Source organism: Hyla sarda, chromosome 7, assembly GCF_029499605.1.
Source record: "Hyla sarda isolate aHylSar1 chromosome 7, aHylSar1.hap1, whole genome shotgun sequence".
Taxonomy (NCBI): Eukaryota; Metazoa; Chordata; class Amphibia; order Anura; family Hylidae; genus Hyla; species Hyla sarda.
The window spans coordinates 52,186,302-52,293,446 of NC_079195.1; the positions used below are offsets into that span (position 1 = coordinate 52,186,302).

General features: G+C 45.1%; 1 protein-coding gene across 1 annotated transcript; it reads left to right on the forward strand.

The window, feature by feature from the left end:
* The first annotated feature begins 24,575 nt into the window (after positions 1 to 24,575).
* Positions 24,576 to 76,358, forward strand: PPP2R2D (protein phosphatase 2 regulatory subunit Bdelta). Its single transcript, XM_056529364.1, has 10 exons — positions 24,576 to 25,168; positions 25,260 to 25,334; positions 43,868 to 43,965; positions 61,167 to 61,332; positions 61,665 to 61,777; positions 63,356 to 63,533; positions 64,349 to 64,513; positions 65,963 to 66,132; positions 66,225 to 66,316; positions 74,329 to 76,358. Exons 1-10 carry the CDS (start codon positions 25,162 to 25,164, stop codon positions 74,606 to 74,608), a joined length of 1,344 nt encoding a protein of 447 aa, XP_056385339.1. The 5' UTR covers positions 24,576 to 25,161; the 3' UTR covers positions 74,609 to 76,358.
* The last annotated feature ends 30,787 nt before the right edge of the window (positions 76,359 to 107,145 follow it).

Here is a 107,145-nt window from a genome sequence, read left to right on the forward strand (position 1 = left end):
ATTAGAAGTCTTGGACCGCATTATTGCTTTTACATGCCTTTATTGTTATGAAACTTTTTTCAATACAAATAGATTTGCCATAAAACTATTGATTAAAAATAAACATTCTCTAAACACAGATTTCTGCGGAAAATTAAGCCCCATTGAGTTCAATGGCATTCTGCATTAAAATCTTGTGGAATGCAGAATTTTCACTGCAGAATGTGCTTAGATCCTCTCCAATCTCTAGATAGAACTGGCGACTCCCTGATTTGGTGCACAATCCATCTAATTGCAGGAGACAGCTTCATTATAAGTCTATGGAGCCCAAATCCTGCAGTCAGCTGCCGCACACTTAACTTGAATATATCTAGAGATTAGCACTTAGACCCTGACCAATTTAAAATTATAAATTATTTTCTGAATTACGGTAATGCATTAACATCCCCAGCAAACAACTAAATATAAATGTACAATTACACGGCTGCCATTCAAATGAGGCCTGAAAATGTAACACAAGGGTGGTATGGGAGTGTCTCACAAAGTGTTGCTTTTTGTTTTGGCTCATAGAGGGGGAGTTCTGAGTGGGGAACCCCTTCATGATGTCCACATGCTCTAACCATGTGACCTGCTCAGCCCTCCTCCGGCAGTTTACACAGGAAATAAGCGCAGGGGCTCATGGTCTGTGTAGTCTTCTGTACCTAGATTTGAATAGGCTGTTTATGGGGAGGGGGGGCCTGGGGGTCCAATTTTGAAACAAATTAGCTGGGATGCCTTGTGGAGCTATGGTGGGCATTTGTATCAGGGATGTGGAATTCCTATCGCCCGACGCCCGGGACATGCAGTTTCGGGCAGGAGAATTTTTCTGGCCCTTAGCCCGGCTTCGGGCAAGCAGGGCCGGACCTGACAAGCGCTGCGGCGCTCTGCAGTCTGTATGGAGCGGGCTCCAGGCTCCTGCCCGCTCCATACTCTGCAGCCCCCGGCTGTGGAAACTTGTGTCCTCATAAGCAGAGCAGGGGAGATGAGAAGCTGTCTCTCCCCTGCTGTGCCTTCTGAGGCGGTGTGGCTTCTTGCTCCCCGTACAGACCTGCATCCTCTGCCTTTGCTCCCCCCAGCTCTAGCTTCAGAGAGCTGAGGGGAAGAACGGTCGCACATCTGCAGAGGGGGCAAGTTTCACACCACCACTAATAGCTAGCATGCGGCGCTCAGAGTGGTGTATGGAGTGGGCTCTGGACTCGTGCCCACTCCAAACTCTGCAGCCCCCGGCTGTTCTCAGTAGCCAGGGGCCGCTGATAATAGCCAGCATGCGGCGATCGCCGCGGCTGGCTATTAATCCTTTAGATCGCCGCTGTCAAAGCTGACAGCGGCGTCTAAAGGGACATGTGTATGCTCCCTGGTGGGCTAGTCGGGTTGGGGAGGGGGCGATCCACTATGGAGGTAGCCGGAGGGCTTACCTCTGCTTCCTGCTGTCCCGTGGCTCTGTCATTGATAGAGCCTGGCTGGACCAGGCTCTATCAATGGATCACAGAGCACACAGATCAATGAGTTCAATAGAACTCTATTCATCTGTATGAGGAATCTAATGATTCCTCCTAGAAGTCTAATAAAGTGTAAAAAAAAAGGACCGCGCGGACACTGCAGTCTTCAATAGACTGCAATGTGTTCCGCATGGATTTCCACCTAAAGAGCAACGCCTTTCTTCAGGCAGAAATTTCCAAGCGGATTTTCCATTCACAAATTCAGCTTCACAAATTCCGCTTCACAAATTCCGAAGTGTGAATTTGTGAACGGAAAACCATTCACTACACTATATATTTTAGCAAGCGGAATTTCCACCTGCAATTTCAAAGCAAAATTGCAGGCGGAAGTTCCGTAGTCTGAACCTAGCCTAACCCTTCCATGTTAAAAGTTCAAATCACCCCCTTTTCCTATATAAAAACATGCAAACATAATAAAAATAAACATATTTGGTATCGCTTCGTGCGTAATTGTACGACCTATTAAAATATAACATTATGTATCCAGTACGGTAAATGTAAAAAAAAAATACCAAACCCCAGAATTGCAATTTTTATAATATCCCAAAATGGTACCAATACAAATAACAGATTATGGCACAAAAAATGAGCCCTCATATAGCCTGGTATGTGGAAAAAAAATAAAGCTACAGGGGTAAAAAAAAAAAATGGCAATTAAAAAAATGTAAAAAAGTACAGAACTTTTTTAAAATTTGTAAAGCATGACGTAAACAATACAAATCTGGTATCGCTGTAATCAGGCCGGCCTAAAGTATGAAACTAACATGTTATCTCAACCACAAGGTAAATGGCGTAGAAAAGAAAACCACTAAATCGGCAAAATTATCTTTTACTATTTCAATTTCACTTCACCTAATATATATTTTTTGGTTCAGAGAATATGTTATTGAAAAATTAAAAGGTATCATTATAGTAGGTAGTTATGGCTATTATAGGGCAAGGAGGAAAAAATTAGAGCGTAAAAGCAAAAATTGGCCTGGGCAAGTGGATCGTCATGAGGGGCAAGTAGATTTTGCTCCATTTTAGTCCCGTGGACAAGTAGTTTTTTATAAAATTTCCACATCCCTGTGTATATAACTTATTCATGTTTTTATTTTTACCACTTTTTGGGCCATATATCTCCTTTAAAATTGAGGTCAAAAAGTTCAGTCTGTTTTTATCAGACCAGATAATCTAGTATCTCACTGTCTGAGAGTTTTTGCAAGCTACAGGCGGCTTTCATGTGTATTTTACTGAGCGGAGGCTTCTTTCTGGCCACTCTGTCATACATCCCAGCTTGGTGGAGGCTTCAGTGATCCCAGCTTGGTGGAGGTTCACCTTCAGAAGTCAAATTATTGTTTTTTTTGTCACCTCTCTTAACAAGGCCCTTTTCCCCTGATTACTTAGATTGGTGGTGAAGTTAGCTCTTGGAAGAGTCCTTGTTGTTCCAAACTTCTTTCATTTAAGAATTATGGAGGTCACCGTACTCTTGAGAATTTTCAGTGCAGCATACATTTTTTGTCCCCTTCTCCATATCTCTGCCTCCACACAATCCAGTCTCTGGGCTCTACAGGCAGTTATTTCTCTCTCATGGCTTGGTTTTTGCTCTGATATGCATTTTCTGTGAGACCTTATATTAGACAGGGCTGTGTCTTTCCAAATCCTATCCAACCATCTGAATTTACCACCGATGACTTCAATCAAGGTGAAGAAACATCTCAGGTGATCAAGAGAAATGGGAGGAGCCAGAGCTAAATATCAAGTGTCACAGCAAAGGGTCTGATTACTTATGTCCATGCAAAAGGATATTTACTACATTTTAATGAATTAGTAAACATTTCTAAAAAGTTGTTTCCTCTTTCTCATTATAAGCTATTAAGTGCAGAATGACGGGGGACTATTTAAATAATTATTATTTTTTTTTTTTAGTTTGAGCACAAGGGCTCCACATAACAAAATTTGAAAAGAAAAGGGTCTGTAGACTTTCTGAATACACTGTATTTCTGTCTTGATTGCTAAATATTTATTATGACCGTTAGAGCAAAATTTTCCTGCTACAATGAAGTACAGTGACCCCTCGACCTACGATGGCCCCGACATACGATAATTTCAACATGCGATGGCCTCTCAGAGGCCATCGCATGTTGAAGGCAGCATCAACATACGATGCTTTTGTATGTAGGGGCCATCGTATAAACTGCTATCCGGCAGCACAGACTGCTTCAGCTGCCACCGGATAGCCGTTTACGGTGCCCCATGAGCTCCGGTGATGGTCACTCACCTGTCCTCGGGGCTCCGGCGCGTCCTCTTCGGGATCCTCTGCACCGTCGGCGCTCTCCATCGATGTCATTATGTCGCTGCGCACGCCGTACCGTCATCCAATAGGAGCGACGTGATGGTGGCGACGGAGAGCGCAATTGCCGTGGAAGCAGAGGCCTTGCCGGAGCGTCGGGGACACCTCGGTGACAGCGATGGACGGCGACATCCCGGGCAGCGGTGACGAGCGGTGACGGTTCGGAGCGGCGGGGACAGGTGAGTACAACTTTCTCTAACAGTGGTCTACAACCTGCGGACCTCCAGATGTTGCATAACTACAACTGCCAGCATGCCCAGACAGCCAACGGCTGTCTGGCATGCTGGGTGTTGTAGTTTTGCAACATCTGGAGGTCCGCAGGTTGTAGACCACTGTCCTATACTTTACATTGCACGGATCCCTCAACATACGATGGTTTCAACAAACGATGGTCCGTATGTTACATAGTTACATAGTTACATAGTTACATAGTTAGTACGGTCGAAAAAAGACATATGTCCATCAAGTTCAACCAGGGAATTAAGGGGTAGGGGTGTGGCGCGATATTGGGGAAGGGATGAGATTTTATATTTCTTCATAAGCATTAATCTTATTTTGTTCCAGGAATGTATCTAATCCTGTTTTAAAGCTGTTAATTGTTCCTGCTGTGACCAGTTCCTGAGGTAGACCGTTCCATAAATTCACAGTCCTCACGGTAAAGAAGGCGTGTCGCCCCTTGAGACTAAACTTTTTTTTCTCCAGACGGAGGGAGTGCCCCCTCGTCCTTTGGGGGGGTTTAACCTGGAACAGTTTTTCTCCATATTTTTTGTATGGGCCATTAATATACTTATATACGTTTATCATATCCCCCCTTAAACGTCTCTTCTCAAGACTAAACAATTGTAACTCCTTTAATCGCTCCTCATAGCTAAGATGTTCCATGCCCCATATTAGTTTAGTCGCGCGTCTCTGCACCCTTTCCAACTCCGCAGTGTCCCTTTTATGGACAGGTGACCAAAACTGAACAGCATATTCCAGGTGAGGCCGTACCAATGCTTTATAAAGGGGGAGTATTATGTCCCTGTCCCTTGAGTCCATGCCTCTTTTGATACATGACAATATCCTGCCGGCTTTGGAAGCAGCAGCCTGACATTGCATGCTATTCTGTAGTCTGTGATCTACAAGTACACCCAGATCCTTCTCTACCAGTGACTCTGCCAGTTTAATCCCCCCTAAGACATACGATGCATGCAGGTTATTAGTACCCAGATGCATAACTTTACATTTATCCACATTGAACCTCATTTGCCAAGTGGATGCCCAGACACTTAGTCTATCCAAGTCATCTTGTAACTTATGCACATCCTCTATAGACTGTACTGTGCTACAAAGCTTGGTGTCATCTGCAAAGATAGAAACAGAGCTGTTAATACCATCCTCTATATCATTGATAAATAAATTAAACAACAGCGGTCCCAGTACTGAACCTTGGGGTACACCACTAATAACCGGGGACCAATCAGAGTACGAATCATTGACCACCACTCTCTGGGTACGATCCATGAGCCAGTGTTCAATCCAGTTACAAACTAAAATTTCCAAACCCAAAGACCTTAACTTACCTGTCAGACGTCTATGAGGGACAGTATCAAATGCTTTAGCAAAATCCAGAAACACTATATCCACAGCCATTCCTCTGTCAAGGCTTCTACTCACCTCTTCATAAAAGCAAATTAGATTGGTTTGACAACTTCTATCCTTAGTAAACCCATGCTGGCTATCACTTATAATACAATTATCCCCTATGTATTCCTGTATGTAATCCCTTATAAGTCCTTCAAACAATTTACCCACAATGCACGTTAAACTTACCGGTCTATAGTTTCCTGGGGAAGACCTAGAGCCCTTTTTGAAGATTGGCACCACATTCGCCTTGCGCCAGTCCCTTGGCACAATACCAGACACCAGAGAATCTCTAAATATCATGAACAGGGGTACAGATATTACTGAACTTACCTCTCTAAGAACTCTTGGGTGTAGTCCATCCGGTCCTGGGGATTTGCTTATATTTATATCACTTAACTTACCTTGTACCATCTCTACATTAAGCCAGTTCAGTACATTACATGATGTGTTACCAGCACTGACCTGGCCAATGTCAGCTCCTTCTTCCATAGTGTATACAGAACTAAAGAACCCATTCAGTAGCTCCGCCTTCTCTTGATCGCCTGTGACAACCTCCCCATTATCATTATTAATTATTATGTTGAGGGACCACTGTAGATCACAAAGAGATTTAGGGGTTTCTTTGACAATAGAAAAACAGAGCTTATTTCTTTCCAAAACAGCACCACACCTATTCTCAGGTTGTGTGTGGTATTACAACTTTGCTCCATTCACTTCAATGGAATTGAGCTGTAAAACCACACCCAACCTGTAGACATTTTTTTTTTTTTTTTTTTTTAAGAAAACAGCTTTTCTAGTGCTGGATAACCCCTTTAACCCCTGTGTTCTCTGTAGGATTACTCCACATCTGGTTGTTTCAGGAACATGCAGAAAATCCTGCAGACTGACAAACTGTGAGGACAAGATAATCTCCTGTTTAGTGTTAGTAGTTTTTGGGTTTAGTGTTCCTTTAAAGCTAGCAAAAACAACAACTTGGCAGTACAACTGGTTTTAATTATACTTAAGGAGGTTGTCCCATGACAACACCTCTTTACTTTTATTCTGAAGTTCCTTAAGTGGAGAGCAGGGAGAACATAGAGTTGAATAGGGGCATCAAAAATAGCTGAACCCGCATTCATTTATTTCTAGTGTCCCCATTGAACTGTATGTAGGGGGAAAATGCATGCTTGTGTTTCTTTACATTCATGGAGTTGAAACTTAGTGCCCCTTGGTCCCGGCAACAGAGGGGGCTCCAGAAGTTGAACTCATATTACTTTAAAGCCCATCTATCAAATCACAGAAAAAGTATGCTTCTATGTTACTTACTAGGTCATGCAGATGCTTAACATAGCATAGCTTCTGTTCTGTTGCTCACTCACTCACCCGCCCTCACTCACCATGCATTCACTTTCTCCCTGAGTCTGCTGTACTGGGTCTTTTTATCAAATCACTGCAGTCTGCTCTGTAACCCCTTCCTCTCTGTTTTATGCTGCAGTCTGATAGACAGGACAGGAGTGAGCACAGACGAAAGCTAGTCTCACCCTCACTTACTGGACTTTGTCTCACCCTGTGCTTCAGCTGGGACAAAGATGATGCTGGACAGGATTGTGTATTATATATATATGTATTATTATAGATGATATGGGGACCCCTAGTGTTTTTTTTTATTTGCTATGATTTCTATATAAGGGTCTTTTTACATGTACAGTATTCTGCACAGATTTGATGCGCAGGATTTCAAGCTGTGCTCAGTAATTCATTTTACATAGAAATCTGCAGCAGAAAATCCTGTGCATGAAATCTGCGCAGAATCCTGTACGTGTGAATAGACCCGAAAAGGAAATCTGTCTAAATGATACTTACAGCATCCCGAACCTTCACTCTGTTCCGCCATAATTTATCTTTTTCGGTATATGTAAATTTGTTGCTTGGGGCATGGGCAGAGCTCCGTACCCTGCTTCGGGCACTATGACGTCATCTTCGCTGGGAGACAATCTCAGCCCAATGCCGCTTCCGGGTGTACCCAGGAGTCATGCAGAGTACAGGCCGAGCGAGCAGGGAGGGGGATTATGAATATGGAGAAGCCAGGTGCAGCCCACCCATCGAAGATGATGTCACAGTGCCCGAAGCAGGGTTTGTAGCTCCACACATGCCCCAATCAGCTAATTTGCACATACAGAAAAAGATGAATTATGGTGGAACGGAGTGACAGTTCGGGATGCCTTAAGTATCATTTTGATCAGTATCACCCTCATTACAAGCCTGTATAACAAGTTAGTGTGGATGATAATGATGACAGATTTCCTTTAATTCATTCTTATATGTACTATATCTATTTTTGTGCTTTCTAGCAACCTAGAGAAAGAAGTCACCTTGCATACGCTGCAACCTTATTACATTTCTCTTTTGGGCAGCTGCCAAATAGAGCTTTTCAGCAAGCCATCTTTGACTACTGTGCTGCATAAGACTGGTATGTGGAATTCCTAACGCCCGACGCCCGGGAAATGCAGTTCCGGGTGCCGGGCAGGTGTATTTTTCCAGCCCTTTGCCCGGCTTCGGGCAAGCAGGGCCGGACCTGACAAGCGGAGGTGCACTCAGCAGTCTGTATGGAGGGGGCTCTCGACTCGTGCCCGCTCCGTACTCTGCAGACCCCGGCTGATTTCAGTAGCTGGGGGCTGCCGCAAATAGCCAGCATGCAGCGATCGCCGTGGCTGGCTATTAACCCTTTAGATTGCCGCTGACAGCGGCGTCTAAAGGGACATGTGAATGCTCCCTGGTGGGCTAGTGAGGTCATGTTAAAAGTTCAAATCACTCCATTTTCCTATATAAAAACATATAAACATAATAATAATAAACATATTAAGTATTGTTGCGTGTGTAATTGTACGAACTATTAAAAAAAAACATTATGTATCCCATACAGTAAATAAACCACAGAATTGCAATTTTTATAATATCCCAGAAAAAAAAAAAGTTAAAAAGCGATTAAAAAGTCAGATCAATACCAAAATGGTACTGACACAAAAAAACTGATTATGGGGCAAAAAATTAACCCTCATACAGCCTGGTATGCAAAATAATTTTTTTTTAAAAAAGCTAAATGGGTCAAAAAATGGCAATTAAAAAAAATTCGAAAAAGGTCTGATTTTTTTTTTTTAATTTTAAAAAATGACGAAACTATACAAATCTGGTATTGCTGTAATCAGGCCGGCCTAAAGTATCAAAACAACATGTTAGCTCAACCACAAGGTGAATGGTGTAGAAAAGAAAACCACCAAATTTGCAAAATCATTTTTTACTATTTCAATTTCACTTCCCGATTATTTATATATATTTTTTATTTCGGAGAATATGCTATCGAAAAATGTAAAGGTATCATTATAGTAGGTAGCTTTGGCTATTATAGGGCGAGGAGGAAAAAAAGAGAGTGCAAAAGCAAAAATTGGCCCCGACAAGTGGATCGTCATGAGGGACAAGTAGATTTTGCTCCGTTTTAGTCCCATGGACAAGTAGTTTTTTTAATTACATTTCCACACCCCTGAGTATACGTTTTTTTTCTTTAAAGGACCTAGTGTTTTATTATAAAGCCGATCACCAGTGTATATGCCTCAGAATGCACCGATTGTCTCTTTTAAGAACATAAAAAGGACCAACAAAATCGCTCTGTTAGAAAGTTGAACCTCATCTATTAGTTACAGTGGAGAATGGCTTGATCTTAAAATGGCAACGGTGGCCTTAAAATGTACAGGGGGACATACCGAGCATATGACCCAGAGGTGCCCTTACTATTAGACAGGTTAGGCAGCCACACTTACCCCCAGGCTCAGCCAGCGAGGTGTACTTGAGTGCAAGGCCTTAGACGACTGCCTATTTTTTTTCTTATGGGAAATATGTAATGCTTCGTGGTTCCAGCAGTAATACTACAGGGGAATTGAAGAGGTTATCTAGGATTAGGAAAAACATAGCTGCTTTCTTCCAGGAAGAGTTCCCCAATCTTTTCCTCATTTTGTGTTTGGTATTGCAGCTCAGCTCTATTGACGTGAATGGAACCAAGCTTTAATAATCAACCTGAGTAAAGGTTTGGCACTGTTTGTAGAAAAAAAGCATCCATGTTTTTCTAATCCTGGATAACCACTGTAAACACTTAAGGGTGGCAGTCAGCATGGCAGTAAATTGAAGACTGATAAAAAGGGAGATAGGACCCTGCTTGCAAGGGCTTACAATCTACTAGGAGAGGGAAAACAGTAGATGAGGCGGACAGCTGGTCATCTGGGAAGTAGCCATTTCCCAGTGCAGTGGCAGCATGGTTAATGTAAATCATAGGCTTTTATAACTCCTTAACGAAGCAGGACTTAAATGTACGTCGCGGTGCAGTGGTACTTAATGCACCAGGAAGTACATTTACGTCCTGTACATGACCGCAAGCCCCGGAGTGGTGCTCGCATCATAGACGGCAGGTCCCGGTCAGCAGCCAGGGACCTGCCGGTAAGGTAATGGCGGACATGAGCGATCATGCTTATGTCCGCCATTAACCTCTCAGATGCCATGATAAATACAGATCATGGCATCTGCTGCAGTGCGGTCAGAAAAATGGATGATTGGATCGCCTGCTTCGCTGCCGCAGGGATCTGATCATCCATTATGGTGGCCGGAGGTCCCCTCACCTGCCTCCGTCAGTTTCCAGGGGTCTTCTGCTCTGGTCTGAGATTGCCTCCTCCCATAGACTTGCATTGAGGGGGCAGGGCGTGACGTCACGAGGGGAAGGGGCCGTGACGTCATGATACCCCGGACCCTGTATCGCCCGTCATCAGCCACAGAGCGATCTTCACTCCGCTGCAGGAGAGATCGTGGGGGTCCTGCCTCTGGGGACCCCCGTGTTAAGACATCTTATCCCCTATCCTTTGTACAGGGGAAAAGTTATCTAGGGGCGGAGTACCCCTTTAAGGCCAAAATGGGCTGAGTCCTTAAGGGGTTAAAGATGGGTTTCCATGTTGCCTTTGAAGGTCTTGATGGTTGGTAAGAGCCGGATGAGTTGAGGTAGCGAGTTCCAGTTGTGACGAACCATCTCGGGGATTAGCTCTCGGATCGTCCTGGTCAGTTGCCACGGGATACGTTCCTCACAATAACACAGCAGACCACAGTTCTGCATACAAGTCTGGCTCCTCACCAGCTTTTTTTCCACAGGTTGCAGGTAAAACAAAACATAACTCAGGAACAAAACAAAGTCCTAGACCGTCTGGTCACTGACTATACATGTAAGCATGCCCTGACTACATACTGGTGAGCTTCCATCAGCCAGCAAAACACGTGCCACCTCCAACCTGATTTAGCCACAGTACCCACTGTCACTTGGGCCCTCACAGCTCCCGCTGTGTGCCTCCAACAAGGCCCGATGTCTCTCCCTACAGTGGCATGCTGTTTTCAAGGGAAAGCCCAGACTATTCTGTTTCCTTCCTTATATCTAGACTTCCCACATTTCTGCTGGCCTCATTAATTAGGCACCTGATGAGCATCTCTGCTAGCTCAGCTAGGAGAAAGGACTGGGAATAACACCCTTTCAATGCCCTCAAACCTGCCTTAAAGGGCTACTCCCGCGCTTAGACTCCTTATCCCCTATCCAAAGGATGGGGGATAAGATGCTTGATCGCGGGGGTCCCGCCGTGATCTTGCATGCAGCACCCCAGTTAAAATCAGTACACGGAGCATGTTCGCTCCGGGTCTGATTACCGGCGACCACGGGGCCGGCGGCGTGTGACGTCACGCCTCCGCCCCGTGTGACGTCACGCTCCGTCCCTCAATGCAAGCACCTTAAGGACCAGGCCAATTTCCACTGTAGGACCAGAGCGTTTTTTGCACATCTGACCACTTTCACTTTAAGCATTAATAACTCTGGGATGCTTTTACCTTTCATTCTGATTCCGAGATTGTTTTTTCGTGACATATTCTACTTTTCTAATTTGTGTCGATACTTGCATCTTTTCATAGTGAAAAATTCCAAAATTTGATGAAAAAATAAAAAAAATTGCATTTTTCTATCTTTCAAGCTCTCTGCTTAAAATTATATTTTGATTCACATAAACAATATGTCTATTTTATGTTTGCATCATAAAGTTGACATGTTTTTACTTTTGGAAGACATCAGAGGGCTTCAAAGTATAGCAGCAATTTTCCACAACATTTTCAAAAGCTAAATTTTTCAGGGACCAGTTCAAATTTGAAGCGCATTTGAAGGGCCTTCCTATTAGAAATACCCCACAAATGACCCCATTATAAAAACTGCACCCCCCAAAGTATTCTAAATGACATTCAGTAAGTGTGTTAACCCTTTAAGTGTTTCACAGGAATAGCAGCAAAGTGAAGGAGAAAATTTAAAATCTTAAATTCTTACACTCGCATGTTCTTGTAAACCCAGTTTTTGAATTTTTACAAGGGGTAAAAGGAGAGAAATCTTCCTAAAATTTGTAACCCAATTTCTCTCGAGTAAGGAAATACCTCATATGTGTATGTCAAGTTTTCAGCGGGCGCAGTAGAGGGCTCAGAAGGGAAGGAGCGACAGTGGGATTTTGGAGAGTATTTCTAAAATGGTTTTTGGGGGGCATGTTCCATTTAGGAAGCCCCTATGGTGCCAGGACAGCAAAAAAAAAAAACACATGGCATACTATTTTGGAAACTACACCCCTCAAGGAATGTAACAAGGGGTCCGCTGAGCCTTAACACCCCACAGGTGTTTGACGACTTTTGGTAAAGTTGGATGTGTAAATGAAATTTTTTTTTTCACTAAAATGCTGGTTTTCCCCCAAATTTTACATTTTTACAAGGGGTAATAGGAGAAAATGCCCCCCCCCCCCCCCCAAAAAAAAAAAAAATTGTAACCCCATCTCTTCTGAGTATGAAAATACACCATGTGTGGGCGTCAAGTGCACTGCGGGCGCACTACAAAGCTCAGAAGAGGAGTCACATTTGGCTTTTGGAAAGCACATTTTGCTGAAATGGATTTTGGGGGGCATGTCCCATTTAGGAAGCCCCTATGGTGCCAGAACAGCAAAAAAAAAAAAAAAAAACACATGGCCTACTATTTTGGAAACTACACCCCTCAAGGAACGTAACAAAGGGTCTGCTGAGCCTTAACAACCCACAGGTGTTTGACGACTTTTCGTTAAAGTTGGATGTGTAAATGATTTTTATTTTGTTTCACTAAAATGCTGGTTTTCCCCCAAATTTTACATTTTTACAAGGGTAATAGGAGAAAATGCCCCCCAAAATTTGTAACCCCATCTCTTCTGAGTATGAAAATACTCCATGTGTGGGCGTCAAGTGCACTGCGGGCACACTACAATGCTCAGAAGAGAAGGAGTCACATTTGGCTTTTGGAAAGCACAATTTGCTGAAATGGATTTTGGGGGGCATGTCCCATTTACGAAGCCCCTATGGTGCCAGAACAGCATAAAAAACCCCACATGGCCAACTATTTTGGAAACTACACCCCTCAAGGAACGTAACAAGGGGTCCGCTGAGCCTTAAAACCCTACAAGTGTTTGACAACTTTGGATATGTAAATGATTTATTTTTTTCTTTTTTTACTAAAATGATGGTTTTCCCCAAATTTTACATTTTTAAAAGGGGTAATAGTAGGAAATGCCCCCCAAATGTGTAACCCCATCTCTTATGGGGAATACCCCATGTGTGGACGTCAAGTGCACTTTGGGCGCACTACAATGCTCAGAAGAGGAGTCACATACAAATTTTGCTGAAATGGGGGGGCAGGTCGCATTTAGGAAGCCCCTATGGTGCCAGGACAGCAAAAAAAAAAAAAAAAAACACAAGGCACACTATTTCGGAAACTAACATAACAAGGGGTACAGTGAGACTTAACAGCCCACAGGTGTTTGATAAATATTCATGAAGTGGGATGTGAAAATGAAAAATTAGATTTTTTTTACACTAAAATGCTGGGGTTACCCCAAATTTTTCATTTTCACAAGTGGTAAAAGGAGAAAATGTCACCGTAACTTTGTAAATACATTTCTTTGGAGTAAGGACATACCTCAAGTCTGGGCATAAACAGCTTGCACACTGGTCTCAGAGTAGCCGGTCACATTCAGGGGCCTTGAGTTTCTGCGTTGTGGCCTATGGAGCCAGAACAGTGGGACCCCCCTCAAGGGGCATTACATGGGGTAAATAACTGGGGTACACTAAATAACTAAAATGGGGTACAGTGGGACATAAAATTATAAAACAGGTTATGTTCCCAGAATGATGACCCAGAGCATAGCCAAAACTAAAACATATGCCCACCCCAAACCCTGTGTTCTGAATCATCATTCTGGGAATGTGATGTGTGTGGCCGTCCCTAACCTGTTGCCTCAAATGCGCACCCCGCTCTGGTGGAGAGAGCGCTGCGCATTTGAGGCAACAAAAAAGTCCCCAATGATAGTGACTCATGACCCAGAGAAAAAAAAATACCCCCAGAGGTCTTATCAGTTTTTTTTTTTAGATCAGTTTTTGGGGCAATTTAGTGGTTTTATGGTGTTAAAATTTGGAATGTACTCTGGACTTGGTACATTGGGGTCAAATTATGGAAAATTAAAATGAAAAGGGAAAATTTAGTACTCCATGGAAGTACTCCATAGTCCTTCCGAATCCCCCTCCTGTTACACACTCTGCATTTTTTTGGGGATCGTCCCTTCTTTCCAGTGTGGGACCTCACCTGGAAAGTGTTGGCCTGGGATCATCCTGGCACCTATAACTCCAGTTTCTTGGGAAGTCCGGCCTGCTCTTTCCCGGTTGCCAAAGATCAGGACCTTTAGGACTTCTTCTTGGAACTGGAGGAATGTCCCTGTGTTGCCAGCGTACTGGGACAGTACAAAAGCGTTGTACATGGCAACCTGTACCAAGTAGACCACAACATTTTTGTACCATACCCGTGTTTTCCGCATGGCCATGTATGGCTTGAGGACTTGATCAGAAAAATCTACTCCCCCCCATATACTGATTGTAGTCCAGAATACAATCGGGCTTGAGGACCGGTGTTGTGGAACCTCGCACAGGGACAGGTGAGCTGCCGTTACCATGAATAGTGGTCAGCATAAGGACATCCCTCTTATCCTTATACCTGACAAGCAACAGGTTTTCATGGGTAAGGGCACGGGAATCACCCTTGGGCATAGGTGTCTGCAGAAAATTTAGACGGAGGCTTCTCTGGTTTTTCCGCAAGGTCCCACAAGCAGACATGGATCTGGTGGCAAGGGATGTGAACAGAGGAATGCTGGTATAAAAGTTGTCCACGTACACGTGGTAACCCTTATCCAGCAATGGGTGCACAAACTCCCAAACGATTTTCCCGCTAATACCCAGAGTGGGGGAACAATCTGGGGTTCAATATGGGAATCTCATCCCTCATACACTCTAAACTTGAGAGTGTACCTGGAGGTACTTTCACAAAGTTTAGAGAGCTTCACGCCATACCGCGTCCGCTTCGAGGGAATATACTGGCGGAAGATGAGTCTCCCCTAAAAACTGATTAGAGACTCATCGACCGAGAGCTCCCTGAAGGGTACGTAGGCCTCCAAAAATTTGGTCCAAAGTGATCGATGACCGGCCTCACTTTGTAAAGCCGGTCATAGGTGGGATCACCTCTGGTTGGACATGCCTCATTATCTGCATAATACTGTATCATACTGTAAAGCGAGGTCTGGTAGAAGATGTCCCCGCTCCAGTACTGTCTGACACTTGGTTTTTTGACCAGGCCCATATGCAGCAAGAAGCCCCAAAATTTCCTCATTTCTGCTGCATCAATGGCGCACCATTCATTGGGCCTGGCCAAAACAGAATCTGGGTGGTGGGCGATGAACTGCCTGGCATACAGATTTGTCTGCTCCACCATGTGATTGACAAAACGGTCACTAAAAAAATAACTGAAATAGTCAATTTCAGTGAATCCAGAATAGTCAATCCGGATTCCAGAGTCGCCAACAAACTCCGGAACCCGTGGCTGATAAGCCTCTGGGGGTCTCCAGACAGGTTCACCAGAAGGGGGCTCCGGTAAACTTGTCTGGGGGGGGGTCGGACTCCTAGTACGAGCGGCATCACCACTCGCACTAGTGCCGGCCACTGGGCCACTATCATGGGGGGGTGCGTGGCCTCGCCTGGTGGCGTCTCCGCCGCCGTACAGGTGACTCATCATGAGTACTAGATGATGTGGAGGACGATGAAGAACACAGGAATGTAGGATATTCATCGTCCTCACTGACAGATTCAGAGTCGGAGGCAAGAAAAGCATATGCCTCCACTGCAGAAAATGCCTGGCGAGCCATCGCCTTTTTTCTACGTGGTGGGGGGGGGTGTCGGGGGGGGGGGGGGTTGGTGGCGGGGGTGGTGGGTGTGTATGTGTGGGTGATAATGTAGTGTGTGTGATTGGTGTAGCAGTAACTGTATGGGGAAAAAAAAAGTGCTGCGGCCAAAAAAAATTAAAAATGGGGGGCCAAATGCAGCGCCCTGAACCCCTAATAGGGCCTGGGTCACACTAAAAAAAATTGTGGCGGACCCTTTAGGTAATATTAGGGGGTCAGGGGGAAAAAAATTTTAACTTTATTTTTTACTTTACTGGTTAACCCTACCTGTCCCTGAGGCTGTACTCTCTCCCTGCTCTAAGGGGGGGGGGGGTCTTCTTCTGTGAGGGGCTCCGATCTCTGCCCGCTGAATGAACTCAGGGGACAAGCAGAGCCGCGAGGAGGGGCCGTTAACCGGCCAATAGCATCGATCCTGGGGGGGGGGGTGAAGAAATCGCCCCCTCCCCATAGATACAGTGGGTGATAGGGGGTGTATACTACACCCCCGATCACCTTGTATCTCCGGGTCAGCGGGTCACACGTGACCCGCATCACCGGAATAGCCGAAAATTGCAAGTGTGAATTCACTTGCGATTTTCGGCGATCGTCTACATGGGGGGGTCTGATGACCCCCCTGGGCATTGGTGCGGGGTGCCTGCTGATCGATATCAGCAGTCACCCTGGTCCGGTCCACGCCCGGCGCGTGGCAGGGACTGAAATTACAATGGGCGTACAGGTACGCCCTTGGTCCTTAAGTACCAGGGAGCAAAGGCGTACCTGTACGCCCTTGGTCCTTAAGGGGTTAATGCCACACAGTTTATGGGGTAAGTTTAGAAGTCTTGAAGACTTTTGCGTGGGGTGTAGGTGAGGGAGAGCACAGGCGGAGGTCTTTAGAGGATCAGAGATTATGTGAAGGGAGGTTTTGGAAGATCAGATATGTATGGAGGGAACAGGTTGTGGACGGCCTTTTATGTCATTATTAATTAAGAGTTTAAACGGACTATGTTGGGTAACAGATAGCCAGTGAAGGGATTTGCAGAGGCAAAGTGAGGAGAGTTAAGGATTGGAGGGGAGCAAGAGTGTTTAATGGAAGGCCACAGAGAAGGATGTTGCAGTAATATGACCAGTAGCTTAGTTGAGTGAAAGTTGAGGAATAAGCATATTTGAGAAATGTTTTTAAGGTGAAGGTGGCAGGAGGTGTTAGGGTCTGGATGTGTGGTTTGACAATGCAATGTAATGTAATGTTCCTTACTATAGAAATAAGTCCTTTTGAACCACAGTTGGTTCGACCCTGTCTAGACTGGGGTGCAGAGTTTTATCACCCCCCCAAAGAGTTATGGACTTTCCTGGTCAGATTCTCACATTGCAGTCTCCAGAATAGTCACGGATTGGCGGCAGGAGCAGCAATACAACTGTAGCATTATGAGGAATGTGGCCAAAGGTAATCCCCAGGAAAACAGACAGAAGCAACAGCACAAAGGATAAGACAAAGACATAGTTAGAGGATTGGACAAAACCAGCAGAACAGCAGGTACCAGGCAACAAACCCAAAGGGCTAGAAAAGTGAAGTCCGAAACCTTATCCAAGGCCACGGTCTAGGGGCTTCTATCAGGGATGGTGAAGATAGAAAAAAAAAGACTTACAGCAATATAAGAGGAGCTAGGGCCAAGGTTGGCCACTGTTGCTTAAAATGGCCCCGGTTGTGAACCTCTTGGCGACATCCATCATACACGTAAAGCAGAAGATAATTCAGGAAGTATCCATTAGGCCAAGGAGCCTGCTCCTTATACAGCGAATGGAGGCTGCTATCAGCACCTGATACTCACCATAACGGACTGACATTGAAGCTCATTCTGATGGCAGTAATTTAAAGGGGTATTCCAGGGAAAAACTTTTTTTTATATATCAACTAGCTCCAGAAAGTTAAACAGATTTCAAATTTACTTCTATTAATTATTTGTTATCCTTTCAGTACTTATGAGCTGCTGAAGTTGAGTTGTTCTTTTCTAAGTGCTCTCTGATGACACCTGTCTCTGGAACTGTCCAGAGTAGAAGCAAATACCCATAGCGAACCTCTTCTACTCTGTGCAGTTCCCGAGACAGACAGAGATGTCAGCAGAGAGCACTGTTGCCAGACAGAAAAGAACAACTCAACTTCATCAACTGATAATTATTGGAAGGATTAAGATTTTTTAATATAAAGTAATTTACAAATCTGTTTAACTTTCTGGAGCCAGTTGACATAAAAAAATTAAAAAAAAAATTTTCCCCTGGAATATCCCTTTAACCCCTAAATGCATCTAGGCAGCCATGAATTTACGACCTGCTAAATAAAACTGTAGATGCTTAGAAACGGATTAAATAGTCACAATTTAGACTACATTTAGTCCATTAAACTGAATGGATCTGCCATGGGTATGCAGAGGTACACATTAGCATACCATTCTGCCAAATACATTCCACATGCTGTGAATTTTTTTTGTAGGTTTAAACATACCCCTACACAAAGAAAAGGGAGAGCTGATTTAGGTCCCATTGATGTTGTGTTTTAGAGTAGGATTTTTTTTGCAATTTTTTTACTGAACCAAAACGCATCTAAATATTATGAAATTAATACTAGCTTTACAATATGTTGAAACTACGATCAGTTCTTTGCTTCATCATCTGGGAGAAGCTGAAACATTTGGCAATAAAGCAATTAAACTTGGCATGCTCAGCTATCTTATTAAAAACAACCTGTTCTATTTATGGCCAAGACATTTTATTAAAAGAACCGATGTGGTAAATCTACAAATGCAGGCGGCCCAAGTTTTTCTTTGTCGGTTTACACTACAGTTTCATTAATAAAAAGGACATGGACAAGCTGGATTTATCAGACGGGATCTTGCAGGGCACAATAATACAGACTGCATGTAATATGTATTCCTAATGATTATCAAACATTTCACACGCTGCAGAAAATATACAACTTTTCTATTCACTTGATGGGACCTGCACATATCCATGCCCTTGCTATACACAAAAAAAAAAATTAAAGATTTAGATGATAAAAAAAAAAAAAACTGTAACAAATCAGCCACAAGTGAACATATCTGAAATCCAAATAAAAGAAAATAAAATCCCATTTCGTAATACATCCATAGAACTATGATGCTGGAATATGTCCACATTAGAAGTGTAGATGGTAGCTAAACATGAGGAAAAAAAAACTTATATTAAAATGTGTTTATATAGCCCAGTGGTCTCCAAACGGTGGCCCTCCAGATGTTGCAAAACTACAACTCCAAGCATGCTCATACAGCCAAGGGCTGTCAAGGGATGCTGGGAGTTGCCATTGCAGTTTTTGATGCTGTTTTTTTTTTTTATGATCACACATATTTTTACATGATACACCCTTCCGTACCCAAGATATGAGGGTTTATTGTTTGTCTGACAATTCAGGTAATAAGCCAGAAGGGTGAGAACTTAAAGGGGTACTCCGGTACTTAAAAATGTATCCCATATCCCCTATCCACAGGGGTTAAGTGTATCATCGAGGCAGGGAGAAAATGGGTCCGACCATGATCTCCAGAGCTCAAGTCCTGCAAGAACACATGGGAATGGAGTTCCTGCACTTTTTCCACAGCAGAAACACCGAGGGATACTTATCACAACCGGTGTAGATGAAGAGTGGTGCAGCTGCTCATAGCAACCAATTAGATTGCTTCTCATTTTTCAGAAGCCTTTATAAAAATTTGACACAGGTTTTGATAAATCTCCCCCATTGTTTCCATTAGCAGGAGTTAAAGGGGTACCACGTCACATAACATCTTATCCCCTATCCAAAGGATAGGGGATCAGATGTCTGATTGCGGGGTTCCCGCCGCTGAGGACCCCCGTGATCTCCTGCCCGGCAACGGCGGCATCCAGAACACGGAGTTCGCTCCGTGCACAGATGACCGGGGTGCCGCGCCTGAGTTCGCAGGTCTGATAAAGATGCATGGAGGGGGTGCGTTGGCCACCACTTTGTGCCGTGGTCGACACAGCTCTGTACACGTTTTCTTTATTATAATTATTATTATTATTTCTTTATTAAATATTCAAAAAAAAAAAAGAAACATATGACAAAAGGTCTTTTATTTTCATCGGTAACAACATATAAAAAGTTTTGGAATCTGACAGTGCCCATTTAAAGCCAAAAATGGATCCCCCTCCCAAAAAGTAGATGACGCCCTAGGACACAATACGTCCATCTAATGCTGCATTCACATCATGTTTTTGCAATACACTTCCCGTATCAGTTTTTTTTTAATGAAAAACTGATTCCACCAAACCTGACTAAACTGTATCAAAAGGTGTGTACAAATTTCAACCCGTATACAGTTAAAAACTGTACACGGTTTGAAAAATGATGTCCGGTTGCATCCGTTTAAGAAAAAAAACGTATACGTTTTGAATAAAGTTTCACTTGTTTGATTGAAATTCCAAGAAAAAAAACTGTGCAAAGTCAAAAAACGTATGGAGAAAACCGGAAGGAACCGTATGCACATACAGTTCTGTACCATTCCCATTGACTCCCATGTTAAAAAAAACGTATATGGTTTAATACAGTTTTTAACCCCGACCAGAAACCGTAGTAGACAACGGTTTTGGGTACGGGAAAAAAAAACTGACAAAACCGTACAGGGTGCAAAACGGACACAACCTGATGCATCTTTTGGCATATGGTTTGCAATGGAAAGTCAATGCATACGGTTTTCAATACGGTTCTGTACGGTTTTCACATTGGAAATGTATACTGGAACTGTATTGCAAAAACGTGGTGTGAATGCAGCCTTAGCGCTACCTACTCATGTTCATTGTTTGTGTGTTCAGTAGTAAAGTAGTCACATACAGTCCGAACACATGGATCATTTTTTTTTTTAAAGAATTTTCAGGATTTTTTCAATACAATTATAACTGTTTCTCAGTCCAGGAATAATAATTACTATATATGTGGTGTAATGCATGTGACAGGTGATCAGACAGCTAAATGACTACAATAAACCGCATACCTGCCAATAGTGAATAATTCCTTACAGGCAATGATTATTTAAACCTTTCCACGTCATAGGTGATTCTCCTGGGGGGGGGGGAGCTTGGTAGCCTGCCATTCCTGTCATCATGTGATCATCCAAAAGTATTTGGCATGTTTACAGCAGTGCTGTGTACACAAATATGGGAAAACACAAAAGGTACTGAACAGAAGTCTAGCTTTGTTTTTACCAAACAGTGTGCCTCCAGCTGTTGCAAAACTACAACTCCCAGCATGCCTGGACAGCCGTTGGCTGTCCAGGCATGCTGGGAGTTGTAGTTTTGCAACAGCTGGAGACACACTGTTTGGAAAACACTGATCTTTCCAGACAATATTACATGTTGTCCAGACCCACTGCGATAGTGAGTAATAGCAGGTTGAAGTGTACGGCAGCATGATTAGGCTATGTTCACACGTCGGAATGTCCACACGGAGAATCTCTGTGCGGACATTCCGGAGACTGCGGGCGCTGGCATAATATGCCAGCACCAGGACCACACAGGAATGTGTCTCATAGACGACTATGCATTCCGTGCGGAGTCCACAGAAAGGATGAACAGCTTCACTCTCTGTGGACACGGAATTCGGAATTTGCTTGCCGGAAACATCTGGCACGGAAATTGCGCCATGTGCACAGCGCAGCAGAATCCTGTTGAATTCAATTTCAGAAATTCCGTGGTGTGAACATAGCCTCACACTCCCTGGCCGGCCAACCGATCCGACCAATGCAGTGTAAAGAGTCGGATTTGATTGACAGGTGAGGAGAGAAGAGAAAACACTGCAAATATTGCGGAATCTCACGCCAGCCCAGGCCAAACTTAGAAACCTGTCTACATCTACACTACTTATTTTATTTTTTTTTTAGAGAATGTGCACCTCTTGGACAAATGTGGGGGACATAGATAATGTACGCACAGGAAAATGGGGATTAACACAGACAAATAATAACACGCCCCCCCCCCTATTCATTTCTAAATTACAACAGATGCAGAATTACATTGTGTGAATGGAGGATAAACTGAGTAGCTTCTTCCAGTGCAAAGATAGCCGAGAATGCTATTGGTCGAGGCATATTTGCCGTAAGTCCGCACTACAACTTGTGCACAGCTGATTCAGTTGGCGCAATGAACGCCCGGCCATGCACCATCACCAATGACGGCTATACATATCCGAGCAGGTTCCGCTCAAAAAATTTACATGTCCCTCGTTCTTTTGGCGGAGTGTGGAATTTGCATGAAAATGTCTCAATGTGCCATGTGCAGGAGAATCCAGTTAAAGGGTATGTTCACACTACATAATTCCCGCGGAATTCCGTGAGCGGAATTCCGCTAACGGGATTACGCGCTGAAAACATAAACATCAGTGTGAATGGGTTTCCGTGAGACCCATTCACACTGTGGAATATCAGCAGCGGACAATTCTGCCGCTGAAATTGTTCTGCGCAAAGAAAATGTTCATTCTTTGCACGAAAGTCCGCGAACACTGCATAGCCGTCAATGGTGACGACGCAGTAATGTGCGGTCCTACCGCCGAAGTATTTCGGTGGCGGCCGCCAGAATGGTATCTCCGCTCGCGGAATTCTGCAAGCGGAGATTCCGTTCACAATCCGTAGTGTGAACATACCCAAAAACTGGAATTTCTGAGCGGAATTTCTAGGCCATATCAACATATAGTGCTCATATAATTCACTGCACATAAACTATTACCATATAGTGCTCATATAATACACTGCTTATAAACTATTACCATATAGTGCTCATATACAGTCATGGCCGTAAATGTTGGCACCCCTGAAATTTTTCTAGAAAATTAAGTTTCTCACAGAAAAGGATTGTAGTAACACATGTTTTGCTATACACATGTTTATTCACTTTGTGTATATTGGAACTAAACCAAAAAAGGGAGGAAAAAAAAGCAAATTGGACATAATGTCACACCAAACTCCCAAAATGGGCTGGACAAAATTATTGGCACCCTTTCCAAATTGTGGACAAATAAGATTGTTTCAAGCATGTGATGCTCCTTTAAACTCACCTGGGGCAAGTAACAGGTGTGGAAAATATAAAAATCCCACCTGAAAGCAGAGAAAAAGGAGAGAAGTTCACTTAGTCTTTGCATTGTGTGTCTGTGTGTGCAACACTAAGCATGGACAACAGAAAGAGGAGAAGAGAACTGTCTGAGGACTTGAAAACCAAAGTTGTGGAAAAACATCAATAATCTCAAGGTTACAAGTCCATCTCCAGAGATCTAGATTTGCCTTTGTCCACAGAGCGCAACATTATCAGGAAGTTTGCAACCCAAGGCACTGTAGCTAATCTCCCTGGGTGTAGACGGAAGAGAAAAATTGATGAAAGGTGTCAACGCAGGATAGTCCGGATGGTGGATAAGCAGCCCCAAACAAGTTCCAAAGATATACAAGCTGTCCTGCAGGCTCAGGAAGCATCAGTGTCAGTGCAAACAATCCGTCAACACATAAATGAAATGAAACGCTACGGCAGGAGACCCAGGAGGACCCCACTGCTGACACAGAGACATAAAAAAGAAAGACTACATTTTGCCAAAATGAACTTTAGTAAGCCAAAATCCTTCTGGGAAATGAGATGAGATGAGACCAAGATAGAGCTTTTTGGTAAAACACATCATTCCACTGTTTACCGAAAACAGAATGAGGCCTACAAAGAAAAGAACACAGTACCTACAGTGAAATATGGTGGAGGGTCAATTATATTTTGGGGTTGTTTTGCTGCCTCTGGCACTGGGTGCCTTGAATGTGTACAAGACATCATGAAATCTGAGGATTACCAATGGATTTTGGGTCGCACTGTACAGCCCAGTGTCCGAAAGCTGGGTTTGCATCCGAGATCTTGGGTCCCAGTTGCCCATAGCAACCAATCAGATCACTTCTTTCATTTTTCACAGGCCTTGTTAAGAATGAAAGAAGCAATCTGATTGGTTGCTATGGGCAACTTTGCCTCTCCACAGGTTTTAATGAACCTCCCCCAATGACCCCAAACATACATCAAAAAGCCCCCAGACACGGATGGCAACAAAGTGCTGGAGAGTTCTGAAGTGGCAGCAATGAGTCCGGATCTAAATCCCATTGAACATCTGTGAAGAGATCTCAAAATTGCTGTTGGGAAAAGGCGCCTTCCAATAAGAGAGACCTGGAGCAGTTTGCAAAGGAAGAGTGGTCCAACATTCCGGCTGAGAGGTGTAAGAGGCTTATTGATGGTTATAGGAAGCGTGCAACCAAATATTAAGTTAAGGGTGCCAATAATTTTGTCCAGCCCATTTTTGGAGTTTGGTGACATTATGTCCAATTAGCTTTTTTTCCTCCCTTTTTTGGTTTAGTTCCAATACACACAAAGGGAATAAACATATGTATTGCAAAACGTGTCACTGCAATCCTTTTCTGTGAGAAATACTTCATTTTCTTGAAACATTTCAGGGGTGCCAACATTTACGGCCATGACTGTAACATTCTCATATACTACCATACACTGATTATATCATACCAACATACAATCCTCACATTAGACTCCCATACACTACAGCTAAAAACATAAAATAACCTTATATCAGTTAATTAGGCTCAGTGGCGCCCCCTTCAGCAGTGATAGCTAATATACCATACACATCACCCCAGACCCTGCTGACTGTTTCCTAGCAACCCCAAACCCCTTAAGGTAACTCCCACGGCAGCCAATCAGGTCGCTGCTTTCAGTTTTCCACAGGGACTCTGGACCTTACAGCTGGCATGTGATTGGTTGCTAGGGACAACTTCTGTAGTTCAGGGACCCTTCCCTCTCCCCATGTTTTATGTTCGGTTAACCCTCTCCAATATATGTATTAATGTGGGGCTTCATTCTATCCAGCGGCCGTGCTGAGACTTGTGGTGCGTCCTATCTACTCCGCATACCCTCCGCACAGCGCCCGATCCGCTCTGCTCTTAACCCTCCCGCTGCCGCGCAGGTCAGGCGCTTCCGCCAGGGAAGCAGGAGGCTTCTCCTCTGTGTGTGACTAAACGCCGCGCCCGGCGGCGGGAGGGTTAAATGACGTCACCGAATCATGTCGACGAGCAATGTGCGCCATTTTGAAACCTCATCCCGGAGAAGCCGAGAGCGGCTCGTGAGCAGCGCGTCCCCCTCCGTGTCCTGCCCGCCTCCTCCTGCCCCCCACACACCGGTACCGGCACCACCACTGCACACCGCCCGGGCCCCGTACACACCCGGGAGGGGGAGAGTGTGAAGGGCGAACCCTCCCCGTCCTCCTTCTCCTCCTCCTCCTTGTCAGCGACGCCCGGATTGGGAGGCCTAGAGGGAAACCATGGCAGGTAAATAGGGGAGGGGGGAGCCGCGGCCTGCTCCGGGGGGGCACTGCGGCCTACAGACCTCTCCTCACCGGCTCTGTCTCTTGTGTTGCAGGAGTGGCCGGAGGGAACGACTTCCAGTGGTGTTTCTCCCAAGTCAAAGGTGCCATAGACGAAGATGTGGCAGAAGGTGGGTACAGGGGCATCCGTGGTATGGGGACATGCCAAGCCTGACACAAGGCTGGTATAGGGGGCATGCTAGGCCTGACATTAGGGTGTTATAAGGGGCATGCTGGGCCTGTCATGGGGGTTGTATGGAGGGGCATACCTGGCCTTGCACCGGTGTGGTATAGGGGGCATGCTAAGCCTGACATTAGGGTGTAATAGGGGGCATGCTGGGCCTGTCATGGGGGTATATAGAGGGGCATGACTGGCCTGGCACCAGTGTAGTATAGGGGGCATGCTGAGCCTGGCACAGGGGTTGTATGGAGGGGCATACCTGGCCTTGCACCAGTGTGGTATAGGGGGCATGCTGAGCCTGGCACGGGGGTTGTATGGAGGGGCATGACTGGCCTGGCACCAGTGTAGTATAGGGGGCATGCTAAGCCTGACATTAGGGTGTTATAGGGGGCATGCTGGGCCTGGCACGGGGGTTGTATGGAGGGGCATGACTGGCCTGGCACCAGTGTAGTATAGGGGGCATGCTAAGCCTGACATTAGGGTGGTATGTAGGGCATTCGAGGTCTGAAACTTAGGTAGTATTAGGGTCATGCCAGGCCTGTCATTAGGGCGTTTATAAGGGGCATGCTGGGCGTGGCACAGGGGTTGTATGAAGGGACATACCTGGCCTGGCACTAGTGTGGTATAGGGGGCACGCCTGGCACAAGACTGGTACAGAGGGCATGTTAGGCCTGACATTTATAAGGGGCATGCTGGGCCTGGCACAGGGGTTGTATGGATAGGCATGTCTGGAACCAGTGTGGTATAGGGGGCATGCTGAGCCTGTCACTAGTGTGGTATGTAGGGCATTCCAGGTCTGAAACTTAAGTAGTATAGGGGTCATGCCAGGTCTGGGTGGTACGGAGGGCATGCCAAGCCGGTCATTGTTGGTATAGGGGGTGTGCCTGGCTGTTCATTGGGGTGATACAGGAGACATGTCAGGTCTGCCATTGGGATGGTATAAGGGGCAAGTTGGGCCTGGCACTGAGTTGGTATTGGGGGGGGGGGCGCAAAGCTGTGCAAACCACTGCACTGGCATCTGTGATATAGAGCACACCATCTGTGGTATATCTAATAAAATAGCTATTTTGTGGGTGCCACAAGGGCAGCTTCTAAAGTGGCATTCACCCAACTTCTGGGCTCTCTAAATCAGTGTTTCCCAACCAGGGTACCTCCAGCTGTTGCAAAACTACAACTCCCAGCTTGCCCAGACAGCCTTCGGCTGTTTGGGCATGCTGGGAGTTGTAGTCTTGCAACAGCTGGAGGCACCCGGGGTTGGGAAACACTGATCTAGTTGTTGCAAAGCTATGATGGGAGTTATAGTTCTGCAGCAGCTGAAGAGCCCACAGCTTGGGAGATGCTGTTCTGTAGTAAAGTGATTTTCCTATGATCGAAAGGACATAAGGGCATACGTAGCGAAACAATGAGGGGGAGCCCACGATCACTGGAAATGAAATTGAGCTCCTTACATTATCTGCTATGAGATCGATGGTTTACCAAGCGCAAACTCCATAGCTGTGAATGGAGCAGCGATCAAGTGACTGCTGCCAAAATTCAGCAACCTACCTTCTTGTAACTTGTGGGTTTCGGGCAGTCATACCCCTAACACCAGATCCTTTTCAGATAAAACCCTCTGTGAAGAATTTATCCCATGATTAAGTGTTAGGGTAGGGGATAACTAGCTGATCATTGGGGGTCCAATGGTCCCCATCGGTCATATGGTCAGTTGCCCCTCCTGATGCGGAGTGTGATCCGCGTCAATCCCATAAGCAGTGAATTGAGTATGCATCTTGGCACTTGGGAACATCTGATATTGTGATTGGTCGCGATCTGAGCACTACGATCATATGTTGATCACTTGTCCCGTGGTTAGGTTTAAAAAAAAAAAAAGTCTGCCCAGGCATGCTGGGAGTTGTAGTTTTGCTACAGCTGGAGGCACCCTGGTTGGGAAACACTGGCGTAGGCCCTAAAAGTTCTATCATATATCTAGAGGTTAGAAGTGAAGAAGCTGATCAGTGGGGGCCCCTGAGTGTGTGGTGCAGCAGGGCACTTGCTTAATTCACTTCTATGGAACTGATGTAGATTTCTGGCTATGATTGATGTTAGTCACATAGAGGTGAAAGTAACAACGGTCTCACAAGCATGTGATCATGTTTAATCTATCCTGTGGATAGGGGATACATTTAATTTTATTTTTTTCTTCATTGATAAAACCCCTTAAGGGTAGGGAGACATGTCCTGCATTTCAATGCATATTTTCTCCTGCATACTTTCTACCTTTTTTGAAGTCAGTGGGTAGCAAAACCAGCTTCAGAAAATATGCAGAAAGTTCACACGTGCATATTTTCTGCTGCAAATTTGCTTCAGCATATTTTGCTGCCTTTTGACTTCAATGGGTAGCAAAATCTGTTGTGGCAAATCTGCAGCAGAAGATATCCACATGTTCACAGAGGAGGTTTTTTGTGCGGATTTTACACAGCTTTTCTGCTGCTTATTTTCTGTTGCTTATTTTCTGCACCATTGACTTGCCAGCAGAAAATAAGCAGCAGAAAATAAAGCTGTAGAAAATTTGCAGCAAAATCTGCTCGTTTGAACGAGCCATTAGCGTAGGGTCACGTGTGCTTTTTCTTTTTGCAGCTGATTTTGCTACCCATTGACTTTATCGGGTAGCAAAATATGCAGCAAAATAAGGCATGTGTGACCCTATCCTCAGGGTGTATTCACATATACAGCATCCTGCACGTATTTGAGGCGCAGGATTTTATACTGCAGAGTCCAATATTAACTAAATGAACACAACTTCATATCTCTGCAACAAATATGCGCAGGATACTGTAGGTGTGAATAGACCCTAAAAGGGTTTACCCTTATGTACAGGATAGGTGATAACTAGAGATGAGCGAACTTACAGTAAATTTGATTCGTCACAAACTTCTCGGCTCGGCAGTTGATGACTTTTCCTGCGTAAATTAGTTCAGCTTTCAGGTGCTCCCGTGGGCTGGAAAAGGTGGATACATTCCTAGGAAAGAGTCTCCTATGACTGTATCCACCTTTTTCAGCTCACAGGAGCACCTGAAAGCTCAACTAATTTATGCAGGATAAGTCATCAACTGCCGAGCCGAGAAGTTCGTGACTAATCGAATTTACTGTAAGTTCGCTCATCTCTAGTGATAACTAGAGAGGAGGTACCTCTTTGGATTTCTGAATGCTGCAAGATTCAGCACTTAGCTTTTTTTTTTTCCTGGATGTTTTGAAGTCCCTGTACAGCAGTGTTTCCCAACCAGGGTGCCTCCAGCTGTGGCAAAACTACAATTCCCAGCATGCTCGGACAGCCTTCGGCTGTCCGAGCATGCTGGGAGTTGTAGTTTTGCCACAGCTGGAGGCACCCTGGTTGGGAAACACTGCTGTAGAGAATGAGTGGAGAGCAGCCAGGTGTATGCGCTGCTGTTCCGTTCACTTGGCACATAAGTAACCTCCATTCTCCTTATCTGTGCAGGTTGTTCCCCAATGATCAGTTAGTTATCCACAGGCGAGGAGAAACCCCCTTCACATAAAGAAAGCTGTAATGGGAAAACAGCAGTATGTGAAATGTAAAGTGTGGATTCAACTTGTATGTAGTATGGGAATCTACTCTCCTCCTGAAGAAAGTCAACTATCTCTTATAGCCAACCTGAGCCGCTTCCAAAAGAAAGTCCGCAATCTATAGACAGGTTAATCTAAGGCATCTCTTTGGCCCAGTGGTCCTTAAAGGGGTACTCCGGTGGAAAACTTTTTATTTTTTTTAAATGAACTGGTGCCAGAAAGTTAAACAGATTTGTAAATTACTTCTATTAAAAAATCCTAATCCTTTTGGTACTTTTTAGCAGCTGTATGCTATAGGAAAAAATTCTTTACTTTTTGAATTTCTTTTTTGTCTTGTCTACAGTGCTCTCTGCTGACACCTCTGTCCATGTCAGGAACTGTCCAGAGCAGCATAGGTTTGCTATGGGGATTTTCTCCTGCTCTGGACAGTTCCTGATACGGACATCAGGTGTCAGCAGAGAGCACTGTGGACAACACAAAAAAGAAATTCAAGAATGAAAGATTTTCCTCTGTAGCAAACAGCTGCTAAAAAGTACTGAAAGGATTAAGATTTTTTAATAGAAGTCATTTACAAATCTGTTTAACTTTCTGGCACCAGTTCATTTAAAAAAAATAAGTTTTCAACCGGAGTACCCCTTTAACTTGTGGCTATCCAGCTGCTGCAAAAACTACTAGAGAACTACCAGTTTTCTTCAGGCAGGAGAGTGAATTTCTTTGGTCCTACCCCCCCCCCCCCCAAATAAAGCTTTGCATTAAAATAATTATTCGTATAAATAACAAGCAGTAGTAAAGAGTTTCCGTTTGTGACCATTTCCCCCCCCCCCCTTTTCTGGATGTTTGTCCCAAAATTACAACAACCACCGAATAGGTGATACGTTTCTGATGATGGTGGGGGTCTGACTCCGGGGCACCCAACAAATGAGGGTCTCGTTTCCCCTGTGTGGATTGGTGAAGTATGCATGCTGCCTTTCCACTCACTGTGGACCTGAGATACTAGAGTAGAGCCCTGTTATCTTTGACAGTCGGGTACATTGGACCAGTGGATGGACCTCAGCTGATCAGATAATCGTCACCTATTCTGTGGATTTTTGTAATCTTGGGATAACCCATTTTTAATAGGACATTAGAGAAGCCCCCTCTTTAGGTACATCCTGGTATTACGTGCATTCATTTAAATTAGTTAAATGTGATGCAGCATTTCCCCTGCACAGAACGCTGCATCGCATCATCTTGTGATGGGGTTTTTTTTTTTTTTACTACAATGCACTGTGTAGTACTGGAGATATGAACCTTCCTAATGTGTCTTAGTTACGTTTGTAAGATACCAGTACCAGGGAAAGTTGTCTCAGGGCTCTGCTTTGAGCTGTTCCTCTGTTATGCCTCTTGGAAATGTAAGGATAATTTGTTAAAGAAAATGAGAGCAGCAATTGATGTGTTCTCTTAGATCAGTGTTTCCCAATGAGTGTGTCCCCAACTGTTATAGAACTACAACTCCGCTTGGACAGCCTTTGGCTGTCCTGGCATGATGGGAGTTGTAGTTCTAAAACAGCTGTAGGCACACAGGTTGGGAAACACTGCTGTATACTTTGGCATTGGTCAGTCAGTGCAGCCCGGTTGAGACTGTGAAGGGACATCAGAGAATGGGAACTCCCAGTTGTCAATCAAGTAGGGAGAATGATTCACAATTATTTCATAGGAATGAAAAAAAACTCTACTAAAGCAGAAGTTTGGAGTCGTGAAGTTAAGCTTTATGTAATAAGAGAGGAAAAAATGGGGCTCCTCAGGAATGTCATTGTCTCAGTAGGGAGCAATTTTTCTGGGAAATGGTATTCTCTCCCAAGCAGACCACTACTGACCACACTCACAGGGAAGCAGCTGCCTAGGACCGAGCAGTGACAGGAAGCTGAGTAAGGACGGCCACTTATGTGCGGGGAGAGTTCTCCAAGCCAGGACGGAACAGCTTGGTCAGGACATGTTCTGTCTCCTGGGAGAAGGGGATTTTGTAGTGAATCTTTTCTAGTGGTGTACTTGGGATATAATGCAAATTGTTTGGGGTTTGTGAACCCCAGCAATCAGACTTTTATAGACTATCCTAGCACTTGGCCAATGCATATATATCTAAGAACTGACTAATACTGACTTGGCCATCAAGAGATGGGACAGTACGCTGCCTGGAAAGTATTGTGCACAAGCCCTGTTCTTATTCTAGGGACCGTGTGTGATACTCTGCAGGCACCATGGTAACTCTAAGATAACAATGTACACTAGCGCTTTAATGAGGATGTGCAGGGGATGTTCCTACTGCTGCCTGACTATATGTACGGGCCCCTGATTCCCGTACCGTTTGCTCTCCAGTATTATAAACATTTATAGTTGGCGCTATAGGACTTTTAATGTAATCTTATTATACAGCATGTCTTACTACAATGTTTCTGTACCTGTACAATCCGATCTGTTCCCGAACGTAGCTTTCCAATTGATGTACAGTAAGTTCTTGCTAAAGAGGTGCTCTGAGAAGTCCCGGGCTGTCCCAGCCGGTAGCGTCTCAGCCATATGCCTCCCACTCGTGGTGCTGCCTATGAGGTTTCCTTCGTCTGGAAAGTATTGTGCACAAGCCCTGTTCTAATTCTAGGGACAGTGTATCATATTCGCCAGGCACCATGACAAATCTATCACCTTTTTGTGTTTTTCTTTCTTTATAAAATTTCGCAATCTATAAACAGTACTTCAATACAGCAAAAGAGAACCTGTCAATCTGTCTCAGGACATGCCTACATTAAAGGAGTAATCTGGGATAGGCTTAAAAAAAATAGATGCACATACCTTCCTCCGCTCCCCCGGGGCCTCCGGTAACCGTCTCCGGTCTCCGCCGCAATCCACTTCCTGGTTGCTGGTGGTCGGACGAATCAGCCAATCACCAGCCGCAGCGCACCAGCAGCCAGGAAGTGTGTCGCAGAGGAGACCGGAGCCAGTTACCGGAGGACCTGGGGGAGCGGAGGAAGGTATGTACATCTTTATTTTTTTACTGCCGGCACTATGGGGGACAATTTTTATGGTCTGGAGTTCTCCTTTAAATCCTGCCTCAGTTGTCCTGGTTCCCTGTGGTCAGTACTCCATGCTACAGCTCAGCGAATTGCTGGTTGCAATGATGTCCCACCTCTGCCAGTGATTGGCTAGGTGGCAGTCTGATGTGTTGAGCCCCATCTGTCTTCTTCCTGGTTCCGGGGACTCAATACATCAGATTGCCGCTCAGCCAATCAGTGGCCGAGGCTTGGACGTTCATGCAGCCAACTATTTTTTAAGCTGCAGCATGACATCTTGACCACAGGAAACCCGAAAGAGGAATGCACTGGGGACCCCATTGGGAAAACAGGCACCGAAGGGGCAGGAAAGTAGATGTCTTTAAGAGAAAGAAAAATTAAATACCTGACACAATGGGAATTTTGCTTACAAATTCATTTTTTTTTTTTTTACAAAAAAGACTTTTTCCGTAGTACTTTAATTCTGCCCTTTCCTGCATTATGTCTAACATTTACTGGTGGGGAGTTCAGAATTCATCTCTAGCAGCTTTGGGTGCATTCATATAGCACCAGTGAGGATAGCACACTACTTCATTGCCCGTGAGTCGTAAAGCAAGGTGATCGGCTTCATTGGTTCAAGTGTCTGAAGTTGCTGGAGAGGAGCACTCTGGTTAACTTTAAACCCAATCCAACCAGAGAGTAAAGATGAATGCAGCATTTATTATTGCATTATAAAGGGGATTCTCAAGCCTTTAAAAAGTATGGCTTAACTGAAGCATAGGCCATCTATATTAGACTGGCAGGAGTCTGACTCCCACCATCTCCGCCGTTCAGTTCTTTGGAGAGGCTGTAGGTCAGGGCAGTGTCACAGCTTCAAGGTTGGGCTGCAAATGTATTCTTCCTTGCACATGCTGTACTATTTGTAGCGGCGGTGAAAGGCACTGCAGTGTTATCCTGCTCACTTGAATGAGACACGCTGCAGCAGTTGCTATTAATAGTACAGCGTGTGCAAGAAAGAATGGATTCTCAGCCTGATGTATGTAAACATCTAAGAGGCTGTAGTCATGAGTGACATGGTCCTTACAAATACAGGAGCACTGGGTGTCAGATCTCTGCTATAGTGGAACACATCTTCATTTAAAAAAAAAAAATTTGGGGGGATTCAACAGATCAAAATGTACAGTGATAGATTCAATATAATTGAAGAATCCAATGTTTATCCATTCCATGATTTCAGTATCTTAACAGTTCAAGACAACATGTATAAGAAACATTAGTCCAGTATTGTCCTCCCCACATTTTGCTTTTTCCTGTGCATCTATTATAGTAACCTGGAGTATGAGAAATCACCATAAACCTTGTATGAGGCCTTCACAGATATCTTCTGGAATCACCCCAATATTGGACCATTTATCCTTACATTACAACTTGAGGTTAATTTGTTGACCCCTGGATATTTGTCTATAAGCCCTAGATTGTTTGCAATTCAGGAAAAGAGGAGAAAAAAAAAACATTTTACAAAACAGAGCAACTCTTGTGGCTTTTATTTCCAGCATTTCTCCACCAGATATTTATAACATTGCCTCTCTGGGATATCACATTCCCTTCACAAGGCACCAACATCTTTCAAAATAGTGCTCAAATATATTCTGCTCTCTTCCCATCCCACAAATTCCTGTATTTCTTGTATTTCCATAGTGGGGTGAAACTGCATTAACCTGTTAACTTTGCCAGCTATATTTCACTTCAGGACATTGGTCCTTTACTTGCGCTTTTCCCCAAGTTCTTGGTGTTGATTACCTCTTTACCAACAGTATTTAGGTTGTGTGAGGTTAGATTTGTGATACCTAAAAAATATATTGGTTTAACATGGAGAAATCTGGCTGATCCTATGTTAATGGTGAGATAGAGGGTACATTTAAAGGTGTACTCTGCCTCTAGACATGTTATCCCCTATCCAAAAGGATAGAGGACATCATGTCTGATCGGGTGAATCCACCATAAGTCACCCTATGTCATGACTGGTCTTTGCTTTGAGCATTAATGTAGCATTCAGTCGTCCCATGTGGACAACCCCTTCTGTAAAAGATTTTCCTGCTAATACCAGGTATGTTTAGCTTTTGAGGAGTCACTAGTGTTTCTGGTCTGATCACATGTTGGGAGAGGAAATATCTTGCGCATCTAGCATGGTTGTAAATGCTTCTGATTTAACCTTTTGATGTCCAGATAGATGGTTTTGTCTGTGGCTAGCTTTATGCGCTATTCCTTCAGACTCTCTTGCCTTTGCTGGTTTCTCGAGAAGCACCTCAGTTTTTTTTGCACCTCAAGTCATTCTTACTCTGGGTAACCTATATCTTATTGCTCTGCTACAGTAAGTGAATGGTGTAGGGGTGCCCATTTTGGGGCCCGCTGCTAGTAGTCCCAGTGGAAACTCTGCAAAGACAGGCTTGGGCATACCCATGTATTAGTGAACCAATCATTTTAGTGGGCACCTTTTATAATAATCAGTACTACAGGAGTCACAGGCAGATTATAGAATAGGACTTTTCTTACACTGGCATAGACAACTGCGTGTTCAAATCCCCTAGGGGGACAACAAAATGAATAAATAAATGTATATGTTTTATTTAACCCCTTCGAACCAAACCCATCTTGGTTTTTAGGACCTAACCAATTTTTGTTTTTGCACTCCTCTAGTTTTTTCCTCCTCCCCTTCGTAAAATCAGAACACTTTCAATTTTGCACCTACAGACCCATATAAGGGCTTGTTTTTTTTTATTTATTTTTTTTTTTTTTTCCACCACTAATTCTTTGTAATGACATCAATCCTTTCATTACAAAATCTACAGCAAAACCAAAAATAAAATATTTGTGAGGTGAAATTGAAAACAAAAACAAACACCATTTTGTAACATTTGGGGGCTTCTGTTTCTGTGCAGTGCACTTTTCGATAAAATCTTCATCTTTATTCTGGAGCTTCATACGGTTATAAGGATACCCAATTTAATGTAGGTTTTGTTTTGTTATGCTACTAAAAAAAACTAATTGTCCTTCTGACCCCTATAACTTTTAATTTTTTCAGCATCTGGGGTTGAGGACTTGTTTTTTACACCGTGGTCTGTAGTTTTTATCAGTACCTTTTTTATGGGACTTTTTGATTGCTTTTTTCTATGTGTACGCCTCGAACATGCAGTTTCATTAACCTTATATTTTAATAGTTCGGACATTTACGCACGTGGTGCACATGTGATTGTTTGTTTTTGATTACATTATTCTATTTAACTCCTTAAGGGCCAGGCCCATTTTCACCTTAAGGACCAGAGCATTTTTGGCACATCTGACCACTGTCACTTTAAGCATAACTCTGGGATGCTTTTACTTATGAATTTGATTCCGAGATTTTTTTTTTTTTTTCGTGAGGTATTCTACTTTAACATAGTGGTAAATTTTCATCGATACTTGCATCATTTCTTGATGAAAAAATTCAAAAATGTCATGAAAAATTTGAAAATCTTGCATTTTTCTAACTTTGAAGTTCTCTGCTTGTAAGGAAAATAGACATTCCAAATGAATTTTATATTGATTCATATATACAATATGTCTGCTTTATGTTTGCATGTTTGGAAGACATCAGAAGGCTTCAAAGTTAAGCAGCGATTTTCAAATTTTCACAATTTTCAAAATAGGAACTTTTCAGGAACCAGTTCAGTTTTGAAGTGGAATTGAAGGGCCTTCATATTAGGAATACTCCATAAATGACCCCATTATAGGAACTGCACCCCTCAAAGAATTCAAAATGACATTCAGAAAGTTTAACCCTTTAGGTATTTCACAGGAATAGCAGCAAAGTGAAGGAGAGAATTCCAAATCTTAATTTTTTTTTTTTTTTACACATGTTCTTGTAGACCCAGTTTTTGAATTTTTACAAGGGGTAATAGGAGAAAAATACCTTGTGTATGTAAAGTGTTAGGCGGGCTCAGAAGGGAAGAAGCGACAATAGGATTTTGGAGAGTGAATTTTGCTGACGTGGTTTTTGGGGGGCATGTTGCATGTAGGAAGCCCCTTATGGTGCCATAGCAGCAAAAAAAAAAAAACACATGGCATACTATTTTCGAAACTACACCACTCAAGGCACGTAGCAAGGTGTCCAGTGAGCCTTAAATGGGCACTGCCACTAAACTTTTTTTTTTTTTGGATCTGTTGTAGTACTTCAACATATCTCTAATATATATCCATTATTTATTTTTTGTTTAAAATATTTTATTTTACACTTGAAAAACTGCCACTAGGGGGTCTCCCTCCTGGTGGCTGGCTGCAGCCCGTCGTGACGTCGCGACTGAATTAGGACCGATGCTGGCTGGGCAATCGGTCCTAATTCAGTCCAGTCAGCCTTCGCTCGCTCCCTGCCTGTCAATCAGGCAGGCAGTAGCAAGCGCTGCGAACGCCGCGGCTGCGCTCACTGGTCTCGCGCGCAGCCCGCCCCCGGCAGGGATATCTTGCACGGCAGGTCGTCGATGCTCCTATACTACTCCTCCCTGGGTAGCACATGATCTGCTAAACAGGGAGGAGACCCTGACGCAGCCTGCCATGCTATTGGCCGCTCATGTATGTGTTCTCCCGACAGCACAGCATAGATGAGGTGAGGGCGGAAGTCGGCGTCCAGCAGGCGTCGGTGATGTTAAGGAAGTTTGCTAAGGAAGTCTGTTTCTGGCAGAGCTACAGCCGGCAGCCGAATACATTTATAGGTAGGAAACAATTTTTAAAAGGCAGGGAGGGGATTAGGGATAGATTAGCACTAGGTAGGGACAACTTTTTTATTTATTTATTTTTTTTTTTAAAGATTGTGGGAGCTACTCTTTAACATCCCAAGGGTGTTTGACTTTTCGTTAAAGTCGGTTGTGTTAATTCAATATTTTTTTAAGTGCAGTTTTTTTCCCAAAAAATTTCAATTTTTTACGAAGGGTAGAGGGAGAAAATGCCCCCCAAAATTTGTAATCCCATCTCTTCTGTGGATGGAAATACCCCATGTTAGGATGTAAAATGCTCTGTGGGCAAACTACAATGCTCAGAAGAGGAGGAGTCACATTTGGCTTTTGGAAAGCTAATTTTGCTGAAATGGTTTTTTGGGTCGCATTTAGGAAGCCCCTATGGTGCTAGAACAGCAAAAACCCACAGGTGTTTGAGGACTTTTTTTGTTAGTCGGCTGTGTAAATGAAAGAAAAATTTGTAGTGCAATTGCTCCAGAGTACGGAAATACCCCATATGTGGCCCTAAACTGTTTCCTTGAAATATGACAGGGCTCCGAAGTGGGAGAGCACCATGCACATTTGAGGACTAAATTAGGGATATTCTCCACCAGTGATTCCCAAACAGGTTGCCTCCAGCTGTTGCTAAACTCCCAGCATGCCTGGACAGTCAGTAGCTGTCCGGAAATGCTGGGAGTTGTGGTTTTGCAACAGCTGGAGGCTCCGTTTTGGAAACGCTGCCGTCCGATACGTTTTTCATTTTTATTGAGGGGACAGTGTAAGGGAGTGTATATGTGGTGTTTTACCCTTTATTATGTGTTGGTGTAGTATGTAAGGGTACATTCGCACTGCCAGGGATTTACAGTGGGTTTCCCGCTAGAAGTTTGCGCTGCGGCGTAAAATTTGCTGCAGCTCAAACTTGAAGCAGGAAACTCACTGTAAACCCGACCGTGTGAATGTACCCTGTACATTCATATGGTAGGGGCAAACCTCCAGCTGTTGCAAAACTACAATTCCCAGCATACACTCACAGACCGTGCATGCTGGGAGTTGTACTTTTGCAACAGATGGAGGCACATTGGTTGGAAAACCTTCAGTTAGGTTCTGTTACTTAACTCAGTATTTTCCAAACAGTGTGCATCCAGCTGTTGCAAAACTACAACTCCCAGCATGTACTGATCGCCAAAGGGTAGTTGGAGATGTAGTTATGCAACAGCTGGAGGTACGCAAATACAACTCCCAGCATGCCGAGACAGCAGTTCGCTGTTCGTGCATGCTGGGAGTAGTAGTTTTGCAAGATCTGAAGGGCTACAGTTTAGAGATCACTGCACAGTGATCTCCAAACTGGTGCCCTCCAGCTGTTGCAAAACTGCAAATCCCAGCATGCCCAGTGCCCACACAGCAAACACCTTTCTGGGCATGCTGGGAGTTGTAGTTTTGCAACATCTGGAGGGCTACAATTTAGAGACCACTGTATAGTGGTCTCCACACTGTAGCCCTCCAGATGTTGCTAAGCAACAATTCACCGGCTTCTGTAGGATCGCAGCATGTCATCGCCGCACTAGGGAGCCGCATCGCCGTCCTCGGCGACGTACTGGCTCCGATCACACCACGGTTCACCTGCTCTGCCCAGACAGTGGGTGGGCAGAGCGGGGAACCGAACTCTAACCCCCACCCCCAATCTGCTATTGGTGTGTCTCTTCTGACCGACCAATAGCAGGGATAGCACCCGTGCCACCTCACTCCTATCCCATCAGGGCGATCGGGGGGTGTCTTGGACAACCCCGATTCCCCCTTATTTCCGGGTCACCGGAGACCTGTATGACTTGGAATCGCCGCAGTTTGCCGGTCTGAATTGACAATTTGCGGTGATCGCCGACATGGGGGGAGTCTGAGGGGTTTGCACGTTATATATCTGTATAGTTTGGACATTTACACACGTGGCGATACCACATATGTTAATTTTTATTGACATATTTTTTTATATGGAATTTGGGAAAGGGGGGGGATTTAAACTTTTAATATGGATGGGGTTAATGTTTTTTTTTTTTTTTTTTTTTTTTTAATACACACTTTATTAGTCCTCTTAGGGGACTTTTAGGAAGAATAGTTAGATTCTAAACTAACTAAATTGATTGGTGTGCCCGGTGCTCGATTGATAGTCTGCAGGTGAGGTAAGCCCTTCGGCTACCTCCAGAAGTGGATCGCCCTCCCTGCGATCACGCTGTGGGGATGCGATCCACCCCAGTGGACCACCAGGGACTGTTCAAAGGTCCTTTTAGATGCCGCTGTCAGCTTTGACAGTGGCGATCTAAAGGATTAATAGCCGGCCACATGTTGGCTATTAACGGCCTGTCCTGAGCTTCAGAGCATTGATCAGACAGGGAGGGGGCAGGAAATGGGCCCTCACGCTGTTGACTCAGCTGATCAGGACCTGAAATTTTACCGCAGATGTCTTAATCGGCTCAGCTGAGCTAACTGGCATTTAGCTAACCTGAATTTAGATGCAGCGATCAACTTTGATTGCAGGGTCTAGAGTACATGTCGGGCATTGGCCTAATCGGCGACGTCCAGCATTAACTGTGGGCCGTGGCTGCTGATAGCATCCGGAACTCACCAGGTATGAAGCGTGCTAAGCTCGTGAGCATGCTTCAAACCCCCTGGTTAAAAAAATTGAAAAATTTGTTTCATTCTAATCGTTCCCTCTTTGTCCCATATATTTTTTTTTTTTATTAAAATGTAAACTACAAAAAAATAAAAAATGTTATTGCTGTGTGTGGAAGTTTCCAAGTTTTCAAGTTTAAAATATACAAACTTTGCTTTTCCTGCAGGGAAGGAATGACGTGAACAATTTTTTTTTTCTCTCGCCTCCCTAAAAGTGAACACACAGTTGTATGTAACCAAAAAAAAAAATCCCTCACCAGTGATATTGGTGCCAGAATATGCAATGCATAGGATAAAAAGTTCTATTTATTTATATATAATTTTTTATTTTTTTATTATAAATAAATCATTATTTTGGTGTAACTAGTTTTTCTGACTGGAAGAATAAAATTGAAAAAGTGAAATGAAAGAAAGGGCCCATTCACAGATCAATTGGGGAGTGAAGTGAAATCTCTGCATTGAGACTCCGACCGATTATAATTTTTTACATATCTGTGACATGACGTTTTTAATAAAGAACAGGGACACATTATAGGGTAAGCTATCATTTACTCTTTAGATAGAGAATAACTGATTTATTTTGTAATTTTTTTTTTTTAACCACTCCAAACTTCCATTCAGTCTTGGTAAATGCTGCAGTTGGGCTTTCCCTGCCCTGAAGTGGCTGATGAGGAGCAGCAGACTGTGCCCTCTGCTCATAGCCAGAGACATAGCTTAAATTTCAAGGCCCTGGTCACACATGTTAAATTTGACACGGTTTCCATGCCCAAATCTGACAGGCCGTATCCCATGAATGTGATTTGGGTTTTTCACTTCTGCGCATATGTATCTTTTATTTATTTTATTTTTTTTAATGCAGGGAATTAAGCGGAATGTTACTTATTTTGGACTAAAACGCAGAGAATCTGCTCCATATGTATTCATTCTTTGAATCTGCTGCTGCCGCAGTAGGAGTCCAGACGTCTACCTCAGGTTTTTGTTGTGGAAATTCATGTCAGGATTGATGCTGATGTGTGAACAGGGCCGAATACAATTTTGCAGGCATCTGGAATATGAAATATTCAGTGAGCTTGTGTATTTCCTTTCTGCACATTCCCTTAGTATGGCATTGAGATGTGTAGGCACATTGAGGTCCTGACATCTGCTATTGAGAACAGGGTGTGTAACCTTTCAGCCGGTGATGTCATTAAACGGAGGTGCTCATTTTCTGGGTGGTAATAAACTTGCATAACTCGTATTTGCAAAACCACAATGCGCTTTTGTCTCCTTTTTCATCTATTAATGATGAATTCACATGGGTCAGGATTTCTGCTGACTTTTACCTGCAGATTTGCACAGGCAAGATGGGTGGCGGTTACAGAACTAGACAATTGAGGGAGATTTTACAGAACTCATCCACTTGCGGAAAACTTATTTCATGCAGCTATGAATGTGCAATGAATCTTTAGATGTAGCAGAGGTGAAAAGATGCTGTAAATCCGCAGCAAAATATCATGTAACTTGGATTCCTGGCTGATTTGTGCGCAGATCCACTGTGAAAAATGTTGTTTTGCGTAAGTTTGTGTTTTATTGGCTTTGGAGGAACGTCAAGATTCGGCACAGATCAAAGTATCCCACATAATAGCTACTGTATAACTCTACAATATAATACAGATATAGCATAAGGGAGTTTGTCAGAAAGCACAATACATTGAGCAATAACCTGATACTTTCTTATTTGGACCTGTCAAGCAACATATACAGTGCATTTGGGGATCTAAGACAATCTGCAACATGAACAGTTTATGAAAAAAAATATACCAAAGCTGGCCTTACACATAAGAAAAAGGGCAGGACAGGACAGGCCAACCATCTAATGCAGTGTTTCCCGACCAGGGTGCCTTCAGCTCCCAGCAACTACAACTCCCAGCATATCCAGACTGACATGCTGGGAGTTTTGCAATATCTGGATGCACCCTAGTTGGGAAACACTGATCCAATTTAAATGGCGCCTCCTGACTCAAAGGAGAGGATCGGGTAGTAAAATTAACACACAGATTTCAATCGGATTCTGCTGCATTGTGTACACAGCAGAATTTCATGCAGATGTTTCTGTTGTGAGATACTGGCTGATTCTGGCGTTCACGGAAACAATATACTTGACTACTCACTCTGCAGCTTCCGCTCGAAAATGCATTGCTGTCTGAGATGGCGTATTTCCAATCAGTCCTAGCGCCCGCCGGAACATTGAAATGTGCGGACATTCTGCAATTTTTGGCCGTGTGAACATAGCCTAACACTTATCCCCCATCAGCAGCGTGTCCCACCATGCCATTCTGGTGTAAGGCTCTAACGGTTTTTGAGATCACAAGAACAGGGATCCGCCATAAAACATGGATCCGTCACTTCCACAGTCATGGGATCTGTTTTCAGCTAGAACAGTATCCTTTCATTCCATAGCCTTTAGTATATATAATTAAATTTGTCTCTGTATTTTTACTATTCGTCTCAGTCAGCATTTATGGGGTGTGTTATTTTCAGGCACAACTTGGGGCGTGTTTCTTTGTGTCTGTACATGTTTTATAAAGTTACTGTACCTACGTATTTTAATTGTTCTACTGATCGTATACTTTAGCATTGCAGGTAGAGGTGGTGTAGACCTTTAGCTGCACAGCGAGATTTATGGCCGGTCACAAGATTGTACCCCATATAACTGATGGCAACATGTTATATAGGGTAAAATAAGGTTTCTTACCATGTCCAGATATCCTGCCCTACTCCATAGTGTAGAAAAGTAATTTCAAAAGTCTCCTGCGCAGAATAGTAGAGAGGTCAAAGTAGCCATCTGGGCATTCAGCATCCTGTTGTAGTCATAGCTTTCCAGACTATGGTTGACAACTATTCTTCTAATACTTGTTTCATCGCACGGTATCTATAGGATAGATGCTAAAGGTGGGATTAGTAGTGGTGTGACCTTCACTTATGAAGAGAATAGCAGTTCCCTTTGACCTCAGCTCTATACTTTGCTATAGGAGCAACAGTAATGGCCAAACACAGGCTCCCTTATCCCCAAAGTAGTAAATGGAATTGAGGCCTCAGAAGTGCACCACCAATCCCCAAATGCTCTGATCTGCCCCCCAGTGAACACAAAAAAAATATTAATAGGCCAGACACACTATAAGGATGTGTAAAGGAGGCTCTGGCAGTTCCATCATATGAATAGCATGGTGCTTTAAGGGTGTGTTTACACTGAGCAAATCAAGAGGAATTCACGCCGATTAACGGGCAGAATTTATTTATTTTTTTTGCACGAAGTTAGCACGGAAATGGGGGAGAAAGTGAAGGGTTTTTCAGCCATTTCCGTGCGAATTCCACACTTTTTTTATTTATATATATATATATATATATATATATATATATATATATATATATATATATATATATATATATATATATATATATATATATATATCAATATCAACTGGCTCCAGAAAGTTAAACAGATTTGTAAATTACTTCTATTAAAAAAAATCTTAATCCTTTCAGTACTTCTGAGCTTCTGAAGTTAAGGTTGTTCTTTTCTAAGTGCTCTCTGATGACACGTGTCTCGGGAAACGCCCAGTTTAGAATCAAACCTCTTCTAAACTGGGCGTTTCCCGAGACAGGTGTCATCAGAGAGCACTTAGACAGAAAAGAACAACCTTAACTTCAGAAGCTCAGAAGTACTGAAAGGATTAAGATTTTTTTAATAGAACTAATTTACAAATCTGTTTAACTTTCTAGAGCCAGTTGATATAAAAAAAAAAAAAAAAAATTTTTGCCTTTTTGCCTGGAATACCTTTAGGTCAATGGGCAGAGGAGATGTGAATTAATTTGGAGCAGAGAATTCAAGAGGAATTACGCGAGTAAATTCCTCTTGAATTACTCAGTGTGAACGCACCCTAAAGCAGTGGTCTCGAATTTTGGCCCTCTAGATGTTGCAAAACTTCAACTCCCAGCTGTCCGGGCATGCTGGGAGTTGAAGTTTTGCAACATCTGGAGGGCCAAAATTGAGACCACTGATTTAAAATGACTGACCCCGTTATGAAACCCAGCACCCGCTAAATATAATGCAATCTTGAAAGTATTTGATTTACATGGTATCGGGGTTTACAGAAGGCGTTTTGGCAAGCAAAGCCTTTCTCGGCTGTTATGGAACCTGATAGAACCTATAAGTCACTGGAATCCGTTGAGCACAATTAATAGCAACCAATCAGATTGCTGCTGCTTTAATTTTATTAAAAAGACATCTGAAAAAAGCAGTCTGGTTGCTATGGGCAACTGCACCACTCTTCCACTACACAGGATTTGCTCTCCCCCAGTGGCTTTCATTTAGACATGTGATGCTTCCTGGATTAATCTGTCAAGAACAGAAGCCTTGACTCACATGTGAGCCGAACCTTAAATAGATGTTGCCGGTGAGCTCCATAATTCTGATATGTCATCCTAACTCATTTGTTGTCTTTTTCTTACAGCTGATATTATTTCTACTGTCGAATTCAACTTCTCTGGGGATCTGTTAGCAACAGGAGACAAAGGCGGAAGAGTTGTCATATTTCAAAGGGAACAGGAGGTCTGTATTTGCTTTCTAGAGATTTGTGATGTAATGTATGTTTTGACATTGAAGTATCAACCCTTGAAGGGTCACAGCTTTCCCACTGTATTTGCATGTTTAAAGGGGTTGTCATTCTATGAAACCTATTTTCAACGTTCGAATAAATTAACATATATTGGTGAATAAAGTGACTTTACTACCTTTTTTTGGTCTTTTATGCCTTCCATGCGATAGGTCTGCTCAGACTTCATTAGCTCAAATTGTACCAGACTTCCTGTATAAAGTCAAGATGGTGCAGCGGGATGGAGATAGTTCGCTATAGAGCTGGGCGGTATGACCAAAAATGTGTATCACAGTATTTTTGTACATTATGGCAGTTCCACGGTACTTAATGGTGTGACCCGTGGGTGCTGTTTCTCAGCCCAGCACTGCGCTGTGCCCCACATCGGGGAACTAATCATGTTGCCCGCAAGCACCGCTCTCCTCATCCTCCTGTGAGTTGCGGGCATGTGCCCGGGCTTCAAAATTAAAATAAACTTCCTACGTTCCCCGTTGCTCCGGTAACTGCCTCACGCTGGGGATGGGAACGTCCAAGCTGTCAGCCTATCACCGGCCGCAGCAATGTCCCGCCTCGGTCAGTGATAGGCTGAGCGCACTGTCATGTAAGGAGCCAGACGGCTTCTTACATGACAGTGCCCTCGGCCTATCACTGGCCCGAGGTGGGACACTGCTGTGGCCGCTGATAGGCTGACGGCTCTGTGACGTAGGAAGGTGAGTTAGTTTATTTTGTTTGTTTCTCTATCGGCTCTATTGGGGGACACAGATCTTGGGTATATGCTGCTGTCTCTAGGAGGCTTGACACTAAGGTAACCAAAAAGTAGGCTCCTCCCAGCAGGATATCCCTGCCTCCAGGCCACTGAGCTAATCAGTTTTAGCTTAGTGTCTTAAGGAGGTAGACACTGGTCTGGAGTTCTCCAGACCAGGTCTCATATTTTTTATTTTTAAGGTTTAGGGAATGTGTTAGTGCTTTATTCCTTTTTCTTTCTGATTTTAGGTGGGGACTCAGGAACTGCGGTTCACTGTTTCCCCATTGCGAGAAGTGGCAGGCATCTTGGATGTACTGTTAACCCCCTCTCGCCAACGGTCAGCGCTTGGGGGTTGTACCTCATGGGTCTGGGTCCCCCTATCTCCCTGTTCGCCTCGCTATGAGCTTGGCTTGCTGCAGGTGACAATGCTGACTGAAGACTACATTCTGAAGACTTCTTTAGGTAAGTTCTTCAGCACAGGTGAGTTTTTTTTTTTCTTTCTCCTTAGGTCTTGCAACAGCTGGAGACCCCTGTTTTGGACCACTATTCTTCCTGAAGCTGGGGCTGGCCATGTAATAGTTGTATTTTTCCCTTCAGGGGGACTGTTTTTTTTTTATTATATGGGGGAGCAGTGTGTTCACAGTAGAGGGGCACTTTATCTGGGCAGTCTGTGTGGAAATGTACGCGCCGGAGGCTTCTTAACTGCGGACTTGCGCACCTTTTACTTTCATTTTCATCTTACTTCGCCCGCTCCGTCCCCCTGGTGCATAGGAGTTCACTACAGGGGGCGTGTGTGCTCGGGGTTCGGAGCGGGCGCCATTATTAAGTTACTGTATTTCTTCGGCGGCCCGGCGGATGTTAGCTCCGCCCACCAAGCCGCAGGAGCGCAAACTGAGCCACCAATCGGCGCTCTCTCGTTCGCTCTCTCTCTCGTTCGCTCTCTCTCTCGTTCGCTCTCTCTCTCGTTCGCTCTCTCTCTCGTTCGTTCTCTCTCTCGTTCGTTCTCTCTCTCGTTCGTTCTCTCTCTCGTTCGTTCTCTCTCTCGTTCGTTCTCTCTCTCGTTCGTTCTCTCTCTCGTTCGTTCTCTCTCTCTCTCGTTCGTTCTCTCTCTCTCTCTCGTTCGTTCTCTCTCTCTCTCTCGTTCGTTCTCTCTCTCTCTCTCGTTCGTTCTCTCTCTCTCTCTCGTTCGTTCTCTCTCTCTCGTTCGTTCTCTCTCTCTCTCGTTCGTTCTCTCTCTCTCTCTCTCTCTCGTTCGTTCTCTCTCTCTCTCTCTCTCGTTCGTTCTCTCTCTCTCTCGTTCGTTCTCTCTCTCTCTCTCTCTCGTTCGTTCTCTCTCTCTCGTTCGTTCGCTCTCTCTCTCTCTCTCGTTCGTTCGCTCTCTCTCTCGTTTGTTTGCTCTCTCTCGTTCGTTTGCTCTCTCTCTCGTTCGTTTGCTCTCTCTCTCGTTCGTTCGCTCTCTCTCTCGTTCCTTCGCTCTCTCTCTCGTTCCTTCGCTCTCTCTCTCGTTCCTTCGCTCTCTCTCTCGTTCCTTCGCTCTCTCTCTCGTTCGTTTGCTCTCTCTCTCGTTCGTTTGCTCTCTCTCTCGTTCGTTTGCTCTCTCTCTCGTTCGTTTGCTCTCTCTCGTTCCTTCGCTCTCTCTCTCGTTCCTTCGCTCTCTCTCTCGTTCCTTCGCTCTCTCTCTCGTTCGTTCGCTCTCTCTCTCGTTCGTTCGTGCTCGCTCGTTCGTTCGTTCTCGCTCTCTCGCTCTCTCGTTCGTTCGTTCTCTCGCTCGTTCGTTCGTTCTCTCGCTCTCTCGTTCGTTCGTTCTCTCTCTCTTCGGACCCGTCTGTCTCTGTGCTGGTGGCTCCGCTCCCCCCTTCTTCAGGGGCATTCGTTCCTTCCCCTCCACTGGCAGGTGGTCACGACAGATGCCAGTCTGTCGGGCTGGGGGGGTGTTTTCAAGGATCAGACGTCCAAGGCCTCTGGTCTCCCCAAGAAGCCCTTCTTTCCATAAACATCCTGGAACTAAAGGCGATATATCTTTGTCTGAAGCATTGGGAGTCCCTGCTTCAGGGCCACCGTGTCCAGTCGGACAACGCCACGGCTGTGGCGTACATCAATCGGCAGGGCGGCACTCGCAGCTCAGCAGCTGACAAAGATCCTCCTCTGGGCGGAGCACGAAGTTCCGGCCATTTCGGCGATTCACATTCCGTGAGTGATCAACTGGGAAGCTGATTTCCTCAGTCTGTCCTCAGCCGACCCCGGAGAGTGGTCTCTTCTTCCGGAGGTGTTCGCACAGATCTACGACCTCTGGGGGACCCCGGGCGTGGATCTCTTCGTCTCGACACAACCAGAAAATTCTGACGTTTGTGTCAAAGTCCAGGGACCCCCTGGCTCTAGCCGTGGATGCCCTAGTAATTCCGTGGTCGGGCTTTGTCCTGCTCGATCTGTTCCCTCCCCCTCCTTCCCAGGGTTCTGAGGAAGCTCGAGGCGGAAGGAGTCCCCGCCATTCTGGTGGCTCCAGACCGGCCCCGAAGGGCATGGTAAGCCGACGTGGTCTGGCTCCTGGACGACGTTCCGTTCCGTCTTCCACTTCGTCCAGACCTACTGTCACAGGGTCCCCTTTGCCACCCCAATTTACAGTCGCTGCATTTAACGGCGTGGCGGTTGAGACCGCGGTTCTAAGGGCCTGCGGTTTTTCTTCCTAGGTAATTTGCACCATGCTCAGGGCTCGCAAGCCCTCCTCTGCGAAAATGTATCACCGTACCTGGCGGTCTTACCTTTTCTCTAGTTACTATTTCCGTTGCCAGTCTCCTCTCCTTTTTGCAGTTGGGGTTGGAACAAGGGCTGGCTCTCAGCTCCCTTAAAGGGGTGCTCCGCCCCTAGACATCTTATCCCCCATCCAAAGGATAAGGGATAAGATGTCAGATCGCCAGGGTCCCGCTGCTGGGGACCCCGGGGATCGCTCCTGCAGCACCCCGCAATCATTACTGCGCAGAGCGAGATCGCTCTGCACGTAATGACGGGCAATACAGGGGCCGGAGCATCGTTACGTCACGGCTCCGCCCCTCGTGACGTCACGGCCCGCCCCATCAATACAAGTCTGTGGGAGGGGGCGTGGCAGTCGTCACGCCCCCTACCATAGACTTGCATTAAGGGGATGGGCTGTGATGTCATGAGGGGCGGAGCCATGACGTCACGTGCTCCGGCCCCTGTATCGATCGTCATTGCGCACAGAGCGAACTCGCTCTGTGCAGTAATGATAGCGGAGTGCTGCAGCGGCGATCCACTGGGTCCCCAGCAGCGGGACCACGGCGATCTGACATCTTATGCCCTATCCTTTGCCAGATGCCAGGGGCGGAGTACCCCTTTAAGGGTCAAGTTTCGGCCCTTTCTATTCTTTCAGCGTCCTTTTGCTTCCAATTTGTATGTCCGAACCTTCCTTCAGGGCGTGACACACGCTGTCCCTCCTTACCGGTCCCCTTCTCCCCTTGGGATTTGTACTTAGTTCTAGGCGCTCTCCAAGACGCACCTTTTGAACCTCTCAGGGAGGTTCCCCTTCGCCTCCTATCCTGGAAAGTGGCTTTTCTTTATAGCCATTACTTTGTTAGAGTATCTGAACTGGCAGTTCTCTCCTGCCGTTCTCCTTTCCTGATAATTCATCAGGACAAGGTTGTTTTCCGGCCAGATCTGTCCTTCTTACCTAAGGTCGTTTCGGCTTTTCATCTCAACGAGGACATTGTCCTTTTGTCCCGCTTCTTCTCACCCCAGGGAGCGCTTACTCCACAAACTGGATGTGGTACGGGCTGTTCAGACTTCCATTCGTCAGTTCGATTCTTTTTTCGTCCTTACGGAAGGTCATCGAAAGGGACAACCTGCTTCCAAGGCCACCATTTCTCGGTGGATCCGATCTGCTATTTCGAAAGCTTACCGCTGCAAGGGGAAGATCCCACCCTTCAGGGTTTCGGCTCATTCCACCCGTTCTGTGGGGGCATCTTGGGCTCTTCGAAACAAGGCCTCTGCCTCGCAGATCTGTAAAGCGGCCACCTGGTCGTCTTTGCACACTTTTTTGAGATTTTACCAGGTTCATACCTTGGTATAGGCTGATGCTAGTCTGGGCCGTAAAGTGTTGCAGGCGGCGGTGGTACAGCCGACTGCCTGACCTTTTTTCTCAGCCCACCCAAGGGACGGCTTTGGTATGTTCCAAGGTCTGTGTCCCCCAATGGAGCCGATAGAGAAAAGGAGATTTCTTATTCTTACCGTAAAGTCTCTTTCTCGAAGGATCCATTGGGGGACACAGCTCCCGCGCTTTTCTGGGGTTCCTATTTGGTTATCTGTCCAAGGCAGTGTTCAGTTAATTTTTCTTCTGGTTCTCGGACAGTTCATGTGGTGTTTTTTTTTTTTTTTTTTTCTTTTGACCTGTCGGTCTCCTCCTATTGCTCTGGGACTAAAACTGAATAGCTCAGTGGCCTGGAGGCGGGAATATCCTGCTGGGAGGAGCCTACTTTTTGGTTACCATAGTGCCAAGCCTCCTAGAGACAGCAGCATATACCCAAGGTCTGTGTCCCCCAATGGATCCTTTGAGAAAGAGATTTTATGGGAAGTATAAAAAAAATCTCTCCTTTTTTTATTTTTTTTTGTAGCCCGGGCACAGGGAAATTTAGTATAGTACAGAGTTCCAGCGGCCCGCAACTCACAGGAGGACGAAGAGTGCGGCGCTTGCGGGTCACATATGAATAGTTCCCCGATGTGGGGACAGCTGCTGCGGCTGATCATTCATTCATTCGAGGGGGAAGGGGATTGGCCCAACCCAACCGGTATTGCGGGATGGGGAAAATTCATATCGTACAGGAAAAAAACTTGGGTATTCGGTATGAACCGGTATACCGCCCAGCACTAGTTGGCTAAATAGTTGGCTAGAATGTATTCCGGAACAGGAAGTCCATTATAGGATGTACACTAGACAGGAAGATGAGCTTATGAAGACAGCAGAGCAGACTGTTTGCATCAAATGGGGTAATGCAGCAAAAAACATACATTTTTATTTATTTTTAAATATGCTCAGGTTCACTGCATTAACCCCTTTCCTGCTACAGGATGTATGCATACGTCCTTGCAGCTGACATGTTCTTACAACTGGACGTATCCATACATCCTGCATTCTCTTTGCACTCTGGGGTGTGGCCCATGAAATCAGCAGCGTGACTCTGCTGTCAATCATAGCTGGGATCCTGCCGCAACTACAGAGAGAGCGCCGGTCTGGGGAGTATCAACCCTATAGATGACATGGTCTGTACTGACCAAAGAATCTATAGGATTGACAGGGGGAGGCTCCCCCTGTCCCCATAGGAGACCCTGCTATGTCAGCGTGGGGACCTGATAGTTTCCATGGAAATAGGAGGCCAGCTGATGGCCTCCTGTATGCAAAGTATGGAAGCCATAGGCGGCATCTCACAGGCAAACAGTCAGTGTAATAAGTATAAAGAAATGTTTTTCAATAAAGTGTAAATAAAAAATAAGATAAATGCCTCTTTCTCAATAAAGCTCTGTATTATCATAAAACTACATAATAGGTATTGTCACGTTTGTAACGACTTGTACTATAAAACAATATTTATCCTATGGTCAATGACATGTTAATTTTTTTTTTTTAATTTGCCAATTTTGGTCTAAAAAGTGGAATAAAAATGGTCAAAAAGTAGCATGCATCGCAAATATGGTACCAATAAAATGTACAACTCGTCCCTCAAAAAAAATAGACCCTCATGCAATAAGTTATGGAGAAAGAAAGGATCTTGTTGTGAAAAAGGACATAAGATATATAAATTGGGTATTGCCATAATCGTACCAACCCACAGAATAAAGATAACATTAGTTTTACCGCACAGTTAACACCATAAAACAGTTTAGCCTCTTAACCCCTTAAGGACCAAGGGCGTACAGGTACGCCTTTGCTCCCTGGTACTTAAGGACCAAGGGCGTACCTGTACGCCCGTGGGAATTTCGGTCCCCGCCGGGCGGGGATCGCGCCGGGGTGACTGCTGATATCTATCAGCAGGCACCCCGCGCAAATGCCCAGGGGGGTCATTAGACCCCCCCATGTCGGCGATCGGCGCAAATCGCAAGTGAATTCACACTTGCGATTTGCGCCGATTCCGGGTCATACGGGTCTATGGTGACCCGGTGACCCGGAATAGAAGGGGGATCGCGGGTGTCCTAGACACCCACGAACCCCCTGTAGCGATAGGAGTGAGGTGGCAGAGTTGCCACCCCTCCTATCTCTGCTATTGGTGGTCTAGACGCGACCACCAATAGCAGATCGGGGGCGGAGGGGTTTACTTTCGGTTTCCCCGTCCTGCCCACCCACAATAGGCGGGGCAGGATGGGGAAACCGACAGGGACCGGCGCCGAAGATCCACTTACCCATCGGCGACGGCAGCGGCGACGATCAGCGGCGGCAGCGGGCGACGATCGGCGGAAGAAGAGGACCGCGACGCAGCTCCCTGGATCCAACGGAAGCCGGTGAGTTACTTAGCAACATCTGGAGGGCTACAGTCTGAGACCACTATAGTGGTCTCTAAACTGTAACCCTCCAGATGTTGCAAAACTACAACTCCCAGCATGCCCAGAGAGCTGTTTAGGCTTGCTGGGAGTTGCAGTTTTGCAACAGCTGGAGGTCTACAGTTTGAGACCACTGCAAAGTGATCTCTATACTGTGCACCTCCAGATCTTGCAAAACTACAACTCCCAGCATGCCCAGACATCTGGAGGTCCACAGTTTGGAGACCACTATGCAGTGGTCTCTAAACTATAGCTCTACAGATGTTGCAAAACTGCAACTCCCAGCAAGCCTAAACAGCAAACAGCTGTCTCTGCATGCTGGGAGTTGTAGTTGCGATCCCTCCAGCTGTTGCATAACTACATCTCCCAGCATGCCTTTCGGCGATCAGTACATGCTGGGAGTTTTGCAACAGCTGGAGGCACACTGGTTGGAAAATACTGAGTTAGGTAACAGAACCTAACTGAAGGTTTTCCAACCAGTGTGCCTCCAGCTGTTGCAAAAGTACAACTCCAAGCATGCACGGTCTGTCAGTACATGCTGGGAGTTGTAGTTTTGAAACAGCTGGAGGTTTGCCCCCCCATGTGAATGTACAGGGTACATTCACACGGGCAGGTTTACAGTAAGTTTTCTGCTTCAAGTTTGGGCTGGGCTGTACCGCAGCGCAAACTCCTAGCGGTAAATTCACTGTAAACCCGCCAGTGTGAACGTACCCTAAAAACACTACACTACACTTACACATAATAAAGAGTAAAACACAACATATACACCCCCTTACACTGTCCCCCTAATAAAAAATAAAAAACGTATTGTACAGCAGTGTTTCCAAAACAGAGCCTCCAGCTGTTGCAAAACAACAACTCCCAGCATTTCCGGACAGCCACTGACTGTCCAGGCATGCTGGGAGTTTAGCAACAGCTGGAGGCACCCTGTTTGGGAATCACTGGCGTAGAATACCCCTATGTCCACCCCTATGCAATTCCTAATTTAGTCCTCAAATGCGCATGGCGCGCTCTCACTTCGGAGCCCTGTCGTATTTCAAGGAAACAGTTTAGTGCCACATATGTGGTATCTCCGTACTCGGGAGAAATTGCGTTACTAATTTTGGGGGCTTTTTTTCCTTTTACCCCTTATAAAAAAGAAAAGTTGGGGTCTACACCAGCCTGTTAGTGTAAAAAAAATTTTTTTTTTTACACTAACATGCTGGTGTTGTCCTTTACTTTTTATTTTCACGGTAGGTAAAAAAAAAAAAAAAGACCCCCAAAATTTGTAACGCAATTTCTCCTGAGTACGGAGATACCCCATATGTGGGCGTAAAATGCTCTGCGGACGCACAACAAGGCTCAGGAGTGAGAGCGCACCATGTACATTTGAGGCCTAAATTGGTGATTTGCACAGGGGTGGCTGATTTTACAGCGGTTCTGACATAAACACAAAACAATAAATACAGACATGTGACCCCATTTTGGAAACGACACCCCTCACGGAACGTAACAAGGGGTATAGTGAGCCTGAACACCCCACAGGTGTTTGACAAATTTTCATTAAAGTTGGATGGGAAAATGAAAAAAAAAAAAAATGTTTTCACTAAAATGCTGGTGTTACCCTAAATTTTTCATTTTCACAAGGGAAAATAAAAAAAGCCCCCCAAAATTTGTAACCCAATTTCTTCTGAGTAAGAACATACCCCATAAGTGGATGTAAAGTGCTCTATGGGTGCACTACAATGCTCAGAAGAGAAGGAGCGCCATTGGGATTTTGAAGAGAAAATTTGTCCGGAATTGAAGGCCACTTGTGTTTACAAAGCCCCCATGGTACCAGAACAATGGACCCCCCATATGTGACCCCATTTTGGAAACTACACCTCTCATGTAATGTAATAAGGGGTACAGTGAGCATTTACGCCCCACAGGTGTCTGACAGATTTTTGGAACAGTGATCCGTGAAAATGAAAAATGTAATTTTACATTTGCACAGCCCACTGTCCCAAAGATCTGTCAAACGCCAGTGGGGTGTAAATGCTCACTGCACCACTTATTAAATTCTGTGAGGGGTGTAGTTTCCAAAATGGGGTCACATGTGGGGGGGGTCCACTGTTCTGGCACCACGGGGGGCTTTGTAAATGCACATGGCCCCTGACTACCATTCCAAACGAATTCTCTTTCCAAAAGCTCAATGGTGCTCCTCCTCTTCTGAGCATTGTAGTTCGCCCGTAGTGCACTTCAGGTCCACTTATGGGGTACCTCCATACTCAGAAGAGATGGGGTTACAAATTTTGGGGGGTATTTTCTGCTATTAACCCTTGCAAAAATGTGAAATTTGGGGGGAAACACACATTTTAGTGAAAAATATATATATATTTTTTTACATATGCAAAAGTCGTGAAACCCGTGTGTGGTATTAAGGCTCACTTTATTCCTTGTTACGTTCCTCAAGGGGTCTAGTTTCCAAAATGGTATGCCATGTGTTTTTTTTTGCTGTTCTGGCACCATAGGGGCTTCCTAAATGCGACATGCCCCCCGAGCAAAATTTGCTCTCAAAAAGTCAAATATCACTCCTTCTCTTCGGAGCATTGTACTTCGCCCGTAATGCACTTCATGCCAACTTATGGGGTACCTCCATACTCAGAAGAGATGGGGTTACAAATTTTGGGGGGTATTTTCTGCTATTAACCCTTGCAAAAATGCGAAATTTGGGGGGGAAACACACATTTTAGTGAAATTTTTTTTTTTTTTTTTACATATGCAAAAGTTGTGAAACACCTGTGGGGTATTAAGGCTCACTTTATTCCTTGTTACGTTCCCCAAGGGGTCTAGTTTCCAAAATGGTATGGCATGTGGGTTATTTTTGCTGTTCTGGCACCATAGGGGCTTCCTAAATGCAACATGCCCCCCAAAAACCATTTCTGAAAAACGTACTCTCCAAAATCCCCTTGTCGCTCCTTCGCTTCTGAGCCCTCTACTGCGCCCGCCGAACACTTTACATAGACATATGAGGTATGTGCTTACTCGAGAGAAATTGGGCTACAAATATAAGTATACATTTTCTCCTTTTACCCCTTGTAAAAATTAAAAAATTGGGTTTACAAGAACATGCAAGTGTAAAAAATTAACATTGTAAATTTTCTCCATCACTTTGCTGCTATTCCTGTGAAACACCTAAAGGGTTAAAACACTTACTGATTGTCATTTTGAATACTTTGGGGGGTGTAGTTTTTATAATGGGGTCATTTGTGGGGTATTTCTAATGGGAAGACCCTTCAAATCCACTTCAAACCTGAACTGGTCTCTGAAAAAAAGCGAGGTTCAAAATTTTGTGAAAAATTGGAAAAGTGCTGCTGAACTTTGAAGCCCTCTGGTGTCTTCCAAAAGTAAAAACACATCAATTTTATGATGCAAACATAAAGTAGACATATTGGAAATGTGAATAAAATAAAAAAATATTTTGAATATCCATTTTCCTTACAAGTAGAGAGCTTCAAAGTTAGAAAATGCTAAATTTTCTAATTTTTCATCAAATTTTGGGATTTTTCACCAAGAAAGGATGCAAGTTACCACAAAACTTTACCACTATGTTAAAGTAGAATATGTCACGAAAAAACAATCTCGGAATCAGATTAATAACTAAAAGCATTCCAGAGTTATTAATGTTTAAAGTGACAGTGGTCAGATGTGCAAAAAACGCTCTGGTCCTAAGGTGTAAAATGGCCTGGTCCTTAAGGGGTTAAGGACGCTGGGCATACCTGCATGTCCTGCTCCCACGATATAACACGGGGTCACGCGGTGACCCTGCGTCATATCTGCTCGTTCCAGTGGCTAACGGTAGTAGGGACCCGGGGCTAATGTCTGGTATTAACCCTTTAGACACTGCACTCAAAGTTGATCGCCGCGTTTAAAGTAAAAAAATAAAAAACATTCCTGGCTCAGCCGGGCTGATCGGGACCACCGCGGTGTCCCGATCAGCTAGGACGCACGAGGAGGGTCCCTTAGCTGCCTCCTGCACGTCCTATCGGCGATTAATTGCTCCAAGCCTTAGATCCAGGCTTGAGCAATCGAGCGCTGATAACACTGATCAATGCAATGCTATGGCATAGCATTGATAAGTGCCTGCAATCAATGTAATGCATGTTACAGTCCCCTATGGGGGCTATAATATTGCAAATAAAAGTGTGAAGAAAAAAAAAAGTTAGTGATTTAACCCCTTCTCTAATACAAGTTTGAATACCCCCCCCCCCCCTTTTCCCATTTAAAATAATAAACCTGTGGTATCGCCACATGCGTAAATGTCCGAACTATAAAAATATATAATTAACCCCTTAAGGACACATGACGTACTGGAACGTCATGTGTCCACTCCCGATCTATAACGCGGGGCCACGGCGTGGCCCCGCGTCATAGCGGGTCGGGCCCGGCCTCTAACAACGGCCGGGACCCGTGGCTAATAGCGCGCGGCATTGATCGCTGTGCCGCGCGCTATTAACCCTTTAGACGCGGCGTTCAAAGTTGAACGCCGCGTCTAAAGTGAAACCGAAAGCATCCCGGCTAGCTCAGTCGGGCTGTTCGGGATAGCCGCGGCTAATCGCGGCATCCCGAACAGCTGACAGGACAGCGGGAGGGCCCCTTCCTGCCTCCTCGCTGTCCGATCGCCGAATGACTGCTCAGTGCCTGAGATCCAGGCATGAGCAGTCAAGCGGCAGAATCGTTGATCACTGGTTTCTTATGAGAAACCAGTGATCAACATAGAAGATCAGTGTGTGCAGTGTTATAGGTCCCTATGGGACCTATAACACTGCAAAAAAAAAGTGAAAAAAAAAAGTGAATAAAGATCATTTAACTCCTCCCCTATTAAAAGTTTGAATCACCCCCCTTTTCCAATAAAAAAAAAACACAGTGTAAATAAAAATAAAAATAAACATATGTGGTATCACCGCGTGCGGAAATGTCCGAATTATAAAAATATATCATTAATTAAACCGCTCGGTCAATGGCGTGCGCGCAAAAAAATTCCAAAGTCCAAAATAGTGCATTTTTGGTCACTTTTTATATCATTTAAAAATGAATAAAAAGTGATCAATAAGTCCTATCAATGCAAAAATGGTACCGTTAAAAACTTCAGATCACGGCGCAAAAAATGAGCCCTCATACCGCCCCATACACGGAAAAATAAAAAAGTTATAGGGGTCAGAAGATGACAATTTTAAACGTATTAATTTTCCTGCATGTAGTTATGATTTTTTCCAGAAGTCCGACAAAATCAAACCTATATAAGTAGGGTATCATTTTAATCGTATGGACCTACAGAATACATATCAGGTGTCATTTTTACCGAAAAATGTACTACGTAGAAACGGAAGCCCCCAAAAGTTACAAAACAGCGTTTTTTTTTCAATTTTGTCGCACAATGATTTTTTTTCCCGCTTCACCATAGATTTTTGGGCAAAATGACTGACGTCATTACAAAGTAGAATTGGTGGCGCAAAAAATAAGCCATCATATGGATTTTTAGGTGTAAATTTGAAAGAGTTATGATTTTTTAACGGCAAGGAGCAAAAAACGAAAATGCAAAAACGGAAAAACCTCCGGTCCTTAAGGGGTTAAACCGCATGGTCAATGGCATACACGTAAAAATAATTCCAAAGTCCAATATAACTTATTTTTGGTAACTTTTTTATACCATCAAAAATTGAATAAAAAGCGATCAAAAAGTCACATCAAAATATGAATAGTAGATTATTTCAGATCACTGCGCAAAAAATTGGCCCTCATATCGCCCCATATGTGGAAAAAAAGTGAGGTCAAAAGATGACATTTTAAAACGTATTAATTTTCGTGCATGTAGTTATGATTTTTTTCCAGAAGACAAAATCAAACCTATATAAGTAGGGTATAATTTTAATCGTATGGACCTACAGAATAAAGATAAGGTATAATTTGTACTGAAAAAATGTACTGCGTAGAAACGGAAGCCCACAAGTTACAAAATTTAGTTTTTTTTTTATAAAATTTTGTCTCCCAATGATTATTTTTTATTTTTATTTTTTGTTTCGCCGTAGATTTTTGGGTAAAATGACTGAAGTCATTACGAAGTAGAATTGGTGGTGTAAAAATAAGCCGCCATATGGATTTTTAGGTGGAAAATTAAGAGTTAGGATTTTTAAAAAGGAAGGAGGAAAAACGAAAATGCAAAAAACTGAAACTTTGTCCTTAAGGGGTTAAAAAAAAGCCAGAAATGTTCCAGTCTTTAACTATTTTGGGCATGCGTATGTCAACAAAAATGTACCACTTACATAAAGTAAAATATGCCAGAAAAAGCAATCAGAACTGCATAGCTAAGTTAAAGCATTCTAAAGTAAGTTCAACTAAATCACTTGCCAGATTTTAAAAAATGGGGCCTAGTCATTAACCCCTTAATGACCACGGACGTAAATGTACATTCTGGTTTGGCGGTACTTCGCGCACCAGGACGTACATTTACGTTCTGTGAATGACCACGAGCATCCAATCATCCATAATGGCAGTAGGAGGTCCCTTCCCCTGCCTCCGTCCGTCTCGTGCTCTGGTCTGAGGTCGAGCAGACCAGAACAGAAGATGACCGATAATACTGATCAGTGCTATGCTCTATGCATAGCACTGAGCAATATTAGCAATCAAATGATGGTCCCCCTATGGGGCATAAAGTTTACAAAAAAAAGTTTAAAAAATGAAAAAATAAAAAGTTGAGAAAAAGTGAGAAATATTTTTTATAAACCTATTTGGTATTGCCGCGTGCATAAATGTCTGAACTATCAAAATATAATGTTAATGATCCCGTACGGTAAACGTTAAAAATAAAAAAAATGGTCCAAAGTGCTGTCTTTTTGTCACATTTTATTCCATAAAATGTTACAAGATCTAAAAGTTTTATATATGCAAATGTGGTATCGAGAAAAAGTACCAATGACGGTGCAAAAAATGAGCCCTCATAATGCCCTATATACAGAAAAATTAAAGCTATAGATTTTTTTTTAAGCGCTACAAAAATATATAAAAGTACCTAGCCATGGGTATAGTCTTAATCGTATTGACCCACAGAAGGGTTAAAGGGGTACTCCAGTGGAAATATATATATATTTATATTATTATAATTATATACCGTATTTATCGGCGTATAACACGCACTTTTTAGGCTAAAATTTTTAGCCTAAAGTCTATGTGCGTGTTATACGCCGATACACTCCCAGGAAAGGCAGGGGGAGAGAGGCCGTCGCTGCCCGCTTCCCTCCCCCTGCCTTTCCTGGGGTCTAGAGCGCTGCTGCCGGCCCTTCTCTCCCCCTAGCTATCGGCGCCGCTGCCCGTTCTGTCCCCCTGACTATCGGTACCGGCGCCCCATTGCCGGCGCCGATAGCCAGGGGGAGAGAAGCGGCGCCGACAGCCAGGGGGAGAGATGGGGCAGCGGCACCCATTGCCGGCGCCGCTGCCCCGTTGCCTCCCCCCATCACCGGTGGCATAATTACCTGTGTCGGATCCGCGCTGCTGCAGGCCTCCGGCGTGCGTCCCCTGCGTTGTTGCTATGCACGGCGCGGCGCACTGACGTCATGCGCCGCGCCGTGCAGCGCATAGCAACGACGCCGGGGACGCACGCCGGAGGCCTACAGCAGCGCGGATCCGACACAGGTAATTATGCCACCGGGGAAGGGGGGAGGCAACGGGGCAGCGGTGCCGGCAATGGGTGCCGCTGCCCCTTCTCTCCCCCTGGCTGTCGGCGCCGCTTCTCTCCCCCTGGCTATCGGCGCCGGCAATGGGGTGCCGGCACCGATAGTCAGGGGGACAGAACGGGCAGCGGCGCCGATAGCTAGGGGGAGAGAAGGGCCGGCAGCAGGGCTCTAGACCCCAGGAAAAGCAGGGGGAGAGAAGCGGGCAGCGACGGCCTCTCTCCCCCTGCCTTTCCTGGGGGTATATCGGGGTATACACGCGCACACACGCACCCTCATTTTACCATGGATATTTGGGTAAACTTTTTTTTACCCAAATATCCTTGGTAAAATGAGGGTGCGTGTTATAGGCCGGTGCGTGGTATACCCCGATAAATACTGTGTGTGTGTATATGTATATGTGTGTGTGTGTGTGTGTGTGTGTGTGTGTGTGTATATAATATAATTATTATTATTATTATTATTATTATTTTTTTTTTCAACTGGTGCCAGAAAGTTACAGATTTGTAAATTACTTCTATTTAAAAATCTTAACCCTTTCAGTACTTATCAGCTGCTGTATGCTCAATGGGAAGTTGTTTTCTTTTTGAATTTTTCACTCTAACAGTGCTCTCTGCTGACACCTCTGTCCATGTCGGGAACTGTCCAGAGCAGGAGAAAATCCCCATAGTAATCCTGTCCTGCTCTGGATAGTTCCAGATAGCACTGTGGGCAGACTGAAAGGAACTCTACAACTTCCTCTGTAGTATACATCAATTAAGTACTGGAAGAATTAAGATTTTTAAATAGAAGGAATTTACAAATCTGTATAACTTTCTGCCACCAGCTTCCTGAAGGGGTTAAAAAAGCAAACCTTTATTTACCTCTCACAATCCTCCAGTGTAGCTGCGTCTACCGATATGTCACAGTGCAGCTCAGTCACTTAATGACTGTATTGCTGTCCTGCCTCAGCCCATGAGTGGCAATGTCTTTGGTGCTGGGGCCAGAAGCAGCTTCAGCAGAGGCCCAAGGGGGTTGCCAGAATTTAAAGGGTTTATTTGTTTATGTTTTTGTTTTTTTAGGCAGGCAGTTTGTCTGTTCAGCAAAAATACATTTTGCTGCATAAATCCTTTTAAACGAGAAGGAATTCATGAAAAACTACACATGTTGTAAAATAAGTGTTTTCTTCATCCGCTTTAAATAAATGACTTATCAGGACACAGGAACATTCACTGAACTGAAATTTTCTTCTACCCATCTTGTCTGGTAATTTTTACAGTAATCTGAGTAATCATGTGATTTGTAAATTCATTCAGTGGCTCCTGTATCAGGCAGTGAGTAGTTTGTGTATCGTATTAACAGGGTGAGATTGATGTTGGTCTTTTTCTGTTGCGCAAGTTCAACTTAACGCTTAAAGCGCTACTGTCATGAAATCTGGGTGCAATAACCTGCACGCTTTTTTGTACTGTGTGCAAGTGGTGTGTCTAGCAATGTTTTTACCTAATATTTGCAGGCTTTCATGACCCCAAAGAATGATTGTGATCAAAGCCACTGACGGTCGGTTAGGCGTGGTGCGAGGTAAGCGATGCCCCGCCTCCCCCACACCCACCCCCTGTATGTCAGCGCTGGGACCACTGTGTGATTAACACACAGGTCCCAGCGCATGCGCCTTCAGCTCACCTTTTTTGGCTGGTTATTATACTCGTGCCAGTTATCTTCTTTCTGGAGATGCACATGCAAGCAGGACAGTTCCCGATACTAGGTGCAGAGAGGAAGCGTGCTCTCTGCACCTAGCACTGCAAGGAGGAAGACTGCAGCGGGAGTGAGCACTCGCTGGGGGAGCGCCCGTTAGATGAGCTGAAGGGTGCATGTGCTGGGACCTTTTGTCAATCGCACAGCGGTCCCAGCGCTGACATACAGAGGGGGTGGGCGTGGCGGCGGGGCATCTAATACCTCGTGCCACGCATATCAGTGGCTTTGATCAAAAGCATTTTTGGGGTCACGAAATCCTGCAAATATTAGGTAAAAACATTGCTATAACCACCACCTGCACACAGTACAAAGCCTGTGTGCAGGTTATTGCACCCAGATTTCATGACAGTAGCGCTTTAACCCCTTAAGGAATCAGCCCATTTTCACCTTAAAAACCCAGTGACTGACTGTGTCTATATACTTGACGTGTATATTTTTTTTTCCCCCACGACAGAGTAAAAGCCGTCCTCATTCTAGGGGTGAATACAATGTTTACAGCACCTTTCAGAGCCATGAACCTGAATTTGACTACTTAAAAAGTCTAGAAATTGAAGAGAAAATTAACAAAATTAGGTGGTTGCCACAGCAGAATGCTGCACATTTTCTTCTTTCTACCAATGGTAAGTGAGTCATCTTATTATATTGTGTGAATTCTGTAGACTTGCCACAGCTGACATGCCTTTCTTTTTGAGGAACACATTTTCAGTGTTAATAGAATTCTTAGAAAAGCAGAGAGAGCCAACCTGAACGGTTACAATCCATAGTGACACTTTTAAGTCTGTGAGCTCATGATACAAACAGCAATACACTTAGTTAAATCTAATGGTGACACTGCCCACACAGTTACATCTTTGTGTCAGCAGTTAACAAACTCCTGGTTACGGTGTGTGTGTGTATAATAAAATATTTATTTATTATATCTATATCTATCTGTAAAATGTTGTCTTTCTAGACAAGACTATAAAGTTGTGGAAAATTAGTGAACGGGATAAAAGAGCAGAAGGTTACAACCTAAAAGATGAAGATGGCAGACTACGCGATCCTTTTAGAATAACTTCTCTACGGGTAAGAGCTTGCAAGAATTTAAATACTCATCCTATTCGCTTACAGTAAATACTACTTTATTCATAATACAGTCATGGTCGTAAATGTTGGCACCCCTGACATTTTTCTAGACAATGAAGTATTTTTCACAGAAAAGGATTGCAGCAACACATGTTTTGCTCTACATGTGTTTATTCCCTTTGTGTATATTGGAACTAAACCATAGAAAGTAGGGGAAAAAGCAAATATCACACCAAACTCCAAAAAATGCGCTGGACAAAATTATTGGCACCCTTTCAAAATTGGATATAATTAAGATTTTCAAGAATGTGATGCTCCTTTAAACTCACCTGGGGCAAGTAACAGGTGTGGGCAATATAAAAATCACACCTGAAAGCAGATAAAAAGGAGAGAAGTTCACTTAAGTGCCCTTCCAATAAGAGTTACCTTGAACAGTCCGGCTGAGAGGTGTGAGAAGCTTATTGATGGTTATAGGAAGCCACTGATTTCAGGTTTTTTTTTTCCCAAAGGGTGTGCAACCAAATATTAAGTTATGGGTGCCAATAATTTTGTCCAGACCATTTTTGGAGATTAGTGAGACATTATGTCCAATTAGTTTTTTTTTTATTCTACCTGCCATGACTGTAAATGTTAGCCAACTTTGATCGCGGCATCCAGAATGGGAGAATACACTGTCGGTTAGATCAGCGGAGCTGTTCAGGATTTCACCGCGGTGTCCCGAACAGCTGAGAGGACAGCGGGAGGTGTCTTACCTTCTTCCCGGCGGTCCGATCGGCGTTAGATTGCTCAAAGCCTGAAATCCATGCCTGTGCAATCAAGCGAAGAAAACACTGATCAATGCATTCCTATGGCAATGCATTGAACAGTGCCTGCAATCAGTATATGCAGTGTTACAGCCCCTAGAGGGGGCTTTAACACTGTGTAAAATAATAAATAAATGTGATCTAAGATCTAACCCCTTCCCTAATAAATATCAAAATCGCCCCCCCCCCCCCCTTTTCCCATTAAAAAAAAGTGTAAATAAAAACATACATGGGTGGTATCGCCGTGTGCATAATTGTCTGAACCATGAAAATATATTGTTAATTAGAGGGGTTCTCCGGTGCTTAAACATCTTATCCCTATCCAAAGGATAGTGGATAAGATGCCTGATCGCGGGAGTCCCGCCGCTCGAGACCCCCGGGATCATGCACGCGGCACCCAGTTTGTAATCAGTCCCCGGAGCGTTTTCGGTCCGCGACTGATTACCGGCGACTACAGGGTGGGCGACGTGTGACGTCACGCCTGCGACGGTGTGTGAAGTCACGCTCCGCCCCTCAATGCAAGCCTACAGGAGGGGGCGTACGCCCAAAAAAGTTCCAAAGTCCAAAATAGCATATTTTTGGTCACTTTTTATACTATATCAAAAAAATTGTACTGCTAAAAACTTCAGAACATGGCGCAAAAAATGAGCCCTCATACCGCCCTGTTCGTGGAAAAATAAAGTTATAGGACCAGAAAAGCATCATATGGGGGAACCTGGTGGCTAAGTATGAATTTTGAACCTGTTATAATTTGTATTTCCTTTTTACTTCCTAGGTGCCAATATTGAAACCCATGGACCTAATGGTTGAAGCAAGTCCACGGAGGATATTTGCAAATGCACATACATATCACATAAACTCTATTTCAGTTAATAGCGATCATGAAACATACCTCTCTGCAGATGACTTGAGAATTAATTTATGGCATTTAGAAATTACAGATAGAAGTTTTAGTATCCTTTTCTGTATGTAGAGTAAAAAAAGTGTGGTCCAGCCATAAGGTGTTGGCTCTTTGTTTTCCATCAAATTTCTATCTGTTTGACCAGAATGTTTGGGGTAACTTAAATATTTAGGTAATGTGACTTGAGAGCCTGGGGGGGGGGGGGGGGGGGTTAAAGGGGTACTCCAGTGTCCCAGAGTTCGGGACATTTTGTTCCGAATGATTGGAGTGGGGTCGTGATGTTATCGCCACGCCCCCTCATGACGTCACACCTCACCCCCTCAATGCAAGTCTATGGGAGGGGGCGTGGCATCCCCTCCCATAGACTTTCATTGAGGGGGTGTGGCATCGCAAGGGCCATGGCTGCTACGTCACAACCCTCGGTGCTGCACAGAGATTTTGGGGGTCCCAGCCGTGGGACCCCCGCAATCAGACCTCCCCTATCCTTTGGATAAGGGTAAGATGTCTAGGAGCGGAGTATCCCTTTAATGAGTGCAGGCACCGCTGCCTAGCTACAGTGGGGTATAGTGAGGAGCAGAATACGCACAATTTGCGTAATGCCCATTTACTTCCAGTGGCTGCAAACAGGCTGTAGGTGGCTGGGAAGGCAAAGTTAGGAGATGGGAATGCCCCTTTTTAATACGTACTAAACACGTAACAAATTCAGCATAAGATACCATGCCAATGAACTGGGATAACTCCAAACTATGGCATCCTTCAGTACAAAGTGTGATTGCCCTTACAACTATGGTAAGGAGAGCTCATTGTGGAGTTTGATTGTTTTCAACTTTGATTCTAAAAGGAATAATACCTTAACCACATTATCAGACATTGTAGATATTAAGCCTGCTAACATGGAGGAATTGACAGAAGTCATCACAGCTGCTGAATTCCACCCTCACCAATGTAATGTGTTCGTCTACAGCAGTAGCAAAGGGACGATTAGACTTTGTGATATGCGAGATTCTGCTCTCTGTGATAGACATTCAAAATGTAAGTTCACAAGTCTCAAGAGAATTACATTTTTTTTCTACTTTTAATGTGTTGACACTGATATTGGAACACTCCGATTTTAAAACGTGTTTTTACTAAAAACCTATCTACAATGTGCTGCCTGTGTAAAATAATAAACCTGAGTATACTCACCTTATACAGTACTCCAGTCACTCTTTTAACACCTTCCTGAAGATGCACTCTGATGACCTTCTGAACAGGATCAGCCAGTTTTTAACCAGCAGAGACTGGCCGCATGTTTACAGCATTAGGGTACGTTCACATCTACGTAATAAGCTGCGAGTTATATATGTGTGAACATACCTTTTCACTGTTGTGTGGTATTGTAGCTGATTTTCAATCAGCAGGAATGGAGTTGCAATACCAAACACAAGCCATGGATATGTGTCTGGAATAAAGGTTCCATGGTTTAATAACTCTTCAGAGTGAATCTGCATGTTGTGGGTTTTACCAGTGAACTACAGTGCATAATTATTATTATTATTTTTTTACAACTGGTGCCAGAAGGGTAAACAGATTTGTAAATTACTTCTATTAAAAAAATCTTAATCCTTCCAGCACTTATCAGCTGCTGTATGCTCCAGAGGAGGTTATTTTCTTTTTGAATTTCCTTTGTCTGACCACAGTGCTCTCTGCTGACACCTCTGTCCATGTCAGGAACTGTCCAAAGCAGGATAAGTTTTCTATGGGGATTTGCTTCTACTCTGGACAGTTTCTAAAATGGACAGAGGTGTCAGCAGAGAGCACTGTGGTCAGACAGAAAAGAACTTCCTGTGGAGCATACAGCAGCTAAGTACTAGAAGGATTAATAATTTTTAATAGAAGTAATTTACAAATCTGTAACTTTCTGGCACCAGTTGATTAAATTTTTTTTTTTTTTTTCCAGCGGAGTACCTCTATAACTAATCTCATCCACATGGTGTGGAAATTCACCTCCAGGGTGCATCTTAAAATCTGCACATGTCCATTTCTGTTGCAGCTTTTTCACCTTTTAGACTGGCAGGAGTGAAATTTGTACTTGATTCTGCACTAAGGCTTCTGTGGTCTGAATTCTCACACAGATTACTTTGACCTTTTATCAGAGTTTCCCAACCAGGGTGCCTCCATCTGTGGCAAAAATACAACTCCCAGCATGCTGGGAGTTGTAGTTTTGCCACAGCTGGCGGCACCCTGGTTGGGAAACACTGTATTTATATAATAACAATATAGCCTAGTTCAGGCATAGGTAACCTTCGGCACTGCAAATGTTTGTGACTACATCTCCCATGATGCTTTGGCAGTATTTTGGCTGTAAGAGCATCATGGGAGATCTAGTACAAAACATTTGCGGTGGCGAGGGTTGCCTATGCCTGGCCTAGTTGTTCAATAAAATGGCACATTGGAGAACTGAAAGTAGACTGTGTTTTCCCATTTTATTTTTTCTCTCAGTTTTTGAGGAACCTGAAGACCCGAGCAGCAGATCATTTTTCTCTGAAATTATCTCTTCGATATCAGATGTCAAGTTCAGTCACAGTGGTCGCTACATGATGACAAGAGATTACTTGTCTGTCAAAGTGTGGGACCTCAACATGGAGAGTAGACCAGTAGAAACATATCAGGTCTGTAATAATCGTCAGATCTTGTTTGTAGGTTTCTTGCTTACTGAAATAACTGAAGTATAGTTCATTCATGTCTGTCTTGTGTTTTACAGGTTCATGAATATCTTCGAAGTAAGCTTTGTTCTCTGTATGAGAATGACTGCATCTTTGACAAGTTTGAATGCTGCTGGAATGGATCTGACAGGTAAGTGTTGGGTGGCCCTGCATTTACTTCAGGGGCACTCCACTTGAAGAAAAAATTTTTTAAATCAATTGGTGCCAGAAAGTTACGGATTTGTAAATAACTTCTATTAAAAAAAAATCTTAATCCTTCCAGAACTTATTAGCTGCTGTTATGATTCACAGGAAGTTCTTTTAAAATTTCCTTTCTGCCTGACCACAGTGCTCTCTGCTGACACGTCTGTCCATTTTAGGAACTGTCCAGAGCAGGATAGGTTTGCTATGGGGATTTGCTCCTACTCTGGACAGTTCCTAAAATGGACAGAGGTGTCAGCAGAGAGCACTGTGGACAGACAAAAAGGAAATTCAAAAAGAAAAGAACCAGTGGAGCATACAGCAGCTAAGTACTGGAAGGATTAAGATTTTTTTTTTTTTTTTTTTATAGAAGTAATTTACAAATCTGTTTGACTTTCTGCCACCAGTTGATTTAAAAAAATAAAATTCCAGTAGAGTACCAATTTAATTTGAGTAAGCAGAAAAGTATATATATATTTTTTTTATATACCGGTTTATATACGGATTTAGCAATAACCTCTATAAAGAAAAAGCAATATAGTTCATGCTCACTGTGCGACGCATGCATTAGCCCTATAGGGGCTTGGTGCAAAAATAAGAATATGAAGGATATTAACGCAGCCGCATGAGTTTTGAGTGTTTAGTGTATTTAAATGAATGACATCTTGTTGTGTTTGTGTTCAGATGGGCATGGTTGTTTTCTGCTCCTTCTCTTTGGCAGAGATAGGTCTAATCATCCCAAATATCTTGCCATCCAATGATGACACACTACTTAGTGGCCCAGATTTACTATTGCAAATGTGCACAAAAGTTTGCACTGCCTAAAAATTGTAGTGTATTTAGTAACACTTTAATATGTTCTGTGCAGTCTCTGTACCAAAAATTAATATCCCTAACTTCCAATTAACGTGTTTGAGTTTAAGCAACACTATTCACAAACTGCACAAGAAAAGCATGGCAGATTCTTGGCAGCAAGCTGCACATCTTCAAATTCTCTGCCTGCCCCTAGCAGCGCATGTATTCAGAATATAACTGACATGTCCACAAACCGTTCAGACTATGGAATCTCCGGGCAGAAATTTTCCGGCGGAGATTCCGAGTGCTGCCAGTGCCTGAATCAGTCGGCGCTAGGACCGCGCAGACACTGCAGGCTCCATTAGACTGCAATGTGTTCCGCAAGTATTTCTTCCTGAAGAATGAGCAATGCCATTCTTCAGGTGGAAATTTTCAAGCAAATTTTCCATTCACAAATTCGGAAGTGTGAATTTGTGAATGGAAACCCATTCACTACACTATACATCTTTGAAATTGCAGGCAGAAATTCCGTAGTGTGAACCTAGCCTTATAAAGATCGCTTCTAATGGAGTGTTCCTTTTTTAAAGTTAATTTTTTCTCTATCGGCTCCATTGGGGGACACAGACCGTGGGTGTATGCTGCAGTCTCTAGGAGGTATGACACTATGACAACAAAAAAGTCAGCTCCACCCAGCAGGATATACCCGCCTCCAGGCCCTGAGCTCATCAGTTTAAGCTTAGTGTCTGAAGGAGGTGGACATGGTCTGGATTTCTCCATACCAGGTCTTATGTTTTATTATTTTCCTAGTTAGGGAATGTGTTAGTTTTTTTTATTCCTTTTTCTTACATGTTTTCAGGTGGGGACTGCGGCTCACTGTTTCCCCATTGCGAGTAAGGGGGCACAGACATTGCGTATATGCGCTGTTCACCCCCTCTCTCCAACGGTCAGCACCTGGGGGTGTACCTCATGGGTCTGGGTCCCCCTATTCCCTGCTCGCATATGGTAGCCCGGCATGATGCAGGGACAAAAAGCTGACTGAAGACTTCATAGGGTAAGTTTCTGACTAAGGTGAGTATTTTTCCCTTTTTTTCTTTAGGGAAGATTTTCAACATCTGGAGACCCCCAATTTTTGGCCCACTCTTTTACATGGGGACTGTTGGGGCTGGCCAGGAGGGATTTTCCCTACTTTCCTTTATGGGGGGTTCTTTATTATTATACTGGGGCTGACATGTATGTGTGGTATTTTTTTCACAGTATTTCCGCGGCTGCATATCTCCTTGCTGGCGCTCGGCGCCCGTTCTTACTTTCATTTTGGCAGCGCGGCTGCCGACAGTATCTCGCCCGCTCCCTCCCTTCCCCGCCGGAGCATATGCGCCGACAGTATCTCGCCCGGGCTACATATTATTTACTGCGGGCTCTCGGGGCCCCTTCCGACTTTAGTTTCGGCAAGCTTTATTGTTATTCATTCGGCAGTGCTGCTGCCGACGGTATGTTCCGCCCCCTCCCTCCCTTTCCCCGCAGGCGCATATACTTTCGCATATGCGCTCGGGGCTGGGAGCGGGTGCCATTATGGACAGGTCTTTATTTTTATTCATTCGGCAGTGCGGCTGCCTACATTATGTTCCGCCCCCTCCCTCCCTTTCCCCGCAGGGGCATATACTTTCACTTATGCGCCATTAAGGTCCGGCCTGTATTTACTTCGGCGGCCCAGTGCGTGATGACTCTGCCCACCCAGAGCCGCCAAAGCCTGCATAAGGGTGCGAACTAAGCCCCAATCCGCGCTGTGTGCTGGGCCAATCACAGAGCCCTTGGTGTAGCACAGCCCCCTCTGGCTATTGGTTCAAAGGTTTTCTCATGTCAGCCACAATTCTCATAGGCATTGCAAAATGCTACTCACAGCTGCCTTAGGGACAAAGGTTGTAACTTAAAAAATGTCCGGTTCTGCCGAACCACTTGTTCGGCCTGCACACTGCTCCCCCAGACCCCCCTGCTATTCTACCACAGTTGTTCTTCCAGACCCGGTGGGTTCGGCCGCCCTTCCAGCCTGCGTTCCCTCCCTCTGCCAGTCCATATCAGACTTGGCTCAGGTCTTCCGGTATGTGGTGATTGCCTTGGAGAGTCCCTCCCTACACTGGCCCTCCGGAGGGTCCCGCCTTACCCCTATACTGCCGCTCTCGTACCATCATAGGGGTGTTCATCTGACTCATCCCCCGAGTCTTTGGGCAGGCACGGGCGCTCCCCGTTGCTCCCACTTGTAGCACGAGTCGCTCCCCTAGTGGACGCTCCAATGGTTGCCGCTCTGGCTATCCAGACCCGCGTACCAGGTCAGTCTCTCTCTCTTCCAGGGCCAGTCTCTCTCTCTTCACCTGGAGAACTTGTGAATGAAGTTTCCGATCGGCCTCTGACTCAGAGGACCGCACGGATATGTCGTACATGGTGCACTCATTGGTTTCGGCCATAAGAGACACCTTCCATCTAGAGGACCCACGAACTTCGGACGTGGCTCCAGAAGTTCCCTTTCATCGTGCCCGACCCCTTCCAGGGCTGCCTCACCTCGTTTCCCTTCTCCAGAGGAACTTGTGGATGAGGTTTCCGATTTGGCCTCCGACTCTGAGGACTGCACGGATATGCCTCATGTGGTGTACTCATTGGTTTCGGCCGTAAGAGACGCCTCCCATCTAAAGGACCCAGGAACTTCGAACTTGGCTCCAGAAGTCTCCTTTCTTTGTGCCCATCCGGCACTCAGGACTTTCAGCAGTCACGCTGAATTTGATGCCCTGCTGGAATCCGCCTGGATGTACCCTGACAGAAGTTTCAGGCAACGAAGAAGGCAAAGGCGCAGTTTCACTTTGCCAAGGACCTCATTGCTCTGTGGACCTCCTCTCCAACTGTGGATGCACCGGTCTCCCGCCTCTCTAAGGCGTCTACCCTGCCGTTGGTCGATGTGGCTGCCTTCAAGGATCCAGCGGACAAGAAGGTAGAAACCTTGGCTAAATTGGCTTTTGAGACAGCAGGTTTCTCGCTAGCTCTCCATTGCTCCTTAGCTGGAGATTTTCTTTGTTCGGCTTCCATGCGCAGCCGCTGGGCTGCCCTTGCCACTGGCTACCTGGTAGCACTCCGTCGCTCCATGTGGCTTATTGCCTGGAAAGCAGTCACCGCCTTCAGGAAGTGAGGCAACGGATGAAAAGAGCTCCCACCGGCCGACTTTTCATGAGTGGTTGGTCGTCTTACTCTTGCGGGATGCCTGGACCACGCACATTCAGCATCGAATTTGCCTCCCTTCATGGGATTGCTTTTTCCTTCCCGGACCCCCCGGTCCCCCTCTCTCGAAGGCAGTTCGGGGCGTGCTCCAGTTCCCTTTCATTCAGGGAGTAGTTGTCCGGGTTCCTTCAGGGGAACGTTTGAGGTTTTCATTTCAACCTCTTTGTGGTCCCCAAAAAAGGCGTTTCTGTTCGCCCAATCTTGGTTCTCGAGCATCTCACCCAGCACATTCTGAATGGAGTCTCTCCGTTCGTTGCTGGAGTCCATGGGTCAAGGGGAGTTTTCTTCCACAGTGGACATCAAGGATGCCGGTCATCAGCGGTACCTCCGCTTTGCAGTTCCGAACAGTCATTTTCTATTGGGGCTCTCCACTTCGGTCTGGCCACTTCTCCGTGGGCCGTTACCAAGGTTCTGGCGCCTGTGATAGCCCTTTAACTGACAGTGATTTCAGTGATTCCTTACTTAGACGACCTCCTGATCAGAGCTCCAACCAGGGCCCAGAATCTGGAGGGTCTTAATCTCCACGTCCGGACCTTGTCTCACTTCGGTTGGATGGTCAATCAGGACAAGTCCAACCTCTCTCCTGGGGCTCCAATTCGACACGGCCTCTGCCCGCTTCGACTCCGTCGAACAATCGGCTGACTCTCTTGCAGGAGTCCGATGACTTAGGCTCCCTGCTCCAGTTTCCATTCGCTTTTGCATGGATCTCCTGGGTCGGTTGGTGGTGGCTGTACCATTCGCCCAGCTTCATCACCGACGTCTTCAACTGGTGATTTTCTTCCGGTGGGACAGGTCTCCTTTATCTCTCGACCTCAAGTTCCTTCTCTCTGCATTCTTGTTGGTCCCTTCTATGGTGGCTACGTTTCCCCCTGCTTTTTCAGGGGTGCTCCTTTCTGCCCCTTCCTACCAGTCTGTCGAACTGGGGAGGTGTTTTCAAGGACCGGCCTGTCTGGGCCTTGGTCCCCCGAGAAGTCCTTCTCCCCATCATCATGTTGGGACTAGGGCAATTCTATCTTTGCTTGCTTCGTTGGGAAGTTACCTTCTGGGCGGGGCTCAGCTTTCCGGCCATCTCGGCGATCTTCGTTCCGGACATACTCATCTGGGAGTGGTATGTCCCAGCCGGTTCTTAGCCGTCGGGGCGAGTGGTCCCTAAATCCGGAGGTGTTTGCGGTGACCTGCAGCCTCTGGGGCGCTCCAGGCGTGGACCTCTGCACGTCCCACCACAACCGAAGCGTTCCTCTCTCTTGGTCGGGCTTTGCCCTACCTTATCTGTTTCCTCCCCTTTCTCTCATTCCAGGGTCTTGAGGAAGCTCACAGCAGAGGGCGTTCCCGCCATTCTTGTTGCTCAGACTGGCCCCGCCGTGCGTGGTATGTCATCGCGGTCAGGCTCCTAACTACTTGCTGCGCCTTCCCTCTCACCCGGACCTCCTATCTCAGGTCCCCTATTTACCGTCTCGGCTTTTGACGGAGTGGCGGTTGAGACTGCGGTTTTCTCTTCCAAGTGGTTTGCACCATACTGAGGGCTTGCAAGCCTTCCTCTGCAAAGAATTACCACCATACTTGGCGGTTTTATTTATTTTATTGAAACTCAGCCTTTCTCCGGTCGTGGTTTTCCCTTCCCCGACCCCTTTTCCCTTCCAATAAGGGCTGGTCCAAGGCTTGGCTCTCAGCTCCCTTAAGGGTCAAAGTTAACCCTTTCCGTTCTTTTTCAACGTCCTCTGGCATTCAATTCTCATGTCCAGACTTGCTTCAGGGAGTGGAACACGCTGCCTCCTCCTTATCGGTTCCCTTCTTCTCTAGCGATTTACACTTTGTCTTAGGTGCCTGCAAGGTGCTCCTCTTGAACCTCTCAGGGACAGTCCTCTTCGCCTTCTTCCCTGGAAGGTGGCGTGCTCTTACCTCTGTTAGGAGGGTGTTGGAGCTGGCAGCTCTCCTGCTGTTCTCCCTTCCTGGTTGTCTACCATGACATGTTGTTTTCCATCCAGGTCTCTCCTTACCTGAAATGGTTTCAAGTTTTTCATCTCGATGAGGACCTCGTCCTGCCGTCTTTTTATCCGGCCCCTTCTCATCCCCGGGAGCGTTTGCTTCACAATCTGGTTGTGGTAAGGGCTGTTCAGACTTCTCAAAGTCACCTTTTCCTTTTGACAGTGTGACTTCTTTTTTGTTTTTCTGGAAGATCGTTGTACAGGACAACTTACTTCTACGGCCACCATTTTTAGGTGGATCCGGTCTGCTATTTCGGAAGCCTACCACTGCAAGGGGGAAGATCCCACCCTTCAGGGTTTTGGCTCATTCCACGCATTTTTCAGGGCATCCTGGGCCCTCCACTATGTGGTTTCGGCCTCACAGTTCTGTAAAGCGACCACACGGTCGTCTTTGCACTCTTTCACAAGGTTCTACCAGATTCATACCTTTGCATCAGCTGATGCTACTCTGGGCTGTGGGGCGTTGCAGGCGGCGGTGGTCCAGCCGTCCACCTGACTGATTTTTTTACCCACCCAAGGGACGGCTTTGGTACGTTTCACGGTCTGTGTCCCCCAATGGAGCCGATAGAGAAAAAGAGATTTTTTTAATGCTTACTGTAAAATCTTTCTCGAAGGATCCATTGGGGGACACAGCTCCCGCCCTTTTGGGTTTCTCTTTGGTTCTCTGTCCGAGGGCGTGTTCAGTTATATTTTTTCTTCAGGTTCTCGGACAGTTCGTGTTTTTTCCTTGACCTGTCAGTCCTCTCCTGTTGCTCTGGTACTAAAACTGATTAGCTCAGGGCCTGGAGGCGGGTATATCCTGCTGGGAGGAGCCGACTTTTTTGTTGCCATAGTGTCATACCTCCTAGAGACAGCAGCATACACCCACGGTCTGTGTCCCCCAATGGATCCTTCGAGAGAGAGATTTTACGGTAAGCATTAAAAAAATCTTCTTTTTGCAACAAAAGTACTACACCGCTGCTTGAAGAATTGTCACTGACTGATAAGTGTCATTAAAAGGGGTAATTCCAGGGGGAAAAAAAATATAATCAACTCTCTGCAGAAAGTTAAACAAATTAGTAAATTACTTCTATTAAGAATCTTAATCCTTCCAGTAGTTATCATCTGCTGAAGTTGAGTTGTTCTTTTCTGTCTGACAACAGTGCTCTCTGCTGACACCTCTGCTTGTCTGAGGAACTGTCCCGAGAAGGAGCAAATCCCCATAGCAAACCTCTGATGCTTCGGACAGTTCCTGAGACAAGCAGAGATGTCAGCAGAGCACTGTTGTCATACAGTAAATAATTCAATTTCAGCAGCTGATAACTACTGGAAGGATTAAGATTTTTTTTAATAGAAGTAATTTACAAATGTTTAACTTTCTGGAGCCATTTGATATATAATTATTATTAATTTGTATATATGTGTGTGTGTATATGTGTGTGTGTGTGTGTGTGTGTGTGTGTGTGTGTGTGTGTGTGTGTGTGTGTATATGTATATATATATATATATATATATATATATATATATATATATATATATATATATATATATATATATATATATATACACACACACTTATTATTAATAATTATTATTATAATTCTGTACATGCTCACACACATTAGATAGGAGTTTCCCAATCTGGGTGCCTCCAGGTGTTGCAAAAATACAACTCCCAGGCATGCCTGGACTTTAGTTTTGCAGCAGCTGGAGGCACCCTGATTGGGAAACACTGCACTATAGAATGTACACAGCTGTGCCTAGTAGTGTAGCTCCGTACCGGGTACATGGTAAACAATGAAGAGGCTATAGTGCTTGCTGGTGTGTCACAGGCCATTCAAGTAACCTGATTGTTAGTCGCAGCAAAACATGCTGCATATGAATCCACCTATCCTATGAAACCTATATCTTATGTTGAGTCATATATAATTTATTTTTTCAGCGCGATTATGACTGGCTCTTACAACAACTTCTTCAGAATGTTTGACAGAAACACTCGCCGAGATATCACCTTGGAAGCATCTAGGGAGAGCAGCAAACCTCGTGCCATTTTAAAGCCAAGGAAAGTCTGTACCGGTGGTAAGAGGAAGAAAGATGAGATCAACGTTGACAGCCTAGATTTCAACAAAAAGATTCTACACACTGCATGGCACCCAAAAGAGAATATTATCGCTGTTGCTGCCACCAATAATTTGTATATATTTCAGGACAAAGTTAATTAAAGATGGCATTTTCTTTCTTTTTTTTTTTTTTTTTTTTTTTTTTTTCTTTTTGTCCATATTTTTATTTTTTGAGGACAAAGTCTTGTTCTTGCATAGTTAAACCTAGTTGTTTATCTGTAAGAGATCAGACATCACTGTCCTTCCGGTAAAGAACATGGATACCTCTATAGAGAGTAAAAGCTGGCCTGGATTTTATGTCACAGCAGCGATCGGTTATCAGTGGGTGGAAGAGAGGGCCCAGTGTTCAATTTACAAAGTGCAAATCTGGTATAAGCCGAACCGATTAAGGCCGGTATATGTTGTTCTTAACCTTGTTACCATTTCATAGACCAAGAGGGTGACCACAGGGAAATCAGATTATTTTTCCACATTTTTTTCTTTTCTTTTTATTTTTTTTATCTGCTTTGCAGTAATTTGGGTTTCCTAAAAAAAACTAAATAAAAAAAAACACAACAAACATGCATTGTGTTAATGCCTGTAACATTCCTTTTCTGGCCTTTCTTAGGTATTTTACATTTTGGCACTTAAAACTGAGCTAAACAGTTTTTTGGTTTTCATTTTATTTATTTTTTTTGTTCGTATTTTTCCCCCTTCCCGTGTATATTTACTTACTGTAATAACCACGCCTCCTTGTGGAAACCACTTAATAAAATAACAAAGTATAAAAAAGTGTTTTTAAATTTGATCTTACGTATTCAGTCTTTTCATTTTAATTTATTTTTTTATTTTCCTGTTTCTTGACCACCTTCAGACAGTTGCACATAAACACCGGTGCAAGACTACCCTGTAATTTTTGTTCTCAATGGCTTTATTTTTTCTTTTGTGCATGACATGGTGCATTCCAAATGTTGATCAAGTATGGAAGAAAATTTGGTAAATACACTTGTGATAGATGGAACATTTGGGAAGCTCTTTTGCTGCATGGGTCAGCTCTTAAAAAATGCATTGCATCAGGTAAAGAAATAAATATTTTTGACCTTTCGTAGTCACTATATAATGGTTATGCCTGTGAACTTAGGGCCCTGGTGACTGAAAAAAAAAAAAATACAGGGATTTTGCACAGTATTATGCAGAACTGCTATATGTAGACCATAATTGACTAATCATACCTAATGTGCATTATTTTATGATTTATATATTTTTCTAGTTTTTTATACATATTTTTTCATGTTTTTTTTGTCATTGAACTTCAACCCGTTTTTCTTTCTACAAATGCCAAACTTTTTTTTTCCCCTTCAACCATAAAAGGATAGCCGCAATGAACAAATGGGTTTAACAGAAAAAACGTTCTGCTCAAGTCCGTTTCCTAAAGCTAACATGTAAATACGCTTTAGTATTAGGAAACGTGGACTAGGACCAAGTTGAGCGATTGTTTTTTTTTTTTTGCCTCCATGATGACAAGATGTGGGTTGACCTGATGTCTTGGTTAGTTATGGTGATATGCAAGAACAAAATATGTACCTCATCCCCCAAATTTGCCAATAGAGAGCCACCTTTTGCATTAGGTGGAGTAAAAATTTTGTTTAGTTTTAAAGAGAAAAAAAATTAAGAGTTTTTAAATTGGAAGGTGGGGGGGGGCGGGATAAAAATTGGTTATGACACTACTTAACACTGCAAAGCTGGAGAACTTTTTTTTTTCTGGCCATAAGATCCGACCACATACGTAAATAGGCCTATACAACAGGATTGTATATACTTGTTCAGTTATTTTGACCAAAAAAGTTTAATAAATTTTAAATGTTTACCTGAATTTGCTTTGTCTATGGTAACATTTTATTTGTACATACTTGTGTGCCTTTTTAAAGTTATTGCATTATCTATTTACTTTTAATTCCTGTGGTTTACTTGGTTTACAAATGAGAAATAATGCATAAGAATCTTAATGTTGCAGCAATTTTATTTTTATATAATATATAGATAGAGAGATAGATAGAGAGAGAGAGATAGATATATAGATATATAGATATATAGATATATAGATATATAGATATATAGATATATAGATATATAGATATATAGATATATAGATATATAGATATAGATATATAGATATATAGATATATATAGATATAGATAGATATAGATAGATATAGATAGATATAGATATATATAGATATATATAGATATATATAGATATATATAGATATATATAGATATATATAGATATATATAGATATATATAGATATATAGATATATATATATAGATATATATATATATATATATATATAGATATATATATAAAAAAAATTTTTCAGAGGTGGTCATATTGAGGGTTCACGTATTGGTCATTGTCTGTATGAATAATGTAGCAGAGTATTGTGTGTGCTTTTGTGATAGCTGTAATAATACCCATAAACAAAAATTTTTTGGGAAAGAATATTGTGCAGCCACCTATGCTAGAGATGATGTAGTGGCAGCTGCATATAAAGACTTACCTGTGTGTATTGTGCAGCAGGTAGGCTCTATCCATGATGGAAACTTTCTTTAAAAAGCTCTGTATCTTACCTTTTATTCTTGCTCACATAGTGAAATCTTCCAGCAGGAGAAAGTGGGCATTTGCCAGCAGGTGTGACCTCACCGAAGCCTGCTGGGGGACCACTTCCGCCCGCACATTGTTGCATCATTGTGATGAATAGAAGACATCAGGCTCTGTGCAGCAGCTTTCAGTCTGTGTATCTTTCATTGAGGCTCTGTGCAAATAAACACTTCCTGAGTTTGGTCTCCTGCCATTACAAGCAGGAGACCAAAATCTGAGATTTTGACCAGACAGAATGAGTTCTGGCCAAGAAGGGAGACCCCTGGTGGCCAGAAGTATACAGCAGAAAAACTAAATTTTTTTTTTTTTTTATGAAAGCCAATTACAAAAGTTTTTTAAAAATGTTTAATCCCTTAAGAACCGAGGTCATTTGGGCCTTAAGGACCAGAGTATTTTTTGCACATCTGACCACTGTCACTTAAAGCATTAACTCTGGGATGCTTTTACTTATGAATTTGATTCAGAACTTGTTTTGGTCGATACTTGCATCGTTTCTTGGTGAAAAATTCCCAAATTTCATGAAAAATTCGAAAATGTATTTTTCTAACTTTGAAGCTCTCTGCTTGTGAGGAAAATAGACATTCCAAATAAATTATATATTGATTCACATATACAATATGTCTACTTTATGTTTGCATTATAAAGTTGACATGTTTTTAGTTTTGGAAGACATCAGAGGGCTTCAAAGTTCAGCAGCAATTTCCCAATTTTTCACAATTTTCAATCAAATTTTTAGGGACCAGTTCAGTTTTGAAGTGAATTTAAGGGGTCTTCATATTAGACATACCCTTTAGGTGTTTCACAGAAAGTGCAGCAAAGTAAAGGAGAGATTTCAAAATCTCAATTTTTTACACTAACGTTCTTGTAGACCCAGTTTTTGAGTTTTTACAAGGGGTAAAAGGAGAAAATGCCCTCCAATATGTGTAACTCAATTTCTCTAGAGTAAGAAACTACCCCCATGCTACCAGTACAGTGGAACACCCCCCCCCCCCCCCCCCCTACAACCCCATTTTGGAAACTACACCCCTTACGGAATGTAATAAGGGGTGCAGTTAGTATTTACACCCCACAGGTGTTTGACAGACTTTTGGAACAGTGTCTGGAGAAAAAGGGAACAAGACCGACGGACGGCGCCTCGTGTAATACCCAGGGATAAGATAGTAGTGAGTGGGGGGCAAGCCCGTGGAGCTTATAGATGGCTGCTCACCTTGTGATAGTAGTATATGCACATTTAACCCTCAATCAAGTTGGGGTACTGTAGGTGCGAGCCGCTGCTGAGCCAAATCGTTGCAGGAGAAGACAAAGTCGTCCTGGAGTAGGTAGTAGAAAAAGGCAGGGAAAAAAAAACTTTAAGTCGGCGCTGCTGACTTGTGAGAAGGATGAGGCTTAGCCAGAGGTAATGGAAAAGTCCTCAGCAGTACATTTTATTGAAAGAAAATAAAAGACTGACAGGATTACACGTTTCGGTAGGTTTATATGGTAACAGTGTTTTGGGGCCATATAAACCTGTCTATACTGTTATCATGTTACCCTGATCTGAGGAAGAGGTATCCTCGGGAAACACGTAATCCTGTCCGTTTTTTAAAATTTTCTTTTAATAAAATTTCCTGCTGAGGACTTTTCTATTACCTCTGGCTTAGCCTATTCCATCTCACAAGAGTCAGCAGCGCAGACTTCAAGGTTTTGTTTTTTTCCTGCCTTTCTTCTACTACGTTTAGAACAGTAGGCTGTTCAAATGAAAAATTTTTTTTTTCACGGTCCACTGTTCCACTGTCAGACACCTGTGGGGTGTAAATGCTCACTGCACCCCTTTTTTTTTTTCCTATTGCCCCTTGTGAAAATGAAAAAATTTGGGATGACATCAGCATTTTAGTGAAAAAATAAAACCTTTTTCATTTTCACAGAAAATGTTTCCAACACCTTTGGGGTGTTAAGGCTCACTATACCCCTTGTTACATTCCTTAATAGGTGTAGTTTCCAAAATGGGGTCACGTGGGTGTTTTTTATTTTATTTGTCAGAACCGGCAAATCACCTTAAATCTACATGACTCACTCACTCATGAGCCCTGTTGTGTTCCCGCAGAGCATTTTACGTCCACGTGCGTGCGTGCGCGCCTACGTCCACAGCGCCTTTATTCCCGGCACTTCGCTTATGTGTGTGTACTTGGTGTTACTACGTCCACAGCGCCTTATATGCGGCTTTCAGCCGCGGCGCTGTCTCGGGCCGGGTGTTCTCTGCGCCAGCTTACTTTCACTTTGCCGGCAGCGCCTTATATGCTGGCTTACTTTCTTTTCTCCGGCAGTCTCTTTCGGCGCTTGGCAGCCCGCTCTATTCCCCCGAGCACATAAGCGGCCTACAGGTGCGCTCGGGACAAGGAGCGGGTGCCATGACAGTTTTCTCTTCGGCCGGTCTGTAGCTCCGCCCACAGGGCTGGAAGCTCTCAGAGGCGCGAAGCAGCCTCCAATCAGCGCCTTGGGTGCGATTTCCAGTAGGATGGGGTCAGTTACTTAGTGCCTTGCTTCAGGCATGCCCCTCTCTTCCTATTGGCTGGCCTGTTCACTCTCTCTAGCTGCACAGAGCGAGTTTCCTCACTGCAGCTGACAGGGGACACAGACTAGGGTGAGAAAGTTCCTATCTCCCTTTTTTTCCCACATAATGTCTGTACCCAGAGCTGTTCCTCCCTCTAAACAGAGACCTGGAACTTCAGTGACTTACTATCTCTGTAAGCACTGTAATACCAAGATGTCTGGCTCTGCTGAGCCCACTTGCCCTGCCTGCTCCCCCTGATGCCCCTTCGGTCCCGGTGGATTCAGCCGCTCCACCAGCCTGGGTTTCTTCCCTGTCCCAGTATATGGCTGACTTGACCTAAGTCTCCCGTTCGGTGGCTGAGGCCACCCGGGAAGTGGTGTCCGCCTTGAAGGGGTCTTCCCTGCGCAGGACCTCTGGAAGGGCCCGCTTCTCGTCTCCACATACTTCACGCTCTCACAAGCGTCCTAGGGGTGCCTTGACTGACTCTTCCAATGAGTCTTCAGATAGACGTGAGTGTTCCCCTCGTGGGTCTCTTTCCACCCCCCCGTCATCTGGACACAAACATCGCTCCTCCAGAGGACGTTCTCGGAGTCGCCGCTCTGCCACGCCAGAGCCGCGTACTGTCAGGGTCGCCCCCCTCCAGGACTGCCTCTACTCATTCTCATTCCCCTGGTGGACGAGGCTTCTGAGCCGGCATCTGACTCAGAGGACCGCCCGGACTCCGTTGCAACGGTGAACTCTTTGGTGACCGCCCTAAGAGACACCTTTCACTTAGAGGACCCAGGATCTTCGGATGTCAATCCAGGAGTATACTTTCATCGTGCTAAGCCAGCACCTCAAAAGTTCAGCTCTCACGCTGACTTTGACGACATTCTGGAAACCGCATGGAAACATCCAGACAAGAGGTTCCTGGGAATCAAGACAATTCAAGAACGTTATCCATTTGACAAGGTCTTTGTCACTAAGGTGGTTTCACCTCCCTCGGGGGATCCACCAATTTCCCGGATCTCTAAAGCGACTACACTGCCTCTGGCAGATGCCGCTGCCTTCAAGGATCCCACGGACAAGAAGGTAGAATCCTTAGCAAAGTTTGCCACTGAAGAAGCTAGCTCTTCTTTTCTTCCCATCTTCGCCTCGACATGGGTGTCCAAGGGCCTGTCAGAGTGGTGCCAAAAGCTCCATCAGGATATCTTAGATCCTCCAGCGGGGGGGGGGGGGGGGAATCCTGCTATCTGCTCTGGCTCTCCAATGCTCTAAAGCTGGGGATTTTCTGTGCGCAGCTTCCATGCAGCTTCCAAATGTTCTGCCTTTGCTGTGGGTCACCTAGCGACTCTCCGCCACTCTATGTGGCTTAAAGCTTGGAATGCGGATGCCGCTTCCAAAAGGTCTCTCACTGAGCTTCCATTTACGGGTGGCCGTCTTTTTGGCAAACTCCTTGATGAGATTATCTCCGAGGCAACGGGAGGTAAGAGTTCCTTGTTAACTCAAAATAAGACTCTCCCTACTTCTCAAAGGAGGATATTTTCCTTTTGGTCCTTTCGGACCTCTGGCTCCAGCAAAGGGTCCGGGCAGGCGCCCTTGAGGGACAAGAAGGCTACCTCGTTCCGGGCTCGCCCATCTTGGAAGTCTGACTCCAACCGGTCCGGCCGTTTTGCGCCCAAATCAGGCAACCGCAAGCCCACTTCTGCATGAAGTAAGGCCCCCACCCGCGGTTTCTTCTCAGGTGGGAGGTCGTCTCTTGCTTTTTCGAGACATTTTGACCTCTCGCCTTCAAGACTCTTGGGTCAGGGACGTGGCGTCCAAAGGTTACCGGATCGAATTTGCATCCCTTCCGAGGGATCGCATTTTTCGCTCCCGGGCCCCCCCGGTCTCCTCCTCTGGCGAAGCAATTTCGAGTGGCTCTCCAGTCTCTGCTTCTCCAGGGGGTTATTGTTCCTGTTCCTCCAGGGGAACGGTTTGATGGTTTCTATTCAAATCTTTTTGTGGTCCCCAAGAAGGACTTTTCTGTGCGCACAGTTTTGGACTTCAAGCGTCTCAACCATCATCTTTTCATCCACCACTTCCGAATGGAATCTCTCTGTTCGGTGGTGGCATCCCTGGAACAAGGGGAGTTCCTTTCATCGGTGGACATCATGGATGCCAACCTCCATGTGCCTATATTCCCAGGCCATCATCGGTACCTCCGCTTTGCGGTCCCGGAAGGGCACTTTCAATTTGTAGCTATCCCCATTCGGTCTAGCCACGGCTCCTAGGGTCTTTACAAAGGTCCTTGCGCCGGTGATGGGCCTGTTTCGGCCGAGGGGAATCTCGGTGATACCCCATCTGGACGACCTTCTCATCGAGGCTCCAACCAGAGCCCAGACTCTGGAGAATCTGGATGCCACTCTGACTCGCTTCGCGTGGTTGGTCAACCAGGACAAGTCAGTCCTCCTACCCAGTCTCTAACCTTCCTGGGACTTCAATTCGACATGGCCTCTGCCCGAATTCGTCTTCCTCCGGACAAACGTCTGGCGCTCCGGTCGGGGGTCCGCTCCCTTCGGACCCAGGTATCAGTCTCCATCCACACTTGTATGGAAGTCCTGGGTCGGATGTTGGCAACTATGGAGGCCGTACCTTTTGCCCAGTTTCATTACCGCCCCCTTCAACTGGCGATTCTCTCCCGATGGAACAGGTCTCCTCTGTCCCTCAATCGTCAGATTGTTCTCCCTCGCAGGGTCCATCAGTCTCTGCCCTGGTAGCTCCGCTCCCCCTTCTTCTAGGGCGGTCGTTTCTTCCCCTTCACTGGCAGGTTGTTACAACGGATGCCAGCCTGTCGGGCTGGGGCGGCGTGTTCAGGGATTGGACGGTTCAGGGACTCTGGTCTCCCCAGGAGACCCTTCTTCCGATAAACATATTGGAATTACGGGCGATTCTTCTTTGTCTTCTTCATTGGGAGTCCCATCTTCAGTCCCGTCCTGGCCACTCCACTGCGCCTTCCGCTCTGTCCGGACCTGATGTCTCGGTCCTCTGCCACCCCAATTTACAATCACTGCATTTGACGGTGTGGCGGTTGAGACCGCGGTTTTGAGGGCCTGCGGGTTCTCTTCCCAAGTCATTCGCACCATGCTCAAGGCTCGTAAGCCCTCCTCCGCAAGGATTTACTACGGTACTTTGGTAGGTCTTATTTCCGTTGGTGTGAAGCACAGGACTTCTCCCCGGTGACCTTCTCTGTTCCCCATCTTCTCTCCTTTTTGCAGTCGGGGTTGGAACTTGGGTTGTCTCTCAGTTCCCTTAAGGATCAGGTTCGGCCCTTACTGTTCTTTTTCAGCGGCCCCTGGCTTCTAATCCTCATGTCCGGACCTTCCTGCAAGGAGTGGTGCACGCTGTTCCTCATCGGTCACCCTCTCCTCCTTGGGACTTGAATTTAGTCCTGAGTGCCCTCCAGGGTGCACCCTTTGAGCCCTTTTAGAGAGGTGTCTCTCCGCCTCCTTTCTTTCTTGGAAAGTGGCGTTTCTGGTGGCTATCGCCTTCATCTGGAGGGTGTCTGAATTGGCAGCTCTTTCCTGCCGTTCTCAGTGTCTGGTGATCCACCAGGACAAGGTTGTTTTCTGGCCAGACCCTTCCTTTTTACCTAAGGTGGTCTCGGCCTTTCATCTCAATGAGGATATTGTCCTCCAGTCATTTTGCCCGGCTCCTTCTCATCCTAAGGAGCGCTTACTGCACAAGCTGGACGTGGTTCGGGCTGTACGGTCTTATCTCTCCATCACTTTTTCGTTTAGTTAGTGTGATTCCTTTTTCGTCCTTACAGAAGGTCGTCGCAAGGGACAACCTGCTTCCAAGGCCACCATTTTTAGGTGGATTTGGTCCGCCATTTCGGAAGCATATCGCTGTAAGGGGAAGATTCCTCCTTTCAGGGTTGTGGCTCATTCCACACGTTCTGTTGGGGCATCCTGGGCTCTCCAGAATAGAGCCTCGGCCTCGCAGATTTGCAAGGCGGCTACCTGGTCGTCTTTGCACACTTTCTCGAGGTTTTACCGGGTTCATACTTTGGCATCGGCTGATGCTAGTCTGGGGCGTAAAGTGTTGCAGGCGGCAGTGGATCGGCCGTCTTCCTGATTACTCATCTCCCCACCCAAGGGACGGCTTTGGTACGTCCCACTGTCTGTGTCCCTCAATGGAGCCGATAGAGAAAAGGAGAATTTTTAACTCTTACCGTAAAATCTCTTTCTCGAAGGATCCATTAGGGGACACAGCTCCCTCCCTTTTTGGGTTTTTCCTTGGTTCTCTGTCCGAGGGTGTGTTCAGTTATGGTTTTTTCTTCTGGTTCTCGGACAGTTTTGGGTTTTTCCTTGACCTATTGGTCTCCTCCTATTGCTCTGGAACTTAAACTGACTAGCTCAGAGCCTGAAGGCGGGTATATCCTGCTGGGAGGAGCTGACTTTTTTTATTACCATAGTGTCACACCTCCTAGAGACAGCAAGATACACACACGGTCTGTGTCCCCCAATGGATCCTTTGAGAAACAGATTTTACGGTAAGTGTTAAATCTCCTTGTTGCCTTGAAATACGACAGGGCTCTGGAGTGAGAGCGCCATGTGCATTTGAGTCCTAAATTAGGGATTTGCATAGGGGTATTCTACGCCAGTGATTCCCAAAACAGGGTGCCTCCAGCTGTTGCAAAACTCCCAGCATGCCTAGACAGTCAATGGCTGTCTGGCAATACTGGGAATTGTTGTTTTACAACAGCTGGAGGCTCTGTTTTGGAAACAGTGCCGTACCAGATGTTTTTCAATTTTATTGGGAGGGAGATAACTGTAGGGGGGGGGAGAGAATGTGTATATGTAGTGTTTTACTCTTTATTATGTGTTAGTATAGTGTATCTAGGGTACATTCACATGGGCAGGGGTTCACAGAGAGTTTCCCGCTGGGAGTTTTAAAAATTTGTTGCATCTCAAACTTGCACTGAGAAACGCACTGTAAACCCGACTGTGTGAATGTACCCTGTACACCCTCCAGCTGCTGCACAGCATGTCCAGCATGCAGTGACAGCCGAAGGGCATGTCGGTACTTGTAGTTATGCAGCAGCTGGAGGCCTGCTACTACAACTTCAGTGTGCCCTTTGGCTGTCCGTGCATGCTGGGAGTTGTAGTTATGCAACAGCTGGAGGCACACTTTATTTAACGGTGTTTCCCAACCCGTGTGCCTCCAGCTGTTGCAAAACTACAACTCTCAGCATGTACGGACAGCCAAAGGGCATGCTGGAAGTTGTAGTAGTATGCTTCCAGCTCTTTAACTACAAGTCCCAGCATGCCATTCTGCTGTCACTGCATGCTGGGAGTTGTAGTTTTGCAACAGCTGGAGGGTGTACAGGGTACAATCATGGGCGGGGGTTTAAAGTGAGTTACATCTTCCCCTGCTCTGCCCAGTCAGCTGAGACACTGATTGGTCAACAGGAACCAATCACAGTGATCGCTGAGCAGGAAAATTCACAGATGGTCCTGGGGAAGGAGGGGGTTCTTGCAGAAGTGGTCTCCCGTTGGTAACAGCGGGACTTCTGCATGTTAACCCATGTGATGCTGCACATTGCCGGGTTAACTGAATGACTTATATAAACGTCATTTTATGCTGATAGTTCGCGCATCATGATGTTTATAGGTCATTCTGTGAGAAGGGGGTTAATGACAGTGCCCATTTTAATCGCCATTAGGTTTTACAATGAATTGCAGGGAACTATTCAAATGGCACTGCCTGCAGTTTGTAGCATGGTCAGGTGAGCTGTGCAATAAAAAATTATAAGGGGATGCATCACAGTCTGTGCTTTATGGTTGAACCCCAGAAGAGTAGGATTACAGCAATGTCCCATTGTGACAATAGGCTACCACTTTATAAGGTGAGCATGGGCCTTGAACATGTGACATAGTTTATTTTAAAGAAACCTGCAGTGAAATTGTTTAATATGGTGAGCAGTCTGAAACCTTCCCATAGCTATAAGGCTAGGTTCAGACTACAGAATTTCTGCCTGCAATTCTGCTTTGAAATTGCAGGTGGAAATTCCGCTTGCTAAAATGTATAGTGTAGTGAATGGTTTTCCGTTCACAAATTCACACTTCGGAATTTGTGAACGGAAAATCCGCTTGGAAATTTCCGCCTGAAGAAAGGGGTTGCTCTTCAGGCGGAAATCCGCGCGGAACACATTGCAGTCTATTGGAGACTGCAGTGTCTGCGTGGTCCTAGCGCCGACTGATTCAGTCAGCGCTGGCCGCACTCGGAGTCTCCGGGCGGAAATTTTCTGCCTGGAGATTCCGTAGTCTGAACCTAGCCTAATGCTTATCCTATGACTGTTACACCTTTAACGTGTCATTAAAAGAGCTTGTGTACACAGACCAGCAAAAAAATAGACAGTTTTGGGGTCAAACAGGATAACACATGAGAAGTACCAGTTTATCGCTGGTTCACACTGCATTTTTTTTTTGCCTTCGCTTTAATGTATATGTTGCGGGGGAACCCCACCCACTCTTCCAATTTACTTAATCGTGAGACAGAGGCAAAAGTGTGTAACTGGCGTCTACAATCCATACATGTGTAATGCATACATTGTGAGCCTTTTCATGGCCTAGGTATTAAATGGATGAATGTTATTACAGTCTGGGGGTAAGTTATGCCATGGTTAGGCATCTGTATAACACATTCATCACCCATACGCTATACATTTTGGGTGTGATTTATCTAAACCTATGCAGAGAGACAGAGGGGTGCAGTTGCCCATAACAACCAATCAGATTGCTGCTTTTATTTTTATATATATAGTGCAGCATAAATTATCATTGGAGAAAAATGTACAGACCTTGTGTATGCATTGTGCTAACGTGCTTATCTGTTTAGCAGGCATGAAATTTCTGCTGCTTATGTTTACCATGAATGAATCCTAGAGATGAGTGGAGTTACAATAATTCGATTTGTCCCGAACTCCTCGACAGTTGATGACTTTAGCCTACATAAATTAGTTCAGCTTTCAGGTGCTCCGGTGGGCTGGAGACTCTCTCCTAGGACTGTATACACATTTTCCAGCCCACCAGAGTACCTGAAAGCTGAACTAATTTAATTTATGCAGGCGAAAGTCACCAACTTCCGGGCAGAGAAGTTCATGACGTATCGATTTACTGTAACTTCGCTCATCTCTAATGAATCCTATGGCTTTGTAGAAAAACCGTGTGGAGTCTCAGCACTGCAACTTGGTGACTATCTGGCTAAATCCCAGCAGCTTAAACTGCTGTAACTCATAACTTAGAAGTGGGTTGGGATCAGTTCACATTGGGGGGAGATTCATCAAGACCTGTGCTGAGAAAAAGTTGCCCATAGCAACCAGATTGCGTCTTTAATTTTTCAGAGGCATTTTTAAAAATGAAAGTAATCTGATTGTTATGAGCGACTGATCGACCTCCTCTGCACAAGATTTGATGAATCTCCCCATTATGTGCAGTTTTATGCTTTTTTTTTTATTATATATTAAAGAATTATTACTATAAACAAGTGATTTGACATATAATCACAATTGAGGTGTTTTTGTAAATTTGAAGGCTGCAGGCTATGTTTACACATCACATTTTTACCTGTTTTATCTGCGACTTTTCAATATTAAAGCAGTTGCAAGCTTGAGGTGGGGCCGGGACATGTCGCCCTCTTATGTCTGCAGGGCCAGGACATGTCATCCTGTTTTGTGACAGTGGTGCCAGGACATGTAGCCTTATTTCTTACGAAGGGATTAGGACATGTTGCCCCTATCATGTCGCTGTGGGGACAGGATATGTCACCCTATTTCATGCTGGGGCCAGCACACATCACCCTATTATATCACAGAGGGGCCAGCACACATCACCCTATTATATCACAGAGGGGCCAGCACACATCACCCTATTATATCACAGAGGGGCCAGCACACATCACCCTATTATATCACAGAGGGGCCAGCACACATCACCCTATTATATCACAGAGGGGCCAGCACACATCACCCTATTATATCACAGAGGGGCCAGCACACATCACCCTATTATATCACAGAGGGGCCAGCACACATCACCCTATTATATCACAGAGGGGCCAGCACACATCACCCTATTATATCACAGAGGGGCCAGCACACATCACCCTATTATATCACAGAGGGGCCAGCACACAACACTGTATAATGTCATGGAGGGTCCAGGACACATCACCCTATTATATCACAGAGGGGCCAGGACACATCACCCTATTATATCACAGAGGGGCCAGGACACATCACCCTATTATATCACAGAGGGGCCAGGACACATCACCCTATTATATCACGGAGGGGCCAGGACACAACACTGTATAATGTCACGGAGGGACCAGGACATATTGCCCTGTTATGTTACAAAGGGGCCACGACCCCTTGTCCTGTTATGTTACGGTGGGGCCAGGATATATTGTCTTATGTCATGGAGGGGCCAGGACATTTTGGGGGAGATTTCTCAAAACCTGTGCAGAGGAAAAGTTGCTGAGTTGCCCATAGCAACCAATCAGATTGCTTCTTTTATTTTCAAAAACGCCTCTGAAAGATGAAAGTAATCTGATTGGTTGCTATGGGCAACTTTTCCTCTGGACAGGTTTTGATAAATCTCCCCCATTGTCCTATTATGTCATGGAGGGACCAGGACATGTCACCCATTTATACTATTCTGAAACTAGTATAAAGATCACAAGGTTGCAAAATGTGCCTGCAACTATTTCTATTTTTTTTATAAATTTTTCTTTAATAACAATAATACAGATCGCAGGCATGAAATGTAAAAAGGAACACAGTAGATTGGCATTAGGAACACTAAAAATTTTATTCAATAAGTCAACTTGAAGAACATTTGTGGTTTACATCAGAAATAACACAATTCTCCACCGGCAAGTTACTGAAGGAAAGAAATCGCTCTCCAGAATCTAAGTTAGTAGTTCCTGGTAAAGAATTCACTTGCCCTTTAAGTAATAGATATACGATGACTACATGTGGTCAATGCATTACTCTACTCTGCAACATGATATATCACAAATAGGAAAGTAAGCAGAGTCATCGAACTGCGGATATTAATGGGGGTACTCCCCATGGTGCCAGAAAGTTATACAGATTTGTAAATTACTTTTATTAAAAATATCTTAATCCTTCCAGTACTTATCAGCTGCTGTATGCTCCAGAGGAAGTTGTGTAGTTCTTTCCAGTCTGACCACAGTGCTCTTTGCTGCCAACACCTGTATGTGTCAAGAACTGTCCAGAGCAGGAGTAAATCTCTATAGCAAACCTCTCTTGCTCCAGACAGTTCCTGACACGGACAGAGGTGTCGGCAGAGAGCACTGTGGTCAGACTCGAAAGAACTAAACAACTTCCTCTGTAGTATACAGCAGCTGATAAGTATTGGAAGGATTAGGATTTTTAAATAATAGAAGTAATTTACAAATCTGTATAACTTTCTGGCACCAGTTGATTTGAAAAAAAAATAAAATTTCCACCAGAGTACCCCTTTCCTCCTGACGGGTCTGCTTTGCCAAATACTTGCCCATGAAATAATTTTGGAGCACCTCTGCTGTGGTTGGTGCTCTGTTATTCCTCCTGGAAATAAATAAATAAATCAAATGACAACTGGGTGTTACCATTCCTCTTGACAGTACTTCATTCCATTGAGTTAGTGTTAACCGTGTATGGACTTCTCACCAATAGGGCAGGTAGCACCCGGTTGTCAATTTATTCATACACTTCCAAGAGGAAGACTGGAGGAACACAATTTCAGGTATTATTTATTTTTATCTTTATTTATCTTTTTTTTTTTTTAATAGCCCCTTAAAATACAAATTATAAAACAGGGTAAATGAGCAAGGGAGAGATGGCCCTGCCCGTGAGGGCTTTCAATATACAACAGTGTTTCCCAACCAGGGTGCCTCCAGCTGTTGCAAAACTACAACTCCCAGCATGCCCGGACAGCCGTTGGCTGTCCAGGCATGCTGGGAGTTATAGTTTTGAAACAGCTGGAAAAAACAATCTACAAGATGCAGAGCTCTACCAAAGAAGTTCTAAGAATGATTTCATAGGGGATACAAGTATTCACTACAGAACAAACAAATCCTAGTTAAAGGGGTACACCGGTGGAAAACCTTTCTTTTTTTTTTTTTTTTATCAACTGGTGCCAGAGAGTTAAACAGATTTGTAAATTACTTCTATTAATAAAATCTTAATCTTTCCAGTACTTATTAGCTGCTGAATACTACAGAGGAAATGATTTTCCTTTTGGAACACAGAGCTCTCTGCTGACATCATGACCACAGTGCTCTCTGCTGACATCTCTGCCCATTTTAAGAAGTGTCCAGAGTAGGAGAAAATCCCCATAGAAAACATATGCTGCTCTGGACAGTTCCTAAAATGGACAGAGATGTCAGCAGAGAGCACTGTGTTCCAAAAAGAAAATAATTTCCTCTGTAGTATTCAGCAGCTAATAAGTACTGGAAGGATTAAGATTGTTTTAATATAAGTAATTTACAAATCTGTTTAACGTTCTGGCACCAGTTTTTCCACCAAAGTACCCATTTAAAGGGACCTGTCACCAGGATACATTCTACTTATGCCCTGTCGAAGCTAAACAAGTGGGTACAATTGTGTCCATAGGGGAGACCCCAAAGTAGATTGCACCAACGCCCTTTACCTCTATAGGATAGATATTGGTGCAGGCCCCTATGGCTCCATAGCATGTCATGTGTCTCCATAAGGCACCTAAAGGAAGCCTCATCCGGTGACAGTCTCTTTTGGATGACTTTGGTTTTAGAAATGAAATAAAAATGATCAACTTTGTTTGCTGAATTGAACCTTTCTGCACACATTTACAATATATATATTTATATAGATAGAAGAAGATGGTGGGACAGCAGCAGGTTCGACCTCTGTGCCCGTGGTTGCCCAGGCAGCCATCCCAGGATATTTGTACAAACAGTCCAAAATCACAGCACCAGACAGGTCAAGGATCTTCAAAGAAACTGGGTAGTCTTTATTAACCCCACATCAAGAGCAACGTTTCGGCAGATCAACCTCTACAGAATAAATGATCACACTTATATAATTACAAAAAAAATAATTTTTCTCTATCGGCTCCATTGGGGGACACAGACCATGGGTGTATCTTGCTGTCTCTAGGAGGTGTGACACTATGGTAATAAAAAAAAGTCAGCTCCTCCCAGCAGGATATACCTGCCTTCAGGCTCTGAGCTAGTCAAATAAGCTTAGTGTCTGAAGGAGGTGGACATAGTCTGGATTCTCCAGTCCAGGTCTTCTGTTTTTTATTTTCCTAGTATAGGGACGTGTTAGTTTTTTTATTCCCTTTCTTTTCCGTTTTCAGGTGGGGACTCAGGAACTGCGGTTCACTATTTCCCCATTGCGAGTAAGGGGGCACAGATATTGCGTATATGCGCTGTTAACCCCCTCTCGCCAACGGTCATCGTCTGGGTGGTACCTTATGGGTCCGGGTCCCCCTTTTTTCTCTGCTCCCCTCGCTCGTGCATAGCAGCCAGGCGTGATGCAGGGACAACAAAGCTGACTGAAGATTTCACTGAAGACTCATTAGGTAAGTTCTTCTGTCTGAGGTAAGTACTTTGCCCTTTTTTCCCATAGGTATGGACTCGCAACCTCTGGAGACCCCCTGTTTTGGCCCACCTTCAATGTATGGGGCTTGATTTTCAGGGGCTGCACTTATGCTGGGGGAGCAGCGACATGAGGAAGCATATTTTTATGTGGTATAAATCTCTTTAATATGTGTGTGTGTGTGCTTGGTGCACTACTCAGCCCCTTATATACGGCTATCAGCCGCGGCGCTGCTTGGGGTCGGGCGCTTTCAGCGCCGGCTTCCTTCTTATGCTTGCGCCTTATTCGCGGCTTCAGCTGCGGCGCTGTTACGAGCTGGGCGCTTCTGCGCCGGCTTACTTTCGCTTTCTCTGGCAGCCACTGCCGGCATTCTGGCCTCCCGCTCTGTTCCCCCGAGTGCATATACAGCTAGGCAGGTGCGCTCGGGACAAGGAGCGGGCGCCATGACCGTTCTTCTTCGGCTGTCTGAGGCTCCGCCCACTGGGCTGGGAGCTCTCAGAGGCGCGAAGCAACGTCCTATCAGCGCTGTGGGCGCCATTTTCTTGGGTAGGAGTCGGTTACTGGTTGCCTTGTTCCAGGCACACGCCCCTCCCTATTGGCTGGCTTGTTCGGTCTCTCTGGCTGCACGGAGCTAGTTCTCCTCACTGCAGCTTACAGGGGACACAGATCTGGGTGAGAAAGTGCCTGTCTTCTTTATTATGTTCGTACCCAGGGCTGTTCCTCCCTCTAATCAGAAACCTGGGAGTTCAGTGACTTACTATACCTGTAAGCACTGTCATACCAAGATGCCTGGCTCCGCTGAGCCCGCTTGCTCTGCCTGCTCTGCTGCTCCCCCAGACTCCCTGGTGCCCCCTGATGCCCTTTCGGTCCTGGTGGGTTCAGCCGCCCCTCTGGCTTGGGTTTCTTCCTTGACCCAGTATATGGCTGACTTGACCCAAGTCTCCCGCTCGGTGGCTGAGACCTCTCAGGAAATGGTGTCCGCCTTGAAGGGGTCTTCCCGGCGCAGGACCTCTGAGAGGGCCCGCTCTTCGTCTCCTCGTACTTCACGCTCTCACAATCGTGCTAGGGGTGCCTCGTCGGACTCTTCCATTGAGTCTTCGGATAGACGTGAGCGTTCCCCTCGCGGGTCCCGCCCCCCCTATCATCTGGGCACAAACGTCGCTCGTCCAGAGGATGTACTCGGACTTGCCGCTTTGCCACGCCAGAGCCGCGTACCCGGTCTGGATCGCCCCCCTCCAGGACTGCCTCTACATTCCCATGGTGAACCAGTGGACGAGGCTTCCGAACTGGCATCTGACCCAGAGGACCGCTCGGACTCAAGTGCTACGGTGAACTCATTGGTGACAGCCATAAGAGACACCTTTCACTTGGAGGACCCAGGTTCTTCGGATGTCAATCCAGGAGTATCCTTTCATCGTACTAAGCCAGCACCTCAAAGGTTCAGCTCTCACGCTGACTTTGACGACATTCTGGAATCCACATGGAAACATCCAGACAAGAGATTCCCGGGAGTCAAGACAATTCAAGAGCGTTATCCATTTGACAAGGACTTTGTCGCTAAGGTGGCTTCTCCTCCCTCAGTGGTTCCACCAATCTCCCAGATCTCTTAGGCGACTACACTGCCTCTGGCAGATGCCGCTGCCTTCAAGGATCCCGAGGACAAGAAGGAGGAATCTTTAGCGAAGTTCGCTTCTGAAGCAGCTGGTTCTTCTCTTCTTCCCATCTTCGCCTCGACATGGGTCTCCAAGGCCCTGTCGAAGTGGTGCCAACAGCTCCATCAGGATATCTTAGCGGGATCCTCCCAGAGGACCTATCTGCTTTGGCTCTCTGATGCGCCAGGGCTGGGGACTTTCTATGCGCAGCTTCCATACAGTCAGCCCGTTGTTCTGCCTTTGCTGTGGGTCACCTAGCAGACCTCCACCGCTCTATGTCGCTAAAAGCTTGGAATGCGGATGCCACTTCCAAAAGGTCTCGCACTGAGCTTCCCTTTACGGGCGGTGCATTGCCGTGGAATGAGATTTGCCATAGAATGAGATGGTCCGCCTCCATCACATCCTATTGGCTCTCTCTTGTCACGTGACATATTTAAACGTCACGCATCGATGCGCACAGTAGTGTCAGTTTGGCTATCACAGGGAGAGGATCTCCTCTCCCTGTGATAGCTGAAGCTGTACGGAGCTCTCATGGCCTCTGTGGCCCGACAGAAGTTCACACATGTACGCAGCTCATACGGCTGCCTCATATACATTTACTCTATTATTACATCCACAGCGCTATCGGGATCCCTATGCCCGATGGCGCTGTCATCAGTGTGCGTCCCCACGAGCGCCCCACGCCCACAGCTCCACTCCCCGTCCCCCGCAGCTGTATTCCCCGTCCCCCGCAGCTGTACTCCCCGTCGCCCGTAGCTCTACTCCCCGTCCCCCGCAGCTCTACTCCCCGTCGCCCGTAGCTCTACTCCCCGTCCCCCACAGCTCTACTCCCCGTCACCCGTAGCTCTACTCCCCGTCCCCCGCAGCTCTACTCCCCGTCCCCCGTAGCTCTATTCCCAGTCCCCTGTTAACGCTCAGGGAGCGATCAACAGCGCTATGGGGATTCCTATGCCCGATGCCGCTGTCATCAGTGTGCATCCCCGCGAGCGCCCCACGCCCGCAGCTGTACTCCCCGTCCCGTTAACGCTCAGGGAGCGGGGAACAGAAAATAGAGCATCGGGCGCAGGTAAAGTAGTACTGCGCATGCGCAGCACTACGCGAATAACTTAACCTGCGCCCGATGCTCTACTTTCTGTTCCCCGCTCCCTGAGCGTTAACGGGACGGGGAGTAGAGCTGCGGGCGTGGGGCGCTCAGGGGGAGGCACACTGATGACAGCGGCATCGGGATCCCGATAGCGCTGTGGATCAACAGTAAGTGTATATGAGCCAGCCGTATGAGCTGCGTACATGTGTGAACTTCTGTCGGGCCACAGAGGCCATGAGAGCTCCGTACAGCTTCAGCTATCACAGGGAGAGGAGATCCTCTCCCTGTGATAGCCAAACTGACACTACTGTGATGGAGGCGGACCATCTCATTCTATGGCAAATCTCATTCCACGGCAATGCAGCGGCCGTCTTTTTGGCAAATGCCTTGATGAGATTATCTCTGAGGCAACGAGAGGTAAGAGTTCCTTGTTACCTCAAAATAAGGCCCGCCCTATTTCCCAAAGGAAGTCCTTTTCCTTTTGGTCCTTTCGGACCTCTGGCCCCATTAAGGGGTCCGGACAGGCGCCCTCCCGGGACAAGAAGGCTCCCTCGTTCCGGGCACGCCCCGCCCCCGTCTTGGAAGTTGGACTCCAACCCCTCTGGCTGTTTTGCGCCCAAATCAGGCAACCGCAAACCCACTTCTGCATGAAGTGAGGCCTCCACTCGCGGTTTCTTTGCGGGTGGGAGGTCGTCTCTTGTTTTTCTGAGACATCTGGACCTCACATATTCAGGACTCTTGGGTCAGGGACGTGGTGTCTGACTCGCTTCGGGTGGCTGGTCAACTGGGACAAGTCAGTCCTCCGGCCTACCCAGTCTCTAACCTTTCTGGGGCCTCGATTCGACACGGCCTCTGCCCGAATTTGTCTTCCGTCGGACAAACGTCTGGCGCTCCGGGAGGGGGTCCGCTCCCTGCGGACTCAGGTATCAGTCTCCATCCGCACTTGTATTGAAGTCCTGGGTCGGATGGTGGCAACTATGGAGGCCGTACCCTTTGCCCAGTTTCATTACCGCCCCCTCCAACTGGCGATTCTCTCTCGATGGAACAGATCTCCTCTGTCCCTCGATCGTCAGATTGTTCTCCCTCTCAGGGCCCGTCAGTCCCTGCTCTGGTGGCTCCGCTCCCCCCTTCTTCTCCAAGGGTGGTCGTTTCTTCCCCTTCACTGGCAGGTTGTTACGACGGATGCCAGCCTGTCGGGCTGGGGCGGTGTGTTCAGGGATTGGACGGTTCAGGGACTCTGGTCTCCCCAGGAGACCCTTCTTCCGATAAACATATTGGAATTACGGGCGTCTTCAGTCCCGTCCTGTCCGCGTTCAGTCGGACAATGCCATGGCCGTGCCATACATAAATCGACAGGGCGGCACTCGCAGCTCGGCAGCCATGGCCGAGGTAACCAAAATTCTCCCCTGGGCAGAGAGCAAGGTTCCGGCCATTTTGGCAATCCACATTCCTGGAGCGCTCAACTGGGAAGCGGACTTCCTCAGTCGGTCCTCCCCCGACCCCGGCGAGTGGTCTCTTCATCCGGAGGTCTTCACGCAGCTCTGCGACCTCTGGGGCGTTCCAGACGTGGACCTCTTCGTGTCCTGGCATGATCGGAAAATCCTTCCGTTTGTGTCCAAGTCCGGGGACCCTCAGGCTTTGGCCATGGACGCCATAGTGATTCATTGGGCAGGGTTCGCCCTACCTTATCTGATTCCTCCTCTTCCACTCCTTCCCAGGGTGCTGAGGAAACTCAAGGCAGAGGACGTCCCCGCCATTCTGGCAGCTCCAGATTGGCCCCGAAGGTCGTGGTAAGCCGACGTAGTCAGGCTCCTGGACGACGTTCCTCTGCGCCTTCCGCTCCGCCCGGATCTTCTCTCTCAGGGTCCTCTTTGCCATCCCAATTTACAGTCGCTGCATTTGACGGCATGGCGGTTGAGACTGCGGTTTTGAGGGCCCGCGGGTTCTCTTCCCAAGTCATTTGCACCATGCTCAAGGCTCGTAAGCCCTCCTCCGCAAGAATTTACCACTGTACTTGGCGGTCTTATTTTCGTTGGTGTGAAGCTCAGGACTTCACCCCGATGACCTTCTCTGTTCTCCGTCTTCTCTCCTTTTTGCAGTCGGGGTTGGAACTGGGGTTGTCTCTCAGTGCCCTTAAAGGTCAGGTTTCGGCCCTTACTGTTCTCTTCCAGCGGCCCCTGGCTTCTAATCCTCATGTCCGGACCTTCCTGCAAGGAGTGGCGCACACTGTTCCTCCTTATCGGTCACCCTCTCCTCCTTGAATTGGGTTCTGAATGCCCTTCAGGCTGCACCCTTCGAGCCCCTTAGAGAGGTATCTCTCCGCCTCCTTTCTTGGAAAGTGGCGTTTCTTGTGGCTATCATCTCCATCCGGAGGGTGTCTGAATTGGCAGCCCTTTCCTGCCGTTCTCCATTTCTGGTGATCCATCAGGACAAGGTCGTTTTCCGGCCAGACCCTTCCTTTTTACCTAAGGTTGTCTTGGCCTTTCATCTCAATGAGGACATTGTCCTCCCGTCCTTTTGCCCGGCTCCTTCTCATCCTAGGGAGCGCTTACTACACAAGCTGGACGTAGTTCGGGCTGTTCGGTCTTATCTCTCCATCACTTCTTCGTTTTGTCAGTGTGATTCCTTTTTCGTCCTTACGGAAGGTCGTCGCAAGGGACAACCTGCTTCCAGGGCCACCATTTCTAGGTGGATTCGGTCCGCCATTCCGGAACCCTATCGCTGTAAGGGGAAGATTCCTCCTTTCCTGGTTGTGGCTCATTCCACACGTTCTGTTGGGGCATCCTGGGCTCTCCAGAATAGAGCCTCGGCCTCGCAGATTTGCAAGGCGGCTACCTGGTCGTCTTTGCACACTTTTTCGAGGTTTTACCGGGTTCATATTTTCGCATCGGCTGATGCTAGTCTGGGGCGTAAAGTGTTGCAGGCGGCAGTGGATCGGCCTTCTGCCTGATTACTTATCTGCCCACCCAAGGGATGGCTTTGGTACGTCCCACGGTCTGTGTCCCCCAATGGAGCCGATAAAGAAAAGGAGATTTTTTAACACTTACCGTAAAATCTCTTTCGCGAAGGATCCATTGGGGGACACAGCTCCAGCCCTTTTTGGGTTTTTCCTTTGGTTCTCTGTCCGAGGGTGTGTTCAGTTATGTTTTTTCTTCTGGTTCTTGGACAGTTTTTTTTTTTTTTTCCTAGACCTATTGGTCTCCTCCTATTGCTCTGGGACTTAAACTGAGCCTGAAGGCGGGTATATCCTGCTGGGAGGAGCTGACTTTTTTTTTATTACCATAGTGTCACACCTCCTAGAGACAGCAAGATACATCCACGGTCTGTGTCCCCCAATGGATCCTTTGAGAAAGAGATTTTACGGTAAGTGTTAAAAAATCTCCTTATTTATTTATTTTTTACAATTTTGCAGACATTAAGGTGCTTTCCAGGAATTTTGTTTGGTGCAAATGCATGGTTGCTTCTGCTTTAGCACAAGATTAGCACAGGAACAACAGTGCCCAGGTTGCCGTTCGCCTGAAGTCATGGCGACATTACAGCGTCGATAGTTTTACGTTGGACTGCAAGAAATTCTAGTGAGGTTCCCTAAAGTGTCACTGTCCCTAGAGACATGTCAAAAGTTTTTGATCGGTCTGGGTCTTAGTGATGAGACCTACACAGAGCAGGAGAACGAGCTGGGAGAAGTGTGCGGTAGCACCCTTTACTCCCTGGGGAAGTGAAAAAACTGTGACCCATAGCCGTTAAGGGGTGGGGATTAGGGTTAGGGATAAGGGTTAGGATCAGGGTTAGGATTAGGGATAGGGGTTAGGATTAAGGGATTAGGGAGTCAGAGGGAGACACCTGTAAAACAGAAAAGGGTGTCCCTGTGCGAAGGGTCACGTTCCACTACAGGGACACAGTTTTCTTCATTACACCGGCTTCAATTGATCTTTGTCTTACTGCCCCATAGACTTAGAATGGCGCAACTAAAGATCGCTACTAGACTAAAGATTGCTACTAGCGTGCCACAGGGCACTTATCCACACTTGTTCTGCTGATTGGTGCGAGACCCCGACCGATCAAAACTTATGATATTAACACGTCTTTTTTTTAAGTGACCGTGCCCATATAGAGATTCATTCTGTGTAGATCTGATTCACTGTGGTAAGCCTAGTGCAGGGCCTGGAAGGTGAGCACAACTTAGACCTTGAGACAACACCTTCAGGCTGAGCACAAGGTTCAATACAGTAGAACAGATTTAGGCAAGGGGTAACTGTGGCTTTGGTTGCGCAATGTCACGCATAATGTTATTAAATGGTGTCACTCCTTGGTTGAACTTGATGAATTCAACCATACTGACTATATAGCATGCAAGCAACTCTACCACCATTGACCTCAATGCAAGTCACATGCAACTGTGACTCTGACTTTTTTTTTCCCTTTATTGACAGCCTAGTTGCACAACAAGATGTAACAAAATATTTTGAAAGTGCACGTGAGACTTGCTGTCATGTGACCAAAGTGGCCATGTAGCCCCATACTTTCCATTGTTGTAGTTTTTTTTTCACCCTATTTGGATTTTTACCCAACTGGGTTTTTTTGCCACCAGATTTACAAATTTGGCGCCCATCTCTGGCAAATTTTGGCACATCCTTTAAAATTTGTGTGTAAGGTAAAGGTGCTTACTCTGGCGGTAAGTCTTTTTTTTTTTTTTTTACACAAACATGCCCAGGGTGTTGGGTTTAAAAAAAATAAACACAATATACTACCCCTCGGTATAAGATAAACCATCATCAATATCAAGACCATTAAAGGAGTACTCCGATGGAAAACTTTTTATTATTTTTTTTTTAATCAACTGGTGCCAGAAAGTTAAACAGATTTGTAAATTACTTCTATTAAAAAAAATCTTAATCCTTCCAGTACTTAGCTGCTGAATACTACAGAGGAAATTATTTTCTTTTTGGAACACAGGGCTCTCTGCTGACATCATGACCACAGTGCTCTCTGCTGACATATCTGTCCATTTTAAGAACTGTCCAGAGTAGGAGAAAATCCCCATAGAAAACATATGCTGCTCTGGACAGTTCCTAAAATGGACAGAGATGTCAGAAGAGAGCTCTGTGTTCCAAAAAGAAAATAATTTCCTCTGTAGTATTCAGCAGCTAAGTACTGGAAGGATTAAGATTTTTTAATAGAAGTAATTTACAAATCTGTTTAACTTTCTGGCACCAGTTGATTAAAAAAATTATAATAAAAAGTTTTCCATCGGAGTACCCCTTTAATAGTCCTGATATTGATGATGGTTTATCTTATACCGAGGGGTAGTATATAACCCCTTTTAGAAAAAATAAACTTGTACATACCGCCCTACACTCTCCTGCTACCTCAGTATCGCTGCTCTTGATCCCACCACACTTCTTTTCCTAGTGTTAGGAGCGGGGTCATCCATTACAGTGTCGGTAAACCAATCACTGGCTGAGGCAGGATACCGCTGTGGCACATTGCCCCCCCCCCCCCAGTCTCAGTTGAGCTCTTCTTCTTGGTGCTGGAGGTCACTACACTACAGGGGTGATCCAGGAATTTAAAAAACAGAGCTAATTTCTTTCAAAAAACGCTCCCTGTCTGTCTCCAGGTTGGGTGGGGTTCTGCAGCTCCGTTCCATTGAAGTGAATGAAACCAAGTTGTAAAACCACTCCCAATCTGGAGATAGACGTGGAGCTGTTTTTGTAAGAAATTAGCTCTGTTTTTCTATTCCTGGACATCTTTGTGTTAGGCTGGGTTCACGTCACGTTTTTGCCATACTGTTTTCAATCCGTTTTTCTAAAGAAAACCGTATGGCAAAAAAACGGATGGAACAGTATGGGAAAAAGTAAACCGTATGCGTTTTTAAACAGTATACTGTTTTTAAAAGTGCATACAGTTCCGTCAGTTTTTATAGAAAAAAAACCCATATGTTTTTGAAAATGTTGTACATTTTTAATGGGAGGGGTCTTGTGTGGGGACTTTAGGATGCAAATGCGCATGTGCAAAGTAAAAACGTATACGTTTTTCCCGTATGGAACCGTATACATGTGCGTTTCCCATTGACGTCCATGTTAAAAAAAAAACGTATGCGGTTGCAGTACGGTTTTCTTTAGAAAAACGGATTGAAAACAGTATGGCAAAAACGTGATGTGAACCCAGCCTTAGAGAGGGGGAAAAAAAAAAGCTTATCGCTGGAGTAGCCCTTTAACAGAATATTATGATACAGTAAATCATGTTGTTGTTGGTTTTTAACCACTTTAAGATAACCCCCAATCTGATAAAACCGAATTTCAGTCCCAGAAATTTCTGCGACAAAATCTAACCTTTCTGGCAGATAGCTAAATCTGCATGCGACATTCCATAAGATAAAACTGCATTGGGATATTGCCAGTGGTCTTTTTTTTAACAGGTCCATTACTTAGGCCAGTGTTTCCCAACCAGGGTGCCTCCAGCTGTTGTAAAACTCCAACTCCCAGCATGCCCGGACAGCCAAAGGCTGTCCGGGCATGCTGGGAGTTGGAGTTTTGCAACTTCCGGAGACACACTGGTTGGGAAACACTGTCTCATAGGCTGAATCGTAATATGTGAAATATTGTAAAATTTTTAGCACATTCTCTACTTTCTTCAATTAACCCCTTAGTTTATGAGGTTTCAACCTGCGAGTAAGTTTTGCCTCCTCAGATACTTGGTTTATAAAGAATGAAATGTTTATTTTCCCCTAACATTCTACTCCCTTAAAGGGGTACTCCAGTGGAAACCTTTTTTTTTTTTTTTTTTTTTTTTAAATCAACTGGTGCCAGAAAGTTAAACAGATTTGTAAATCACTTCTATAAAAAAAAAATCTTAATCCTTCCAGTACTTTTTAGGGGCTGTATACTAAAGAGAAATACAAAAAAAGAAATGCATTTCCTGTGATGTCCTTACCACAGTGCTCTCTGCTGTCCATTTTAGGAACTATCCAGAGCAGCATATGTTTGCTATGGGGATTTTCTCCTGTTCTGGACAATTCCTAAAATGGACAGCAGAGGTCAGCAGAGAGCACTGTGGTCAGGACATCACAGGAAATGCATTTCTTTTTTGTATTTCTCTTTAGTTTACAGCCCCTAAAAAGTAGTGGAAGGATTAAGATTTTTTAATAAAAGTGATTTACAAATCTGTTTAACTTTCTGGCACCAGTTGATAAAAAAAAAAAAAAAAAGTTTTCCACGGGAGTACCCCTTTAAGGCGACCATACATGTTAGACAGAAGTAAGTTGCTGGTTGGACAACTGTTTAATGAACAGTTCATTCACAGATGGAGCCATACACATGTCCAATGTTTCCCAATCAAGGCGCTTCCAGCTGTTACAAAATTACCACACCCATTATGCTAGGAGTTGTAGTTTTGTAACAGCTGGAAACATTGTATTAGTCCATATTGGCCGTTTAAAGGGGTTATCCAGGAAAAAAAACTTTATTTTATGTATCAACTGGCTCCATAAAGTTAAACAGATTTGTAAATTACTTCTATTAAAAAATCTTAATCCTTTCAGTACTTATGAGCTGCTGAAGTTGAGTTGTTCTTTTCTGTCTAAGTGCTCTCTGATGACATGTGTCTCAGGAACGGCCCAGTCTAGACGCAAATCCCCATAGCAAACCTCTTCTACTCTGTGCAGTTCCCGAGACAAGCAGAGATGTCAGCAGAGAGCACTGTTGCCAGACAGAAAACAACAACTCAACTCCAGCAGCTGATAATTATTAAAAGGATTAAGATTTTTTGAATAGAAGTAATTTACAAATCTATTTAACTTTCTGGAGCCAGTTGATATAAAATTAAAAATTTTTTACGGGTTCAATATTAGCGGGTGAAGTATAAATTATCTTTTTGGGTACGTTCCCACACGGCGTATTTGCTGCTGCGTATTTTATTTTCCCTGTTGAAGTCAATGGGTAGGAAAATACGCAGCACCAAATATGCAGCAAATACACAGCACGAACACTGAAGAAATGATCTTTGTTCCGAAAATTTGGTTTCTTGGTAAATATTACCCGGCAAACAATAATTTTAGTCAAAGTCGTAGATTTTTAGCAATTTTAATATATATATATATATATTATTTATTTATATATATATATATATATATATATATATATATATATACATACATACATACATACAATCTGTTTATTTAAACTTTGTTATACAATTTTTTTTATGAAACACAACATATAACATCTGAAAACTTCAGGAATAAAATAAACAAAGAAAGGAAAATTACAAAGGATCATAGTAAGGTTTCAATTGTACTCAATGAAATTGTATGATGTGTATGGGCACCTTTTTTTTTTTTTTTTTTAAGGTAACGATTAGCAGACAATGATGGCATAACATACATTACACCATCAATGTCTTTACAGAGACAATCCCTTTAATCACTTTGGGAGAATATAACACTTTGCCATACTTTGGATTTTTTGGCATGAACAGGTTTTGGAATAATGTGCATTGTGCATGAGTAACCGTGCCATCGTACCCTGGCCCCAATTCCTGGAGAGCCTATAGTTTCCCTTGCACCGATACATATAGGTAGACACTATCATACCTCACCATGCTGATTGCTCTTCACTTTATACTGCATACAAAAACCCCTTTAGATTATGGGCATCATGTTACTAGACATCCAAAGTTTTGCCCCCGAGCCCATAAGCTTCAAACTTGGCCTCCACTCTTTAGTAGTTTTATTTCCTGGTCTTTTTTAAAGACGGATATGGGTGAAATGGGATGGTTGGGAGATGTTTATCACATTGTAAAGGGGTCCAGATTTGGCACTTAAAGTCAACATAATTAGAGTTATTCACTATTCTGTAGCTTACATTAAATTGGCAGCTCCGTACCATTTGGAGCTGCAGATCCCTGCTGACTGGTGCAAGGGGGAAACTATTGACTATATCTTTAGTATTGGTGATAGCTGTTTGTAAAGTTATACAAGTGTCTAAAGAATCCAACTAGCGATGTTGAGCTGCAGCCAGGCCTCTTCCTCCCCCACCCTGCCCTGCATGATTGATGTACAGGGCTCGGCTTCCAGCCCTGTATGTCGATCAGTCAAAGGGCGGGAAGAGGAGGTATGGAGGCTCTGCTGCAGCTCGGCACCAACAGTTTAAATCTTGAGCTGCTAATTAAAAACAAAAACCTTTATAACTGATCATCAAAACTAAGGATATAGTTCATTTTATCCTCCTAGCACCTATCTGCCTGGATCTGCAGCTCTGTACCTGGCACAGAGCTGACAGATTCCCTTTAAAGGGGTTGTATAAAAACTTCACGTGAAAGGGGCAGAACTGCAATACCACTTGCCGCCAGTGTGGCACTGTTTTTGGAAGAAACTATTTAGTCTTATGCAACCCCTTTAAAAACAAAACATTTACTAAAGGCCTATTTGTTATCTTTGATGTTACTTCTCACAGTATACACTACAGTATGTGAAAACCCAACTTTTTGCATATTCAAAGTTTTGTATAGAGCACTTTAACTCTTTGTTTGACCTCAGATCTTACATTCTTTGGTGCTGTCTCCTAGAATCTGTGCTTCTTAAATCATGACCGCTAATGGCCTAGCCATTACATGCCGCCATATTGGGTAATGGAGATAAGCGGCGTCTACATTCATTATAAGAACTTTCTGGTTAGTGATCGTTATATCATTATGTAAAGTTTGCTGCAGGCTACGCAGAGGATACAGTATATATAATCTTCTTAATGGTGCACTATATTACTACCCCATGGTATAAGATAAACCATCATCAATATCAGGACTATTAAAGGGGTGATCCAGGAAACAAAAAAAGAGAGGGAAGGGGGCCAAGCTGTAATATCACACACAACCTGACACAGACGTGGCACTGTTTTTGAAATAAATTAGCTGTTTTTCCTTTCCCGGATAACCCCTTTAAAGCCTAATTCCACATGATCATTCTTGCGGTTCCTCCTTAGTGTATACTTCAGGCTGATGCATCTCAGGTTGACTTGCGACCACTTTACTTCTTGTCTAGGTGACCACAATTTCAGCTCATGTAGCTAGCTGTTCTGAAGTGGTCACAGGAAGTTCTGTCTGCTATGCAATACACGGCCTCTCCATCCTACACAGGTTTCTTTTAGGTCCCTTCCAATAGACAGCAAGAAGCACAAAAAACATTGAGTTTCAGGAGGAAAACATGCATGTATTGTGTAACCCAGATGTGGCCAACATCTAGTGACCAAACTTTGGACCTCCCGATGTTGCAAAGCTACAACTCGCAGCATGTCCAAACACCCAACGGCTGCAAGTTGTAGTTTTGCAACATCGGGAGGTTCACAGTTTGGAAACCACTGTAGAAAGGCTTTTGCTTTAAATGGAGGTATACACCAATCATCCATAACACTAAAACCAATGACCAGTGAAGTGCGTAATAGATTATGTCAAGAAAATTGCGCCTGTCAAGAGATGGGATATATTAGGCAGCATGTGATCAGTGAGTTCTTGAAGCTGATGTGTTGCAAGGAGGAAATGGACAAGCATAAGGACCTGAGCGACTTGGACTGAATTGTGATTGATAGAAGATTGGGTCAGAACATCTCCAAAATGGCAGATGCTGTCAGGTGTCCCCGGTATACACTGGTTAGTACCTACTAAAAGCAAGGATGTACAGTCAGTGAATGGGGCTAACCTGTCAAGTACGATCCACCAGAAGGTCTAGAGTTGCCCAAATTGCTTAAGGGCCCATTCACACGGATGGATCCGCAGCGTATTTTACACTGCGTATACGCTGACAATGGACCCTACAGTGCTGGCGCCTGCTCATTGCGGCAATCCACCACTACGAGCAGACACAATGCGATGTGCGAGTCGCCGCATGGATGCACAGTGTACTCGCACACATCGCGGCCGCTCCCCCTGCTCCCTGAGCTATGCCGAGACAGCCGCGATGTGTGCAAGAATGTATGAGCAGGCACAGAGGAGGCAGCACTGTAGGATCCATTGTCGGCGGATCCTCAGCGTAAAATACACTGCGGATCCGTCCATGTGAATGAGCCCTAAAAGGTTACTGTTGGCTACAATAAAAAGCTGCTGAGGAGCCTGCCTGATCGAATAGTATCGATGTCACTGGTAAGGTGGTAAGCCAGCATGGTGCATGACATGTTATCATGTAACTGGCACTATGTATATTGCCTTATCTGTGTGCAACTATAATACTAAGCAACTACCCCCCTTATGAATAGGAGGTGTGTGAGTGGTTGTTCATCAGTATTTTGGGAATAGGTGCCTAACCTGCCCTTGTATCGGCAACCAGTAAGTGGCCTTTTTTCTGTGATTTTTTACAATAAAAAGCACACAGGGCATCAAAGCTCGACCAACCAGGGTGCCTATATTGATTCCAGTCCACCACCAAATGCTCCTACAATGGGCACATGAACTGGACCGAGGAGCAATGAAAGAAGAAGACCTGCTCTGATCAATCATATTTTTTTGTGCATTATGTAGACACCCACTCATGCACATTGCTTGCCAAGGGAAGTGATGGCACCAGGATGCACTATGAAGAAGACAAGCCAGCAGAGGTTGTGTGATGCTCTGCTGGAAAACCTTGTGTCCTGGAATTCTGGTGGACGTTACTGTGACACGTACAGACTCAGTGCCCCCTTCATGGCAGCAGCATTTCCTAATGCCTCTCTTTGCCACTCTGCACACATTGTCCAGGAATAAGGAACATGGAAAAGAGATCAAGGTGGTGGCATGGCCTCCATATTCCTCAAATCTCCATCCAATTGAACATCTGTGGGATGTGCTGGAAAAACAAGGAGGCCACATGGATCCGCTGCTAACTTCTTGGTGCCAGGTACCACCAGACACCTTCAGAGGATTTGTAGAGTCTATTGTTTGATGGGTCAGAGCTATTTAAATGACCATATTAGGCAGAACATTTTAATGTTATGGCTGATCGGTGTATAACCTTTTGTCAGACAATGGCAGCATAGCCGAAACTTATATCCAATATTGAGATTTTGATACACTGCTCAAAAAAATAAAGGGAACACTAAGATAACACATCCTAGATCTGAATGAATGAACTAATCGTATGAAATACTTTCATCTTTACATAGTTGAATGTGCTGACAACAAAATCACACAAAAATTATCAATGGAAATCAAATTTATCAACCCATGTGTTACGCCTAGCGCTCCGGGTCCCCGCTCCTCCCCGGAGCGCTCACGGCGTCTTTCTCCCTGCAGCGCCCCGGTCAGTCCCGCTGACCGGGAGCGCTGCACTGTTTTGGCCGTTGGGGATGCGATTCGCACAGCGGGACGCGCCCGCTCGCGAATCGCATCCCAGGTCACTTACCCGTCCCGGTCCCCTGCTGTCATGTGCTGGCGCGCGCGGCTCCGCTCTCTAGGGCGCGCGCGCGCCAGCTCTCTGAGACTTAAAGGGCCAGTGCACCAATGATTGGTGCCTGGCCCAATTAGCTTAATTGGTTCCCACCTGTTCCCTGCTTATATCTAGTCTCCTCCCATGCACTCCCTTGCCGGATCTTGTTGCCTTGTGCCAGTGAAAGCGTTTAGTGTGTCCAAAGCCTGTGTACCTGAACTTCTGCTACCCATCCTGACTACGAACCTTGCCGCCTGCCCCCGACCTTCTGCTACGTCTGACCTTGCTTCTGCCTACTCCCTTGTACCGCGCCTATCTTCAGCAGCCAGAGAGGTGAGCCGTTGCTAGTGGATACGACCTGGTCACTACCGCCGCAGCAAGACCATCCCGCTTTGCGGCGGGCTCTGGTGAAAACCAGTAGTGGCTTAGAACCGGTCCACTAGCACGGTCCACGCCAATCCCTCTCTGGCACAGAGGATCCACTACCTGGAAGCCGAATCGTGACAGTAGATCCGGCCATGGATCCCGCTGAGGTGCCGCTGCCAAGTCTCGCTGATCTTCCCACGGTGGTCGCTCAGCAATCGCAGCAGATTGCCCAACAAGGACAGCAGCTGTCGCAGTTGACCGCCATGTTACAGCAAATTCTGCCTCTGCTACAGCAGCAACCATCTCCTCCGCCAGCTCCTGCACCTCCTCCGCAGCGAGTGGCCGCTCCTAACCTCCGCTTGTCCCTGCCG

What these genes read in the sequence shown, in the direction of transcription:
- PPP2R2D (XM_056529364.1), top strand. An exon ending in AGACGAAGATGTGGCAGAAG is followed by an intron (nt 25,335 to 43,867) that starts GTGGGTACAGGG and finishes TTTTTCTTACAG; the next exon opens with CTGATATTATTTCTACTGTC. An exon ending in CTGTGATAGACATTCAAAAT is followed by an intron (nt 64,514 to 65,962) that starts GTAAGTTCACAA and finishes TTTTTCTCTCAG; the next exon opens with TTTTTGAGGAACCTGAAGAC.